At 41.4% G+C, this 144,179-nt stretch overlaps 3 protein-coding genes across 4 annotated transcripts in view; 2 read left to right on the top strand and 1 right to left on the bottom strand.

Annotated features, from left to right (window-relative positions):
• Positions 1-30,993, bottom strand: part of LOC118364392 (raftlin-like) — a 79,902-nt gene extending 48,909 nt beyond the window's left edge. For both annotated transcript variants that reach the window (XM_035745895.2, XM_035745896.2), the window contains exons 1-3: positions 30,543-30,993; positions 20,055-20,221; positions 672-849 (exon numbers count right to left, since the gene is read on the bottom strand). In XM_035745895.2, coding sequence (XP_035601788.1) covers positions 672-849; positions 20,055-20,199 — 323 coding nt within the window. In that variant the 5' untranslated portion in view covers positions 20,200-20,221; positions 30,543-30,993. The remainder of the gene's footprint in view (positions 1-671; positions 850-20,054; positions 20,222-30,542) is intronic.
• A 17,042-nt stretch (positions 30,994-48,035) lies between these two features.
• LOC118364390 (cysteine-rich venom protein ophanin-like) lies at positions 48,036-54,279 on the top strand. Its single transcript, XM_052489543.1, has 8 exons — positions 48,036-48,141; positions 48,466-48,565; positions 50,169-50,269; positions 50,479-50,569; positions 50,896-51,038; positions 53,017-53,105; positions 53,230-53,309; positions 53,494-54,279. Exons 2-8 carry the CDS (start codon positions 48,502-48,504, stop codon positions 53,619-53,621), a joined length of 696 nt encoding a protein of 231 aa, XP_052345503.1. The 5' UTR covers positions 48,036-48,141; positions 48,466-48,501; the 3' UTR covers positions 53,622-54,279.
• A 6,567-nt stretch (positions 54,280-60,846) lies between these two features.
• Positions 60,847-122,695, top strand: LOC118364389 (inactive phospholipase C-like protein 2). Its single transcript, XM_035745893.2, has 7 exons — positions 60,847-61,023; positions 61,160-61,606; positions 102,565-105,048; positions 108,396-108,599; positions 112,702-112,777; positions 117,422-117,531; positions 121,132-122,695. Exons 2-7 carry the CDS (start codon positions 61,358-61,360, stop codon positions 121,315-121,317), a joined length of 3,309 nt encoding a protein of 1,102 aa, XP_035601786.1. The 5' UTR covers positions 60,847-61,023; positions 61,160-61,357; the 3' UTR covers positions 121,318-122,695.
• Positions 122,696-144,179: the final 21,484 nt, after the last annotated feature.

Genomic DNA, 144,179 nt, shown 5'->3' with positions numbered 1-144,179 from the left:
CTCTGGATCCACGAGAGAGAACAGACCAGGCCATAAAACACTGTTAAGAGGGGAGGGTGAGGGGTTCAACTGCTGCCCCTCTAATCTCTCTGTGGGGAAAGTGACTAGTGAGTGTCTGGTTCTGCTTCACACAGGCAGTCATTCCCAGAGACAGACCTGCATGTGGCCTAACACGCATGAAACCGCTGTCCTTCATAACAGCCAGCTGGTAGAACACAGGGCACACGAGGCAAGCCAGACAGGGCTTCAGCCGGAAACCACCACTACCAGCACCACCCCACCATGCCCTTCACATACACTTGGAGTAAAACCATGCCCTAATCCAAGCTGACTGTCACCCAGGGCTCGCTGACAGGTGCCCGGGTGGAGGGCAGACATGGGGGGGCAGCTGTGACTTTGGCCCATTCCACATGTTGGCCGGAGCATCAAAAGCTTGGAAAGAGATTATTTGCTTGCTAACGACCAAAACAACAGCCCTGTGACAGCTAGCCCAAAACAACCTCTGCAATACCAATGTCTACATCCATGTAGTAATATACATTTTTATTTGCTGTACATATTACGTAATGACAAAGCTTACATAAACACAAATGTATTGACCCTGGATAAGGCTTCTGCTAATTGTGTCAATGAAGGTGCTCTGAATAAGTGCAATGTGTATGTACTCGTACCCATCATCGAGTCGGATCAGCACGGCCCTGTAGAGCTGGTGCTGGGGGCTGACTGCGTCGGAACCACAGGGATGAATGAAGGGGTGAACGGCAACCAGGGAGAAGCCCTGCTGGTACAGGTCCTGGAGCTGGGCTGGGAGCTCCCGCACAGACGAAAGACACAGTGTAGATGAGCCATCTGAAAGACAGGGAACGAGAAAAGGTACAGATTCTGAAGAACGTGTGTGTGGTTGGTTCAGGTGTTTTGTCATGGTAGTGGAAGTTATAGTGATAGTACTGACTATAGTTGTAGTCCAGTGAATGATACTCAAATTCAGGTAAAAGTGATAAACAGAGAGGAGATTCAGCAACCTTTGGAAGACAATGGAATTCAATAAATAAAAGCTTCATTGTTAAAAGTAGAACCGAAGCGTTTCGGCTGTTGGTCTTCCTTCGGACTTTTAAACACACACAGGGAATGATCATGTACAATCAAGAAAAGTCTCACAAAAAGGCTACATTCAAATGGAATCTAGTGGAACTCATCCATGACCAGGTCAAATAGAGTTACGGAGGGAGGTCAACCAAATTGCCTAACAGAAAACATCCCTATCAAATGTCATAATACTTTACTGCAGTACAACAACCCAAACGTAAGCAGGACCGGATGGCAGTGTTGATCCACGGAGCATTTTCAGTTTGTTTTGGCAATTAGCATCATGCCTTTGGCTTTGGCTCCCTGGTCTGAGAGTTGATAAGACAGGATAAAAATCCAATCAAAGCTGATTGTTTAGCTCTATGATACGAGCCGCTTTCCGAGGACAGCTTTGATGCCTTCTCGACAGGGCTTAACCTCACCAATAGCAATAGCAGTGGTGAAGACAGACGCTTGGAATTAACAAGATAGTAGACTCGCTGAGTGACCAGATATTTTGACGTGGGGGGGAGAGCGAGGGGGGGTGTATTTTAAGCCTAGTCGTCTCAGCACAATCCAAGCAGCTCGGCCAAGCCATCCACAGCTCCAGAACACGCTGTGAGGCGACAGTTAAACAAGTCCAAACAGTTTGCCCGCTTGGGAGACAGTCAAGACCAAGAGCAGGATGGAGGGAGGGAGGAGGAGAGGAGGGGTGAAACAAGTTGTGGGAATGTCACTGCTGTAATTGGAATCAATGCGGCATAAAGTGAGAAGAAAAAGGCAATGTCCATGGGAACGTCGGGAACGGAAAGTATATGAGAGGTCACGGTCAGGGAAGGATCATTTGGTCATAGAGAAATATTCACAACTTCATGTCATCAACAAGAAAATGCTTAGGACAAAATTAGTGTGACTCTCACATTAGCATTTGTGGTTGAATAGATCCAACAGAGTGATGGTGCTACAGACATGGGTTCACTCAAGTGAAATGATGAAGTTAGTGTTTTCCCAGTCAAACCACAAATCAAAAAGACATAATGTGCCTGTTTCTATTTGCCATTTACTTTGGTTGATACATTTCACTGTGTTAACTGAGTGTCTGTGAATTAATATAACAACTCAATTGTTCTACCAGTCTATAGCACACTACTGTAACACAGTAGTGTGACTAACAGTATAGTATATCGGGTTTCCCAAACTCTGTCCTGGGCCGAATAACCAAGTCATCATCAAGCTTTGATTATTTGAATCTGCTCTGTAGTGCTAGGGCAAAAAATAAAACGTGCACCCGGGGGGCCCCAGGCCCGAGTTTGGGAAACCCTGCAGTATATCACCAGAACAACAATAGAGGAAAGGGGAGCAGTGGAGCTTGTAATGCCAACCAGGAAACAGCAGCATTGTGGAGGAGATGAAAGCTGATTCAGTGAGGATCTGAAGTCTCTCCTGGGCATGGAACCAGAGGTTCATTGTGAAACAGCTACAAAAAAAAATCCTCTTTCCCCTCAGGCCAGTAACTGGTTGGCTAAAAATATCCCCACATTTTCTCAATCACACTCTGTCCTACTCCGACACAATACAGGAGCTTCCAGAGCTAAAAGGCATGACAGAGAAAGGAAATAGGCCACCCTCTCAAAATGTGTGGAACATCATTTCTTTTCTGCCCTACTGCCGTTGGAAATGTAATTAATCCTTCTGTGATCTGTGATTTTATTTTCTTGTTTTGGTGATCCACAAACTCTTTCCCCTTTCCCTTGAGGCTTGGTTCTGTGCTGTGTATGTATGCTGGGTCTGTGAGATGGTGTATATATAATAACGTGACTAGAATTCTCTCTGCTTTCTCTCTGAACACTCCATTGAGATGAGTAAATATAGAATATGTTTTTCATTAAGAGCCAATGGAAACACACCCATAGGGGACTTCTTAATAAGTTGCCTCTAATCGCTATGAGAGCTGATCCTGAAATCGAAACCAAAAGCCGTCATACGGTGACCAACCGATATGTATATTTATCATTCAAACATCTATTTTGAAGCCTAGTGCAGGGTAATGCGAGGTCTCACAAAAATGTGTGACGCGGTGAGAGCGTTTATTTGGCAATAAGACCCTGTTATCCATACAGAAACCCATTTTTTTTTTTTAAGTAGATAAATTCAGATTAGATTCTGTGCAGTATATGTATATCTCAAGTCAATGTTTGCGTTTAATATTGTAAACGTGAGGGCCCTTGTTTGAAAAGCCCATATTCAGACTGAGGCAGTCTGGTTAACGTTATCAACAAATTGGAAGCCAATTTCTTTTCCCTTTTTTTTTGTTTACCCAGAAAATAAATTAACTTACATAAACAGAAGGGAAAAAAATGAATCGTACCTTGACAAATAATGAAAGAAAAGGCTCCTGGCTGACAGCCAATAAATTAGTTTTCTGTCAAATTATGTTAGCACAGAGTCATCAAACAAAATACTCCCATTTAACAATGAAGAGTAAACCAAATGTGGGATTTAAAAATATATATTATCTGTTTCTCCAGGTTATGTCCACACACAGGCCATACTAGATGAAAATAAGTTTAACAGTTGGATCCTATTTTTGTAAAAATAAAAAGTTATTAGTTCAGTTGATCTTCTTTACGTGGCAACTGCCTGGCATTGACCACATGTGCACATGAATACATTTTCTTGTGTGTGAGTCATCCTCAAGAACATGATGATCCAAACAAGTTTCAAATACTTTTCAATCATCTTGGTCCTACTACACAATACATTAGTGATATACAGTGCTTTCGGAAAGTATTCAGACCCCTTGACTTATTCTAGAATGTATTAAATTAAAACAATTCCTTAGCAATCTACACAAAATACCCCATAATGACAAAGTGAAAAAAAGAACAGAAAAACATGATTTACATAATTATTCAGACCCTTTGCTATGAGACTCGAAATTGAGCTCAGGTTCATCCTGTTTCCATTGATCATCCTTGAAATGTTTCTACAACTTGATTGGAGTTCACCTGTGTTAAATTAAATTGATTGGACATATAAGGTCCCAAGGTTGACAGTGAATGCCAGAGAAAAAACCATGCCATGAGATCGAAGGAAATGTCCGTAGAGCTCCAAGACAGGATTGTGTCAAGGCACAGATCTGGGGAAGGGTAGCAAAACATTTCTGCAGCATTGAAGGTTTCCATGAACACAGTGGCATCCATCATTCTTAAATGAAAGAAGTTTGGAATCACCAAGACTCTTCCTGGAGCTGGCCGCACAAACTGAGCAATCTGGGGAGAAGGGCCTAGGTCGGGGAGGTGACCAAAAACCCAATGGCCACTCTGACAGAGCTCCAAAGTTCTTCTATGGAGATGGGAGAACCTCCAAGAAGGACAACCATCTCTGCAGCACTCCATCAACCAGGCCTTTATGGTAGAGTGGCCAGACAGAAACCACTCCTCAGTAAGAGAGACATTACAACCCGCTTGGAGTTTGCCAAAAGGCACCTAAAGTACTCTCAGACCATGAGAAACAAGATATCTGGTCTGATGAAACCAAAATTGAACTCTTTGGCCTGAATGCCAAGCGTCGTGTCTGGAGGAAACCTGGCACCATCCCTACGGTGAAGCATGGTGGTGGCAGCATCATGCTGTGGGGAAGTTTTCAGTGGCAGGAATTGGGAGACAAGTCATGATCGAGGGAAAGATGTACAGATAGATCCTCCAGAGCTCTCCGGACCTCAGACTGGGGCAAAGGTCAATTTGCAAACATTTCTTAAAACCTGCTTTTTCTTTGTCATTATGGGGTAAAAAAAAAAGCTTGATGAGGAAAAATGAATTAATTCATTTTAGAATAACGCTGTAACGTACCAAAATGTGGAAAAAGTCAAGGGGTCTGAATACTTTCCGAATGCACTGTATATTTCACCAAGGCTGTATATTTCACCTGGGTATTCACACCCCTGGACTTTTTTACATTTTGTTGTCTGTCTTACAGCCTGAAATGTAATTGAATTACATTTAGATTTAATTATCTGGCCTACACACAATACCCCAAAAATGTCAAAGTGGAATTATCTGTAAGGTCCCTCAGTCGAGCAGTGAATTTCAAACACAAATTCAACCACATAGATCAGAGGTTTTCCAATGCCTGGTAAACAAGGGCGTCTATTGGTAGATCTGCGAAGAGAAAAAAACAGACATTGAATATCCCTTTGAGCATGGTGAAGTTATTAATTACACTTTGGATAGTGTATCAATACCCTCAGTCTCTACAAAGATACAGGCGTCCTTCCTAACTCAGTTGCCGGAGAAGAAGGAAACCATTCAGGGATTTCACAATGAGGCCAATGGTGACTTTAAAACAATTAGAGTTTAATGGCTGTGAAAGGAGAAAATTGAGGATGGATCAACAACATTGTAGTAACACTGTCATGACCCATATATTTACACCTGATGTGACATACAGTATATTGCTTTATTTTATGGCCGGTTATGACGCATTCATATGTTTCAAAACCTACATTTATTCAAATGTGTCAGATGTAATCACTGCCAAAGGTGATTCTAACATGTATTGACTCTGGGGTGTGAATACTTATGTAAATGAGATATTTCTGAATTGTATTTTCAATACATTTGCAAACATTTCTAAAAACATGTTTTTACTTTGTCATTATGGGGTATTGTGTGCAGATAAATATTTAATCCATTTTGAATTCAGGTTGTAACACAACAATGTGGAATAAGTCAAGGGGTATGAGTAACGTTTTGATGGCACTGTCAATGTGACATATTATACAACGGTGGGTCTAATCCTGAATGCTGATTGGTTAAAACCGCATTCCAGCCGGTGTCTATTCCACAAGTTACCACCGACTAAATCTATGACGTTAAAATGCCTATTTACTCTGTTCCATCTGGCTGCGCAATCTGCTGTCTCATCAGCCCAGCCAGGCAATTTATAAACTTGATCTCCACTATAAAAAGCATCAAGACATTACCTCACATTTCTTTTAGACTAACATTTAGATTTCAACAGCAGAGATTTGTATAAACCTTGCTGTCTGTCTCTCCAACATTTGCAACATTGTTTCAATATTCATATTCGACCTCCAGCTGTCCCATAGCAATGAATGTTTTGGGAATCGGGAAGTCTGAACGTTTTGAAGTCTTTCCAGCTTCAGTTAGAATTGATTGTATTAGCTGTGTAGTTGGCTAGCTCCTGTGAACAACAGTGTCCTGACCAGAAAGCACAGCTATGCCAGGTGAAATCATCAGCTCCTTGTTATGAATGTATCCAAATAAATGTCACAGCTTAAAGAAATGTTAAACAGCTTAAACAAATGCTAATGCCGCTACTTCGTTGTTATTCTGGCTACACCGTTGAACGTGACTGTAAGTTAGCCGTAATTGGCTAGCTAGCAAGCAAGGGATAAGAACGCTCCCAGCCAATATGGCAATGGAACATTTAGAATGAATTCCTGGGTCGTGTCTGTAGACACTCAACAAAAAGACTGAACGACTGGGTCGCATTTCTGGCAACCGAACCGATAGAACAAACAGCTTGGGTAGCAACCCTAGATTTGTGTCAGGACTATTTCTTGTGGAAGAGTGAAATTGTATGAATAAAATCATTAAAATATATTTTTTTAATGAAAATGTCAATCATTATTTTAATATGTTGGTAACCCATTGTATAAAGGTGATTATGCCCTTGGAGCCAGTGTTTGACTGTCACGCCCTGACCATAGAGAGCGTTTTATGTCTCTATTTTGGTTTGGTCAGGTGTGGTTATCAATCAGAGGCAGCTGTGAAATATACTCTAACTACAATGGGTAGATGTCACTATTTTGACATCCTCTAATGATACAATGTTGCAGTGCCAATATGTTTACAATATAATAGCATCATACACCCCACTTGCCATACAGCATTAAGACATGTGTAGACTCTGACATCCCTTATAATGACACCGGCTCAGTTGTTCATTCGCCCTCTACCATCAGTTCCATGTAAGCACCGTTGAGCTCGGCTGTTGCACTTCCATCATTCAATGTATTAAAAATGAAATGAGTAAATAGGAAATGAATAAGCTGAGAGATTTGAGCGTGTGGGCTCCACCGACACTCTGTACTCTGCCACTGGGGGACATGGTTCAATACGATTTGCATGAAACTTGAGTGGGGAAAAATAGACCCGGAATAAATGACCTATTAGGACTCAGCAGGAAGAAGGTTTCACTTTTCCCTATCTGCTGTTCAGCATCATTTTCCCTCATCACAATTAAAGCGCTGTATATTTTCCTACCACACTAATAACTCATTTTGCTTATGGACAATATCATATTCAAACTGATATACAAACAACTTGAAGTTTATAGTATCATTTCATTCAATTGAAAAAGTTAGCTGCTATGAGTTCAGGGTATGGGAAGTGGTGTTTTGCATGACAAAATGATATGCATACTGTAGAGTAGAATATCCTTAAACCATACAGGAAGGGGCCTCCATATTGTAATTTGATTAGGATACTACAATATGTCATCCAAAGGACAATGACTAATGTAGCACAGTGCTCAAAATTACAATAGCCGCCACCCCTTTCCTATTTCTCCCCTAACGGGAGTACATGGTCATGGATTGTGGGGATACCTATGGGGTTTACGGCAGTTCATAAAGCCTTACAAATGACCACAGAAGACCATTTAAAGTCTGTGTTAACCCACCCTTGCAGTATACTGTAAGTATCCAAAGTTCTCATACCCTCATCTGTGTCCAATTAAAATACTCTCCCTGAACCCTTCTTTCCACTGAGCACAACCTCTGGACCCATATCCCCTGTCCAGACCCTGCCCTGTGTCATTAGCTTTCATAGACCCATAATGAAAATGTCGGCAGGTCCCCTGTCCGCACCTCTCCCACATTTCTTCCCCCATCACCCTCCTTTGTGGAGAGCAGAACCTATGGACCATACTTTCCTTCCATCTCTCTGCTCTGGGCCTAGTACCATTAGCAGTCCTAGCTCACAGTGCGACACTGTGGAGCCCCGGGGGCACAGCCTTGTGCCTTAATTACCTAACTAATGAGTCATTGTGAGAGGCCTGCTGGTGCCGTGCATTGGCCCGCCACTCGCTCAGAAGTAAACAAAAATGCACGCTCTCTAAGACTTAGGCACACCAACCCCGGTAAGCACACAATCTCTCAAACACACACAAAGAGACAGACACGCACACACACGTATGCTTGCTCTCTCACACACGCGCACACACACACGGGCATTCATACCTTGTGCTCTGGTGAAGTGGGAGATAACCTGCTCCTGTTCCCTTCTCAGATACAGTGTTGAAGATGACCACATTCTAATCATTTAAAACTGAACTACTGCCAGGGGTCATGTTCCAGAGGGAGGAAGAGTCACTGCTAGCTTGCAAGATGCTGTTACAGGTTATGCAAGTCTTATGACAGCTTACACAGTGGCACCGTAACAGACTGCATCATGAGAAGAGTAGGCGGTCATCGAGAGACTGGACCCATCCGAAGCAGGCATAATCGATGAAGAGCTTTGGTTTAGTGTGTCGTTTGACTAGGCAGTGAGTCTCCAACAAGGACTGCTAAAATGCTCATGTAATTGTACTTTTGAAGTCTAGACAGTGCATTTAAGCGTCCATCTGTAGATCACCATGTACATATGCATCCCCTGCTACTTTCAATCTCAGCACAACCACACATAAGCTTATAAAAGAGCGGAAAAGCACAGAGTTAACTAAAAGCTCCCTCTTTAAATGTCTAAACACTGTACGTTGTGATGGCTAAATGAAAAGGCGCTCAGCGACTTGATGGAGGGAAAACTACCTGTAATTTGTTCTGCCAGTAAAAAGGTTTATAAATAGGAAAAAAGGGCTCTCTGGAATTAAGTCTCTCCCTCCATCAGATTTTCTTGTCAGGAAGTCTCTGAAGCAAGTTTTCTGAGAAAGTAGATCTGTTGACAGCCCTGTTGCTCGGAGACGGGCAGCTCTTGAGAGACAAGCAGTGTTAAATAAGCAGGCGTTTATCAATGCCCATATGAGTCCATTGACGACATTCAGCAGTGCACCACAGCAGACCTGGGTTCAAATAGTATTATGAATCTTTCAAATACTTTAGCTGTGTTTGACAGAGGTTGCCTGGCCGCAATTGAACCAATCGGAAAATAAATCCCAAAAGTGAAAACCCTGCCCACTTGGCACTCCAGGCAGGATCAAGTAAACACTCAAGATCTCAAATACTATTTGAACCCAAGTCTGGCTCCACAACAGTACAAGCGTTTCTCCTTCCTCCCTTTAGGTTTGAGTCCATTTCCACCACATTTTCTGACATTAGGGTTCCATTGAAAGAAGCCACACTTGAATAAGTGAAGTGTTCAACGCCAATTGATTGGAAGATCCAAAATTAGAATGGTAAAATATGGAGATTAGAATTTGACAAAGTAGCTTGTGATTAACATAAGGATTAGACCCCTTCAACAAGGCTAGATTTACATTCCTTATTTACAGGCACCTTGTCCCTGGCATCAAATGTATTTCTGTTTACTCTCAAGTCCATAATCTTCTTTACTTCTGTTCTTGGTTTATATAATGTATGAGAATGTTTTGGGGAGGGATACCAATGACCATAGCTCTAGCTGTGAGAATATTTCTTCTTAGGAAAACATGGGTAATATGTCTTAGTGAAAAACGAAATAGTTTTTATAATGCCTGTGTTTGTACTAGATGTATACATCACCACCACTATGACTATGAGATCATATCTTTCCATATAGAGAGATATTACAAACCACAAGGCTGTATGGTATGTCTGTCTGGTTACCTGTGGGTGGCGGAGGTTGTGTGTGTGTCTGTTTCTGTATTGTACGTGGGTGGAAGGCGGTATCCACATTGATAATGACATGCAAACAGCCCTAGGTCCCCGGCATTCCTCTGGGATCACCAGTTTGAACATCTCATATAGTGCCCTTGGTACGGAGAACCAACTGCAACTCAATACCTAAAGCCTAGTTAAATAAAAGGTCCAACATTTTAAATAATAACCCAATGGAGTAGAACACCTCGGTGCAGTAGTAGACAATGTAGAGGTATACCTCAGGGCTGAGTACAAGCCCCATATCAAAGGCTGTGAACTCGAATATGTTTGATGATAAAATGTGGCTGCGTAAAACTATCAATGAGGTGTTACATGTTTTTCAGCTGAACACAGGCCTCTTGAGAAACCACATGCAGTACCTTCTGAAAGCATTCATACCTCTTGAATTATTCCACATTTTGTCGTGCTACAGCCTGAGTTCATAATGGATTACATGTATTTTATCTCCCCCATTTACATACACCCTATAATGACAACGTGGAACATGTTTTTAGAAATGTGTGTTTTGTTGGATTTTCCCCAAACATAACGATTTGTATTCAGAAATTGCCCCCAAAAAAAAAAAAAAAATATATATATATATGTTTTACTTTGTCTTATTGCAAACAGGATGCATGTTTTGGAATATTTTTTATTCTGTACCGACTTCCTTCTTTTCACTCTGTAATTTAGGTTAGTATTGTGGAGTACTACAATGTTGTTGATCCATCCTCAGTTTTCTCCTATCACAGCAATTAAACTCTAACTGTTTTAAAGTCACCATTGGCCTAATGGTGAAATCCCTGAGCGGTTTCCTTCCTCTCCAGCAACTGAGTTAGGAAGGACGCCTGTATCTTGGTGACTGGGTGTATTGATACACTATACAACGTGTAATTAGCTCAAAGGGATGTTCAATGTCTGCTTTTTTTTACCCATCTACCAATAGTTGCCTTTCTTTGCGAGGCATTGGAAAACCTACTGGTCTTTGTGGTTGAATCTGTGTTTGAAATTCACTGCTAGACTGAGGGACCTTACAGATAAGTGTATGTGTGGGATATAGAGATGAGAGTCATTCAAAAAGCATGTTAAACACTATTATTACAGAGAGTGTGAGTCCATGCAAGTTATTATGTGACTTGTTAAGCTAATTTTACTCCTTAATTTATTTAGACTTGCCATAACAAAGGGGTTGAATACTAATTGACTCAAGACATTTCGGCTTTTAATGTTTAATTAATTTGTAAAAATGTCTAAAAACATAATTCCACTACGAAATGATGGGGTACCTCAATTTAGTCCATTTTAAATTCTGACAGGTCACACAACAAAATGTGGAAAAAGTCAAGGGGTGTGAATACTTTCAGAAGGCACTAAGTGTTTTCACAACTGTGTAGAGTAGATGATCCACTTCTATGTGCAGCCGGCCCTGTAAAACATGTGTCTGCACCTGCACACACGGTGTGAATCATCTCATTCTCTTACATAGCAGTAATAAATAACTCTACTCTTCCTCATATTTTCCATAGAGATGCACTTAGCATTTGCAGTAACAAAAGTTAGGGAGACATATGGGAAACAAGAGGACCCCAAACTCTAACTGATTCCCCAGACTGAGTCTGAAGGGGCCAGTGGGAGACATCAAGAGACACTATCCTAAATGAATAAACAGATACTCTAATCATCCACACCCTCTTCAGTAGTCATTAACTCCCATTACAGAAAGCCCTGTACTCACACCTCAGTCTCCCAGCAGATGGGAGCTCCACCAGACAACAGGTGGTAGATCGTCATGGAAACCATCCCTGGCACTATAACGATTGAACCCATGGAAACAATGCCTGGAACCTCGCTAACAACTCAGACGTATGAGTGAAATACGAGACAGATCTTCAATAATAACAGAATGTGTCTATGATCTTTATTATAATTAATTGCTTACAGTGCCTGCGAAACACCATCTTTTGTTTCTAAATGACCAGAATAGATTGCTATAGACATAGAGGATTATTATATATATAATTGACGCTGTGATACCTACATACTTCACAAGCGATGTATTGAATTCTTGAAGGACAAGACCCGTGTTCCCATGAATTATGAAATAAGTCAAATGCAGGAGAATGACTGACTGAAAAACATATGAATATATTATTAAAGAGAACAGATAGAGACGACTAGTGCTACGTACGATTGACTCCGTTTACACAGTATGAGAGACAGGCTCATGGAGAAAGCACACACAACCAGTGTGTGTTGGTGAGGTGGGCTCAAACCTTGACATTACTATTTAGAGAAGACGTTTTGTCAATACGATACTTTTTCTTCTGTGTGGTTTTCAGAGAACCCAGATAGCCCAACGGAGTCGAATGAACACCGTTCAGCAAACATTTCCCTAAGTTTGTCGATAGCTGAGGATAAGTCTTCAGTGGGTATGCTACTCTCGTCCTTCAGGTTTATTTGAGGGTTGATGATTTCTCAGTGGAGTCTTGTGTTGGTTCTCACAGCAGAAATCTGAAGAGAACCCCCCCCCCTCCCATATCTACATCGATCTAATGAGATATAACTAAAGAATATGCTTTTGAAAAGTCAGACTTTTCATAACATGCCAGCTCAGAGGAGTTCAAACAGCTCCAGAATGTCTGAAGCTCTACGTTAGTGGTTGATGGGAGAGCATGGCTGTAGGATAAGCAACAAGTAGCATGGCAGTCTTGAGCTGTGCGTGTCAATTATTCAGTGACACTTTTTGAATGACAACTGGAATTCCACTAACTGGATGAGAATGAAGATGAATGAAAAACAACTGCACATTTTCAGATCTGTCATTTAAGTGTGCACATGCATACACTCTCAGTACATTCTGTATCTTGTCATTACAATTTCAAGCTTTCACAGAAAACCAATGCCTCGTGCACATTGAGATGAACCTTCAACCACGACCTCCTTTGAAAACAGAAATGTTCAAACCTAGCTTTCAGGAAGTGAGGTCAAAATTCTCCAGAATGAGGACACTTCCTGTGAACAGTGAGCAACAACCCAGTGCTTTCTTTATAAAGTCCAAGAACAGCCATGAGAGGATACAATATATCCTCTTTTTACAGCAGACAAATATCATTGTTCCTCATTTGGGTTGTGTGAAGGCTGGGGCAGAAGTGTTTGGTTAAATTTAGCTTGTTTACTCCTCTGCTATCTTTGCCTAGATTGCATTTCAACACAATCAATACTGTCATATTGGATCAGAGCAACAGGATAATACGACCCAATAAAGCTGTGAGGGGGCGTATAGGGGGTATTGTGTATCAGAGTAGCGGGAAGAGGATGGAAGCTAGGATAGAAAATGGGGTTAGTAAATACAGGCATTCAAACACACACGTGCAACACGTGCACGCACACACACACACACACATTCTTACAGTATATTTACAAACACATAATGCACACAGACCCCACACTCAGAAATCCCCACACACTTCTAGAGAGAGAAAGAGAACTAAATAAGACAGGTTTATATCTGGGCTGCCAGTAAAACCAAATCATGAACAGACTATTTGCCTCCAAGAAGGAGAAGGGACATATTTGTATGTACACATATTTCACGTAGCAAATGAGATTCCATTTACCAGAGAAGACCGACCCTGAGACACAGGAAACAGTATTTGCAGAATAAGAAGAATTCCCTCCTGTAGAATCAAGGCTAATCTCAAACATATTGCCTCAGACACAGGCTCAGATACAGGAGGTAGAGATAGAGGGGGAGAGGAAGGAACTGTACAGAAATCTGCGTTTCCTGTTGATGAAAACGTTGTCAGCAGTTGCTCTTGTTTGAAGCCTAATGATTAAGAACCTGCTGAGTTTTACAATGTCAGACATTTTAATGCTGCTCCAACACATTTTCTTTTAAAAACAATAGGCTGGTATTTGACTGCTTGAGTGGTCCAAAGCAATAGTAAGGAACATTCAGCACTACATAGTAGCATAGTAGCAATCATCTGTTGCTGTATGGACACCTGTAAACATATGCCTCCTGTATCGAGCAACCTCAAAGGGTATTTATATGTGACGTATTTACAGAATAGTTCAACATCCTACTTACAGTGTATGACATACACTGAGTGTACAAAACATGATGAACACCGGCTCTTTTCATGACATAGACTGACTAGGTGAATCCAGGTGAATGATATGATCCCTTAGAGATGCAATTTGTTAAATCCACCTCCATCAGTGTAGATTAATGGGAGGTGACAGGTTAAAGAAGGATTTTTAAGCCTTGAGAAAACTGAGACATGGATTGTGTATGTGCGCCATTCAGAGAGTGAATGGGCAAGACAAAATATTTAAGTGCCTATGAACGGGGTATGGTAGTAGGTGCTGCTGGGTTTTTCAAGCTCAATTGTTTCCTGTGTGTATCAAGAATGGTCCACCTCCCAAAGGACATCCAGTCAACTTGACACAACCGTGGGATGCATTTGCATCAACATCGGCCAGCATCCCTGTGGAAGGCTTTCGACACCTTGTAGAGTCCATGCCCCAACGAATTGAGGCTATTCAGAGGGAAAAGGGGGGTGCAAACGCAAGATTAGGAAGGTGTTCTTAATGTTTTGTACACTCAGTGTATTTGGTTACAAATTTAACCAAGTAGGAGCTGTCTGCTATCCAAAGCCTTCTGTGGTTTATTGATTGACAGAGTATGCTAATCCAACCAGTAACATCAGTGGTTTCCATCGCTATCACAACGTCTACAGTTGAAGTCGGAAGTTTACATACACCTTAGCCAAATAAATTTAAACTCAGTTTTTCACAATTCCGGACATTTAATCCTAGTACAGATTCTCTGTCTTAGGTCAGTTAGGATCACCACTTTATTTTAAGAATGTGAAATGTCAGTAATGTCAATAATAGTAGAGAGAATGATTTCTTTCAACTTTAATTTCTTTCATCACATTCCCAGTGGGTCAGAAGTTTACATACACTCAATTAGTATTTGGTTGCATTGCCTTTAAATTGATTAACTTGGGTCAAATGTTTTGGGTAGCCTTCCACAAGCTTCCCACAACAAGTTGGGTGAATTCTGGCCCATTCCTCCTGACAGCGCTGGTGTAACAGAGTCCGGTTTGTAGGCCTCCTTGCTCGCACATGCTTTTTCAGTTCTGCCAACAAATTGTCTATAGGATTGAGGTCAGGGCTTTGTGATGGACACTCCAATACCTTGACTTTATTGTTCTTAAGCCATTTTTCTACAACTTTTGAAGTATGCCAGTCATTCTTGATTTGGAAGACCCATGTGCGACCCAGCTTTAACTTCCTGACTGATGTCTGGAGATGTTGCTTTAATATATCCACATCATTTTCCTGCCTCATGATGCCATGTATTTTGTGAAGTGCACCAGTCCCTCCTGCAGCAAAGCACCTCCGCAACATGATGCTGCTACCCCTGTGCTTCACGGTTGGGATGGCGTTTTTCGGCTTGCAAGCATCCCCCTTTTTCCTCCAAACATAAAGATGGTCATTATGGCCAAGCAGTTCTACTTTTGTTTCATCAGACCAGAGGACATTTCTCCAAAAAGTACGATCTTTGTCCTCATGTGCAGTTAAAAACCAAATTCTGTTTTTTTTATGGCAGTTTTGGAGCAGTGGCTTCTTCCTTGCTGAGCGGCCTTTCAGGTTATGTCAATATAGGACTCGTTTTACTGTGGATATAGATACTTTGCACATGTTTCCTCCAGCATCTTCACAAGGTCCTTTGTTGTTGTTCTGGGATTGATTTGCACTTTTCGCACCAAAGTACGTTCATCTCTAGGAGACAGAGCACGTCTCTTTCCTGAGCGGTATGACGGCTGCGTGGTCCCATGGTGTTTATACTTGCGTACTATTGTTTGTACAGTTGAACGTGGTACCTTCAGGTGTTTGGAAATTGCTCCCAAGGATGAACCAATGTGGAGATGGAGGTCTACAATTTTTTTTCTGAGGTCTTGGCAGATTTCTTTTGATTTCCCCATGATGTCAAGCAAAGACGCACTGCGTATGAAGGTAGGACTTGAAATACATCCACAGGTACACCTCCAATTGACTCAAATGATGTCAATTAGCATATCAGAAGCTTCTAAAGCCATGACATAATTTTCTGTAATTTCTCAAGCTGTGTAAAGGCACAGTCGACTTAGTGTATGTAACTTTTGACCCACTGGAATTGTGATACAGTGAATTATAAGTGAAATAATCTGTCTGTTAACAATTGTTGCAAAAATGACTTGTGTCATACACAAAGTAGATGTCCTAACCGACTTGCAAAACTATAGTTTGTTGAAAAAGCGAGTTTTAATGACTCCAACCTAAGCGTATGTAAATTTCCGACTCAACTGTACATTCACACTTTAAGGCAGATGTGCATCCTACATGGGGCGGCAGGTAGCCTAGTGGTTAGAGCTTTGGACTAGTAACAGGAAGGTTGCTAGATCAAATCCCCGAGCTGACAAGGTCAAAATCTTTGGTTTTGCCCCTGAACAAGGCATTTAACCCACTGTTCCTAGGCTGTCATTGTAAATACAAATCTGTTCTTAACTGAATTGCCTAGTTAAATAAATCAGTGTATCTTGGAATATAAAATACCCATAATCATTAGTAGTCCTACAGGCTCATTCATTTGTCATACCTCTAATGTTAGGATTAGGTCATGGGATCCTAGATCTGTGGTTGGGGTTAACATCTACCCTAAGTGTGTCTTTTCTGTTTAGGTCATATCTACATTATAAACAACATGTTGATTGGAATCGAGCATGTTTCATCTGTGCAGGTGCATCAAAGCTGGGACCGAGAGACTGAAAAACAGCTTCCAGCTCAAGGCCATCAGACTGTTAAACAGCCACCACTAACATTGAGTGGCTGCTGCCAACACACTGACTCAACTCCAGCCACTTTAATAATGGGAATTGATGGGAAATTATGTAAAATATATCACTAGCCACTTTAAACAATGCTACCTAATATAATGTTTACATACCCTACATTATTCATCTCATATGCATACGTATATACTGTACTCTATATCATCTACTGCATCCTTATGTAATACATGTATCACTAGCCACTTTAACTATGCCACTTTGTTTACATACTCATCTCATATGTATATACTGCTTTCAATACCATCTACTGTATCTTGCCTATGCCGCTCTGTACCATCACTCATTCATATATCTTTATGTACATATTCTTTATCCCCTTACACTTGTGTCTATAAGGTAGTAGTTTTGGAATTGTTAGCTAGATTACTTGTTGGTTATTACTGCATTGTCGGAACTAGAAGCACAAGCATTTCGCTACACTCGCACTAACATCTGCTAACCATGTGTATGTGACAAATAACATTTGATTTGATTTGATTTGTGCCATGCAAACACTTCACCCATGCAATGAGAATATAATGGAAATCTAAAGTAAAACCTGATGACCGTGAATTCACTTCAATGTCATTCCCCGAGAACCGACCGCTGTTCAATTCTCCCTCTCGGAGTGGTGAACCGGGATAAATTCTGGCTCCCCGCATCCAGGGGCTAATCTCCACTCAGAACACACTACGGTGTTCTAAAATTCCACTGACCTCTCATTTCCGTGCTCCATATTCCTGCTTCCGATCAGAGCAGGCGGAACGCCGCTGCTTCTACATGTCAGTCACACGGAGCGGTGAGGAAAGCTTATATTAACAAGAGGACTTCAGGCTCTGGGGGTTTTGCATATAAATAATGTGTCTGGAGCCAAGATGAAATCAAATGGTGTGTGCGTGCGTGCGTCTGTCAGCTGGATTTGATTTCAAGGACAAAATCTCTGTAGCTATATGCTGTCTACTGGAAACTAACATAAGTGTGTTTTCAATTTTTCATCCTCTTGACATTTTAAACATTTGAAATCACATTTTAGGAAATAAAATACGTGCCAGGCACTCCAAGAGCCTTTCTATGTGTGTACGGACAGAGATGGTTTCTTTCCACACCGGTTAGCACAGCACTCAGTTTGTCCTTTCCCTATGGGGCCATGGTGTTAATATCAAATAATTCTTGCCTCTTTGTTTCAAAGCCATTTTCTGAGGTAAATGAAAGGTAGCAGCATGGCTATGTTCGTGAATGTGAGTAATATACTTACATAAAACTTGGGGTTATAGCTTGCTAGCTAAGGCTGCCTGGTATTTACAGTGGCAGTTTATTAAAAGCTCATGAGACATTGCTCTTCATACCTTGGTCTGGTCTTTATGTGGCTCAACATGGCCCCCTGTCATTTGGTCATTTAAGGGCGCTTTCACATATTCCCTTATGATCCGGATCCTGGAGCGTTTTGGTACCCTGATCCGTGCTATAAAGCATGTGTGAAACGCAAACGAACCCTGGCTGAAATGAAACCTGGACCTGTGTGAGTAGCGGGACCAAGATCCAGGACCAGAGTACCAGATATCGTGACACAGCAGCACGAGTTGCGTGGAACTTTCTTCCCCAGTTGTAAACACGCTAGCTTGCTAACGTCATGGAGAATGTGCATCTTGATAATCGCACCCTGAAACTGGTATTTTCAGGTCTTGAGAAAGCAAAACGTATTCTGTAGAATTGCTCCAGGAAACCGAACCAGGGTACCAAATTACATTTGTGAAAACACCCTAAAAGTATCTGGCTGCGCTATATGGTGCCTGTTTTAGAGATACATTGAGCTATGGACATGATTGGAAACAAATAAACTAGAACATTTGTAATCTTCCAATGTCCTCATTTTTTGCCTCAATTCTCCTAGATTTGATTAGTTGAAAGTGTTTGGTTAGAGCTTGTTGCTGAGACGAAAACACTTTTTAGAACAAGAAAGTATAAACCCGGATACACAGAGGCCACATTTACATTACAAAGGCCTTATACCCAAGTAATTGGAATAAACAGGCCAGTTAGTATATACAGCCATGAGTACGTATAGTGCACTTCTGTGATCATATGAAATGTTGTGTATTTTGTAGGAAACAGCACTAAGAGTTGCAGGAACTATGAAACTCCCTGTAGCCTAGTCACATGCCTGGTACAATATCATTACATACAGTAAGTTATCCCCCAACAGTTACCCTAAAAACTGCTTAGGTAATGTAAGGATTTTCAGACAGACCCAAACACTACAGGGACACAACTACACAGACTCAGTATAGTCCTAGGAGACATAAACAGGCACAGCTTTAAAAAAGAGCGAGGCAGAGAACTGAGAAAGAGCGAGCTAGCGAGAGACAGTCAGACAGACCCAGTGGGGGTGGGGGGGAAGAGGAGAGAGAGAGAGAGATGCACACATACAGCTCCAGACACCCAGATGGTGTATCTTAGTGCCCATTCTCTCCCCGTCAGATTGACTAGCTAATGGAGTCTAATAAACTGTCACAGCCAACACACAGCACACTACATCTCCCAGCTTCTCCCGGCTCCAGAGGGCTGCATCTCCCACCAGCACACCACCACTCACACTGTTTGAATTGTAACTTCTCATGGAGGGAAATAAAGTGATGGCTATATTTATCCCCAGCTTCCATAGGTTTCTGCTGCTCGCCCCATATACCCGCCCCTGAGCCATGAGCAGAGCAGGTCTCAGGAAGCAACACCCCAGCTTCCATAGGTCTCTGCTGCTCGCCCCATATACCCGCTCCTGAGCCATGAGCAGAGCAGGTCTCAGGAAGCAACACCCCAGCTTCCATAGGTCTCTGCTGCTCGCCCCATATACCCGCCCCTGAGCCATGAGCAGAGCAGGTCTCAGGAAGCAACACCCCAGCTTGCATCTCATCAACACCTCAAATTGCAACAAGAAACGCCTCTGTTGGCTGCGGGTGTGTGAGTAGGTGGGAGAAGGAGATGGAGTCTATTATGGTGGAGGAATGTATTTCAATCTAAGTGTGAGGCGGCGGGCAGCATGTTCTGTGGTTGAAGTGCATGTCAGTTTAATTTCTGGTACTGAACTTGAACAAGATGATGGACAATATGATTGTTCAGCATATCTTTGGTGTGTAAAAAGAGAGTTGGAAAACATTATAATTTGGTATTCATACTGTAACAGTGATTTAGTATGTTTTTCAAACGGCTTAGAAATAACCACTGAATTGTCTCTGAAACGTTGCATGTCTTACCATCTTTCCCGACGAGGAAGTCGACGTATTGGTATGTGTAGGCTACGCCCACCTTGGTCTCCACCTGTGGTCTCTTCAGGGTGGAGTAGATCTTCCCTGGACTGCTCTCCTCTGATGGCTTCAGCTTCCTCAGTCCACAGCCCATTTTCCCAGAGTGTGTGTGGACCCTACATAGGGAATAGATGGGGAAGAATGAGATGTGTGTGTGTGTGTGTGTGTGTGTGTGTGTGTGTGTGTGTGTGTGTGTGTGTGTGTGTGTGTGTGTGTGTGTGTGTGTGTGTGTGTGTGTGTGTGTGTGTGTGTGTGTGTGTGTGATAAGGTGGGTTCATATATTTGTCCTATTTCACACATGTACACGTGTTTATTAATACACTTGTGAATTTTAAATGAGTTTTTTTGCATATCCTAAATCCCCTTGAGACACCCTTGAAGAGTGGGGTCACGGCCAGGGTCTGCCATCACCTTGTTGGCTCTGGGATTTAAACTAGCAACCTTTTGGTTACTAGCCCAACGCTCTAACTGCTAGGCTACCTGATGCTTGTGTGTGTGTGAAACTGGACACCAGTCCCCAAAGCATAAGACATGTTCAATTTAGGGAGAGATGGATTAATCTCTCTATCACACACACCTACACACACACACACACACCTCACGTATGGGGCCCCAAGGGAGTCTCAGAGGGAAATACAATAAATAAAAACATGCTGGATAAGCGGCTCCAAATAAATAAATAAATAAGGCATAAATGAGCTTGATTTTTCATGGGTTCCGGAGCCCTCGTTCCCTGGGGGACAAATTAACAGAGACAACCGTGAAAGACTATGGAAAGGGGCCTCTAAAGAGCCTGTGCACCGGGAGTCACCCAAATGGCTTGTGACAGCGGTGCTGCATCTCCATTGGCTCAGGCTGGCACAGGTAATATCACATTGTGCTCTGCTGATTAAACCCGGGAGGGTGTGATGGGGGTTCCAGGGGGCGCCGGCCCCCCAGCTGATGAGGAACGCACTGTATTATGTTCCCCTCTAATTATACGCCGTTCCGGGCTTCGCCAGCGGACTAATCCAAGAGGCCGTGGCGGAGACAGGAGGATAGGGGGGGGGGGACAGGAGCGAACCGGTGCTCTGTTAATGAGGTGAGCAGGAAGAATGAAAAGGTGAGAATCAATCAAGGGAAAAAGAGGAAATGGGTGGCTGGTTGGAGATTGTTCGCTAGAGAGACAAGTTAGGTAATGCATGGCAAGTAGAGTCTGGAGAGATAGGCCACTGTAATTAGACCCTGTTGAATAGAAGTGACAAGAAGAGGGAGATGACAGAGATTCAAAAGTATTGTCACGAGAGCCACTGTCTTCCACCACACCTACATAGATATCCGTGTTTGTATTATGAAATGAAATGTGTGTATCACCTATAATCTTTGTCTCTTTTTAATAAATGTCATGCGTGTGCATAACATGTATAATTTATAACAATACAGGCAATGGCTTTCAAGTTAATACAAGCAGTGGCATACCACAGTTTTATTGACCATCTCATACTATTCTACACATTTTGCAATGAGGCTGAGACACTTAAGCATTCTTTAAGCATATTTCCTGCTATTCTACACATTTTGCCATGGCTTATGTCCTGCCTTGCAGTGGCTGCAGGGCGTGTAGTACACCAGTGAATACAAGGAATGTTTGCAGGATCTGATGTTTTGTATTTTTGTAAATATGCTTCAAAGAAGTTTTAAAATTGGTTTTTAAATGTTTAAAATAGAACTCGGCGAGTCATCTCCGGGAATTGTGTAATTTCTTCTGTCTTTAAACTGGGGCTCATGCCTCAGCTCCAAAATCAAGAGCACACATTTCAAATCCCCCAAAAAACAAAAAAACAGATCTTCCATTTCCCTAAAAGTATTCAATTTCTCCAAAACAGCCCCCCAGGACTGAACTCTAAAGCAGCTCGGCTCAATGACATCACCATTTTTCTGTCATCAAAGAAAACAGGCGAATACTACAGTAAAATATCCATAGTTTTTAATATTATCTCAGATGTGCTCTGTCTAAGTTCCAGTGAACTCCGGAGAGAGGCTCCGTAATGTAATGTACAGGAAAGGCAGAAGAAGTCTGAACAAAAGAAGAGAGAAAAACAAAAGGCTGAACATTTTAGAAAAACGTAGGGGCTCTTATTCGTATAGCTCCTGGAGACCAACGGGGAGAGTGAGGCGAGGCCAGGGTATTCTTAGAGTTGACAGAAGAAGTGTGAGATGTTTATGATTTTCAGAGGGACTGTTTTCCCTCTCAAACGTCTCCTCAGAATCGAGGTGCATGTTCTGAGCATGCTCTGTCTGAGCTCTGCCTCTATGGGCCTGCTTTGGTTAATCTCCTCTGCTTTTCAGACTGACAGCGAGGGAGTTTGGGTTACACCAACAGTCCAAATAACGGCTCGATATTGTCAGAAAAACAGAAAGGCATTGATTCTTTGCTGAATTAGTAACGATCGGTTCACTGTTTCTTTCCTTCTTTTGTTTGGAGTTAATTGCATTTGAGGTTTTACTCGATAAGACTTTGTAAGGCAAGATGTTATAGAAGTCCAAAGGGTTTGTTGTAACTGGATGTACTTAAATAGGATGGATATACACCGAACAAAATAAACGCAACATGCAACAATTTAAATGATTTTACAGTTCATATAAAAGAAATTAGTCAATTTAAATATTTTTTGGGGACCCTAAGCTGTGGATTTCACATGACTGGGAATACATATGCATCTGTTAGTCACAGATACCTTAATAAACAAGGTAGGGGCGTGGATCAAAAAGCCAGTCAGTATCTGGTGTGACCACCATTTGCTTCTTGCAACGCATCTCCTTCGCATTGAGTTGATCAGGCTGTTGAGTGTGGTCTGTGGAGTGTTGTCCCACTCCTCTTCATTGGCGGATATTGGTGGGAACTGGAACACGCTGTGGTAAACGTTGATCCAGAGCATCCCAAACATGCTCAATGGGTGACATGTCTGGTGAGTACGCAGGCCATGGAAGAACTGGGATGATGGCGGCAGATATATGGCATGACAATAGGCTTCAGGATCTTGTCACAGTACCTCTGTGCATTCAAATTGCAATCAATAAAATGCTAATGTGTTTGTTGTCCGCAGTTTATACCTGCCCATACCATAACCCCACCTCCATCATGGGACACTCTGATCACAACGTTGACATCAGCAAACCGCTCGCCCACACCACGCCATAGACATTGTCTGCCATCTGCCAGGTACAGTTGAAACCGGGATTCATCAAGAGCACACATCTCTAGCATGCCAGTGGCCATCGATGGTTAGGAGTTGGACACTGCAGTCAGGTCAAGACCCTGGTGAGGATGACGTGCATGCAGTTGAGCTTCCCTGAGATGGTTTCTGATAGTTTGAGCAGAAATGATTTGGTTATGAAAACCAACAGTTTCTTCAGCCGTCTGGGGCTGGTCTCAGACCATACATTGTTGGTTAAGGGCTTGTAAGTAAACATTGCACAGTAAGGTCTACACCTTCGGCGCATGTGACAAATAACATTTTATTTTATTTGAAGAAGTCGGATTTGGAGGTCCTGGGCTTGCGTGGTTACACATGGTCTGCGGTTGTGACACCGGTTGGACGTACTGCCAAATTCTATAAAACGACATTGCTTATGGTAGAAAAATCAACATGAAATTATCTGGCAACAGCTCTGGTGGAAATTTCTGCAGTCAGCAAGCCAATTGCACGCTCCCTCAAAACTTGAGACATTTGTGACATTGTGTTGTGTGACAAAACTGCACATTTTAGTGGCATTTTATTATTCCCAGCACAAGGTGCACCTGTGTCATGATCATGCTGTTTAATCAGCTTCTTGATATGCCACACCTGTCAGGTGGATGGATTATCTTGGCAAAGGATAAACACTCACAAACAGAGAAATAAGCTTTTTGTGCTTATGAAACATTTCTGGGATCTTTTATTTCAGCTCATGAAACATGGGACCAACACTTTACATGTTGCATTTCTATTTTTGTTCAGTTTAGAAAGTCATGTTTGTTAGCCATGAACCTGTTCGGAACGGAATATAACTGTCTTAATGGGGCTGGACCCTGGGAAGAGTAGATCCTTAATAAATATAGAATTCAATGGTTAAACATCCTTCATAACCTTCCAACGTCTCCACAGTTGCTTAGCACAGAATGTATGTTATATCTGCGTGGGAGTAAACTTAATACATGAGTTAATAATGTACGATGATTCTGTAAATATTTGGTTGGATCAGATATGGGCAACAATATAACGAGTGATGATGATTCATTATCTTTCCATCATGCTATCTAATCATAAAATAATTTGTCTTCTTGGAAGTGTCATGTAAAGACACAAATCCATGAGAACAAAGCTCAACTTGTGATGAAAAGATCTATTTGGACTAGAAAGGATTGGAGAAGTGGTCACCAACCGTTTGATCGGATTCTAAGTTGATCACCAAACATTTCAGTAAAAAACCCAACGATAAAGCCTTGTGTTCCTATTTTTTTATTTGATTTGTTTTGCGCCGTTGCCGGTAGGTGCACCATGATTCAGCAGGCATAGTGCCGGGATATCTGAAGGTAGAACTCTGCCTACCCGACATGCCCAGAGAGCAAATCAAGTGCGCCTATAGGTCTACCGCTGACCAATCAGATAGCTCAGATCACTGTGGCTGCACAGTTTCCTCGAGCCATAGACTGTAAAAAGCCTCACACACACAGCAAAGTTGCTACTCTGAGATTGGTACTCTGAGATTTCAAAACTTTCAAAACCCAAAAAATACAGCATAGAGCTGCTGTTTTTATGAGGAAGTTCATGTTTATTCAGCACTGTCAAAACTCAAAACTTTGTTCAACACTTTTGTCATAAATGCGCGTTTTCCCTACTTCCACTCATGCTACAACCAGCACTGCAGCTGCAATGAATGAGTACAATGTTAGAAAAGTGTTACGATAAGCTTGTGTTGTTATTATTAGCGGCTTGTGTCGTTTTTTAATAAGGAGGAATATTTCACTTTCTCTGGTCATAGGAATAACATGAATTTGTGTATGAGGCAAAAATAATGCAGTGTGACTTGAGTTTCGCCAATCAGCTGGAAGACTGTGTCCCCTTTTCTCGGTGGAGGGAGAGAGAGCGAAGGTCGATGAGTCGGGTGAGAGGCAGCCTCACCGCTGCTCCTTCTCTCCCCTCAAACTGACCATCAGTCCAGTAATAAATCAATCAAAAATATAGAAACCAATTATTATGCTTTACTCAGCTGTGGCTCACAAGTAATACAACAAATGATCTACTACCAGTGTGATCATATACCTCATTTGAAATATAATTCCAAAATGGTCTGAGAACAACATTGTCAGGGTAATTCAAGCATAGCCAATATGCAGTGACAATGTTTGGGTCCTATAGCCCACTGCACAAACCTCATTGCTACAGTACTGTTTTTAATTGGGTAATGTTGCATAGGCTTACGTTATTTAAGTCATGTTAAAAAAAATCTGAGTGGTAGATCTAGGCTTGCATTTTGACTTAGAAAGTGATCTTCACTCAGAAAAGGTTGGTGACCGCTAGATTAGAGGAAGAGTTATCCATCTCCAAACTTAAAGGGCGGCTGAACTTCCTGATTTGGCCTTGTTTTTCGGCTTGGTCATTAAGAAATGCAGCGGACATGACAATCGAATAAATGTTTGACTCCAATCGATGCCGCATAGGCAGGCTGTATTCAAAACTAAGAAGTTGGTTTTCAGGGGCAGACGCTTTTTAAAACACGGCCATCTCTTACATTGCCTTCATCTCTACCCCGGACTTCTGCCTGTGTCTACCTACAGTAACCCCGATTACCCCGGTTCTTAAATGTGACAAATAAAGCAGTTGTGCAAAAGGCGCAGTTTCCTGGCAGCTGCTGTGTTGTCCACTCAGGGGGGAGAGTGCTCTCAGGGGCCCGGAGCAGGGCCATTCCCTGTTTGGACTTCCTCCCTCCTTCCTTCCTTGGCTTCTCACCTGGGCGGGACAGTGGACAAGGAGGATAGGAGCAAGGGGTCCGACAGAGGAAAAACAGAGGTGGGCTGGGATTTAGGTTGCGTTGGTGACCATACTACAGCAACAAAAACAATTAGACCAGTTCTAATATTACATAGCTTGAAAGCCCTGTAGTTAAGATGAAAACAATGACCATAGCGCAATCCCAAATACTGGGGCTTCTCTGAAAACTGGAATAGCTTTTTTGAAAACCCACAGCTAGACACAGTTTATTACATTCAATATAAATCTCCAAGGACAAGACATAATGACACACATAATGAAAGAGCCTTGCTGAAAGATGAGGGGAGATAAGTGCTGGTAAAAACAGAGTGTAGTAAACAAGCGTCTGCTTGAGCCTCTCCAGTGCTTCAAGGCTGAGTGTCCTGGCTGGCCCGGTGGTTGGTTCGATCTGGTTCCAGCCAAGCCATCCCTCTATCGTCTCAAGGCCTGGGCACAGCCGGCTACATATGCTGCACCCAGACACACATGTACTGTAGGGAGCTATTGCCATGGGAACCAGCCCCTTTAGAACTACTTCCCCTCTCAGGGGAATAATAGACACCAATATCTCTATTTTCCTCTCTCCAAGGGCTAAGCTCTCGTCTCTCCCTTCTCTTTCTCTCACTGCCTGTAAGGTCTTCTCTCTAATTTCCTCCCAGTCTCTGTCTTTCAGGTCTGCATTTTGCATTTGCTTTGTTTGACAGTCGTTATCTTGATAAAGTATGTATAATCTCTTCACTCTGGGTTTTATACAATACCCTGAACTCAACGCATTTCTAAATCTATCATGCATAAACATTGCAATGGATGAGTCCGATCATGGCTAAAGTGAATGGCACACAGCAAGAATGGAAATAACATTGCGAAAGAGGAAAATCTGGTTAATAATATTATATTTTCCAAAACATAGGCACAGAGATTTCAAGGAATGACTCATTGTTTTCATGCAAACTTGCTGGAGGCGGGCCATTTTATTTATTACAACCAACTGAAGAAAAGTTTTGCTTTTCAGATACAGTATCGACAAGTCCTTGAACATTACTTGATCAATACTGCTGCAGTTCTTGACCACCCAGTCAATTTTCCTTCGAGAAAAGCAGTATCAAAGGGAAGTTTTCTTCCTCGCTTAGCGACTACAAAACAAGTGAATACTGCATACCACCATGTTTTCCTTCCAGCAAAGGGATTTCTCTTAATATCCATTCTAAGTACTTTCAGGCTATGCCAAAGGCTTGAATAAATTGGTCTCTTCAAAAGCCCATCACTAAAGAAAGAAAAAGGTACAATCTTTGCCACAGATCATGTACCGAAGCATTTCAAAGGACATAGATGTGATGCTTATGCAAGAGTATAATCCATTTAGACTGTCATCGCTGTCAGGAGAAGTGCAAAGAATTACCCGTCATCTTTCAGCAAGTAATCAGGCTAAGCTGTTTACCCAAAAGGCCTAAAATACGGTGGGTAGGTACTTGTAAGGAGGCAAATAGGGATAAATAGAGTATGTGTGGAATTGTGTGTGTGTGTAGAGTCTTTCAATATGGAAATATTATTTCAGTAATTCTCAGTTTTGGTTCTTGTTTAAAATATGTTTTATTGGAAGACAAAACTATGTTCAAGTACTATCCCAGCAAGCACAGTGAATCTGGGACAATTCCGGCTGAGAGTCGGGGCACTCGGTTGAGAGTCAGACATGGCCGACGTCATGTGGCCCGAGTCTGGGCCGCCTTCGGCAGTATTACTTGTGGCTAGGATGTGGGTTTGAGCTCGGGCCGATTCCGGTGTGAGTTTTCTGGCCCAAATGTATTACTTGGGCCTCAGACTGATTCCAGTGAGAGTTATCTGGCCCATATATATTACTTGAAGCTTGGGCCGATTGGGGGCTACTCTCTGGCAGATGATTACACAGGCTGCTTTATATAATTAACATTTAATTATTGATATTTCCATATTTTCTCATTGTGTCTGTGATCAAAAAATACAATGAACAATTAAATGAAATTCTTTAAGAGTCCTAGTAGTATTTGAGTATTTTGATACTTTTTGCAAGGCAATTGATAAGCATTAAAATCTTTGTGGATGGAGCCTCCTGAGCGGCGCTGCAGTCTAAGACACTGCACCGCAGTGCAAACTGCGCTGCTACAGATGCTGGTTCGAGACCTGTGCCGGCTGCAACAGGGAGACCCATGAGGCGACGCACAATTGAGTTAGGGGAGGGTTTGGCCGGCCAGGATGTCCTTGTCCCATCGCGCTGTAGCGACTCCTGTGGTGGGCCAGGCACAGGCACGCTGAAACACAATTTTTTCGTGGATGGGTGGGTATAATTTGTATGTATAAAATGTATAATAGTAATATTTAAAATTACTAAATCGGTTAATTTTGTATACATGTATTTAAATTAGCATCAGGCCGCTTCTGGGGAGATTCTGGTAAGATGCTGGCAAAGTTGGCTGAATTCCGTTAAACGGAAACGGTTTAAAATCAAGCAAGACTTTCCAATTCTATTCAAGCCAATTAAATTCAAATTCAACTCAGGACCAGATCAATCTCTACACCCTGGTCCAATATCAGACATGTGGGAACTGGATTAAAATGGAAGTTTGAACGTAAACGCAGCTGGACGACAGAAGTCAATGTTCCGAAAATCTGTGAACATGATCAACTTTATGAAACACACAATAGTGAGTTCCTACTATGTAGGCCTTATAGATTATATCAGGCGAGTATTCAATTTAACACCGTAATTATGTCATGAAACTGTTTCTGCTCCGGCTCCCTCGCTTCACCTTTTGTCCCATCTATTATTCTCTGTTTCAAATGAGGCCTACAGCATGGAGCAGATACCACAATGACTTTCCCATTCAGGGCTGGCCAGTTATATTTGGGTTGTGGCGAGTCTGTGATGCAGTCATTTGGGGGTTCCTGGTGAAAAGTGCTTCCCTGTGTGTGTGTGTGTGTGTGTGTGTGTGTGTGTGTGTGTGTGTGTGTGTGTGTGTGTGTGTGTGTGTGTGTGTGTGTGTGTGTGTGTGTGTGTGTGTGTGTGTGTGTGTGTGTGTGTGTGTGTGTGTGTGCGCGTGCGCGTGCGTGTGTGTGTGTGTGTGCTAGCTCGTGACCCAGCAACAATATAGGGTTAACAGCCCAGCCCTCACAACCAACCAGCTGGAACTGATTAACAGTTCACTCAAACTCTCTCTCTTCCTCACTCACTCCCTTAACGCTCTCTCTCATTCCTTCTCACTCTTCCTGTCTGTGTGCATTCCTCTCTCATGCCCTCTTCTCCTTTCTCCCAACCTCTTATCCCTTCTCACATCCTTCAACTCGTTCGCTCTACTTTGTCCCTCCCTCGCTCTTGCTTTCTCTCACACTGGCAAACACACTCACACTCTCTCTCTCTCTCTGCAGTAGAGCCTAAGGTTTAATACTGTATGTCAAGCACATCTTGAAATGCCATCAGGGTTCAGTGATTGGAGCTAGGTAGACATTTTTGGCATTCTCACCCCTCTGGTACCACACTTCTAGTTCTCTGCTGCCAATGACTGGAACGAATTGCAAGAATCACTGAAGCTGGAATCTTATATCTCCCTCACTAACTTTAAGCATCAGCTGTCAGAGCAGCTTACCAATCATTGCACCTGTACACAGCCCATCTGTAAATAGCCCACCCACCTACCTCATCCCCATACTGTTATTATTTTTTGCTCCTTTGCACCCCAGTATCTCTTCTTGCACATTCATCTTCTGCACATCTATCACTCTAGTGTTAATGCTAAATTGCAATTATTTTGCCACTATGGCCTATTTAATGCCTTATCTCCCTAATCTTACTACATTTGCACCCACTGTATAATGATTTTTAGATTGTGTTATTGACTGTACATTTGTTTTACTCCATGTGTAACTCTGTGTTGTTTGTGTTGCACTGCTTTGCTTTATCTTGGCCAGGTCGCAGTAGTAAATGAGAACTTGTTCTCAACTAGCCTACCTGGTTAAATAAAGGTGAACTAAAAAAATAAAAATACATTTAAAAAAAAGAATGTGACTTCAAACCAACCAGCTCATTGATCAACACGATTACTGCTCTGAGCATAAGAAAGTGTTTATGTGTGTATGCGCGCGCACGTTTGTGTGCATGCGTGGGTGTGTATGGGAGGAGTGTGGTTGGTGATCAGGAGTTTCTTGTAAGACATTGCACACAAGCCAAACTTGTGGCTTGCGGCATCCCTTGACTGATGCATTCATCCTCATTAATCTGCCTCTGAACGGTTGTTATGCTATAAGCAACCAGAACACTAAGTTGTCTGTGACTTCTGTCCAAAGAGATGTACAGTCTGTCTTTATCAGTGTCTTTTCCTGTAGGTTACATATTTATTTTCTCAAGCCTTGAGAAATAACGATGTAGACTAGTGGTAAACACATCTAAGTTAAAGTAGAAAGAAAAGGGAGTTACCTGATCAGAAGCTGTTGACTACAGGAGTTGGAAAGTTTACTGTTGAGATCAAGAGAAAGCCACTGGAACGGCTCCCCGAACAAACACACACATTCTACTGACAGGAGAACACCACCGCGCAACAGTCCACGCTCAGCTCCTCTGCGATTCTTCACTCAGGTCCTGCAGATACAGCTCGAACAGAGGCTTTCGGGTCAAAGAGGGGAAAAAGACAGCAAGAAGACTAAAATCTGGATGGGATCAGTAGCTCTGCCAGCTTGTTCGATCCTCGCCAGAGGCTCACTAGCTAACGGTGCGCAGCAAACACTTTGATCGCGTGCGTTTAGGTCATGCTCAAAGTATGCCTCGGCTATGTTCTGCAAGCTCAGGGAAACCACATCCTGTCACATATCTACCTCCTCTATCTCTCTCTCTCTCTGACCCAACCTCTGTTCGGCGCAGCCCCTCCACCCCTCTATCTTTCCCTCTCCCTCTCTTTCACTCACTCAAGGCTTCTCCGGGAGACGCACCAGTTCCAGTCGACTGACTGAAGAATCCATCTGAGGATGAGGCTGGAGGAAAGAGGGAGGGCGAGAGGGAAGGGTGGGGGGATGCCAGAGAGAGAGAAGGCGAAATGAGGAGAGGTGAGGAAACAAGAAAGGGTGTACAAGGAGTAAAAGTGGAGAAAGAGCTGGGGAGACAGAAGGATGGAAAATAAAAATGCTAATTTCAAGGAGAGATATGATGTATTATACATACTAGTGTATTCCTTGAGAATTTGGTGGGGTTGACTATGGGTAGGGTACAGGGTGTGAGAATGTTTTGGTGGGTAAGTTGTTGTGTCAGCACTTCTGTGGTGACTATACATATTTAATATGATCCTGTCGAGGCCCCCTATAGCTGCATATTCATTATTCACACCAGGCTGTGAGAGGGACCACTGCTCTGGAGACAGTTGTCTGACACAGAAACCAGGGATTTTGACAGAAGCGAACATTGAAGCAAAACAACAGGGGAAAGCGATTGCAACGTAACATGGAAGATATTCTTTATGCAGGTGCAGTGGTGGAAAACAGGTTTTAAATATACTTAAGTATCAAAATGAAATGTAATTGCTAAAATATCCTTAAGTATCAAAAGGAAAAGTATAAATCATTTCAAATTCCTTATATTAAGCAAACCAAGATGGCACAATGTGTATTTAAATTTAGGGATAGCCAGATACTCAACAACGCTCAATTTGCAAACAAAGCATTTGTGTTCAGTGAGTCCGCCAGATCAGTGGCAGTAGATATGACCAGGGGTGTGAATTTGACAATTGTCCTGTCCTGCTAAGCATTCAAAATGTAACTTTTAGGTGTCAGGGAAAAATTACATACTTTTACTCCACTCCTAAAGAAAATTAAAAGTTGTCCAAAATATAAATAGTAAAGTACAGATACCCCAAAAAACAACTTAAAGTAGTACTTTAAAGCATTTCTTCTTAAGTATTTTACACCACTGTGCAGGTGGATGGGACAGATCATTTATGGGACGTCAGCGTTGGGTCTGCTGTGTACATGTGGGGCTCTTGCATCATTGAGGATACTATTCTCTCATGGAGCAGCAAAAACATTGCTGGACAGTTCAGATGTTGCCACCAGAATTGGCAACACACTGTTGTCTGAGTAATTCAGATGGAACCAATGCTCATCTGTTAACGAATGAGAGAGTCTGTCTTTTGATGGCGGCAAATCGTCCGAAAATAGTTCACTTGAGTTGTACTTTTGACGGAAAATGATGTACGTCATATACGATTCCATCCGTTTTCGTGCGTCTCAGTGTGTCTCTGACTTAATTGCTGAAACGAAGGACCAGAGGCAATGCCTTGAGAAAGATGCCATTGCCCTGGAGAAGTCAGTAGACAAGGGGAGTTTACATGGAAGGCAGAAATCACAAGGAATCTCAGTTTATCGCAAGTGAGTCATCACATTTTAGCTAACAAATTGGCTGAGAAGCATTCCTTTGTCCATCTAGATGACAAATCGGAGTGCAAATAAAATTGAGTTTGGCATTCAAGATTCTGCTTTAAAACGTCCTTTGCGTTCCTCATTGGAAATGTTATCAATAAACATATGCATTTCCCTTGCGCTGCATGCTGTGCAGATGATAGCCTCATGATGCTCTTGGTCATAAGAAGCTTATGAACATGTTAGAACTCTCTGAATTGTTGTTAAAAATGGCTTGTGTCAACTTTAATCATGGCCTGACATTTGAAAATCACATGAAAAGCATATCCATGACAGCAGACTTCCATCCCAAGGAACATTTCTAGAAATACACTACATACATTTCAGCCTTTCTGGACAAAAAAAAGTATCATACAACATCATAGTTATGCTTAGAACATTGTATGAGCTTCTGAAAGCATTATCTGGAAAGCCACTCTGCAATTGAAAGAATCCTGGCCTCAGCCCATTTCCTTGAACAATAGGGCAGTTGTATGCTCAAAACAGGGCACTTTCATCCAAGGGCATACACCTCTTCCAGTGGTGTTGGGCCTCAGTCAGAAGGCAACCATTTCCTCGGGTCACAAATTAATGATGCATCTCTGTTGAAAGCTTGAGATTCTCTCTTCTACTACACAACAGGATCCCTATTAGAGTTCAAACATACCCCCTGAAAGCAAGAATAGGAACTGCCAACACACATTTAGTTCTGGGCTACACACATCCAATTTAATATGGCATATTTAGCATTGGAGTACATTTTACAGGCAAAGGTGACATTGGATGAAAAACTGTTCCAGGAGTACTACTCTGCACTTGGAGAAGATTTCAAATATCATGTAACACGCAGCACTGATGGTAAAGGATGGGTAGCTGTTTTCCCACTTGTTATAAGTTACAACTGAAATCAAAAGCAGCCAGTCTGCCAGAATAGAATAGCTCCTTTGCTGAAGCGTGAAGAACAGTAATGATCTTCCACAGTGTAGTTGCCACCATGTTTAGTCGCGGGTAATCAGTTTATAATCTGTCAAAAATAATAATGTTGAAAATAAAAGACATTTACATGATGTCATCAGTGATTGCCTGGGTGGTGTTATTAGGTTTATACTTGACTGTAACCCTAAGATGACCATAAAGGAATGCACCACTGGTATTACTGACATTTTCCCACTGACACAAGCTCAGAAACCATTCAAATGGGATAGCAGCACCTAGCTTTAGCCGTAGCTTTGTGCATGCTGGTGTTTCATACTCAAAATAAGCCTAAAGAAATTGCTTAGATGGAACTTTGTGTCATTGTAGCATAACTGTAAACACTGCCAAATCTTGAGAAATTGAGTTGAGATTTAAAAAACATGACCAAATACATTTCCAGATTCAAATGTGAAATTTTCAAATAATTGAGCTAACTTATGTGCTGAAATGTAACAGTTTATTTGGTAGATTTTACACAGATAAACATAATGATGAGAACTGCAAAGAAACATTTGGAACATATTGTAAATTTAACTTGGGTTTATTGACTGACAGTACTTTAACAAAAACAAAGGAATTCACAGGAATTCACTTTTTCTTGCACAATACAGGTTCAGTGGACCCACTTATTGTATGGGATGCCTTTAAATATTCATCCCAAAAAAAACAAAAATGTTATTGGTCAATGGAGAAAAGACTTACAACAGAAATAGAACATCTAACATTACACATTAATGGTATTGGTAAATGTACTACAGAAGCACTGAATAATCTAGACACAAAATAAGTTTGAGGGACTTAATTAGGAAAAATCAGGCTTCACTTATCTTAAAAAAACGGAACAAACTGGATGGAGAATGACAAAAAATGCCTCAACCTTCAATATATAAATGCAACAAAAGCATTACCTACAGAACTACTTCTCACCAAAGGAGATTTTGAATGAGGAAGTAAAATATTGTAAATAAATGTTCAATTGTCAAGTTCCTCCAACCTCACTTCACGATGAGTTGTGATATCCTTCTACCAATTTAAAAAAACTATGTGACAAAAAACAATATTCTTGTTACAATTATCTAATTACACAAAATTAATTATCGATGGCAATTGATTCCTTTCAGATGGGGAAAGCCCTAGCCTGGACATTCCAATAGAGATATAAACATTTTATAAACTACTGAAAGATCCATTACTATCATGTTTTAAATTACTTGAATATAAATGGAAAACTGTCAGACACACAAAAAGAGGGACCGATCTCTCTCCTACTGAAGCAGGAATCAGGGAATTGGAGGCCCCTCACCCTTCAATGTTGCAACACAAATATATTGGCAAAATGTATTGCTCAGAATTTAAAAAGAATCATCAGACGGGATTCTTTAAAAAATATTTGAAAAAGTATTGAAAATTTAAGAAAATGCTGGGAAACCAGGTGTAATCTTTATAGAAAAATTTGAGAAAGCTTTTGATACAGTAAGTCCAGAATTTATTAAGTGCCTGTATTTTTTTTACTTGAGAAACTCTTATATGCAGGGTAAATGTCTTGTACAACAATCCTTTATGTAAAACTAAGTTATTTCTCTGAGAAATTTGAATTGTCAAGAGGAGTAAAACAAGGAAGTCCTCTGTCACCATTCTTATTTATTATGGTTATTGAAATGTTAGCTCTAAAAATCGTAGGTAATAATAACATTAAGGGGCTCCAAATGAATGGATTAGAGACTACGCAATTAAATGTTAAGCCATTAAACCTCTCAAAACCCCCATTATGCCGAAATGATATCTAAATCCAAACTGGTTTTCCTAGTAGGCTACTCAGGCTATGTCTACACAGACAGCCCAATTCTAATATATATTTCTTGCAATAATTTGTCTTTTGACCTATCACATTGAACTTTTCCCACCAGATCTTTTTCAGAGCTGATCTGATTGGTCAAAATACCAATTAGTGAAAAAAGATCAGAATTGGGCTGCCTGTGTAAACGTAGCCTAATGTAACAGTATAACTTTAGACCGTCCCCTCGCCCATACCCTCTGCACACATCAACAACTGACACCCACGAAGCATCATTACCCATCGCTCCACAAAAGCCGCGGAACTACTACTTCAAGGTCTCAGAGCAAGTGACGTCACCTATTAAAACGCTATTTAGCGCGAACACCGCTAACTAGCTAGCAATTTCACATCCGTTACACTAAGAGAGGCACAACCAATGTTCAAAAGGGGGCCTTTTCACCATAATACAGATTAAAACCCACCATGTCTGTCACGTCTGCCCCCCCCCCGGGCGCTTGAGGGCGCCAGGCTGCCCTGCATCACTCACTCCTTCCCTCACTCCTTCCCTCGTCACATGCATCAGCGTTATTGGACTCACCTGGACTCACTCATCATCTGTTTATTTCCTCCCCTATATTTGTCAGTTACCTTGCTCTGCTCCCTACTGCTGCATTAATTGTTGTTTTTTTGTCTGTGTTCCCTGTTTGCTGATGCTGTTACTGTCTCGTTCCATGTCTGTTCTATATTAAGCGTTTTATTCCCCGTACCTGCTTCGTCTCTCTAGCGTCATCCGATGTTACCATTTCAGGTGGCTTGACAATGGAACCCTATTTAAAGTGTCCTTTTTTTAAATGATGTCATACAGAGTTGGTTACAATTCTAATTTCATCCTCCAGAAGAGGCAGAACAAATATTACAGTTTAACTCCAATATACTGATAGAGCAAAGACCCATTTATTTGGAAAAATTGTATATGGAAGGTATCATTATGAATGATATTGTAAATAATGATGGTAAAATTGTCACAATCACAATTAACAAAAGTGTATGGAAATGTACAGTATGTTCAATACAAAAGTATAATAACTCATCACATCTCTGCCACAAAAATGGAAGAGGCAATTACCTAAAAGAGAAAGGAATGAATTGGTTTGTCTGCCTTCAATGAAAAACCATGCATGACTTAAATTGAATAGTATAAAATGTAAAATGTATCAGTTTCACAATTGTAGAGTACTGGGAAAGATGGCTAAGCACGTGGACATTTGAGGGTTGGAATTAGAGTGTACAGTATATGTGAGTCAAAATAGCTTTAAGTAACAGTAGAAGATTACTACATTCAGGGAAGGGAGGGTATGATGAAAAAGAGGGCAAAAAATAAACATTTGGATGTACACTCCCCTCCATATGTATTTCGATAGTGAACCATATTTTAATATTTTCATTTGTTTAACATTTGGCTCTACACTCCAGCATATTGGATTTAAAGTAAACATCTATGAAAATATCCTCAAATACAATGTGCATTCTGCATGAAAAGAAATCTGTTTTACCGTATATGAGGTAAATATCACTTTATGCATACCCCCCCCCCCTCATTTGAAGTCAAGTACTGTATTTGGACAAATTCCTTTAGTGTATTAAAATAGCTGCCAGAGTCTCCCATCTGTACTGAGCCACCAGAGCCACCCGTCTGTCCTGAGCCACCAGAGCCGCCCGTCTTTCCTGAGCTGCCAGAGCCGACCGTCTGTCCTCAGCTGCCAGAGCCGTTCGTCTGTCCTGAGCTGCCAGATTCTCCAGTCTGTCCTGAGCTGCCAGAGTCTCCAGTCTGTCCTGAGCCACCAGAGCCGCCCGTCTGTCCTGAGCCGCCAGAGCTGCCTGTCAGCCAGGAGCTGCCAGAGCCGCCAGTCAGTCAGGAGCTGCCGGAGCCGTCCGTCAGTCAGGAGCTGCCAGATCCGCCCGTCTGTCCTGAGCTGCCAGAGCTGTCTGTCTGCCCTGAGCTGCCAGAGTCTCCCATCTGTCCTGAGCTGCCAGAGTCTCCCATCTGTCCTGAGCCACCAGAGCCACCCGTCTGTCCTGAGCCGCCAGAGCCGCCCGTCAGCCAGGAGCTGCCGGAGCCGTCCGTCAGCCAGGAGCTGCCGGATCCGTCCGTCAGTCAGGAGCTGCCGGAGCAGTTCGTCAGCCAGGAGCTGCCGGAGGCCGTCCGTCATTCAGGAGCTGCCAGAGCCGTCCGTCTGCCAGGAGCTGCCGGAATCGCCTTTCACTCCGGAGCTGCTGGAGTTTCCCGTCCGTCCGGTGCTTCCAGAATCTCCAATCCATTCGGGACCCAGGGCTAGGGTCCCCAGTCCGAGGTCGGCGGCGAGGGTCTAAAGAGGCCACGGAGGCAGGTGAAGAGGCGGACAAAAATTATGGTAGAGTGAGGTCCACGTCCCGCGCAAGGGCTGCCACCGCGGACAGACGCCCACCCAGACCCTCCCTTCAGGTTTTGCGGCCGGAGTCCACACCTTTGGGGGGACGGGTACTGTCACGTTCTGACCTTCGGTCCTTTGTTTTGTCTTTGTTTTAGTATGGTCAGGGCGTGAGTTGGGGTGGGCAGTTCCTTTTTCTATAATTTGGGATGTATGTGTTTGGCCTGGTATGGTTCTCAATCAGAGGCAGCTGTCAATCGTTGTCCCTGATTGAGAACCATACTTAGGTAGCCTGGTTTCACTTTTGAGTTGTGGGTGATTGTTTCCTGTGTCAGTGTTTGTTCCACACGGGACTGTTTCGTTTGTTTTGTTTATTCACGTTGTTATTTTGTATTTTAGTGTAAATATACAAGATGAACACTTACCACGCTGCGCATTGGTCCTCTGATCCTTCGTACTACTCCTCTTCGTCAGAAAGGAGACACCCTGTTCTGTTGCCTCATGAAACATTTGATCCAAAATCCAAAATGCAGAGCCACATTTTACATTTCTGCTTCACTGTCCAAATACACACAGAGGAGAGTGTAGCTGCCTAAACCTTTTAACAAGTGAGAATGCCCTCTAGTGTTTATTACTGAAGGTACAGCTTCACTTGGCTCAAATATTCAAGAGACACTGGACAAATGGAACTGTACAGTCTGAGGATTGTTCATTATCTATAGGTCATACAACTGAGTGTGTGTGTGTGGGGGGGGGGTTACATATTATTTAAAAGGGGCAATCAGGGATTGGTACATCCATTTTAGGACATTTCAATTAATATACTGTATAGCCATTGAGTCTTGAAGAATATAACTTTCAAAATGGATTGTGATTTTATTTAAACTTTCTTACCACATCAGGACCAAAACTATAACAATTTCCAGAATCTGAAAATGACCCAGTTCTTCCATGGCCTGCATACTCACCATACATGCCACCCATTGAGCATGTTTGGGGTGCTCTGGATCGATGCGTACGGCAGCGTGTTCTAGTTCCCGCCAATATCCAGCAACTTCGCACAGCCATTGAAGAGGAGTGGGACAACAATCAACACGCCACAATCAACAGCCTGATCAACTCAAAGCAAAGGAGATGTCGTGATGCACGAGGCAAATGGTTGTCACAACAGATACTGACTGGTTCTGATCCACGCTCCTACTTTAAAAAATAAACAAATCTATGATCAACAGATGCATATCTGTATTCCCAGTCATCTGAAATCCATGGACTAGGATCTAATGAATGTATTTCAATTGACTGATTTTCTAATAACTGTAACTCAGTAAAATATCTGAATTTGTTGCATTTATACTTTTATTCAGTATTTTTAGGTCAGACAGCATACATTAGTGTTTGCTGCATCCCAAAAATGTATAGTGTGTAGAGAGGAACACCCAGTTAAATATCCAAACATATGTAACGGCTCTCTTCTGTGGCTCAGTTGGTAGAGCATGGCGCTTGTAACGCCAGGGTAGTGGGTTCGATTCCCGGGACCACCCATACGTAGAATGTATGCACACATGACTGTAAGTCGCTTTGGATAAAAGCGTCAGCTAAATGGCATATATTATTATATTATTATTATATTCTTCTATCTCCTCCTCTGATGAAGAGGTAGAACAAGGATCGGACCAAAATGCAGCGTGATGGTGATTCATGATATTTTAATGAAGGAAAAACTAAACATACAGAAACTACAAAAATAACTAAATGAAATAACGAAAACCGAAACAGCCCTATCTGGTGCAAACACAAAGACAGGAACAATCACTCACGAAACACTCACAGAATATGGCTGCCTAAATTTGGCTCCCAATCAGAGACAACGATAATCACCTGACTCTGATTGAGAACCGCCTCAGGCAGCCATAGACTACGTAGACGCCCCACAAAAACCCAAGACAAAAAACACACCACAATAACCCATGTCACACCCTGGCCTGACCAAATAAAGAAAGAAAACACAAAATACTAAGACCAAGGCGTGACAACATAAGTGTTCTTGACAGAGATGAATGATGGTAAAGGTGATATGACATCGAAAGACATGACGTGGATGTTTTGTTTCGACATATTCTCTCATTGCATTTTAAGTGTTTTGCAGACAAAAAAAATGTATGAGGTTAACATGTTTTGTTCTAGCCTCTAACCTTCTCACTGACCATTATTCACTAAAAGGAAACCATGGGATTATCAGGATTCATTTAGAATATCCAGCAACTTCGTACAGCCATTGAAGAGGAGTGGGACAACAATCAACACGCCACAATCAACAGCCTGATCAACTCAAAGCAAAGGAGATGTCGTGATGCACGAGGCAAATGGTTGTCACAACAGATACTGACTGGTTCTGATCCATGCTCCTACTTTTTATTCAAGGAATCTATGACCAACAGATGCATATCTGTATTCCCAGTCATGTGAAATCCATGGATTAGGGTCTAATGAATGTATTTCAATTGACTGATTTCCTTATATGAACTGTACCTCAATAAAATCTCTGAATGTGTTGCATTTATACTTCTACTCAGTATTTTTAGGTCAGACATCTTCAAATAATATTTTTGCAGGAATCTCCTTGCGAATGATTTTGCCGAACATTGTATCACTGCTGGGCTGGGCAACCTGAGCCTTTGCTATCTCATCCACCATTGTATTTGCTGCCTCCCAAAAGTGTATAGTGTGTAGAGAGGAACACCCAGTTAAATATACAAACATAAGTGTTGTTGACAGGTGAATGATGGTAAAGGTGACGTGGGTGTTTGGCTTCAGCATAATCTCTCATTGCATTTGAAGTGTTTTGCAGATTAAAAAACATTTCTGCTTCACTGTCCAAATACATACAGAGGAGAGTGAAGCTGCCTCATCCTTTAAATAAGTGAGAATGCCCTCTAGTGTTTATTACTGAAGGTACAGCTTCACATGGTTCAAATATTCAAGAGACACTGGACAAATGGAACTGTACAGTCTGAGGATAGTTCAATATCTATAGGTCATACAACTGTGTGTGTGTGTGTGTGTGTGGGGGGTCAGGGATTATGTTTGAGGATCTTAATCAGGAAAGATCAGGCTTCATTTATCTAAAAAAAAACTGAACAAACTGGATGGAGAACGACAAAAAATGCCTCAACCTTCAATATATACACGTAACAAAAAAATTACAGACAAAATACTTCTCACCGAAGGAGATTTTGAATGAGGAAGTAAAATGTTGTAAATAAATGTTCTATTGTCAACTTCCTCCAACATCACTTCACGATGAGTTATATCCTTCTTGCAATCTTTAAAAAAACTATGTGACAAAAAACAGGATTCTTGTGAAGGTCTTATTACACAAAATTAATTATCGATGGCAATTGATTCCTTTCAGATGGGGAAAAGCCCTAGCCTGGACATTCCAATAGAGATATAAACATTTTATAAACTACTGAAAGATCCATTACTATCATGTTTTAAATGACTTGAATATAAATGGAAAACTGTCAGACACACAAAAAGAGGGACCGATCTCTCTCCTACTGAAGCAGGAATCAGGGGGGAGGCAGTACAAAGTACAACATTTGTGATTGTAGGCAATGTAGCATTCCACCATTCACATGCAATCACAAACTGTTTTGCAGCCCATCCAAGAATGGTTTCCTTTTCCTCCCCACCTACTCACCTTTTTTATTGCCTGGAGGTGGAAAGTGGATGATCATCGGCCACATGACCAAATGTCCCTCCTGGATGTAATGGATGCTGGGTGCAGCTACTTCTTAGCTGAAGACTGCCAGGGGTGGATAAGGCATGCCAAGCATTTCTATCCAAGCTGCATAGCGAGAGACGACATAAGATGTGATGTGGACGAGAACATGTGGCCAAATGCTGAAGATCATATAGATTAGAACAGGACTGTGCATTTTTGTGTTTTTTTCCCCTCTGTGCCTTTTGTACTGTAATTGTGTTTTATTTTTACACATTTGGAACCAAAGGCCACGTATGTTGTGTTTTGTTATTGATCACTGGCAGCAATTTCATGTTGCTAATAAAGATTTTACTGCAGCAATTATGTCACTTCATATTTTTTTCTACTCTACGTTCTATAAAGTAAAGATGACTCATTCACTTTTAGATAGTATGTTGCCAAAAATGCACACATTCTACACTCAACCAAAAAATGTAGTGGTTTACAGTAAAAGGAAACTGAATTATGAAACACTATGGATTTCGTATTGTCTATTGTATGCAGGTAGAACTGAAACATGAAAAGTAATGCAGTTTTGTGTAATGCCATCAACTTTTAGTATTTTTGAAAGTCGCTGTGCTATGATTTCCTATATGTTCCTCTTGGATAGAAAACGTGTAAGTGTTTTGACAATGATTAGATATTGAGTTGGGTTTGCCGTGTTGTGATAGAGTTAGTGTAAGTAGAGAATTTTTTTTGTATTTTGAAATGTAGAGTTTGTGTTTAAGGAACAAAATGTGGTTTTGAGCAGAAAATGTACTATTTGGCTAATTGTGTGATGTTGCTGTTTTAAGACTTTTAGAAAAGGTATCTTACGTATGAGTAAATGCTTGTTAGCAATTGTAAAATAATTTTAAACATTATTTAAAAGGGGCAATCAGGGATTGGTACATCCATTTTAGGACATTTCAATTAATATAATGTATAGCCATTGAGTTTTGAAGAATATAACTTACAAATTGTGATTTTATTTCAACTGTCTTACCACATCAGGACCAAAAATATAACATTTTCCAGAATCTGAAAATGACCCAGTTCTTCCATGGCCTGCATACTCACGAGACATGTCACCCATTGAGCATGTTTGGGATGCTCTGGATCGATGCGTACGGCAGCGTGTTCTAGTTCCCGCCAATGTCCAGCAACTTCGCACAGCCATTGAAGAGGAGTGGGACAACAATCGACAGGCCACAATCGACAGCCTGATCAACTCAATGCTAAGGAGATGTCGTGCTGCATGAGGCAAATGGTTGTCACAACAGATACTGACTGGTTCTGATCCATGCCCCTACTTTAAAATAAAAAAGGAATCTATGACCAACAGATGCATATCTGTATTCCCAGTCATCTGAAATCCATAGATTAGGGTCTAATGAATGTATTTCAATTGACTGATTTCCTTATATGAACTGTACCTCAATAAAATCTCTGAATTTGTTGCATTTATACTTTTATTCAGTATTTTTAGGTCAGACAGCATACATTGTATTTGCTGCATCCCAAAAACGTATAGTGTGTAGAGAGGAACACCCAGTTAAAAATACAAACATAAGTGTTGTTGACAGGTGAATGATGGTAAAGGTGACGTGGGTGTTTGGTTTCAGCATATTCTCTCATTTCATTTTAAGTGGTTTGCAGATTTAAAAAATGTAAGAGGTTAGCATGTTTTGTTCTAGCCTCTAACCTTCTTACTGACCATTATTCACTAAAAGGAAACCATGGCATTATCAGGATTTATTTAGAAGTGTGCAGGGACGAGATGAAGTGCTTTCATTTCTAAACTGTAAAACAGATTTGCATGAAAATAGCCACAAGACCCTGTTCTGTTGCCTCATGAGACATTTGATCTAAAATCCAAAATGCAGAGCCACATCTTACATTTCTGCTTCACTGTCCAAATACACACAGAGGAGAGTGTAGCTGCCTAAACCTTTTAACAAGTGAGAATGCCCTCTAGTGTTTATTACTGAAGGTACAGCTTCACTTGGCTCAAATATTCAAGAGACACTGGACAAATGGAACTGTACAGTCTGAGGATAGTTCAATATCTATAGGTCATACAACTGTGTGTGTGTGTGTGTGGGGGGTCAGGGATTATGTTTGAGGATCTTAATCAGGAAAGATCAGGCTTCATTTATCTAAAAAAATGAACATACTGAATGGAGAACGACAAAAATGCCTCAACCTTCAATATATAAACCTACCAAAAAAATGACAGACAAAAATACTTCTCACCAAAGGAGATTTTGAATGAGGAAGTGAAATGTTGTAAATAAATGTTCTATTGTCAACTTCCTCCAACCTCACTTCACGATGAGTTATATCCTTCTTGCAATCTTTTAAAAAACTATGTGACAAAAAACAGGATTCTTGTGAAGGTCTAATTAAACAAAATTAATTATCGATGGCAATTGATTCCTTTCAGATGGGGAAAGCCCTAGCCTGGACATTCCAATGGAGATATAAACATTTTATAAACTACTGAAAGATCCATTACTATCATGTTTTAAATTCTTTGTATATAAATGGCAAACTGTCAGACACACAAAAAGAGGGACCGATCTCTCTCCTACTGAAGCAGGAATCAGGGGGAGGCAGTACAAAGTACAACATTTGTGATTGCATGAGGCGATGTAGCATTCCACCATTCACATGCAATCACAAACTGTTTTGCAGCCCATCCAAGAATGGTTTCCTTTTCCTCCCCACCTACTCACCTTTTTTATTGCCTGGAGGTGGAAAGTGGATGATCATCGGCCACATGACCAAATGTCCCTCCTGGATGTAATGGATGCTGGGTGCAGCTACTTCTTAGCTGAAGACTGCCAGGGGTGGATAAGGCATGCCAAGCATTTCTATCCAAGCTGCATAGCGAGAGACGACATAAGATGTGATGTGGACGAGAACATGTGGCCAAATGCTGAAGATCATATAGATTAGAACAGGACTGTGCATTTTTGTGTTTTTTCCCCTCTGTGCCTTTTGTACTGTAATTGTGTTTTATTTTAACACATTTGGAACCAAAGGCCACGTATGTTGTGTTTTGTTATTGATCACTGGCAGCAATTTCATGTTGCTAATAAAGATTTTACTGCAGCAATTATGTCACTTCATATTTTTTTCTACTCTACGTTCTATAAAGTAAAGATGACTCATTCACTTTTAGATAGTATGTTGCCAAAAATGCACACATTCTACACTCAACCAAAAAATGTAGTGGTTTACAGTAAAAGGAAACTGAATTATGAAACACTATGGATTTCGTATTGTCTATTGTATGCAGGTAGAACTGAAACATGAAAAGTAATGCAGTTTTGTGTAATGCCATCAACTTTTAGTATTTTTGAAAGTCGCTGTGCTATGATTTCCTATATGTTCCTCTTGGATAGAAAACGTGTAAGTGTTTTGACAATGATTAGATATTGAGTTGGGTTTGCCGTGTTGTGATAGAGTTAGTGTAAGTAGAGAAAGTTTTTTTGTATTTTGAAATGTAGAGTTTGTGTTTAAGGAACAAAATGTGGTTTTGAGCAGAAAATGTACTATTTGGCTAATTGTGTGATGTTGCTGTTTTAAGACTTTTAGAAAAGGTATCTTACGTATGAGTAAATGCTTGTTAGCAATTGTAATAAAAAATTAAACATTATTTAAAAGGGGCAATCAGGGATTGGTACATCCATTTTAGGACATTTCAATTAATATAATGTATAGCCATTGAGTTTTGAAGAATATAACTTACAAATTGTGATTTTATTTCAACTGTCTTACCACATCAGGACCAAAAATATAACATTTTCCAGAATCTGAAAATGACCCAGTTCTTCCATGGCCTGCATACTCACAAGACATGTCACCCATTGAGCATGTTTGGGATGCTCTGGATCGATGCGTACGGCAGCGTGTTCTTGTTCCCGCCAATATCCAGCAACTTCGCACAGCCATTGAAGAGGAGTGGGACAACAATCGACAGGCCACATTCAACAGCCTGATCAACTCAATGCTAAGGAGATGTCGTGCTGCATGAGGCAAATGGTTGTCACAACAGATACTGACTGGTTCTGATCCATGCCCCTACTTTAAAAAAAAAGGAATCTATGACCAACAGATGCATATCTGTATTCCCAGTCATGTGAAATCCATAGATTAGGGTTGAATGAATGTATTTCAATTGACTGATTTCCTTATATGAACTGTACCTCAGTAAAATCTCTGAATGTGTTGCATTTATACTTTAATTCAGTATTTTTAGGTCAGACATCTTCAAATAATATTTTTGCAGGAATCTCTTTGCGAATGATTTTGCTGAAGATTGTATCACTGCCGGGCTGGGCAACCTGAGCCTTTGCTATCTCATCCACCATTGTATTTGCTGCCTCCCAAAAATGTATAGTGTGTAGAGAGGAACACCCAGTTAAATATACAAACATAAGTGTTGTTGACAGGTGAATGATGGTAAAGGTGACGTGGGTGTTTGGTTTCAGCATAATCTCTCATTGCATTTGAAGTGTTTTGCAGATTAAAAAACATTTCTGCTTCACTGTCCAAATACATACAGAGGAGAGTGAAGCTGCCTCATCCTTTAAATAAGTGAGAATGCCCTCTAGTGTTTATTACTGAAGGTATAACTTCACATGGCTCAAATATTCAAGAGACACTGGACAAATGGAACTGTACAGTCTGAGGATAGTTCAATATCTATAGGTCATACAACTGTGTGTGTGTGTGTGTGTGTTGGGGGGGGGGGCATTTCAATTAATACACTGTATAGCCATTGAGTCTTGAAGAATATAACTTTCAAAATGGATTGTGATTTCATTTCAACTGTCTTACCACATCAGGACCAAAAATATAACAATTTCCAGAAGCTGAAAATGACCCAGTTCTTCCATGGCCTGCATTCTCACCAGACATGTCAACATTTGAGCATATTTGGGATGCTCTGAATCGACACATAGGACAGCATGTTCTAGTTCCCGCCAATATCCAGCAACTTCGCACAGCCATTGAAGAGGATTTGGACAACATTCCACAGGCCACAATCAACAGCCTGATCAACTCAATGCGAAGGAGATGTCGTACTACATGAGGAAAATGATGGTCACAACAGATACTGACTGGTTCTGATCCACGCCCCTACGTTTAAAATAAAAAAGGAATCTATGACCAACAGATGCATATCTGTATTCCCAGTCATGTGAAATCCATAAACTCGTGCCTAATGAATTTCTTTCAATTGACTGATTTCCCTATATGAACTGTTACTCAGTAAAATCTTTGTAATTGTTGAATGTTGCATTTGTGCTTTATTTGGTATTTTTAGGTCAGAGAGCATGTATTGTATTTGCTGCACCCAGAAATGTATAGTATGTAGAGAGCAACACCCAGTTAAATATACAAACATCTCAAGCGTTCTTGACAGGTTAATGATGGTAAAGGTGATATGACATTGAAAGACATGACCTGGGTGCTTGGTTTCAGCATATTCTCTCATTGCATTTTAAGTGTGTTGCAGATTTTTTTTAAATATTATTCTCATAAATGTACCTACCCACTTTCTATGTGCCCTCTGGACATACTGTATTTCAGCCTTTTAGGGATAGAGGGAATCGATTTGGAAAAAACGAATTACACCTTGACTATGACAGACATTTGTTTATTAGCAATGATTCACAGTCAATTCAGTGATTTATTGGTTTATTAATCAAAGTTAACGAGATCTTGATATAAAGTCAAGTCATTAGCATAATCCAATAATCTTATTGAGGGTGGCAGGTAGCCTAGTGGTTAGAGCATTAGGCCAGTAACTGAAAGGTTTCTGGATTGAGTCCCCGAGTTGATAAGGTAAAAATCTGTCGTCCTGAGCAAGGCAGTTAACCCACTGTTCCCTGGGTGCCGTGGATGTTGATTAAGGCAGCCTCCACACTTCTCCGATGCAGAGGGGTTGATTTAAATGCGGAAGGCATTCAGTTGTGCAACTGACTAGGTATCCACTTTATTTGTTAGGGACCTTTCTGAACACCCAAAGTCACCTTGCATCATGATAAGGTGTACAAAATGATTTCCAATTGTATTATGTCAGTTGCCAACAAGTCATGCATTCCATTTTTAAAGAAATGCCTCTGACCTCAGAGCAGATAGTTATTATTCAAAGGATAAATCCTTCTTTGTTAACTGAATTTATACAACAGGATTTGGTCATACACACTAAACAGTCATTATTGTGGCCCAGACACAATAGCTAGACAGACCCCACAGGCAAAGTCTTCAAAGGCTAATTAATCTGACTGGCAAAAGTGCAAGCTAGAACAAACTCAAGGAAGACTATTTGCCATTGTGAGGTCCCTAATTGGTGTATCATTCCAAACAAAGGAATGCATCCACTCATATGCAGTCAACGCCATCCATAATTGTTATTTTATTTACACTAGTATTTACAGAGCGCTTCTCCTTTCTTTGTGGAGGGCTGCAGAGTGGAGAAACTACACCCCATGCGCTTACAAATTCATATTTACCTCTGTCAGCTTCTCAATACTGGTTTCTGGATGCATTGTTGTTCTGCATCTATTGTGTAATATTGATAGCCTCTGCATCATTAGTAGTGAAAAAAAGGTGAGCCTACCACAGTCACGAATGTAGCCCGGCGTTGGCCCTATAAAAGGAAAAAGAACAGCACCAAGCGCCACTCAACCTCTTGAAGACCCATGAGCAGGTAAGCCTCTTCGCTCTGCAAGAATTACAGATCTTTGCAGCATTAACTATTCGAGAACATGCAAGTTAAAATATGAATTCATCAGTCTCCATGATGTGCAAAGGCTAGTCTCTTGATTCTCAAAGGATTGCCTATTTTCATTGTTTAGTACATTTTTCGCTTATGGCTATCAATGTGAATATGTTAGTGAGAAAAGACAAAAGTTGGTGTTTAAATACAGTAACAAAAATGCAATAGATACTTTCATACAGTTGTGCAAAGGTTCTGACAACAGGTCAACTAAGGCAAGGCACTCCATTCTGATCATGTGGATTCTTATTCTAGATAGGTGCAGTGTCTCCCTCACGGATTTCAGACACAATGTTTGCGTTATTGGTTTGCATCCTGACACTGCATGACGTGTACTCTGCGTGCAATGTGGTAAGTACTGCTACTAATTACTGAAAAGAAAACCACATATGTAATATGGAACAGTACATTAGATGTGAGGCCAATTACATGTTAAAGTATTTATGAAAGATCTGACTCTGAAAGCGTTTCATTCTTTCCCTTGGGCCATCTCCTACTGCTGTGCCCACAGTCACGTAAGTACAATGCCTTGCGGACATTCTAACACAGTGTCCAGTGAAAGTCTACACACCCCTTGCTGCCGTAACATTTAAAAAGCGATTCATTTTCATATGTTCCACAACAGAGCTACACAACCGACTCCAGATTTTAAAAGTGAAAGACAGTTGTAGAACATTCTCCAAATCAATTCTAAATTAAATTAAAATGTCTTGATTGCATATGTCTTGACATCCCAGAGTTCATACTTGGCTGAAGCACCTTTGGCAGCCCTTAAAAGCATTGAATCATTTTGAATAAGATTCGACCAACTTCGCACAACTCTTAGGGCAACATGTATTCATTGTTTTGTCAAAATTGCTAAAGCTCAGTCATTTTGGCTGGGAATCATTGATGGACAGCAATATTCAAACCTTTTTTAAGGAGATTTAATTCAGGATTGAGACTGGACCATTCAGGAACAAGTAAACACCTCTTGGAAAGCCATTCAGGTGTGTCTTTGGCATTAAAATAGTTATAATTTTCCTGTAGAAAAAAAACTACCTCAGGGTTATTATTATGGTGGCAGATTCATGTTTTGGTAAAGCTTGTCATCGGCAGGGACTGGGGAGTTTGTCAATTTCAAAATAAATATGAAAGCCGCAAAGCCCAGGTAAATATTGACCAAAAAATCCCCTCAGTCTTCTGAAAACCCTGGGATAGAGTTGTATTTTTCAGTGAGACAATTATACCTAACCTTATGTCAAAGACACACCCGAATGGATTTCCAAAAGGCGTTGTGTCGCCGAGTGGTCTGGACTCCTGACATAAATTAGCTTGAAAAGTGGTTTAAATATGCTTTCCATCAATGATACCCAACCAAATTTACTGCGCTTGAGCAATTCTGACAAAAAATAATTGGCATATGCTGCCCTAAGAGTTGTGCACAGTCGGTAGAATGTTATTCTAAATGATTTACATCTGTAATGGCTGCTCCACCAAGTATTAACTCTGGGGTGTGAAGGCATACGCAAAAACAAACCATCTGTTTTTTTGTTGCAGTGTGTTTACATTTTCTATAACTTCATTTTACTTCAGAAAGGTGGAGTAGGTTGAGTAGATCTGTACTGTAGGAGAACACCCCCCCCGCCCCCCCCCTGCAATTAATCCCTTTCAATTTCATGCAGCAAAATGTGAAGACTTTGCAAACGGTGTGCACTTTCACTATCCTCTACCAACATGATTCTAAACTATTTAAACTGGATTTAGTCATTACACACAATGTTTAATTCATCACGTGCTGTTTTTCAAAAGAAAGTGGATTGATTTGGGACTCATAATCAAGATGTTGGAAAATACATTAGGAGTAAATAGTTGCTTTGTATTATGGTTTAGTGAAGAATTTACCTGTGGGGTAAGTAATGTGCATATAATCCCACAATATAATATGTGTGTGTGTGTGTGTGTGTGTGTGTGTGTAGAAATGTGCCCAGACAGCACAGTAGTTCAGGCTGAGATCCTTAACCAGCACAACGCCTTCCGGAGAGCGGTTACGCCAACTGCTAGAGACATGCTCAAGATGGTACGCTTTCATGATTCATATACTTTCCATCAGTAACAACCTCAGAATCAATGTATCCAACATAGTATCCCCCAAAATCCATCGTAAAGAGTATAATCCCTGATATGTAATTCATAGAGCAGCCCTATGGTATACTCCTTGGACACTAGTATGTGGATGTCAGTCTTGTGGATGGCATTATTCTAGAGTTTTTTGTATCTGATCTGCAGAAATGGAGCGAGGAGGCAGCGGCCAGTGCTCAGGCTTGGGTTGACACCTGCTCCATGACTCATGGCCCACCCAGCAGTCGCATGCTTGGCGGTACGTTTTCCCCTTCGTCTCTCCTTGACATCTCCTGTTCGTCCCCTGCTGTAGAGCAAACTAAGACAAATATATTTGATTGATTCATGCAACTCAAGACTTTCGCTGCAATGGTATTAATGTGAGCGCAATCTTAAGCTCAAATATATTTGGAATGTCATGATTTCTTATCACCAGTGACTATGGTAGCTTACCTGGTATCTTCTATTTGTTGACATCTTATATCCTGCATTCAAATACATTTGTCAACTGTTCCAGTTTGATTTCATTGTTACCCACCGACAGTATGTAGCAAACATTTCCATGCATGCTTTACTTATGAACAGACTACGAAATGGGTGAGAACCTGTTCATGTCCTCCACTTCGAGGAATTGGACTCAAACCGTTACAGCCTGGCACAGTGAGGTCAGAGATTACTCCTATCCCAATGGATCTATCAATGGTAAACCCATCGGCCACTACACACAGGTAACATTCATCTTATGTGCAGATACATTATGACATGAAGTGCCTTCAGAAAGTATTCAGACCCCTTGACATTTTTCACATTTTGTTAGCCTCATTCTAAAATGGATTAAATAAAACAACTTCCTCCACACACAATACCCCATCATGGCTAAGCGAAAACAGATTTATTTTATTTTTATTTTGCACATTTATTAAAAACAAAAAACAGAAATACCTTATTTGAATAAGTATTCAGACCCTTTGCTATGAGACTTGAAAACAGGATGCACCTGAGCTCAATTTTCATTGATCATCCTTGAGATGTTTCTACAACTTGATTGGGAGTCCACCTGTGGTAAATTCAATTGATTGGACATGATTTGGAAAGGCACACACCTGTCTATATAAGGTCCCACAGTTGACAGTGCATGTCAGAGCAAAAACCAAGCCATCAGGTCGAAGGAATTGTCTGAGAGCCCCGAGACAGGATTGTGTCAAGGCACAGATCTGGGGAAGGGTACCAAAAAATGTCTGCAGGTCCCCAAGAACACAGTGGCCTCCATCATTCTTAAATGGAAGAAGTTCGGAACCACCAAGACTCCTCCTAGATCTCTCCACCCGGCCAAACTGAGCAATCAGGGGAGAAGGGCCATGGTCAGAGAGGTGACCAAGAACCTGATGGTCACTCTGACAGAGCTCCAGAGTTCCTCTGTGGAGATGGGAGAATCTTCCAGAAGGACAACTATCTCTGCAGCACTCCACCAATAAGGCCTTTATGGTAGAGTGGCCAGACAGAGGCCACTCCTCAATAAAAAGACACATGAAAGCCCGCTATGAGTTTGCCAAAAGGCACCTAAAGGACTCTCAGACCATGAGAAACAAGATTCTCTGGTCTGATGAAACCAAGATTGAACTATTTGGCCTGAATGCCTAGCGTCACATCTGGAGGAAAACTGGCACCATCCATATGGTGAAGCATGGTGGTGGTGTCAGCATCATGCTGTGATGATGTTTTTCAGCGGCAGGGACTTGGACACTAGTCAGGATTGAGGAAAGATGAACGGAGCAAAGTACAATGGGATCCTTGATGAAAGCCTGTTCCAGAGCGCTCAGGACCTCAGACTGGAGCAAAGGTTCACCTTCCAACAGGACAACGACCCTAAGCACACCGATAGAGAAATAAACATACCTTCTGAACAGATTAGACCACACCCAAAACATAGTGCACAGCAACAACACTATGCAGTCTTTAGGTACAAAAGGACCCGCAATGGACTGTTGTATTTTTATATATTTTACATGTCCACCACTAATTAGGGTCAGATAGGAAACACACACCAAAACTACAGTTCATATTCTGTCACATACATTTTCAGGGATGTTTAATTGCATATACTTGTTGACACCAAAGGAGTATACTTACAAAATAGATTAACTAATTGACATTTCTTTGAGTAGCAATTTCAGTCATTGTATTGTACATACACTGAGTATACCAAACATTCCTAATTTTGAGTTGCCCCCCCCACAAACTGGTGCATCTGGCACCTACTACCATAGCCCATTCAAAGACACTTTCCCATTCACCCTCTGAATGGCACACATACACAATCCATGTCTCAATTGTCTCAGGGCTTAAAAATATTTATTTAACCGGTCTCCTCCCCTTCATCTATGCTGATTGAAGTGGATTTAACAAGTGACATCAATAAGGGATCATAGCTTTCAGCTGGATTCACCTGGTCAGTCTGTCATGGAAAGAGCAGGTGTTCTTCGTTCTTAACATATTGTATTCCGGTACTGTATATTGCTATGGACCATTATGCTACACCTGCAATAACATCTGCTAAATATGTTCATGCGACCAAGGAAATGTGATTTGATTTGCTATGCTGTATGGTCGTCAGAGAGGTGTGTAGTTACCGACAAGTGTCATTATGGTTATTTGCCAATGAAACTCTGATAACACTAAACTGCGTTTCCTTCCATATACCTGTAGGTGGTTTGGAACAGTTCGTACAAGGTTGGCTGTGGTGTGACCTTGTGTCCTGGCCCAGTCTACTTCTATGGATGCCAATACTACAGAGCGTATGTTGCACCAATCACACCCAAAATGCACCTAACACCTGTGTACAATTTCACCCTATTTACTGTAACTGGTAGTGGGAAGGTAGGCATCATCCAGGAATCATTTCAATACTTTGGTTAACAGGGGAAACTACAAAGTGGCTCCATACAAGGAAGGAGCTACATGTGCCGACTGCCCCGACTCCTGCGAAAATAAGCTTTGCAGTAAGTACCAGACAGGATGAAAACACATGCCTGCCGTCTAAAATCTTACCAATATGAATCAGCAATGTTAGTGATGCCTTTTAAAAACATATCCACACGGGTTCAATGTACAATAATCACCAAATGTAAACTGTCAATATACAATGAATTGACTGCCAATGTTTCTTCTCATGTGTCATTTCAGCCAATCCCTGTCCTTACGTAAACAAGTATGCCAACTGTGCCGCCATGAAAAAGCAGGCCGGATGCAGCAACTCTTTGGTGTACGCCTGGTGTCCCGCCCTCTGCCAGTGCACCTCCAAAATAACATGAAACCACCAGGCCTCTTCAAAATGGTCCACTGAAAGATAACTTTGAATGATTCCTCTGTTGTTTCCTTGTCTATGAGAAAGAAGAAAAAAACATATACACCTGGTTGATCTACCTACTGTACTTCTGGTGAAGTCAGTTCATTTGAAAAATACTGTCACTAATAATATCTTAATTATCACTGTAGGTCTAAGGTACAGTTAAAACCTTAAAACATTCTTATTCTGGGGGTAACATAGGGTGTCTAACCTATAGTAACTAATGATAGTTGGAAGCAGAGCAATTTATTTTGTTCCCTTTCATTGATTTCAATGTCTTCATACCAATTTGACCTCCCAAAAAATCCATATTTTATTTGCATGCAAGTTGAATAAGAATATCTTCTACATTTTGAGAAAGCAATATTTCCATCAGTTACTTTAACAGTGAAAATTTTGATACTTAAATTTCTGCTAATAAACTACACAGTAATGTGGTTATACAGAACAGTAATACCTCAACACATTTAACTTTAAGTTGAATCAGGGCATTATTTGATGTTTGATGGAATGCAAGGAATGCTGCTCGTAATTTTCTCTATCAAAATTAAATGTTTTCACGTGACAGAATTATATAACCCTTATTATTTTCCTCAATCACATTAAACGATCATGAAGATTCATTCATGGACTCTGTGTTAATGGTTTTACAACCCCCAAAGCACAACATTTTCTTATGATTTTAAATGGGAAACTGAGGTGATGGAAATAGATCCAAAGGCCTCAGTAACAGGTAGTCAGATAGTCAGTGTCACCACCAGATGCCTCTGTTGTACAACAGTCAATTCTGTATCAGAATAACTATCTGCAGGCTTGATACACACCGCCCCTTCTCATGTCCCTTACAACATCCTGGAACTGATCAATATGTCTTTTTAACAATTGATGTATGTGAACTATGCATACCCTCCTACACAAACTCAGACATGGTTAACTTTGACTAAAATATTAGAATGTAAACTGTAAGGATCCTTTTTAAATAGCTAAAGAGAATAAGAGATGCTATAAGAAAAACAATGAATTATACTGTTATCTGTTTCAATAACTCTATAGGCTATGCTATTGAAGGAACATATAGTCTGTTGATAATTTACATATATACAGCATATTGATAACGTCTCAGATTGACATTTTTCAGACTGTAAAATGCTATATTTTTTACCCAGGAAATCATTTGGATTGACACAATCTAGCATCTAGAATTATATCCAAGATCTTAACATTTGCTGATTAACATCCCATGCGAAAAATGTGTAATATTTTAATATATTACAAGTATACTTAAACATACAAAAAAATTATAATATACATCAAATATGAGATTTCTCTTGTATATCCTAAGTATACTACAAATATAATATACTTACACCGTTATTAAAAGTGTACTTTAAATTAATTGTTAAGCTTTTAGTATACTATAAATATACTATTGTCAATCTTCAATACACTTATTCAAAATATAGTTTAAATGAATGGTTTTTCAGTCTTTTAGTATACTATATGTTCACTATCTTTAAACTTAAACACACTCATTAAAACTGTACTTCAATTTGAAACGCTTGAATTGTAATTTTAGTATATTAATGAAAAATACACTTGGTTGTTTTTAAATTGAAGCATTGATTTGACTTAAAATACACACCCTCGTCCACTTACCCTCGCTTTATGCCCTTGGGGGAATCCACCATCGCCATCTTGGGGAGTGGTCCAAATGATTAGCCAAGCAAGGGAAGTTTTCAACCTAAGGCCCTCAGCCCTCATTTTTAGTTGGCTTTGCGAGTGTATAATTATGTTCAATCCGGGGCCTATAACTTCCCTAAAACTTTAATTGTCATGTGTGTTATCAAAATACTCTAATGTCAAAGTGGAAGATAAATAAATAAGATGAATACAAATTTGATAACTAAAATAGTCATTCAGACTTTTTGTTTAGGCAATCATAAATTAGTTCAGGCTTAAGAAATCACAGAACATGTTACATGGAGGGGTTGATATGATTTTTTTTATGACTAACCCTTCCTCATACGACATATGTAAGGTCCCTCAGTCAAGTATTGAATTTCAAGCACAGATTCAACTACAAAGACCAGGGGGCCATTCAAGAGCCTTATAAAAGGGCAGTGATTGCTAGATCGGTAACAATATCAAACCAGACATTGAATATCTCTTTAAGCATGGTCAAGATATTAATTATGCTGTGGAATATGTATTTAACCACCCAGATACATTAAACATACAGTCATCCTTCTGAACTGAGCTGCAGGCCAGGAATGAAACTCTTCAGTAATGTTACCATGAGGCCATTGGTGATTTGTAAAATACTTACTGAGTTTAATGGCTGTGATGGGAAAAATTGATATTGTCTCGACACAATAATTGTTTAAATGACAGAGTGAAAATATGAATATAAATATACAGAATATTCCCAAAAATACATTGTATGCAGGCACTAAAGTAATACTGCAAAAAAACTAAAACGCAAAGTGTTGTATTTGGGGCAAATCCAACACAAACATCACTGAGTAACTTATTGTCAAGCACGGTGGTGACTGCATCATGGTATGGGTATGCTTGATATCGGCAAATACTGGAGAGTTTGTCCCGGATAAAAAGAAACGGGATGGAGCTGAGCACAGCCAAAATCATAGAGGAAAACCTGCTTCAGCCTGCTTTACAACAGACACTGCGAGAGGAATTCACCTTGCAGCAGAACATTAACCTACAATACAAGACCAAATCTACACTGGAGTTGCTTACCAAGAAGACAATTAATGTTCCTTAGTGGCCAAGTTACAGTTTTGACTTAAATCTGCTTGAAAATCTATGGCAAGATTTGAAAATGGCTGTTTAGCCATGAGCACCAACATCATGACAAAGCTTGAAGGATTCTGAAAAGAATAAAGGGCTAATATTGCACAATCCAGGTGTGTAAAGTTCTTAGAGACTTAAGCAAGAAGACTCACTGCTATAGTCGCTGCCAACAGTGTCATTACATACTATAAACTCCGGGAGCTGAATACTTACGCAACGACTATATTTTAGTAATTTAATTTCAATCAATCTTTAAAAAAAAAAAGATAAATCTTCCACTTTAACATTAGAGTACTTTGTGTAGATTGTTGACAATTAAATCCACTTGAATCCCACTTTGTAACAACAAAATGTGAATAAATCCAAGGGGTATGAATACTTTTGCAAGTGCCAATAATTAGTTTTGAAGTACTTTCTGCATTCCTGTTCAACTGCTTTATAAGGGCTCCTGAGTGGCGCAGTGGTCTTGGGCACTGCATCTCAGTGCAAGAGGCGTCACTACAGACCCTGGTTTAATTCCAGGTTGTATCACATCCGGATGTAATTGGGAGTCCCATAGGGCGGCGCACAATGGGCCCAGTGTCGTCCGGGTTTGGCCGTGGTAGACCGTCATTGTAAATAAGAATTTGTTCTTAACCTACTTTCCTAGTTAAATTAAAGTTAAATATATATATTTTTTAAAGCTGAGAAACTGCCATGGTCAATCAAGGTAACCTTTATATAGCTAATGTGATTAATAAGCAGAAGTGTATTGAAAAACTATACTTGAAACATTGTAAAAAAATGTTTTGTAAAGAAAACACAGAAATTCAAATTCAAATACCCTTTTAGTATATTTCTAATTGTCAGAAATACTGTTTACATAGAATGTACTTAAGGTGTATTCAAAGTATATTTGTTAAGCTCTTTATCTAATATACAAAGAATATACTTAAGCACAGGTTTCCCAATTTAGATCATTTGAAATGTAGTTCATATATTAAACGCTAATAAAATTGACATTACATGCAATAAATAAGTAATATTTCTCCAATTTAAATATACTTAAAATATGTTAACGAAGTATGATTTAAGTGTATAATGTTTTCTAAATTCCCACTTGGGATGTCTAGCATCCCTGGTTTTCCTTGTATAATTCAAACATTCCTTTTTAATGTATAACATTGTACAATATATTTGATGATTTATAATTGATAGGAGATGCAGAGAAAACCTAGATCGTAACCTATATTGATTTGTATGGTTAAATTTGTGCTAATGGAGCTGTTACTTAGTGATGTTACAGGTTCACCATTTGTTTTGATCAAATCAAATGCATACGTAGAATGTATGCACACATGACTGTAAGTCGCTTTGGATGAAAGCGTCTGCTAAATGGCATATATTATTATTATATATTATAAAGCCCTTCTTACATCAGCTGATGTCACAAAGTGCTGTACAGAAACACAGCCTAAAACCCCAAACAGCAAGCAATGCAGGTGTAGAAGCACAGGGGCTAGGAAAAACTCCCTAGAATGCCCAGAACCTAGGAAGAAACCTAGAGAGGAACCAGGCTATGAGGGGTGGCCAGTCCTCTTCTGGCTGTGCCGGGTGGAGATTATAACAGAACATGGCCAAGATGTTAAAATGTTCATAAATTACCAGCATGGTCGAATAATAATAAGGCAGAACAGTCGAAACTGGAGCAGCAGCACAGTCAGGTGGACTGGGGACAGCAAGGAGTCATCATGTCAGGTAGTCATGGGGCATGGTCCTAGGGCTCAGGTCCTCCGAGAGAGAGAGAAAGAGAATTAGAGAAAGCATATGTGGGGTGGCCAGTCCTCTTCTGGCTGTGCCGGGTGGAGATTATAACAGAACATGGCCAAGATGTTCAAATGTTCATAAATGACCAGCATGGTCGAATAATAATAATGAGGCAGAACAGTTGAAACTGGAGCAGCAGCACAGCCAGGTGGACTGGGGACAGCAAGGAGTCATCATGTCAGGTAGTCCTGGGGCATGGTCCTAGGGCTCAGGTCCTCTGAGAGGGAGAAAGAAAGAGAGAAGGAGAGAATTAGAGAACGCACACTTAGATTCACACAGGACACCGAATAGGACAGGAGAAGTACTCCAGATATAACAAACTGACCCTAGCCCCCGACACAAACTACTGCAGCATAAATACTGGAGGCTGAGACAGGAGGGGTCAGGAGACACTGTGGCCCCATCCGAGGACACCCCCGGACAGGGCCAAACAGGTTTTCAACAAGGATCTCTCTGTACTTTGCTCTGTTCATCTTTCCCTCGATCCGGACTAGTCTCCCGCTGAAAAACATCCCCCCAACATGATGCTGCCACCACCATGCTTCACCGTAGAGATGGTGCCAGGTTTCCTCCAGACATGATGCTTGGCGTTCTAGCCAAAGAGTTCCATCTTGGTTTCATCAGACCAGAGAATGTTGTTTCTCATGGTCTGAGAGTCCTTTAGGGGCCTTTTGGCAAACTCATATAGGGCTGTCATGTGCCTTTTACTGAGCAGGGGCTTCTGTCTGGCCACTCTATCATAAAGGCCTGATTGGTGGAGTGCTGCAGAGATGGTTGTCCTTCTGGAAGGTTCACTCATCTCCACAGAGGAACTCTTGAGCTCTGTCAGTGACCATCGGGTCCTTGATCACCTCCCGTACCTAGGCCCTTCTCCCCTGAGTGTTCAGTTTGGCTGGGCGGCCAGCTCTAGGAAGAGTCTTGTTGGTTCCAAACTTCTTCCATTTAAGAATGATGGAGGCCACTGTGTTCTTTGGGATCTTCAAAGCTGCAGACATTTTTTGGTACCCTTCCCCAGATATATGCCTCGACACAACCCTGTCTCGTAGCTCTACGGCAATTTCCTTTGTCCTCATGGTTTGGTTTTTGCTCTGAAAAGCACGGTCAATTGTGGACCTTACATAGACAGTTGTGTGCCTTTCCAAATAATGTCAAATCAATTGAATTTACCACAGGTGGACTCCAATCAAGTTGTAGAAACATCTCAAGGATGATCAATGGAAACAGGATACACCTGAGCTCAATTTCAGTTCAATTTCTCATAGCAAAGGGTCTGAATACTTGTGTAAATAAGGTATTTCTGTTTATTATTTGTAATAAATGTACACACATTTCTACAAACATGTTTTAATTAGGTCATTATCGGGTGCTGTGTGTAGATTGAGGGAAACAAATATTAGAATAAGGCTGTAACATAACAAAATATGGAAAAGGGACGTGGTTTGAATACTTTCCCGAAAGCACTGTATATAAACCCTGGATGGAATATGCTGGGTATTGGCCAAAGAGACTCTTTGAAGCCACCGTTCGGCCATATTGGCACTCCACAGAAGAAGGAGTCCTCCAAAGGAATGAATGAATTTCTACAGTATTTCAGTTAAATGTATCAAGGACAGAATTACATGCATATGTATTTTGTTCTTGTCGTGGGGACAGTAACATTAGTACTTAAAAAAATTATACTTTAAATATATATATATTTTTAATATAATGTATGTTTAACTCACATAATATAATTGTAAAGTATTAAGGTGTTTGTAATATAATAAACGTGGGGGGGGGGGTGTTTAGACATTAATAAATGCATTTCTATAGCTTCCAAAATTTATTTTTTTCTACTGTGGTGGGTGCGTGCCAAGATGTAGGCGCGGTGGCTTCAAAACTGTGCCCGGTGCTGTCTTCTAGTGTAATTATAAAGCACTGGTTTTGATCGATGAAAGCAGTTTTCATGTATTTCAATAAGACATATATTTTTCTATGAGCAAGGTTTGATTGACAGAAGGTTTGTTGTCGTTGCTGCCTGTTACAAGTAGTTCGTTCACCTTTTCACTTTTGCTTAACGGGTAGCTCGCTAGATACATATTTAGATAGCAAATGTATTGACAGTTGGGTTTAGTCGGTGACTACTTGCTAACTAACATTAGCTGCATTGCAAGCTAACTAATGCAGCAACTGGTGGTGATGCATGGACTGAACAGTAGTCTCGTCGTTGCAGCTGGATAGCACAACAGAATGGAACTTCGTTCTCTTTTGACAATACTTTATCAAGCAAGGCAAGTGTGATAACATGAAATTATGTTGGCATGTGTGGCTGTAGAACAGATACGAGAGGGTTAGTTAAAACATTTGTCTAACATTAGTGTTAGTTTGCCAGGTTAGTTAATGTTAGCTAACTATTGGCAAGTTAATTAAACGTGGGCTAATTTGTCAGTTAACGTAACATGACTGAGTAAGACGTATAACCAAGTTTGCTAGCTATAACTAAATTAGCTCTTGTCCAGATATACAACACATCAGCTAACAAACAAGCCACTTCTATCCCAGACGAACGCAAATATGGCTAACTTGTTGACGAACGTTAAACTAATTTACGAATGTTGCATAGCTAGGCAGCTAACTATCGAATGATTTACCAGACATAATTTCAAATGAGACGATGTAGCTAGCTAATGCATCCATTATGAAATAATTTTGCAATGTTTTACCGACAGCTTTGCAAATTGAAAATGCCATTGAATGCAATTGAACTGTTTGTACGTAATTAACGTTCGTCAGCTAACGTTACCATTCAAAGTCACATTATTAGGCATACAATTTCAGATCATGTCTAGCATTGAACAGTTTAATCTATTGGTATTCAATGTCTCTTGTTGATGTTTTGTTTTACAGAGCACAATCCATGGAAGACGCGACATTAAATACCAGTCATATGGACCAAGAAAATGATACGGAACGTTTTTGTGCAGTTATAACGAGGTAGCTAGCTAGCAAGCCAGGACATTGGATAAATACAACAGCGTTGCAAGTGAAACACCTACATAGCAGCTTGACAGCTAAACTTGGTCTGTCTGTGTGCGTGGAGTGCCTATGGCGGAGTTTGGAGAGAACGACGGCTCATCTCCATCGAATACTGGGGATTCGGTGGCTTTGCCCAGTGATAAAACATACGGGAAGACGCAGTGCGAAGTATCGGTCTTCAATGGGGACTGTGGGATACCGGCAGACATGGTTGGATCAGAAACGTTACATGACAGCCCAGGGCTTGAAACCGCCTTTAACTCCTCTGTCAGATTGGATTCCAAATCCGGAATACCACGCAGGAGCAGCATTATAAAGGTAAATCATATTTTTATGCAGATTTACAGGGATTTGAGAACACAAAGAGGTCTATGGTTGGCTTGATTGTTAGCTTCGTGGATGCATCCTTAGATTTGATCTTCCACTAAGTGTACATGTTATGCACATTGGTTCACAACCTCGACCAAATGACCACTTGCAATCCAAAAACCACTGTTCACACACACATTGACAATGCAAACAGTCAGGTGAAAGTAGAGGTATTGTCTGAATTTCATTGCAAGTGTCAATTCACCATTCAGAGAAAAAAGTGATCCGTTTGCGGCATCTATCAGAAAGCAATTTTGAGTGCTTGATGTTTACCATATGTTGCCATTCAACATTTGGGAAAGTCTGGACCAATTCCTGTGGTTAAGAACAGTTTCCAAATTAAATTGATGCCATTGTTGCTTCTCAACACATTGGTTTGGTAAGCAGTTCATCACATGAGACGAGGCTTTTCCTCATTTAGACCTTTCAGCATTGAATTTCGTTGTCTTCATTTAGATAGTGTTGTCAGTTGGCCTCAATATTAGCCAACAACAGATGGCCTCATGAAGGAAATTATGCATTCACCTATTTCCTCATATTGACTGTTTTGCAAGGTTGTTTTGTTTTCCCTGTAAGTGAAGGCTCCAAATCCCTAAATAGGCCTACAAATTGCATTTAAGTGTAGCCTAGGTCTTGCAGACTGAGGCTATCACATTGCTAAACTCACAGCTTTTTTGTATTTCTCTTATTGCCGCTCACTAGGCAGGTTTCTATTGCTTTTGTTGAATAAACCTGGGTCAATGTCGCAAAAAAACCATTGCGACGTGTAATGGAAACGGCAGCTATTGAAGAAATGTTCTAAAGATCAACAACATTTTTTATCCATTCAACGGGTGGATTTGTCTAGTCAAACTTTCTTCATTGCAAGAAATGATGATGGAAACAGTTTTTCAGAATAAATGAATAATTTAAGGTACTCTGGGCACGTGATGTCATACGTTACTATAAAGCTTCACTACACATTTTAATTCTTAATGTCTACTGCTTGCAAAAAATGTTTTTTTTTTCAACTATACAAATGTTTATTTGGAGAACAAGGATTGTCTTGACTTTCAAGAATACCTAAATTGCTTTGCCTTGCTTTTCTGGTTGGCTGGATGCAAGTTTTACAATCCAATTATTTCAGCTCTACAGGAGTGCAAGTTTCACAATAGCACAGACCATGGCGATACGTTGGCACATGAGAATTATTAGAATATGGCAAAGATGAGTAAATTCTTGCATTCTATCCATGCTGGCCTTTGCGGGCTACCTGAGACATGAAACATACTGTAGGTGGGAAGGCATACAGACTGTCACATTTATTAATGCGCAAATCTTTAGTTTTTTAAGCTGGTTATGGCTTACACTCTAGCCCAGGGATGTGCAACTCCAGTCCTTTGTGGCCTGATTGCTTTCACGTTTTAGCCCCAGCTAACACCCGTGACTCCAAAAATCAACTAATGATCTTTAGTTTAGAATGCAATTAGTTTAATCAGATGTGTTTGCTAGGGTTTGGGGGAAAAGTGTAACAACCACTGAGCCCCTGAGGACTGGAGTTGCCCATCCATGCTCCTAGCCTTCTTAGTGATACAGTTATCAGATACACTTATCAGTCAACTGTGTAGCCTTATGAATGGATAGTCCACACTGTGACTAAAGTTGCATCACTATCTTTAGATCAGGTAATTTCTGGACCAACTGTAGATGAGGCTCGTACTTGTTATTGTCCAAAATCTCAATCAACTGTTATTCATTGTGAGCCTTTTCATTGTGTTATTGTTGATTTGCCAGCAATGAACACAGTTCTTTCCAGTTAAGCTCTTTTCCAAGCCAGGTTTTGTGGGCAGCACTTTCTTCGCACATTGAAAGCGTTGAACTTTCATGCTCTCTCTGCCTGGAGATGGATGTAGATAATATTGACATTTCTGCCATGTAAAGTTCCAAGTAATCTCTCACCACACAAGGACCTGTCTCACTTCCCAGCTGTGAATAACTATTTATTGTATCTGATATCCACTCCTGTGACACAAGGTTCAATATCCTCTGTTAATAGGTCAATTATATCTATTGAAATGTATTGGAGAGCAGAGAAATCTGTATTTACCCCGGCCAAAATGTATTGCACATACTTTCACTCACCAAGCTCTTGGTTGGTCCAGGAAGCCCATATTTAGGGAACATTTTGTGTCAACAAACCTCTTATTGCTATTGAATAAAGCATAATGCACTTGTCGTGCAAGAACGGACTGGTCCGAAGGTAGTCTACTGCCAAAGGATCCAGTCAGCAAATGATACAATTTTTAAGTGTATTTTATTTCACCTTTATTTCACCAGGTAGGCCAGTTGAGAACAAGTTCTCATTTACAACTGCGACTGGCCAAGATAAAGCAAAGCAGTGCGACAAAACAACAACACAGTTACACATGGGATAAACAAACATACAGTCAACAATAGAAACATCTGAATACAGTGTGTGCAAATGAAGTAAGGAGGTAAGGCAATAAACAGGCCAATAGTGGCGAAGTAATTACAATTTAGCAATTTACACTGGAGTGATATGTGCAGATGAGGATGTGCAAGCAGAAATACTGGTGTGCAAAAGAGCAGAAACACATATGGGGATGAGGTAGGTAGTTGGTTAGATGGGCTGTGTACAGCTGCTGCGATCGGTTAGCTGCTCTGACAGCTGTTGCTTAAAGTTAGTGATGGAGATATGTCTCCAACTTCAGTGTTTTTGTGTGTTTTCTTTGCAATTCGTTCTGGTCATTGGCAGCAGAGAACTGGAAGGAAAGGCGACCAAAGCAAGTGTTGGCTTTGGGGATGACCAGTGAAATATACCTGCTGGAGCGCGTGCTATGGTTGGGTGTTGCTATGGTGACCAGTGAGCGAAGGCAGAGCTTTACCCAGCAAAGACTTATAGATGACCTAGAGCCAGTGGGTTTGGCGACAAATGTGTATCGAGGACCAGCCATCAAGAGCATACAGGTCGCAGTGGTGGGTAGGTAGTATATGGGGCTTTGGTGACAAAATGGATGGCACTGTGATTGACTGCATCCAATTTGTTGAGTGGTGTTGGAGGCTATTTTGTAAATGACATCGCTGAAGTCGGTAGGATCGGTAGGATAGTCAGTTTTGAGGGTATGTTTGGCAGCATTTGTGAAGGAGGTTCTTTTGCGAAATAGAAAGCCGATTTCAAGATTTAACTTTGGATTGGAGATGCTTAATGTGAGTCTGGAAGGAGAGTTTACAGTCTGGCCAGACACCTAGAATGTGTGGACAACTATAAATATCTAAGTCAGAACCGTCCAGAGTAGTGATGCTAGTCGGGCGGGCTTGTCCGGGCAGCGAGCGGTTGAAGAGCATGTATTTGATTTTACTAGTATTGAAGAGCAGTTGGAGGCCACGGAAGTAGTGTTGTATGACGTTGAAGCTCGTTTGGAGGTTTGTTAAACCTCTTAGGGATCCCTTATATCCCATTCCCGCTCGAATTCCGTTAACAGGATTGGTTTGACAATATCCAGTGAAATTGCAGTGCGCCAAATTCAAAAACACTCATAATAAGAATTCATAAAACATACAAGTGTTCTACATCAAAATAAAGCTTAACTTCTTGTTAATCCAGCCGCTGTGTCAGATTTCAAAAAGGCTTTATGGCGAAAGCAGACCATGAGATTATCTGAGGACAGCACCTCACATGCAAACACATGAAAATCACATTTCAACCAGGCAGGTGTGCAACAAAAGTCAGAAATAGCGATATAATTAATGCCTTACCTTTTGAAGATCTTCTGTTGGCACTCCAAAATTTCCCAGAAACATCACAAATGGTCCTTTTGTTCGATAATGTCCTTCTTTATGTCCCAAAAATGTCAATTTACTTGACGCGTTTGATTCAGAAATATACCGGTTTCAACTCGCTCAACATGCCTACAAAGTATCTAATAAGTTACCTGTAAACTTGGTCCAAACATTTTAAACAACGTTCCTAATCCAACCTAAGTTATCCTAAAACGTAAATAATCGATACAATTTAAGACTGGGTATACTGTATTCAATACTGGATAAAAACAACGTGAAGCGCATTCCAGGTCATGCGCAACAAAAAACTTGAGTCCATCTGAGTGACACATGGAAAGAACAGGACTACTTCTTCATTTCTCAAAAGAAAAACATCAACCAAATTCTAAAGACTGTTGACATCTAGTGGAAGCCATAGGAACCGCAACCATATTCCTTTTAAAAAGGGTTTCCCATAGAAAACTAATGGAAAACACATTGACCTCAAACATTTTTTTCCCCTGGATGGATTGTGCTCTGGGTTTCGCCTGCCAAATCAGTTCTGTTATACTCACAGGCATTATTCAAACTTCAGAGTGTTTTCCAAATCTAGTAATAATATGCATATCCTAGCTTCTGGAACTGAGTAGCAGGCTTTTCATCCGGATGTGAAAATACTGCCCCCTAGCCCAAAGAGGGTTTAACACCGTGTCCAAAGAAGGGCCAGATGTATACAGAATGGTGTCGTCAGCGTAGAGGTGAATCAAAGAATCACCCGCAGCAAGAGCGACATCATTGATATATGCAGAGAAAAAAGTCGGCCCGAGAATTTAACCCTGTGGTACCCTCAGAGACTGCCAGAGGTCCGGACAACAGGCCTTCTGATTTGACACACTGAAATCTATCTGAGAAGTAGTTAGTGAACCAGGCGAGGCAGTCATTAGAGAAACCAAGGCTGTTGAGTCTGCCGACAAGAATACCGTGATTGACAGAGTTGAAAGCCTTGGCCATGTCGATGAAGACTGCTGCACATGTGGCTTACCACCAATGTCCCAAATGCAATAAGGGACTGTAAGACTACACAATAACAGCCTTCTCTGCCAGTCTTGACAAGTTGGTATAATACAACACTGGTCCATATGCAAACCAGAATTGGGCACATTTCCAGGCTAATCATGCTGGCCCTGTCAGACCAGAGTTAAAATGGACAACCCCCATTAGTAGCAGTGGGTTCTGCTTCAGGTCTTGGACCTGTTCATAACTGTGCAGCCATATTACATGCTCACATCTCTCCATTCCACTTCCACCTTACACTGTAGCCTTGCAAATATGTCAGAGTGACTAGAAAGTGATGCCACCATGCGTTTTTGAAATGACACTGAACAAAAATATAAACGCAACATGCAATAATTTCAAAGATTTGACTGAGTTACAGTTCATATAAGGAAATCAGTCAATTGAAATACATTCATTAAGCCATAGTCTATGTATTGTACATGACTGGGAATACAGATATGCATTTGTTGGTCACAGATACAGTACCTTTAAAAAAAATAAGAATAATAATAATAAAATGAAAAGATAGTGGTGTGGATCAGAAAAACAGTCCGTATCTGGTGTGACCACCATTTGCCTCATGCAGCGTGACGCATATCCTTCGCATATAGTTGATCTGGCTGGTGATTGTGGCCTGTGGATTGTGGCCACTTTCTCTTTCACTCATAAAATGACTGTTGATTTTCAACTGTATTATTAATCCACATTTGCACAAGTTGAAAGTTTTCCGTCATTTTTTTAACCTTTTGAAATCTATTTGTTTTTACATTTAGATTATTTACTCAACAAATTTTCACTGAGAGAACAGCTTTCTCTGGAACAGGTAACATATTTGTTTACATGTTTTGATTGGTCAGATAAGTGCAGGCTTGAGGTAATGGCTGGAGTAGAATAAGTGGAATGGTATCAAATACGTCAAACCCATGGTTTCCATATGTTTGACGCTATTCCATTTGCTTCGTTCCGGCCATCATGCCTCCCGTGATGTGGGGAGAGAGCGGGGTGGGCAATGGAGGGGGCTTGACATGAAGCACTGAACATCATGATGTGAATTGGAATGTGTTTAGGATATTACATGCATTATTACAGAATGATGCACTAACAATGTGTAATATTTTTAGAACATGGAACAAGGAAAAACATTATTAACCGGTTCTTAAGATTTGAAAATAATGGTTCTGACCCGAACACTAGATATCACTTTTGTTTCTGTTCCTCAAAATGGTTTTGTTCTTTTTTTTTGTTGTTGTTATTTTAAAAGGTTCCAATCCCTGAGTAATATAATAACCTATTTCTCCACTAAAGCAGGATAGTTTTTCTGCAGTAATTAGAGGATGTGGTCAGCAGTGGTGCAAGAAGTATCCAATTGTCATACTTGAGTAAAAGTAAAGATATAATAATATATCTTAAAAGAAAACTAAAAGTGAAAGTCACTTTGGCCTAACAGTTAAAAATGATCTGTTCAGTTTTGAATGAGTTGAATGAACCTGTGGCTAAATTATTTTTTCACAGATAGTTCACTTAAGAAGGTCCCTCCATTGTTTGATAGCTATCAATTCTCCTCTATATCTTGTTGCCAAACCACAGCTCAGAGCATGTCCCTTATTAGTGATCAACCAAGCAAAATGTCGGCCTAGGATTTTTCCAACTGTCCACTGCAAATAAGTCTTCTGATCTGGTCCAGGCAAAACAAAAGTAGCAAAACATTCTCTTCCAATTCAGATGCTCCTTATTTCAAGGGGAGCCTTATACTGCTACTTAGTTAGCTTAGCCTTGCAGCAATTTATTTTTCTCCCTTTTCTCAAGATCAGGTTTATTTGTCGATATTGAGTAGTTTACATGACACAATCCTACACCAGTTTATGATGCCTGATATTTGTTGCACCCTAGTGCTAACCAATGTGAAATGTCATTGGTCTCATAGACTAGATGTAACATGGTAAATGTAAATCTTGGACACTGGAATTGGATTGATATGTTACATTTGCTATGGTTACATAAGATGGAAGATTACATGAGACAACAACTAAAGGAGGGTTTGTATGGTTGGGGTGGGTGTATAACGTGAATGTCTAGCAACCCAAAGGTTGTGTGTTCGAATCCCATTCATCATTTTAGCAAAATTTGACATTTTGCAACTACTTACTACTTTTTAGCTACTTTGCCCTACTAAGCATGTTAGCTAATCTTTCTTCTAACCTTAACCCTTTTAGCTAACCCGAACCTAACTCCTAACCTTGACCCCTAACATCTAGCAACCCAAAGGTTGTGTGCGAATCTCATCAAGGACAATTTTAGTTAATTAACAACATTGCAACTACTTAGCATGTCAGCTAACCCTTTCCATAATCTTAACCCTAACCTAACTCCTAGCCCTAACTCTAGACCCTAGCCACCTAACTAACATTAGCCACAACAATTTGGAATTTGTAACATATCCTATGTTTGCAAATATGTAAAATATTGTACGAATTGCAATTTGTAACATATAATACGAAATGGATGATGGACATCCACAAAATAATAATTGCCATACGAAACATTACATATCATACTAAATGCAGTGTCTTGTATTGTATTGAATTGTATGCACAGAATAAAATGAAATGCTCTGAGACCAGGTTGGAAATGTCTGGTGTGTGGCTGCTATTACGGATAGGCATTAGAAATAATTTCACTACTCAAATATCATGATCCCCCCCTTACATATTTTTAACCTGAGCCTTGCACGAGGGAGGAATGCGGAGGGTTCCGCTATGATGGAGCAGCAGGCAGAGGGGCCGGTTGTGTGAGATTGAGAGAGACAGACTAGAAAGTAGCCACGCTGGCTTGTGCTAGTTAGATAGACAAAAAAAGTTAGCTGCTGTTTATCAGCCCATAACAGTGCATGTCTTGAGTCTAGGGCTGGGCGGTATACCGGTATTGATTCATGGACCAGTTTGGGTTTTTACTTTACCTTCTGTAACGGTATTTGAATGTTTGGTTCGTTAAATGTGATATAGTTTGCAAAGCTACTTTAGTCATCTTTCTCAGCTCTCTCTCCATGTCGCTATCCACACAGACCTAGCCCCGCCCCCTGCCTCTCAAGGTGCAAATTTGTTTTTCCTCGACCATGAGACACTTGCGTTCAGTCTGCATGGTCAATGCAGAGCATGCAACAATGTTGATGACAATGATTCTGTTTTTGCTTTGCTTTTTAATATAAATCCACTTGCGTTCTATAATTACACAATTATTTTGTGATTCTTACATCTGCAAACAGCAAGTTTGGCCTAAATATTGTTAGTCGCTAATTGTTAGCCACTAATGCTAATTGCTAGCTAGCTAATAAATATACTGAGTCAGAGCAGACGTAATTAGATATACAGCCTGATAATACTAGTGATGGTGTAGACCTAAATCAGCATGTTGTTTGTGCAACAGTATCTTCTAAATCAAAGAGGAATATGCAAAGCAAGACCGTGTTAGCTACATGAAGTAGCTAAGCGAACATTAAATGTAGCCAAAGATTATAGGGTCCCCTAGGAAACACTTCTCAACACTTTGGTTCCTACCCTGTCGCAATAACTCCTCCATAATCATATTTCCATGATTCCAACAGTTCTCCCAAGTGTTTTGCTCTAAATCGCAAGTCAAAATCGCAATTGCAACATTTGGTTAAAAATAAGGCCTAGATTGTTTGCCCATATCGTGCAGCCCTACATGGCAGTGTGGACATGATCTCAAATTAGTGCAGGAAATGCAGAAATGGATAAATGCGTAAAATAATTTTTGGTTGAAGTTTGAACGGTATGAAACAGAATGGAGAAATACCCATTGCAATCACTTAGAATCTATGTGTTGCTGCTATATGGTCACACACTACTCATAAAGCAAATGTATAACTTGTATTATTCAAAAACATAAAATATGTCCACTCTAAAAAAAAATATAAAAATAAAATAAATACAGTGTTGTGATATTTTGGGCCATATCACTGTCCTACTTCAAATCAAATTTTATTTGTCACATACACATGGTTAGCAGATGTTAATGCGAGTGTAGCGAAATGCTTGTGCTTCTAGTTCCGACAATGCAGTAATAACCAACAAGTAATCTAACTAACAATTCCTAAACTACTGTCTTATACACAGTGTAAGGGGATAAAGAATATGTACATAAGGATATATGAATGAGTGACGGTACAGAGCAGCATAGGCAAGATACAGTAGATGGTACCGAGTACAGTATATACATATAAGATGAGTATGTAAACAAAGTGGCATAGTTAAAGTGGCTAGTGATACATGTATTACATAAGGATGCAGTCGATGATATAGAGTACAGTATATACGTATGCATATGAGATGAATAATGTAGGGTAAGTAACATTATATAAGGTAGCATTGTTTTTAAAGTGGCTAGTGATATATTTACATCATTCCCATCAATTCCCATTATTAAAGTGGCTGGAGTTGTGTCAGTGTGTTGGCAGCGGCCACTCAATGTTAGTGGTGGCTGTTTAACAGTCTGATGGCCTTGAGATAGAAGCTGTTTTTCAGTCTCTCGGTCCCAGCTTTGATGCACCTGTACTGACCTCGCCTTCTGGATGATAGCGGGGTGAACAGGCAGTGGCTCGGGTGGTTGATGTCCTTGATGATCTTTATGGCCTTCCTGTAACATCGGGTGGTGTAGGTGTCCTGGAGGGCAGGTAGTTTGCCCCCGGTGATGCGTTGTGCAGACCTCACTACCCTCTGGAGAGCCTTACGGTTGAGGGCGGAGCAGCTGCCGTACCAGGCGGTGATACAGCCCGCCAGGATGCTCTCGATTGTGCATCTGTAGAAGTTTGTGAGTGCTTTTGGTGACAAGCCGAATTTCTTCAGCCTCCTGAGGTTGAAGAGGCGCTGCTGCGCCTTCTTCACGATGCTGTCTGTGTGAGTGGACCAATTCAGTTTGTCTGTGATGTGTATGCCGAGGAACTTAAACTTGCTACCCTCTCCACTACTGTTCCATCGATGTGGATAGGGGGTGTTCCCTCTGCTGTTTCCTGAAGTCCACAATCATCTCCTTAGTTTTGTTGACGTTGAGTGTGAGGTTATTTTCCTGACACCACACTCCGAGGGCCCTCACCTCCTCCCTGTAGGCCGTCTCGTCGTTGTTGGTAATCAAGCCTACCACTGTTGTGTCGTCCGCAAACTTGATGATTGAGTTGGAGGCGTGCGTGGCCACGCAGTCGTGGGTGAACAGGGAGTACAGGAGAGGGCTCAGAACGCACTCTTGTGGGGCCCCAGTGTTGAGGATCAGAGGGGAGATGTTGTTACCTACCCTCACCACCTGGGGGCGGCCCATCAGGAAGTCCAGTACCCAGTTGCACAGGGCGGGGTCGAGACCCAGGGTCTCGAGCTTGATGACGAGCTTGGAGGGTACTATGGTGTTGAATGCCGAGCTGTAGTCGATGAACAGCATTCTCACATAGGTATTCCTCTTGTCTAGATGGGTTAGGGCAGTGTGCAGTGTGGTTGAGATTGCATCGTCTGTGGACCTATTTGGGCGGTAAGCAAATTGGAGTGGGTCTAGGGTGTCAGGTAGGGTGGAGGTGATATGGTCCTTGACTAGTCTCTCAAAGCACTTCATGATGACGGAAGTGAGTGCTACGGGGCGGTAGTCGTTTAGCTCAGTTACCTTAGCTTTCTTGGGAACAGGAACAATGGTGGCCCTCTTGAAGCATGTGGGAACAGCAGACTGGTATAGGGATTGATTGAATATGTCCGTAAACACACCGGCCAGCTGGTCTGCGCATGCTGTGAGGGCGCGGCTGGGGATGCCGTCTGGGCCTGCAGCCTTGCGAGGGTTAATGCGTTTAAATGTCTTACTCACCTCGGCTGCAGTGAAGGAGAGACCGCATGTTTTCGTTGCAGGCCGTGTCAGTGGCACTGTATTGACTGCATCAAATCGATGTTGAGAAGATAGCTAGCTGAGTAAAGTTAGCCAGCTAGTAAATGAGGCTACAATATGCTGCACTCCTTGTAAACAAATAACATCATAATTCAGATTAAACAGCCTACCTTGTTCGTTGTAACCCACTCATTCTCATTTGGCTAACGCTTAATTCCATAATTTCTTTCCATTTTGGATTGATTAGAGATCTCTCACTTCCCTTGCTACATATGGAACCGTGTACTGTAGAGCAGTTTTGATTGGCTGACCAAAATCAACAAGCTACATGTGTGAAATGTGTGTAGGTTACCGGCATAGATGGCTACCAGTATTATTGTATTTTTATGGGGCACACGTCATACACACACACACACACACACACACACACACACACACACACACACATACAGCCCGGCCCAAAGCTCCTGCTAGCAAACTTGTAACATTGTATAAAATATTCTGAGCCCTCAGTTTCCTAACACAGCTGTAGGCTGTTTGCGGGATAAGAAGTAATCAGGTAAGTCTATTTTATGACGTTTACACTGGATCAGAGCACGACATTTTTATCAAGAAAGATTTTTTAAATAGGCTACATTGAGGAACTATTGGCATTCTCAATGGATGTAAAAAGTCTTTGTTTACTTGCTGTTTGAGGCGAAGAAAAAGTTACTTTGAGAAATAGTATCATGCATGCAGGCCCGATAGTCTATAGGCATACTTCTATGTGTAATTAAGTGCGTGTCCTTAGTCAAGATTGGCAGGAGCAGTACAGTACAAACAAGACATGGAATAAATGGACAACTCGTAAATGGAATGAAATAAACCGGGGAAGCCTAGGTTGTGCACTCTGCAAACAATGTGTCCACTCCTACAATGACAATGGTAAGACTGTAATAATATATTGAATGCATAAACAGAAATGACCTTAACCAAAAAACATTGTAGATTTTTAGAAATAATGGGAATGAATTGGTAAATGTACTACTGGTGATACTGGTGTGCCGTCCCTGCGGCCTCTGCAATGGATTAGTCCACTTAGACAGGCGTGAATCAGACGGGTGCCTCGTGTGCCATACACATTTTTTAAAATATTTGCCACTGCTTGACTAAAAAAAAAATCTTGGTCGACCAACAGCCTATCAACCAAACAATCGACCAGTCGACTTAATGGAGTCAGCCCTAAGAGCTATGAAGGGAACATGGAGCAAATGGATTGCGGGAGCAATGCCTCGCCTCATTGATCCTGTAATTACTTATCATTGGGTAGGCTATATTATGGTTTCAGTAATCGGCCATCGGATGCATGTAGGCATACATAATTGTCACACATGCACTGTGCATCACTGTTCGTTATATTTTTTGTAATTAATATTTCACCTTGTTATATAAATGGCTGCAAGAATGTTAGAAATTAAGCACTGCGGCAATATTCTGCCTCGGTTGAAAGGAGAGAGCCTAGGTCTCTTAGCCTAGTATGCTGCGCAACATTTGCTGTCAGTAAAAAGCCGGAAAATATGTGTAGGACATAGAAAGTTTGAATGCCAACCCATTTTCATGCTAAGCTACATGGTCAGAGGAGCAGTAGTACGTTTTTAGGGAAGACCGCAGTAGTGGTGCGTGGGTAAAATCACTGGGGAAGCCAGAAAAAAAGCTATATTACAACCTATGTGTTGTGGTAATTGCGTTGTTTGCTCTTTTACCTGTTACTTCATAGGCCTTGCAACTGTGACAAATATGCCTAAAGGCAGAGACAATAAGGAGACAGTAGCAGAATAAATTCAACCACACCTTTGTTTCATTAAAACAACGGACAGCAACATCTGTCCAGTGAAGTCCACAAAGCATATTGCATATACAGTAACTGACAGTTACATGCCCTACAGCATGGTCAAGCAAAGTAATGTTTCTGACATTTTCGTGCCACTAAACAACTATTGATTTAGAACCATGGAGAGTTGGCGCAAGTCGCAAAGAAAACAGGAGCTGCCTCCACTATTCCCGCACCATTTCAACTTCATCATCATCAAATCACCTACAGTATGCTTAGTCTAATATAGTGACTACCAAAAAAGATTTAGTCCAATCAACGTAAGCTAATATGATGTGGCTGTCCATGGTTCTGATTTCTGTGTGCATGTGCGTTCGTGCAAATAGAGCAAACATGTTGACTCACCCTATTTGAAGAGAAAGGCCAATGCCATCCTCCTCATTCATGTTGATGAAACGGTCTATCACTCTGTCATACAGTACACTCTTATTTTTTTGTGGTTCTAGGCTACCTGGATAAAATGCTTGCTCGCTAGCCTAACTTCCTTTCATGGGCAATGTTAGCTAGTTATCGTTAGCCTTCTACATCTAGCTACTTATTGAACAATGTAAAAATTAATGGTTGGATTAGAATCTGCTTTATAAGCATTTGCCTGTACGGAGAATTAAGTAAAGCCACAAGTCCAAATCCCTATCTCCATGGCTAATTTAGGAAAGGGACAATTTTAGCTAGCTTGCCACTGGAGGACAACACAATGAGATACAACAATTCAAGTTGTTTCCTTCAATGACGTTTGCTCTCAATGCGATTTGATAGGAGTGACACCAAACCCTAACTGGCTTCCATTGACACGTATTTATTTATTTGTATTTTGGGGGGGTGCGCCAGGACCATTCACAGTTGAGCTGACGCTGATTAGCTATTATTTTATACTATTTTTATAAAGAAAGGCCGAAAACTTGCTGGCTTCCCTGGCATTCAAAGCTACGGGCTGCATCATACTCTTTTGGACAAGACCGCATCAGATGGCCTACACATGGAGACAGAGGTGCGCTGTTTCGCTTGCTTGGATGCTTTCTCAGATGAGATGCATTCAGCCTCTTGTGATTTGAAGGAAAATTATGAAAAACAAAGACACATTTTTTGGTATGTTTTCTCTCTTGGTAATTTTTTGGGGAATTCTGGCTACCCTTCACATCCATGAATACACACCACTGGAAGACTGTCCATCCCCCATGTACCAGTAATCATTTATTAATTAATCTACTCAAGTGTCACAGGGCTGGGGACTTGACGGAGAGCTACTGGCTATAACCTGTTATTTTAGGGGGACCACAGATGACTTGGTAGTACTCAAGTGGCTTTACCAGGGTAATGTTCATAGTAGACAACCATTAATTGAAGGGAAGTGCATAAGAGCACCATAACGCAGGTATACACATTTCTGACACCTTCAATTATTAACAGATCTTAGCACCTGTTCACTTTAAACCCAAGTCCTTTTTTCTAGTTGTATATTGGTAGGGAATAGGCAACTAGATTCAGCTGCGGTCTGATTTTTGTTAGAGCGGATGTTCGGGGGTCCGGAACATAATTATTTCTACAATGCAAAATTGACCACAAGTAGTAAGGCCAAAAATATATTGTATTTGAAAACATTTTTATACCTGATTTTATATTGACACGATCACGTATTTTTATTTGTGTGAATACTTGATATAAATGTTAACTGAATTCCTGGTGATTTAAGTATATATTTTTTGCAGAAAAACTGAAATCCTTGGTGATATTAGTCTTTAAATTATTATTTTTTACAAAAATCTTTGGAGGGGGGGAATCACTCACAGGCTGGTTTTGGCCCACAGGACGCCTGTTACTGACCCCTGCTATACATCTTCAAGAGTTGGCCCAGGATATGACAACTGTTCGATAGCGTACATTTTGCTCAGTCTGCAGTCACTGACTGCAATGAAGGCTAGTTGATCTCAAACACGTCCGGCATCTTTTGATCTGTGATTGAACGCTAGAAAGACAAGTCACTGTCACGACGCATTGGCATTGTACTGTAGAACTTTAGTACAATTTAATGATCTCACAAGATTTCTCTTCTCACATCCTAATTTGTTCATGATTGGCATATGGATTCCTTTGACCTGACCACATTCCCTCTGCCCCAGCACCGTTCTCTTCTCCTGTTTGACCTTTGGGCTCTTCCAGCTATGCAGCTGATAAATTAGCAAAACCATAATCACAATAAAGTTTATGCAGGCTTTGGGCATCTTGATACCCATGGCAAAAACTAAGCAGTAGGGCCTACTTTTATTCACAGTGCAGTACTGTGGTGTTGAGAAGCCTTCCAGCAGGATGTTAGACTAGTCTCAAAGATGCTGAACGATATTGAAGCTGCTCACTCTCCTTCATGGATATATATTGCGTAACACGACACCTATGATTTATTGCCGCTTGCTTCTTTAAAGTGATATTTTGGTAAGAGTCAGATGAATTGTGGATACCATTTTTATGTCTGTCCAGTATGAAGGAAGTTGGAGGCAGTTTTATGAGCCAATGCTAACTAGCGTTAGCGCAATGACGAAGTCTATGGATATCTGCTAGCATGGGTTTGGACCTATGCAATATGATGACTGCACATGTTGCCTTACTTCCTGGATCCAGTCCCATACTGTTTTGAATGGTCTTTAAGATTATATAATCAAATTAATGAAAACATGGTCATTTGAGATGTGTATATGAATTTATATTTGTGGATGAATTTACTTCTACCCAATTCATTTTATAAAGATTTTTGATTTCATCTCATTTTTATTTATTTCTTTTTCGCTTGAAGACCATTGAAAAAACAGAAGTGGTCACACTTTCCCATCATAAAGCAATGTTATAACTGATATTGCACACAGGTCTACCTTTCATTTACAGTATTGGCTATTGTTTCTAAAGTCACATTATAGTCTAATACAAATCTGGTTCAGGTCAGATTAAAGCAGGGGTTCCCAATTAGGGCAGGGCTCGACATTAACGCTTGTCCTCTTGTCCAGGACAACTTGAATCTGAGCGGAGGTGATCAGCATTTTAAAACTATTAATCATAAATGTTTAAAACCTGGATGTTTTATGTCATTGTATGAAGCATGTATTACCTTGTTTCAAAGTAGCGTACATACAATTCAACCCTTTTTTATAAATGTTGAGGGAATTATTTTATAAACACTTAACTTCCTATGGCTGGGGGCAGTATTGAGTAGCTTGGATGAATAAGGTGCCCAGAGTAAACTGCCTGCTACTCAGGCCCAGTTGCTAATATACGCATATTATTGGTAGTTTCTAAAACCGTTTGAATGATGTCTGTGAGTATAACAGAACGCATATGGCAGGAAAAAACCTGAGACAAAATCCAACCAGAAAGTGGGAAATCTGAGGTTTGTAGTTTTTCAACTCTTTGCCTATCGAATATACAGTGTCTATGTGGTCAAATTGCACTTCCTAAGGTTTCCACTAGATGTGAACAGTCTTTAGAACCTTGTTTGATGCTTCTATTGTAAAGGAGGGGGGAATGAGAGGGGATTGAGTCAGTGGTCTGGCAGAGTGGCATGAGCTGACCACGCGCGTTCATGTGAGAGTTAGCTTGAGTTCCATTGCATTTCTGAAGACAAAGGAATTCTCTGGTTGGAACATTATTGAAGATTTATAAAAACATCCTAAAGATTGATTCTATACTTCGTTTGACATGTTTCTACAGACTGTAATGGAACATTTAGACTTTTCGTCTGCTCGCATGTCATGAATTTGGATTACTGGGCTAAACGTGTCAAAAAGGAGGTATTTGGACATAAATTATGGACTTTATTTAACAAATCAAACATTTATTGTGGAACTGGGATTCCTGGGAGTGCATTCTGATGATCATCAAAGGTAAGTGAATATTTATAATGTTATGTCTGACTTCTGTTGACTCCACAACATGGCGGATATCTGTATGGCTTGATTTGTTGTCTGAGCGCTGTACTCAGATTATCGCATGGTGTGCTTTTTCGGTAAAGATTTTTTGAAATCTGACACAGCGGTTGCATTAACCTCTTAGAGCTACCCCCTACTTTTTTCAATTTCCGCCTGAAGACATACCCAAATCTAACTGACTGTAGCTCAGGTACCATTTGAAAGAAAACACAGAAGTTTGTAAATGTGAATTGAATGTAGGAGAATATGACACAATAGATCTGGTTTAGATAATACAATGAAAAAAAACATACGTTTTCTAAATTTTTATTGTGGAATCATCATCTTTAAAACGAACAAGATAAAACAAACATTCAGTGAAAAACATGAGGGCAACAGTACTTGTGCAAAGTTTCAGAATAATAACTTCCAAAATGAGTGTGCTACATGACATTTATCATGAAGTCACCCAGGTGTCCCACACAAGTAGCCCAAATGTACCCAAATGGCCAAATTGGTGAAGGTATACATTTTGAAACAAATAACTATATACAAAATGCCAAAATGGTATTCTAACACCCCCAAAAAAAAAAAAAAAATCAAAAAATGAAGAAAAAAAATAATTATTGATTAAAAAAAATATATACATTCACAAAATATCATGTAACTATTTACACACTTTCAATATTTGGAAGACCCTCAGTCCTCTATCAAATCAAATGTATTTATATAGCCCTTCGTACATCAGCTAATATCTCAAAGTGCTGTACAGAAACCCAGCCTAAAACCCCAAACAGCAAGCAATGCAGGTGTAGAAGCACGGTGGCTAGGAAAAACTCCATAGAAAGGCCAAAACCTAGAGAGGAACCAGGCTATGAGGGGTGGCCAGTCCTCTTCTGGCTGTGCCGGGTGGAGATTATAACAGAACATGGCCGAGATTTTCAAACGTTCATAGATGACCAGCAGGGTCAAATAATAATAATAATCACAGTAGTTGTAGAGGATGCAACAGGACAGCACCTCGGGTAAATATGAACAGTTTAGGGTTCCATAGCCGCAGGCAGAACAGTTGAAACTGGAACAGCAGCAAGGCCAGGTGGACTGGGGACGGCAAGGAGTCATCATGCCAGGTAGTCCTGACGCATGGTCCTGGTCCTCCTCCTCCGAGAGAATTAGAGAGAGCATACTTAAATTCACACAGGACACCGGATAAGACAGAAGAAGTACTCCAGATATAACAAACTGACCCTAGCCCCCTGACACATAAACTACTGCAGCATAAATACTGGAGGCTGAGACAGGAGGGGTCAGGAGACACTGTGGCCCCATCCGATGAGACCCCCGGACAGGGCCAAACAGGAAGGATATAACCCCACCCACTTTGCCAAAGCTCTACACAATATTGTGCTGCTGATGCCAGGTGCCATAGCAGTCCCTTTCTGCTGTAAAGTGAGTATCAACAGGTATAATAAACAGATATATATGAGTACAGGGAACATAAGGTTGAATATATTATTACAGACCTGCTAGATCTATTGTCTTTATTACATTACAACAGACCAGCTGTATCTGTGACTCCATTTCACTTTGGCCATTGTTGTGGGCCTGCCCTCCCCTCAACAGCCTCAAATAGGCTATTTCATGTGGGTTGGGGTGGGGCGGCAGACACACGCATCTCACATTTCATAACATTACATTTTTATATATTGCTTCTAAAATAAATAAAAATCACATTTTATATTATTAATTGCAAACAAGGGCATTAGCATGAGAAGAACTTACCAGTCCAAAACATGTCCTCTCTGTTCAAAAAATATTCCTCCACTTGGGAATCGCTAAATGAATCATCCTACAACAATCTCTGTCTCACTTTTCCAATCAATTTCTTCTAAAATTGTGTGTACACCTGTATATCTAGACTTCGATTTAGCTTTCCCTGACTTAGTCGCCATACTGATTGATATATTAACAATTGAATCTGCGCGTTTACCAAACAATGCTGTGCGTAATATGCGTAGCTCCTTCCGGTATAAAACTTCAATAGCGAATGACTCGTTACGCCGGAGTTTACTACATGGGTTGGTCTTCCATACATTTACATCATTTACATTTAAGTCATTTAGCAGACGCTCTTATCCAGAGCGACTTACAAATTGGTGCATTCACCTTATGACATCCAGTAGAGCAGTCACTTTACAATAGTGCATCTAAATCTTAAAGGGGGGGTGAGAAGGATTACTTATCCTATCCTAGGTATTCCTTAAAGAGGTGGGGTTTCAGGTGTCTCCGGAAGGTGGTGATTGACTCCGCTGTCCTGGCGTCGTGAGGGAGTTTGTTCCACCATTGGGGGGCCAGAGCAGCGAACAGTTTTGACTGGGCTGAGCGGGAACTGTACTTCCTCAGTGGTAGGGGGGCGAGCAGGCCAGAGGTGGATGAACGCAGTGCCCTTGTTTGGGTGTAGGGCCTGATCAGAGCCTGGAGGTACTGAGGTGCCGTTCCCCTCACAGCTCCGTAGGCAAGCACCATGGTCTTCCAACACATAACCATTGCATATTGCCGTTTACCTCAGCTCATTGGCTATCTACCCAGCTAGATTTCAAGACAATTAGTGGTCATTGGGTTAAAATACAGTCAATCAACGAAACAATGGTCATATCATTGGTGCACAGTGATGTCATTACTTGTCTTCAAAACGGTTTCTTTCAGTCAATACGTCCCGCGAAATGTCCCATCAGGTTTGGTTGTGTTACAAACACTTGGGTTGTGTTACAAACAAACCAGTTGATTGCAATGAAACCAAACGTGACTTCTCCAGTCATATTTTGTGTGGGTATTTAGCCTCGAATGTGTCGTCGAAAATGGAATGAGACGGAATTCACGACACAAGCGGTTCACAAAATGTTTCGTTTTATCAAACAAAATATCATTCATTGTGTAACAATGAGCATTGGGATTGCAAACAGACCAAGAGCGTCAAAGTTAAAAAATGTCTTTTAATGCAGTTTGTGATTTTGTTAGCCTGTGTTGAAATAGTATTTTTTTTATGGGGCTCTATCCTCAGATAATCGCATTGTATTCTTTCGCATTAAATCCTTTTAAAAATCTGACAACGCAGTTGGATTAGTAAGATTCTAGGCGTTCGATACACGTGAGACACTTGTATATTTATGTAGCGATCACCGTATGTTGTGGAATTTCAGCCCGCTACCGGGTTCCATGCGCAAGAGGTAAACATGCTATTCAAACCAGCATTTTTCTCATGTTCTGTAAAAAAAATATATTTTTAGTTTATTTATTTGTTTTATTGTCCAGCAGCCAAAGGCATAATCCTAGTCATGGCTTGTGAGAATGGCGATTTCCCTCTAATTGCATTTTGGAACAGTTGCGTGTCGCCTACAGCCATGTGTGTGCACTGTTGAGCTTATAATATGAAAATATAAAACAAATAAAAAAAATGTTAAGCTAAAGGATCTGTCCTCCCTGAACTGTCCCCAAAGCCGGGTTTGAACCAAATACATATTTTTTTATCGACTCCAATTTCGAGCCATGGAGGAACTTATTTTATAAGGCATAAAAAGTATTTGATTGTAATATTGCAATATTTTATAGGCTACCAAGAGTAGCCAACCATCTAAGAGTCTTAAAAGGGTTGTGTTCTGTTTTGAGACAGGCTGGAATATGCAAAGAAGCCAATATGCAGAGTAGCCTACATTTTTATCTGATTCTCTGTTAACCTCTTGCGCTGAGCCATGCCGGATCCGGTAGCGTAATCATAGCCTCAAGCTCATTACCATAACGCAACATTAACTATTCATGAAAATCGCAAATTAAATTAAATTAATATGCTAACTCTCAAGCTTAGCCTTTTGTTAACAACACTGTCATCTCAGATGTTCAAAAATATGCTTCTCAAGCATAGCAAACTAGCATTTGTGTAACAGTACTGATAACTAGCGTAGCATTTAGCATTAGCATCAGCAGGAAACATTTTCACAAAAACCAGCAAAAACATTCAAATAAATCTTTTACCTTTTTGAAGAACTTCGGATGTTTTAAATGAAGAGACTCTCAGTTAGATAGCAATGTTCAGTTTTTCCTGAAAGATTTTTTGTGCAGGAGAAATCGGTCTGTTTGGTGGCGTCACGTTTGGCTACCAAAAAAACCACCGAAAATTCAGTTATCCAAAAGCCGAACTTTTTCCCAAATTAAACTCCATAATATCGACTGAAACATGGCAGACGTTGTTTAGAACCAATCCTCAAGGTGTTTTTCACATATCTCTTCAATGATGCACACTTCCAGGAACGACACCTCGCTCGCTGTCTGTATCGCATGGTAAAAGTTTTGCCGCTGAGAGTTACGCACCAACGTGGACAAAGGACACCGGACGGGACCCTGGCAAATGTAGTCTCTTATGATCAATCTTCCAATGATATGCCTACAAATACGTCACAATGCTGCAGACACCTTGGGGAAACGATAGATAGGGCAGGCTCATTCCTGTCGCATTCACAGCCATATAAGGAAACAATGAAAAACAGAGCCTCAAAAATCCTGCTCATTTCCTGGTTGCAGTTTCATCTTGGTTTTGCCTGAAGCATCTGTTCTGGGGCACTCACAGACAATATCTTTGCAGTTCTGGAAACGTCAGTGTTTTCTTTCCAAAGCTATCAATTCCATGCATAGTCGAGCATCTTTTTGTGACAAAATATTGCGCCTAAAACGACCCCCAGGTGGTCGCCAAAGTTTCCTGGTGGGTCACAGGATTTTCTCTGATTTGGGGCGGGGGACATTTAGTCTAATGTGGAAAAATAAACCTGGATTAAAGGACTCTTGCTTGACTAGCTGTGAAAGTGCTTCGCTTCCTCACACACTGGTGGTGTGTGCATTGACTGCATCACTCAAATCACATTCTGTGTGAGGAGTGCATCAGGGATTGACTGGAGCTAAATCAATCAATGTGGATTTGGGTAGCTTCAGGGGCTCTATCGACGTCCTGCACCTGCAGCAGTTCTCTTCTGTCTCTGTTTTGTAATGCCTGTCTGTTTTGTAATGCCTGTCTGTAATCCAGCTTGGCCCTTTGTCATTCTGCTTTCCTAAAGCTCAGTATTTACATTTAGTTTTTTTGCCCTAGCACTACACGATTGTTTCAAATAATCATCAAGCTTTGATTATTTGAATCAACGGTGTAGTGTTAGCGCAAAAAAATAAGTGCACCTCTTTGGGTCCCGAGGACAGAGTTTGGGAAACACTGGTGTAGTAGGAATGGCCCAATTCACTGGGGTTGGTAATTACTTAGTCTTAGAACACTCTTCAGTCCACATGTGAATTTATGTATCTCTATAGTCAATGTTTTTGAAGTAGCTGTGAACTAATTGAAATGGGCCATCTGAATACTGCAGTAGAAAAGAACCAGGCCCAAATAATTACCACAACAGGTATGCTTTATCATGTGTGTGAGGCACCCAGTGAGAAAGCCACCAGGGTTTTGGAGTTGCTCGTGTGTTTTTGTTCACTATTTGGATTGCAATTTCTTTCACCCAGGATGAGCTACTGAATATTAGGGACAAGTTACCAGGTGGTTTTTGTCCTGAGATTCTGTCCTCATCCGATGATATACTGCCGGAAACCCCAGACCATGAGTCGGATTTCTAAATGAGGCTATGCGACTGTGCTTTGGAGAAAGAGGGGGAGATGCACCAGGGAGAAGGCGAGGTCTCCTGCTCCTTTCCTCTCCAATGTGCATTCACCTCAAAATTGACATGCTACAACTTCTGATTAGAACTAAAAATGACTTCTGTCACTTCTGCTTCACTGAATCTTGGCTAAATGACTACACACCTGAAGCTGCTGTGGATATACCAGGCTTCCAGCTATACTGGGATGATGGTGTACAAGAGCTGTATGCTTTTACGTCAAACAATTTTGGTGCAATGATGTCACTTTACTGGCGAAATCTTGATCTGTTGACTTGGAATGTATTTTCATCACCTGCCATCTGTTTCATTCACCACGTCCCTCACCCCCTGGTTTTGGGGTTCCGGGATCCCCTCCAGATAGTTTTTGTATAAGGACTTTTTAACAGGACATTCTATTCCAAAATGAATGAAAAATAAATGATGCTGACACATTTAAAATATAATTTCCTCCTAGAAATTATTCCAATTACATATTTGGTTTTTCTTACAATTATTTTAACATATTGGACCATACATATAGCCTATGCATGGTCCATATTATCAGGTATGCTAATAGCAATAAGCATTACCACATGTAGTTGGGGCTGATGCGGTGACTGTATTACCACCACACCGGTGGTCACGAGTCATGAAGGCAGTCAAATTCTACGTGACCGTTTAGTCACGGTAATTAGGCTTATCCAAGCTCTGATGCTGCTGATTGTCATTAGTAGCCTACCAAACTTGCTAACTGCCTGGTACTCAGCACTCTATTGTCCCTCTAATAACTCTGACATCAATGCAAATGTGATCGAAAATCTAATCAAACACTTCATAAGAGCCCATGAGCTTATGTTGTGCAACGTTTCTATAGGCTATACAATTGCGTGAGAACAGAGTGATTGCCTCTACTAAAAAGAGGATCCAATCAGCTTTCTATAGGCTAGGCCTACTATTTTCTCCACTTTCCTAATATTAAGCACATTGCTTACTTTTACAACAGGAGTATAGCCTACCTGGCTGGCATGAAAATGTCCTATGGGAAAAGCGTTCTCTATTTGCTATTTAATAGATTACATGTATTTTTTCTGCTGCCCCTGTTTCGAGACAGGTGCATGATTTAATGGTCCATTCTAAATCAAAACAAATTTCACACAAATGATTAAGTATATGTAAAGACAAGATTAAATTAAGAATAGGCTAATATTGTCACCCATCAGACTATCATTTGTGAATTATATATTATCACTGAATGATGCCCAGCATAATGCAAGAAACAATGCCTTTTTTTCTTTTTGCGTCTTTGTCGAGTCATTGTCGCACACCTCGTAGTATAGGCCTATATATTTTGAGAAGGTTTGTATTGCAAATAACTTCTTAAAATTAAGCACAGCTATAAATAACTAGGCTGGGGTTGCCGATCTGTATTTATGCTAGCTTTTTTTAACTATTTAGTATCCTATTGATTAATTTTATGTCCCCCCCCAAAAAACTTGTATAAACACAGTGAATATAATGTAGGCCGACATGTTATGTTAACTTGGGGTCTCATGGCACATGGGGTAACATGGCACATGGGGTAACATGCCCCCCTGCCTGTACTTCTCACAGAAACCACTTCATGTCACCATTCCCCCCCAACACGTTCCCTAGTTGCCACTACTCTTGCTCAACCCAAAAATTATGTCTCATCACAATTTAAGTCCCTACCCAACAATGATTTTGAGGTAGGGTGGCATTTTAGCCCAAGTTACCCCACAATTGCACATGTTACATTTAGCCCCACTCCTCCCCTATGCACTCATAGTGAATTGCACAAGGCCATGACACTGCTAAAATCTACTGGTTTAAAATGGTGCAGTTTGCGCATATTTAGTACTTAAGAAACAAAGGCAAATAAAACCCATTGTCAACAGCGTCGCAAACGTCAGGAAAGCTGCAGGCCCAGGCTGGATTTCCCCAGCCACAGTAAAGCACTGTGCTGACCAGCTCTCCCTTCTATTTACGGACACCTTCAATCCATCACTTGAACTATGCATTGTTCCTGCCTGTCTTGATTCCTGTAATGTTCCCATTCCAAATAAATATCCTGCCTGAATTACTACAGACCTGTTGCACAGTCAGTCATCATGAAGTTCCTCAAGTGCCTTGTTCTATCCCACCTCAAAACCATCACTGACACCATCCTTGAACCCCTGTAGTTCACCTACAGAGCCAACAGGTCTGTGGATTACGCTGTCAACATTGGCCTCCACTCCATCCTTCAGCACCTCGACAACCAAAGGACACGCGTAAGGATACTGTTTGTGGACACCATCATCCCAGATCTGCTGCAGGACAAAAAAACCTCACTCAACGGAACGTATCTAATGGCGTGGTTTTAGAGGCCCTCTTTGGCTGCAGAGACAATGTTGCTGTTTTTAAAGCTGATTTCCTACGATTCTAATCAGTTTGCCATGGCAAAGTCAATGGTGGGCCCCATGCCATACATCTTTTTGAATTTTATATTCTCTCTGACTTTTATTTTTTATTTTGGTGATTGTTAGTTCTCAAATGATCTTTATTTAAAAATGTTTTGCTCCATTATATTTCCAACATACATTATATCTGATATTAGTTGTTAAATTTTACACTAAAAACATACCACAGCAGCGGCCAAGATTTAGAAGCAGTCATGCGCCGCTGCTGAATGCATATAGGGGAAACACTGCTTATTAATCGGCCACCTGCTCCACACACTGTCCCACTCAGTCTATGCACCCTGTACTTTCATACTAGACTGCACATTGCTTTCTGCACTGGCTTTGGGCTATGCTTCAGACTGACTCCCACATACAGTGCCTTCTGAAAGTATTCGGACCCCTTGACTTTTTCAACAATTGGTTAGCCTTATTCAAAATGGATTATATAGTTTTTCCTCATGAATCTACACACAATACCCCATAATGACAAAGCAAAACAGGTTTTTAGAAAAGGTTGCTAATTGAAATATCACATTTACATAAATACTCAGTACCTCGTTGAAACACCTTTGGCAGCGATTACAGCCTCAAGTCTTCTTGGGTATGATGCTACAAGCTTGGCACAGGTGTTATATACAGGTATTCCAAGCTTTTAGCGTCATACCCAAGAAGACTTGAGGCTAATTGCTGCCAAAGGTGCTTTGACAAAGTACTGAATAAAGGTTTTGAAAACTTATGTAAATGTGATATTTCAGATTTCTTTTTTTGCTTTGTCATTATGGTGTATTGTGTAGATTTCTGAGGGGAAAAAACAAAGTGGAAAGTCAAGGGGTCTGAGTACTTTTCAGATGCCCTGTATATGAACTCAGCAAAAAAAGAAATGTCCCTTTTTCAGGACCCTGTCTTTCAAAGATAATTCGTAATATCCAAATAACTTCACAGATATTCATTGTAAAGAGTTTAAACACTGTTTCCCGTGCTTTGTTCAATGAACCATAAATAATGAACATGCACCTGTGGAACGGTCATTAAGACACTAACAGCTTACAGACAGTAGGCAATTAAGGTCACATTTATGAAAACTTAGGACACTAAAGAGGCCTTTCTACTGACTCTGAAAAACACCAAAATAAAGATTCCCAGGGTCATCTGTGTGAACGTGCCTTAGGCATGCTGCAAGGAGGCATGAGGACTGCAGATGTGGCCAGGGCAATAAATAGCTATGTCTGTACTGTGAGATGCCGAAGACAGTGCTACGGGAAGACGGGACAGATAGCTGATTGTCCTCGCAGTGGCAGACCACGTATAATAACAGCTGCACAGGATCGATACATCTGAACATCACACCTGCGGGACAGGTACAGGATGGCAACAACAACTGCCTGAGTTACACCAGGAACACACAATCCCTCAATCAGTGCTCTGACTGTCCACAATAGGCTGAGAGAGGCAGGTCCTCACCAGACATCACCTGCAACAACGTTGCCTATGGGCACAAACCCACTGTCGCTGGACCAGACAGGACTGGCAAAAAGTGCTCTTCACTGACGAGTCGTGGTTTTGTCTCACCAGGAGTGATGGTCAGATTCGCCTTTATCGTCATCGAAATGAGCGTTACACCGAGGCTTGTACTCTGGAGCGGGATTGATTTGGAGGTGGAGGGTCCGTCATGGTCTGGGGCGGTGTGTCATAGCATCATCGGACTGAGCTTGTTGTCATTGCAGGCAATCTCAACGCTGTGCATTACAGGTAAGTCATCCTCCTCCCTCATGTGATACCCTCCCTGCAAGCTTATCCTGACATGACCCTCCGGCATGACAATGCTACCAGCCATACTGCTCGTTCTGTGCGTGATTTCCTGCAAGACAGGAATGTCAGTGTTCTGCCATGGCCAGCGAAGAGCCCGGATCTCAATCCCATTGAGCACGTCTGGAACCGGTTGGCTTGGAGGGTGAGGGCTAGGGCCACCCCCCCCCCCAGAAATGTCCGGGAACTTGCAGGTGCCTTGGTGGAAGACTGGGGTAACATCTCACAGCAAGAACTGGGAAATCTGGTGCAGTCCATGAGGAGGAGAAGCACTGCAGTACTTAATGCAGCTGGTGGCCACACCAGATACTGACTGCTACTTTTGATTTTGAACCCCCCCTTTGTTCAGGGACACATTATTCCATTTGTCATTCCACAGACATGTTAGTCACATGTCTGTGGAACTTGTTTAATTTATGTCTGTTGTGGAAATATTTTTATGAACATAAGATTCAACATGTTAAGTTTTTTGAAAATAAACGAAGTTGACAGTGAGAGGATGTTTTTTTTTTTTTGTTGAGTTTATTAACCAGCTCGGGAGTTTTATTCCTCTGCTGGTAGCGTGACTACAGCTCAAGCTCATTACCATAACGCACAATGCGCAAAAATATTCCTAAAAATATTTAACCTCCACACATTAACAAGTAAAATAGCTCAAATGAAAGATAAACAAGTTGTTTATCTAGCCAGCAAGTCAGATTTCTAAAATGTTTTACGGCGAAAGTGAAAAACATAGCACATATTTATGTCAAACCACCACCGCAGACATAGCTCATTAGCATAGCCAAGTAGGAAAAATATGCAATCAACAAACGCAGGATTAAAAGAAAAATCATTTCACTAACCTTTTGAAATCTTCATCAGATGACAGTAATATAACATGTTACACAGTGCATTCATTTTTTTTCAATAATATGCTATATATATCCATAAATCTCTGTTTACAATGATGCATCGTTCAAAAAATGCTACCCAAATGTCCTGAGAAATGACGATAGCCCCTTCAGATAACGTCAGCTAACAAGGAATACACATCATAAACTTTGACTAAATATGCATGTTTTACATATGTATAGCAAGATACACTTCTTCTAAATGCAATTGCATTGTTACATTTAATTTTAACGTTACATTTTGCGTTCACTAGACTATAATATGGAGTCGGCGCTCCCACAGTAGCATAATGACTCTATCTTGGAGTCGACAGAAACCCAAAATGAATACATTAAATATTCCCTTACCTTTGTTATTCTTCCATCAAACGACCTGTAAGGGATTATACTCACCAAATTAGCGTTCAGTTTTCAAGTCTGCGTCTTTCGGTTCTCAAAATAGCCTGATTTTGGTAAAAATGTAGTCAAAATTGAAGTGGTTGCGCACCAAAACTTCGAAAGAATATATAATATGTCGAGTAAACTTGTCAAACTAACTTCATAATCAAGCTTTAACATGTTATAAAGGTGTACAGCAATTTTTAGAACAAACAGAAACACAAGCACTGTTCAATCGATCTTGGAAAAGAGAGAGGACTTGACCATTGCGCTATGGTTTTTTTGAGTGACAGAGCTTACCGCGTGCTCAAACTCTCGCGAGCGGGCGATACTCACAATGAGTAGTCCCATTGAAAGCTGAGATCACGCTGAACACGTGGAGACTCTTCCGGGTGCTGTGACTGTTTCGGAAGGGTGTTTGCGATGAGGTCAAAGGTGACCCAACTTTTCAGATGAGAAGAGATATTTTGGGAAAATGCAGATTTTGAGAGTTCTGCTATACATAGAGACATAATTTAAACAGTTTTAAAAGCTTTAGAGTGTTTTCTATTCGATAATATGTTTTATTTGCATATATTAGCAACTTTTGACAAAAATGTATCATGTTTTATATGGGTACCCAAATCCTCCAGAAGGGGCAGTAAACCGTGGTATCCTGAACAGGTTTAACTATTTTGCAGTCTTATGGCTTCGGAGTAGAAGCTGTTTTGGGTCATGTTGGTTCCAGACTTGCTGCATTGGTACCGCTTGCCATGCGGTAGCAGAGAGAACAGCTTTTATTACTTGGGTGGATGGAGTCAGCTTCAGCTTTAGATTTTGGTTCTGTATTGACGCTTTGCCTGTTTGATTGTTCGTTGGAGCACAATTTCTTATAAGTGTCCGGATTAGAGTCCCACTCCTTGAAAGCGGCAGCTCTGGCCTTTACCTCTGTTACCTGTAATCATGACTTCTGGTTGGGATGTGTACATATGGTCAATGTGCTCCTAGAAAAATTAAGGATTCTAGCTTTATTGCCTCAAATGTTTTTGTCTATCTGTAACTGCACAGCACAATTTCAGGGTCAAATTCCCGTACAATCAAATGTACATGGTGAATGAAGCTGATTCTGATTCATTTCACCCTCAATTAACTTTCCTTAACACTAAAAGCATGCATTTTGCATGAACATTTGCAAATGGGGTCTAGTTTCTTACAGGGAAGCTGCAGAATGAGTTTTAACTAAGCCCTCAATTTTGAGCGAGACACCTGATCCTTGAGCTTAAGCAAACATTGCAATATTCATTTCTTAAAGACCATGGCTTTAGCTTCAAAACAGGGTTTTTAAGCTAATTAACATCAATTCAGGGGCACACAATTCAGGAAATCTACTCTATGGCTCCAAATGCTAGTTATTTATTTTATGGTTGATTTGACTCTGAGGTCTGATACCGAATTGTAGCATGAACAGCTGGACATTTGTCAGGTTCCTCAGTGGTATAACAGCCACATCCCAACTGGGGATTGAAAGTCCTGTATTTTAAGCATTGGCCCACATGTTCCTCCTAAAACAGGCTTTTCCTACATCCAACACCCACCATGTTCCTACATATGAAATATTCTTGAAAGCACTGTTTGCCAATGTGATCAATGCTAGAAATAGCCTACCATGAACATATCTGATATTTGCTGTGACTCCTAGCCTATTAATGCATCTAAATCCCCCTTTTATATAGTAAAACCTAAGCCAGCATGGCTGACTCCTAATGGCTGTTTTCAGATGTGCTCTTTAACATGTGATGGTCTGTCTGCTCTGTGGATGTGGATGTGAATGAACCCTGGTGTTTGGAGGTCAGAGTGGTAGATGAGGTTGCAGTCACAGAGTGGGGGCACGAGCCTTCTCCACATAGGGAGGCTTCTTCACGTTATAATCGGGGGGAAATACAGTCTGGTCCAGATGTCTCAGGCTCAGATGTCAAAGCCAATGCTCTTTTCCCTTTTGAGCGTTTGATGTTATTGAGACGAGAGCCTGATAAGGGACAAAATTATGAGCAATATCCCCTTTATGCTATAATAGGTTGGCAGCGAAATGTGTAACCTGAAATCCTATCTGCTCTTCTGGAGTTTAGTGCTGTTGAATGTCGCTTGGTAACATTATCATTTGAATGATTAAAACGCTTGATAAAAGTCAAATATCGGTGTTGATTATTCAATACTATTTAGCCTAGCATATATGTAGACTAATATTGATGATCGCATTATGCAGCAGTTGTGGTTGGTCTCTTGTGTGATGCTCAAAACTGTTAGCTCTATACAATGCGCTTGGTCTGGACTGTATAATGGGTCCCCTGTGATTACTTCAGATGTACAGACTGTCCTGAACTGCTCATTGAACCAGTAAAGGGGGTTTCAGTCTATTAGGGAATTCAGAATTCTATGGGAGTTTTTGGCAGCCGAACACACTTAAATGTAATGCGGGGAGACAAAAAATACTCTCCAAATCTCCCCACGCCACTAAGCCCTGCACAGGTTTAGCTAGGCCTATGTTATTAAATTGATCAAACATCATGTCTCTGTGGTTTTACTTTACCCAGAAATACCTATGTACAAAATGACTGGAACTCCAGATGAAGACCTTTGCAGAATCTGGCCTGCCTATGTATTTGGCCTACACATTTGCAAAGGAAATCGGGCTTTGCCAACGCAGGCCTATGCGTGATGATAATTGGGCCTATCATTCTTAATTACGACAGCAGCTCAGCAGACACCTGAGATTGTCTGGATACAGCATCATCGTTGACTAACAAAACACAGAGATGTTGTGTTACTTCAGAAATTGGGACATTTTATTATCCAGTTAAAATCTATTAATGAAATGGATTGTGTACCAGTATGCTGCGAAAAAAGCAAATAAGTAAGTATCTCTGCTGAGCAAGTAGGCTAAATTAAAACATTGGAGATTGTATGGTTTACAATTATGTTCTTGAGGATTCTGTATCCTTTTAGTTTCAAGAAATGTTTCTCTTTCAGGATCATTTTGAGCCTTAATGAAATCATGTGTAAGTAACTAAAAACACCCTCCTGACTTTGGCCATTACATAAGACACAGAATTGTATTTTCAGGAAATAAATAACCACAGTTCAGACGTGTGTGTGGGGGGGGGTTCTGTGGTATCATTTTCTTATTTGGGGAGCTGAAACCAGTCCTCACTGAGCGCAAGAGGAAATCCTGATTAGTAGAGTCCTCGCCTAGAAGCCGTTGGCCATTCAACAGGAACTCTACTACTGTTGCAGGCAGCCACACCTAAAGGCCAACACGAATGAAAGCCTCCCAAAGACCAGGTCAAAATCCTTGTCCAGATCACATGGATTATCTTCAGTCATGCATTTTGGCTTTTTCTAAGCTTCTGGAAAGCTCCTCCAGTAGCAGTTCTGTCTGGAGTGATGTACTTATTTTGAATACTTTACTTTGAGATTAGATCCTTCCTCACAGCACGGAGATGTATGTGAATCTCTGGTTAGGATTTGCAGGGGGTAAAAATGAAGTGGTGGGGCCCTGAGGTTGATTAGTACCCATTTTAAAGTACATCCAGCCTTCCCTTCAATTACACCACAGAGCAAGGGCGAGAAAGTGTTCAATCAACATGGCCACAGTCCTGTCACCAGATGTGACGTGTTGATACAAGAGATGAATGTGTCTCTGGAATGCCATGGCTTCAAGGAATACAGTTTTCATGGCTTCATACTGCCAAACCCTGAAGAATGTCATGGTTGAGACTTTCACCTGCATTTGTAGACCAGGCTAAATCTAACTCATAAATTCCACACACTTTGCCAACTGATAAGCTTGACTTTTAAGATTTTTCAGATTTAAAGGCCCTGAGGTATCAAAGCTATAATGTTACTAACCGTTTGTGACAAAACCAGGCTAGCCGTGATGTACGAGTATGATCCAAGTAGCCAAGTGAAGAACTGCCACTTTTTTTCCTTTCCTTAAACTTTTTGCGATAGGGGGTAGCATTTTCACTTTTGGATGAATAGCGTGTCCAGAGTGAACTGCCTTCTACTCTGTCCCAGATGCTAATATATGCATATTATTATTAGTATTGAATAGAAAACACTCTGAAGTTTCTAAAACTGTTTGAATAATGTTTGTGAGTACAACCAAACTCATATGGCGGGTGAAAACCTGAGAAAAATCCAACCAGGAAGTGGGACATCTGAGGTTTGTAGTTTTTCAAAGCTTGGCCTACCGAATACACATTGAGATATGGATAAAGTTGCACTTCCTACGGCTTCCACTAGAGGTCAAACGTCTTTAGAACTTGAATGAGGATTCTACTATAAAGGAGGGGCTCATGAGACCTCTGAGTCAGTGGTCTGGCAGAGTGCCTTGGTCTCATGACGCGCGCTCCCGACAGAGTTACCTCTCGTTCCAGTGCTTTTCTGAAGACAAAGGAATTCTCTGGTTGGAACTTTATTGATGTTTTATGTTAAAACATCCTAAAGATTGATTCCATACATCGTTTGACATGTTTCTAAAGGACTGTAACGGAACATTTTGAGTTTTTCTCTGGATGAAGTGCCTGCCCCTCATGACGATGGATTACTGGGCTGAACACGCTAACAACAAGTGGCTATTTGGATATAAATGATGAAACTTTATGGAACAAATCAGTCATTTATTGTGGAACTGGGACTCCTGGGAGTGCCTTCTTTCTGATTGAAGATCATCAAAGGTAAGTGAATATTTATGGTGTTATTTCTAACTTTGTTGACTCATGGCGGATATTCCTCTGCCTGTTTTGGGTTCGGAGCGCCGTTCTCAGATTACGGAAAAGGCTAAGTTTTTTTTGTAATCTGACAGCAGTTGCATTAAGTAGAAGTCTACCTTTAATTCTGTGAATAACAGTTGTATCTTTTATCAATGTTTATTATGAGTATTTCTGCAAAATCACCGGATGTTTTGGAATCAAAACATTACTGCACGTAACGTGCCAATGTAAACTCAGATTTTTGGATATAAATATGCACATTATCGAACAAAACATATATGTATTGTTTAACACGATATCCTATGAGTGTCATCTGATGAAGATCATCAAAGGTTAGTGATTAAGTTGATCTATATTTCTGATTTTTGTGACTCCTATCTTTTGGCTGGAAAAATGGCTGCTTTTTTTTTTTAGACTTGGCTATGTTGTGCTTTCTCTGTAAAGCATTTTATAAATCGGACACAATGGGTAGATTAACAAGATGTTTATCTTTCATTTGCTGTATTGGACTTAATGTGTGAAAGTTACATATTTTCTAAAACATATTTTTGAATTTCGCGCGCTGCCTTTTCAGCGGAATGTTGTCGAGGGGTTCCGCTCCTAGAAAGGATAAAAGATGTCTTGGGGCTCCCAAGTGGTGCAGTGTTCTAAGGCACTGCATCTCAGGGCTAGAGGCTTCACTACAGAACCTGGTTCGATACCAGGCTGTATCACAACCGGCCATGATTGGGAGTCCCATGGGGCAGCTCATAATTGGCCCAGTGTCGTTAGGGTGTGGCCGGGGTAGGCCATCATTGTAAGTAAGAATTTGTTCTTAACCGACTTGCTAGTTAAAGGCATTTCCTGAAAATGCCCAAAATAATTGAATGCACAAGCCACATTTTAAAGAGTGTCTCTACATGATCAAAAAAAAATTCCTAGCAAGGGCTGGGAATTTCCAGGGACCTCATGATTAGATATTATCACAATACTTAGAATCGCAACACATATCGTATCGGCACCTATGTATTACAATTCTGTGTTGCAATTCGATACTGTGATTTTATTGTGATTTATTGTCCCAAACGCATTGCTCATTACATGTCTGCTGCAGAGGGACAATAGAAAGCCGTGAGAGGTAAAAGTACTCAAAACATGTTGGCTCACAATTTTAAAACAATGAAAAAAATTGGTATTTATCGTCCTATAGCTAGTTCCCAGAGTTTTGGGGCAGGTACACCTGACTAGCGATCGCTGTCGTTACAAATTGATACTTGGAGTCACAGTATCAATATAAAACCGTCAAAGAAAATCACGCGCTAATCTACTGTATTCGTTTTTTCCCTTAACCACAACAGACACTTGTGGATGAGTTTGTTTCTATCTAATGCAGTGTTGGCCAATATTTTTATAGCGCGCTCCTCAATCTAGAATTTGGCGTTTTGAAACAAATAGTGATGCAACAGTCCTTTTTTTTTTACGCACAGAGCCAAGTCTAATTTAGAATGACTGGGCAATTAAAAAAAAAACCTTTCAGCTCATTTCTCACTGACTGGCTTTGTTAACTTCTTACGGATCATTGGGACGTTAGCGTCTCACCTCGACAACATCCGGTGAAATTGCACAGCGCCAAATTCAAATGACAGAAATTGTAATATTAAACTTTCATGAAAATACAAGTGTCATACATCATTTAAAGCTTAACTTCTTGTTAATCCAGCCGTGTTGTCAGATTTCAAAAAGGCTTTACGGGGAAAGCACACCATGCGATTATCTGGGGACAGCGCCCAGCATACAAAGGCATTAAAAACATTTTCCAACCAAGCAGACGCATCGTGAAAGTCAGAAACAGCGATTAAAATAAATCCCTTACCTTTTGAAGATCATCATCTGGTTGCAACCACAAGGGTCCCTGTTACATAACAAATAGTCATTTTTGTTCGATAAAGTCCTTTATATCCCCAAAAACTAAGTTTATTTGGCACGCTTCATTCAATAATCCACCGGTTTCCCCTCCGTTCAAAGTGCATACAAAATGAATCCCAAATGTTACCAATAAACTTGGTCCAAACATGTCAAACAACGTTCCTAATCAATCCTCAGGTACCCTAATATGTAAATAAATGATACAATTTAAGACTGAAAATAGTATATTCAATACCGGAGATAAATTACCAAGGGCGCGCCCTCACCGGAGCACGTCACAAACATTTTCCAACCAAGCAGATGCATCACGCATCACTTACCTTTGAAGCTCTTCATCTTCTTGCAATCTCAAATGTCCCAGTTACACAATGAATGGTCATTTTGTTCGATACGGTCCTTCTTTATATCCCAAAAATGTCTTTATTTGGCGCGTTTGATTCAGAAATACACCTGTTCATACATGCCTACAAAGGAATGTAAAAAGTAACCTGTAAACTTGGTCCAAACATTTCAAACAATGTTTCTAATCCAACCTCCGGTACCCTAATATGTAAATAAACGATAACATTTAAGACGGAATAAACTGATTCAATACCGGAGAAAAACGAGGAGCGTGCAGTCATTCACGCGCACCACAATTCTAGAGTCCTTCTGAGTGACACTTAGATCCTTAGATCCTTTGTGGATTGTCCTGATTTGGTTTCGCCTGCCAAATCAGTTCGGTTATACTCAGACATCATTTTAACAGTTTTAGGAACTTTAGAGTGTTTTCTATCCAATATTACCATATGCATATCCTAGCTTCTGGGACTGAGTAACAGGCAGTTTACTTTGGGCACCTCAGTCATCCAAACTTCCGAATACAGATCCCTATCTATAAAAAGTTAAAACAGCTATGATGAGATGTTATGCAATGTATAACGTGTAAATATGTGCTCATGTGCAGCTTGTAAAGATGTGCTGATTTCTTGTTGGACAGTTTTCTCTGCAGTCATTTTTCTACAAGACCAGACAAGTGGGGGTTACAGTGAAGTTTAGACCTCTGCCAGTAATGGTGTTAAACAAAATAGCTCACCAGCAGTTCTTCATCACAATAGACACTTATTCATATGAATACTGAAGCTTTCTCAAAGGTAGAAGATACATATGCCACAATCTGTGGACCATACCACCCAAACATTTTTGCAATGGCTTACGTTTTGGAATCCGATCATACAATTGAGATGTAGACCTATAGAGTGTATTGGAGGATCTTTTAATTTCTCTGTGGTGTAGTCCTATATCTCTGAACATGTCATCCAGCATGGTTTTGAACATGAAATCCTTTTGAGTTGCACCTTTTTTAACCCTCTGTGTACACCTGCAGACTATAGAATGAAAGAAAAGCGCGAGCGCTGCCTACAGAGGCTTGTCTGTATTTTTCTAAAAGTGCAATCATAGCTTACTGTGGCTTTCCTTTGTCTCATTTGAACCTCAAGTCTGAGAGCGAGGGGCAGGAAGTAGCTGACTAGAATAGATAACATGTCAGGATGCTTGTTGCTATTCTTTCACCAGGGCGGAGAACCACAGCGTCAGACGGGTCAACACTTTCATATACCGTACTAAAGAAAATATGTGACCTTGCCTACTATTGTTTGTAGGCTATGACATCTGTAGTGTACTCACAGGCTGTGATTCTTATTTAGAATCTTATAGTATAATAGAATTGGTGTCCAAACCTCAAGTGTTACAACAAAATCAACACTAGGCTCTTTTTTTATATTTAAAGTTTTATTAAGTTGGTTTTCAATCAACCAACAAAACACGTTCCACATTCACAGATGTGACAGGTAAAATAACTAAAAAATCTAAATATATAATTATAATAATAAAAATACAATAAAAAAATGTTTTTTGGTGTGTGTGTGTGTGTGTGTGTGTGTGTGTGTGTGTGTGTGTGTATACATACACACATACACACATACACACACACACACACACACACACACACACACAGTGGGGCAAAAAAGTATTTAGTCAGCCACCAATTGTGCAAGTTCTCCCACTGAAAAAGATGAGAGGCCTGTACATTTTCATCATAGGTACACTTCAACTATGACAGACAAAATGAGAAAAAAAATCCAGAAAATCACATTGTAGGATGTTTAATGAATGTATTCGCAAATTATGGTGGAAAATAAGTATTTGGTCAATAACAAAAGTTGATCTCAATACTTTGTTATATACCCTTTGTTGGCAATGACAGAGGTCAAACGTTTTCTGTAAATCTTTTAAAGGTTTTCACACACTGTTGCTGGTATTTTGGCCCATTCCTCCATGCACATCTCCTCTAGAGCGGTGATGTTTTGGGGCTGTTGCTGGGCAACACGGACTTTCAACTCCCTCCAAAGATTTTCTATGGGGTTGAGATCTGGAGACTGGCAAGGCCACTCCAGGACCTTGAAATGCTTCTTACGAAGCCACTCCTTCATTGCCCAGGCAGTGTGTTTGGGATCATTGTCATGCTGAAAGACCCAGCCACGTTTAATCTTCAATGCCCTTGCTGATGGTAGGCTTTGTTACTTTGGTCCCAGCTCTCTGCAGGTCATTCACTAGGTCCCCCCGTGTGGTTCTGGGATTTTTGCTCACCGTTCTTGTGATCATTTTGACCCCACGCGGTGAGATCTTGCATGGAACCCCAGATTGAGGGAGATTATCAGTGGTCTTGTATGTCTTCCATTTCCTAATATTTGCTCCCACAGTTGATTTCTTCAAACCAAGCTGCTTATCTATTGCAGATTCAGTCTTCCCAGCCTGGTGCAGGTCTACAATTTTGTTTCTGGTGTCCTTTGACAGCTCTTTGGTCTTGGCCATAGTGGAGTTTGGAGTGTGACTGTTTGAGGTTGTGGACAGGTGTCTTTTATACTGATAACAAGTTTAAACAGGTGCCATTAATACAGGTAACGAGTGGAGGACAGAGGTTACAGAAGTTACAGGTCTGTGAGAGCCAGAAATCTTGCTTGTTTGTAGGTGACCAAATACTTATTTTCCACCATAATTTCCAAATCAATTCATTAAAAATCCTACAATGTGATTTTCTGGATTTTCTTCTTCTTATTTTCTGTCATAGTTGAAGTGTACCTATGATGAAAATTACAGGCCTCTTGCACAATTGGTGGCTGACTAAATACTTTTTTGCCCCACTATATGGTATGCTGCTCTCAACTTTACTTTGACCTCTTTTTGTTAGCATCTCATGAAATCAGTTTATTGGATGCGTACACAGTTTAGCAGATGTTATAGTGGGTTCAGTGAAATGCTTATGTTACTAGCGCCTAACAATGTCAAATAATCCCCCTAAATAACAAACGCAAGCTATCAACAAATGTCGGAACGAACCCGAATAGTTGTAACAGTAATCCAAATGCAATGTATACATATATACACTTGGTGAATTTAAACAAGCTATACTAAGAATATGTACAGCAGTAGATACTGTATATTAGAGTGAGACCTGATGAATTATGATGTATTAATTGACCCACAATAACAATTGTTTGTTCCCACTCAGCTGAGTTATTTTAAGCTCTCTACAGCCTATAGTTTCAGTATGAAGCACTTATCTAAGGTCAAATATTTATAGACATTAGAATAGCTCCTTAGAGGTTGTAATTAATCTTAAAATGTTGTGCTGCCTGCTCCACATAAAAAGACTGGTAACCTTCAGGTGTGGTGTGTAGCTTGTTGTTTTAACTTCTTATGGCTGGAGGCAGTATTGATTGGAGCTTGGAGGAATAAGGTGCCCAGAGTAAACTGCCTGCTACTCATGCCCAGTTGCTAATATATGCACAGTATTAGTAGATTTGGATAGAAAACACTCTGAAGTTTATAAAACCTTTCGAATAATGTCTGTGGGTATAACAGAACTCATATGGCAGGCAAAACCCTGAGAAGAAAATCCAACCAGTAAGTGGAAAATGTTCAACTCTTTCCCTATCGAATATACAGTGTTTATGGGGTCAAATTGCACTTCCCAAGGCTTCCAATAGATGGCAACAGTCTTTAGAACCTTGTTTGATGCTTCTACTGTGAAGGAGGGGAGAATGGGAGCTAAATGAGTCAGTGGTCTGGCAGAGTGGCATGAGCTGACCACACGCGTTCACGTGAGAGTTAGCTTGAGTTCCATTGCATTTCTGAAGACAAAGGAATTTTCCGGTTGGAACTTTATTGAAGATTTATGTTAACATCGTAAATATTGACTCTATACTTCATTTGGCATGTTTCTACGAACTGTAACTGAACTTTTTGACTTTTCGTCTGGCCTGTGCATCATGAATTTGGATTACTGGGCTGAACGCGCAAACAAAAAGGAGGTATTTGGACAAAAGATGGACTTTATTGAATAAATCAAACATTTATTGTGGAACTGGCATTCCTGGGAGTGCATTCTGATGAAGATCATCAAAGGTAAGTGAATATTTTTGTTATTTCTGACTTCTGTTGACTCCACAACATGGCGGATATCTGTATGGCTTGATTTGTTGTCTGAGCACTGTACTCAGATTATTGCATGGTGTGCTTTTTCGGTAAAGTTAAAAAAAAATCTGATACAGCGTTTGCATTAAGGAGAAGTGTATCTATAATTCCATGCATAATAGTTGTATCTTTTATCAATATTTATTATGAGTATTTCTGTAAATTGATGTGGCTCTCTGCAAAATCACTGGATGTTTTGGAACTACTAAACATTAATGTGTCAATATAAACTCAGACTTTTGTATATAAATATGAACTTTTATCAAACAAAACATGTATTGTGTAACATGAAGTCCTATGAGTGTCATTTGATGAAGATCATCAAAGGTTAGGGATTAATTTTATCACTATTTCTGCTTTTTGTGACTCCTCTCTTTGGCTGGAAAATGGCTGTTGTTTTGTGACTAGGTGCAAACCTAACATAATCGTTTGGTGTGCTTTCGTCGTAAAACCTTTTTGAAATCTGACACTGTGGTGGGATTAACAACACGTTTGTCTTTAAAATGGTGTTAAATACTTCTATGTTTGAGGAATTTTAATTTTGAGATTTGTGTTGTTTTGAATTTGGTGCCCTGCACTTTAACTGGCTGTTGTCATATCTATCCCGTTAGCGGGATTCAAGCCAAAATAAGTTTTAAGTTGCTCAATATGTAGCAAATGGAGTGAGTGTTCACTAATTCAATGCCAGATGGAATACAATTATGGAATTAAAAGTTAGCAAAATGAGAAGGAGTGGGCTACAACGAGCAACCAACAGGTAGGCTATTGTTTTATCTGAATGGGGTTGGGGAGAAAGTGCAGCATTTAGCCTAGCTAGCTATAGCTTCTCTAGGCTGCTCCAGTCAAGATGGGTAATGTTGTATGGGATGATAAATAACATTGTGGCTGCTACAAGTTAGCTAGTCTTGGCTAGCTAAATTAGCCCGAGATGTCTCTTTCTCTCATCTCCCTCTCATCTCCCGTCTCTAATATTCCAGTCTCTGATATTGCGCGTTCTGATATATCTTTATTTTTCTGGATTGTCTTTTATTTTTTATTGCTACATTGCTGCACTGTTGGAGCTAGAAACACAAGCATTTCACTGCACCTACGATAACATCTGCAAATCTGTGGACACGACCAATAAAAGGTTGTTTGAGCCTCTCTCCCTCGCGCAGCAGCAGCGCTCATGTTAAAAATGTGCACATGCATTTAAAATAGCCAACTAAATGGCAAAAATAATGATACTATTCGTATAGTGAAATTATTTAATATCCCCATACCTGCTGCCTAAGCACAACTGATTATGTCCCATATACTGGCCTCTTCCTCTTTGATCTGAGTGTGACTTGCTTCCACAGAGTCAAGATTTTTACTGTACGCATTTCATAGAAATGTTGTAATTTTCTTTATTGAGCCATAGTTCTCTCCCTCTGGGCTCTGAGAGGTAGGGCTGAAAAGGAAACATTGAGACCTCTAGACCATAAAGGCCTGCCATCACCAGCAGCAACATGGACAAAGAGAATTAGCAGGCTGCCATAGTGCTGCATTATGCCCAATATTTGAACATTATGTTTTATACTTCACAAAGCTCCTCATGGCTATTTTTAAGAAATTATATCAGTGTATTTTTGGTCATCTGAAACGGTGCTTAATTAATGAATACATAGTTCCTCAGGGGTTAAGCCTGAGAGGTAAAATACTGTTTTATAGAGATTAATCTAGAAAACGGGTTTCTCTCTGAAAAGCAATGCTCACGATAATGCAGTTAGACGTCAAACACTGACATTAGGCAGCTCCAATCACCAAGGAATGCTAAGGAGTTAAAAATATTTCAGTGAAATAATCAACCCATTTCAATATGCAGACACGTGCAAATGCTTGGTCATACAGAGTCTAGAATACCCCCACTCCCATGTTTTCAGTTGGCCTATAGGAAGTATATCTCAAATCAAATATTTTTCTTCCTGCTCAGAGAAGTGATTGAGAGAGTATTCAGCTCCTCTTTTTACCTCTAAATCTAAAGTGATGTACTTATTTTCCACTGGTTTACAGATCAGGTATTCAGGTTTTTGCTTTTCTCTTCCTTAGGATGGCTCGAGGCAGCGCAGAGAGAGGAAGAAGACGGTTTCGTTCAGCAGCATGCCCACTGAGAAGAAGATCAGCAGTGCGAGCGACTGCATCAACGCCATGGTGGACGGCTCTGAACTGAAGAAGGTCCGCTCCAACTCCCGCGTTTACCACCGCTACTTCCTCCTGGACGCCGACATGCAGTCTCTAAGGTGGGAACCCTCCAAAAAAGAGTCAGAGAAAGCCAAAATTGATGTCAAGTCCATCAAAGAGGTGCGGACAGGGAAAAACACAGAAACGTTTAGGACCAACGGAATATATGATCAGATATCCGAGGACTGTGCCTTCTCAATCATCTATGGGGAAAACTATGAGTCTTTGGACTTGGTTGCAAACTCTGCCGATATGGCAAACATATGGGTGACCGGGCTTAGATACCTGATATCCTATGGGAAACACACCTTGAATATGATTGAAAGCAACCAGAACAACATGCGCTCCTCCTGGCTCGGTGACCTCTTCGAGGAGGCTGATGCCAACAACAGCAAGCACATCAGTCTATGTGCTGCTGTGCAGCTAATTAAAAACCTAAACCCTGGTCTCAAAAACATTAAGATTGAACTCAAGTTCAAGGAGTTTCACAAATCTAAAGATAAGGTGGGATGTGGTGTGACTAAGGAGGAGTTCATTGAAGTCTTTCATGACCTTTGCACAAGACCAGAAATGTATTTCCTTCTTGTCCAGTTCTCTAGCAACAAGGAATTTCTAGATACCAAGGACTTAACTATGTTTCTGGAGGCTGAGCAGGGTATGGCACAAGTAAGTGAAGACACCAGTCTGGCGGTCATTCAGAGCTATGAACCTTCCAAAGAGGGGCAGCTCAAGGGCTGGCTCTCCCTTGATGGGTTTACCAATTATCTCATGTCGCCAGAGTGCCACATCTTTGACCCTGAACAAAAAACAGTGTGTCAGGACATGAACCAGCCCCTGTCCCACTATTACATCAACGCTTCCCACAACACATACCTGATCGAGGATCAGTTTAGAGGCCCCTCTGACGTTACAGGGTACATCCGTGCCCTCAAGATGGGCTGTCGTAGTGTAGAACTAGATGTCTGGGATGGACCAGATAATGAGCCTGTCATTTACACTGGCCACACAATGACCTCACAGATAGTCTTCCGCAGTGTCTGTGACGTCATCAACAAATATGCCTTTGTTGCATCTGACTTTCCCCTGATATTGTGTCTGGAGAACCACTGCTCTTTAAAGCAGCAGAAGGTCATGTTTCAGCACTTGAAAAAGATTATTGGTGATAAGATTCACATGAATCCACCCTCATCTGAAGACAGCTACCTGCCCTCACCCTTTGACCTCAAGTGTAAAATCCTGCTGAAGGCGAAGAAGCTGGGCGCAATCTGCATCGGCTCGGAGGGCGAAGTGACTGATGAGGATGAGGGGGCTGAGATGTCCCAAAGAATGAACATTGAAGCCGACGAACAACAGAGCATCCCACTGATAAAGTTCCAGCTGTCCAAGGACCTCTCTGATCTGGTAACGTTGTGTAAATCGATTGCGTTCAAAGACTTCCCAACTGCTTTCCAAAGCCAGAGGCACTGGGAACTTTGCTCGTTCAATGAGGTCTTTGCCAGTCGCTGTGCCAGTGAATTCCCAGGCGACTTTGTTAACTACAACAAGAAATTATTGGCGAGAGTCTACCCCAGCCCAATGCGGATTGACTCCAGTAACATGAACCCTCAGGACTTCTGGAAGTGTGGTTGCCAGATCGTGGCAATGAACTACCAGACCCCCGGCCTGATGATGGACCTAAACATTGGCTGGTTCCGTCAGAATGGGAACTGTGGTTATGTGCTGCGACCAGCCATAATGAGGGAGCAGGTGTCATATTTCAGTGCCAACACTAAAGACTCAGTGCCTGGTGTGTCTCCTCAGCTCTTGCACATAAAGATCATAAGTGGACAAAACTTCCCCAAACCAAAAGGCTCAGGCGCCAAAGGAGATGTTGTTGACCCTTACGTCTATGTGGAGATCCATGGCATCCCTGCTGATTGTGCAGAGCAAAGGACTAAAACTGTCAATCAGAATGGGGAGAACCCACTGTTTGACGAAAGCTTTGAGTTTCAGATAAATCTACCTGAGCTGGCCATGGTGCGCTTTGTGGTGCTTGATGATGACTACATTGGCGACGAGTTCATTGGCCAGTACACAATCCCCTTCGAGTGTCTCCAGCCGGGATTCCGGCACACACCGTTACAATCGCTAACAGGAGAAGTCCTTCCCCACGCCTGGCTGTTTGTCCATGTGGCCATCACCAACCGAAGGGGCGGGGGCAAGCCTCACAAGAGGGGACTGTCTGTGCGTAAGGGCAAGAGAAGTCGGGAGTACGCCACCATGAGGGTGCTGGTCATCAAGGCTGTGGATGACATCTTCAAGACAGCCATACTGCCACTGAGGGAAGCCACCGACCTCAGAGAAAACATGCAGGTAAGGGATTGAACATTATTTGTAATAAGGGTTACATGGAGAAAATCGGTCCCCTCTGAAATGAAACTGGATGGCCCTCCCTTAAGCAAAATATATTTTACCTAATCCCTCAAAATAAATTATAAAAAGAAGTGACCTTCCCCTATACCCAAAATAATAATTAAAGCAAAGTGGATAGCAGAGAACATGTCTACCGTTTACCCTCATGTCTTGGACAGACCAGAGCATTGCATGGCAACGCAGGAATTCTTTATAGCGCACAGGCCTGCGGGCCAGAAGGTTATGGGTTGGCAGACCACCATGGACAACAGTAGGGATAGAAAGATCTCTCTCCTGCAGGTCCGAGGGTGAAAAAAAACAATTTTTTAAATAAAAATGTCATGCACTTTGACATCTTTTTTAATACCACACAAATTACCAAAATTACAGGCTAAGAATGGACTGGGCGATAGCTTATGTGTTCATCTTATCATATTTCTCCAATGCCAAATCAGTGTGTCTGGTTTGCAACGTAGCTGTCCGTGTTTGCAAATGATTGGGAATCTGAGCATTGGTTCTTTTAAAGGTTAGGCCTACCTTTCCACCCCAGACAGAGTACCGACGCTTTCAAATGTAAGCTTTATCTGCTGGCCACTTTTTTCCCATGGTTTAACCCAACGAGAAATGGTCAGAAGTGTTTCCCTAAAGGCTGTCTGGGTTTAAACATCTTCTATTGTACACAATGAACAGCTTAATCAACTGATAGTGACAGAATTAGATTTAATCTCCCAACCAAAGTCTGTTTTGTCTCATCGGCTATAGAAGTTTGTAGCTCAGCCTCTTAATGTCAAAGAAAGGATTCATCAGAGTCACGTCTTTCCTGGGTACTTTACAGCTTGTTTATAGCATAAAACATTGCGGACCAAAACGCTGTTATAGATCACTTTACATAATCGGATCCCATTTTATTTTCTTCATAATCTTACGCTAATCTTACGCTAACAAGTGGTCGGCCTGTGATTTTTGCAATTTTTAAATAATAGGTAGGCTTATGGCATACCCTCTCGATTTGAGTGTTGGTTTTAATTTAACAGCCCTTCACTGACACGGGACGGGGTAGGATATTTAAAGAATGCATGAAGTGGTGGAGGAATTGACTGACAAATCTATGGCTGTAGCAGCCTATAGCCTAATTTAGTCTGTCAAACAGGTAGGCATGGGTAACCATTCTGTAAATTCCGATCCATCCCTAAGGATTGACTTGTAAAACATCACCAATTTATGCCCAGTTTATATTGGCCAGGCTAGCCTATATTAAGTAATATTTTTGGGGCGAATGTGCATGCTTTAATAAAGTTGTGGATGAGTCGTTTGAATCAAGTTTATTTACTCATCCGCCTACACGGGCATGTTTTTGGTAGAATATGAACACTGACCCCTAGAGTCAAGCGAGGATCACAGCAAGATTTACTACAAAGGCTGTGTAGCATCTAAAAAGAAAGCCCCTTTTGGCAAGAGGAAACAAAACCACCAAGCTTGATTTAATCACATTTGCTCTAATCCATGTGTATTGCACAACAGTCGAGACAGACTCTAGGAGACTTCGAAGCTCAGAGGCAGTCTGGTGACATCCCCACTGGAGCACTGAGGCCTGGGGCCTGGGGCTGATATTCAGATATCCAGGTAGTGGCTTATGAGCATACCTTCTAATATATCAAATGGAAAACGTGTTACGTAATACTACACTGTGGCGCTTATGGGCTTGTCAGTAATAATTCTAGAAGGAGATTACTGTATGCAGTCTAAAGGACAGATTACCACAAATTATGTTAAATTGGAGTGGAAACGAGACTAGTGCGTCACCGATTTTTATAAGAGCAAAAAACGGATATGGTGTTTTACTTCAAATTTGCACTCAGTAAGCTGTTAGGAGCAATGATCAATCTTTTATTGGTTGAAACAGGACATAACAGAAAGATATTGACCAGACATGACAATTTGCCTGTTCAGATGATCCATCTGCTTTTGTGCATTCCTGTGTGCTCCCTAGCTTTCCACTAGGCCCCGCATGAGCTAGTCTACTTCAAACAGCCGGTCTTTTCCCACTGAAGCAATACAGAGCAATGTGTCAGAAGGAAGTCGCATACTCTATTGTTTCCCCACTCTGTGGTTGGTCTTTTGTGGTGCATTGTGTATTAGGGTTTATTTTGGTCGTTCTGTTTACATTGTAGTCATTATGGATAACAGGCCACTGGCCCTGAGACTAACACATCTTGGGCGTTCTCTCTGTGGCTGTTTGTCCTCCTAGGTTGTTTACACGCTGTTTAAATTGGGCCTTTCACAGGAATGTGTGTGTGTGTGTGTGTGTGTGTGTCGAATGACTAACAAAAACCAACAAAGGTCCTTGAAGGTAACAAGTACTCTTAACTACTTCCTATCACAGGGTGTTTCTCTGTACTTGTACTTCTGCTTCTAGCCTGTTAATTAGTAACTACATAGGCCACATTAACTTAGGTAACTTAACAGAGCTCAATTATTTTCTATGATAGAGAATTGAAAACATTAGGAATCATCTAATCACAGATCTTCAGTCATAATGAATTAAATGAACCAGCTGAATGAGATAATTACTCAAGTGAACTGTCACGGCAGTGAGCTTTATCTTAAATGACTAAAACCAAACCAAACTGAAATGAAAACAAACAGGAACTCTGAACCGTAATAATTCACTTGTCATTCATGCCCCAGTATCCTTGAGGCTAATACTGTTTTGCAACTGTATCTGCAATAGGGGTGTGGATGTTTAAATGTTAAAGAAATTGGGATCCCTAACCGAAAAAGTTTATTTGACATTTGTATGTAGATTCCTAGCGGAATCGAATCTTGACACTCAGAAATAGGAGTTGAGGAATCAATTATTTTGAAGTCTACTTTTCACCACTACGTCATCGGCGTTAACAGTTGGAAAAATGGCAGAGAAAGGCAAGCGACAGCAGCAAAGTCCTGTATGGCAATACTTTGAGAAGGAAATGCAAACATTGCGTGGTGGAATTGAGGTACATTAATGGCAGTACAGGTGCAATGCTTAACCATCTGAAAAGGGACTCCCAAACCGCTGCAGGCCGCAGCGCATCTGCATTGTGAATTCACATGGAATTTGATCAATTTTTCTAATTGTTTTAACAAAATAGTTTAATTTGTGACATCCCTAGTCTGCAGTACAATATGCTGCATCTTGTCCATTATAGAAACCAACTCAAGCTTTCATCTTCCACTTTGTCCAGTGTTCTTTGTCTTCAACGCAACAACATGCTTAGTCTTTAGTTCATCATCAGGACACCAACCCAAGCTTTCATGTTCCTTTGCAGAATGCCATAGTGCCCTTCAAGGAACTATGTGGCCTCTCGGCGGTGGCCAACCTGAAGCAGTGCATCCTGGCCCTGTCCTCCCGGCTGACAGGGGCTGACAACAACACCCTCCTGGTGTTCAACCTCAAGGACCAGTACCCCACCATGGAACCCCAGGGCCAGCTACCAGATGTCCTGAAGAAGGTGGTCACCACCTATGACATGGTGAGTACAGGAGGACTTTTGTTTGAACAGTATCATGTTTTTTTTCTTTTTTCTTCTTTGTTTTATAAGGTTAGTTGAACGAGGACATTCTTTTTTAGGACCAGGACTTGGAATCCGGGATCTTACTGCATATTTGAATCTTAATAAAAGCCTTTCTCATTAAGCCCACCACTAATGTGCTGATTGTAAAAACAATCTCAAAACACCTAGAGCATTAGTTTGATTCTAATCAAGTCAAGAGGAGGGTTTAGTGGGATTTGAATGGTAACATGGGGTTAAGAGGGTTAGGTAATAGGGCAGGGGAAGAGTTGTTTTAATCAAGTAATTTAATCAATGTTGACAAAGGACTGAAGTTATATTACACCCCCTCGGGCCTTAATTATATATGGCAAATATACCACGCTTAAGGGCTGTTCTTAGGCACGACGCATCACGGAGTTTCTGGATACAGCCAGTAGCCATGGTATATTGGCCATATACCACAAACCCCCGAGGTGTCTTATTGCTATTATAAACGGGTTACCAATGTAATTAGAGCACTAAAAATATGTGTTTTGTCATACCCATTGTATATGGTCTCATATACCACGGCTGTCGGCCAATCAGCATTCAGTGCTGAACACCCAGTTTATAATGTGTCATTGAGGCTATTTCAATACAGACCTATTACGCCTTACACCTCACCGCAATCAATGTACCTTAATAGTACAAGAGTGTTATAGAATCCCCTTCATCCCCATTTTGAATGTTTCATTACTTATCTAATGTATATGCTACAATACAGAGCGCAAGTTAACAACAACTTGAAAGCTCTGCGAGATTATCCACGTGGCCATGGAAAAAGGAACATCTGATATTTCATTCTCAAATCTGTAGCCAATTTGCTCTGAATATGTATTGAATACGCTTTAAAATATTCATACTTTTGATATTTCTATTTGACACCAGCTGTTTTCTGTGTCAGACATGTTTGCCTTGTACAAAGCATAAATCCTGGAGAAGTATTGGTGAAGCTTATTATCCACTGTAGAAACACAGGTCAAAGGCCACAGACGGCATCAGTACACCATTAGCATAGCATTGCATGTCATTTACCTAATGTATTCATAATGTCTTTCTCTTGACTTTAGAACCCCCACACAGAGCATGAAGGTAATGTGCTAACTAACCTGAGAACAAATGAGTCTTTCGTAATTCTACTCAAGTGTCTCACTCATTGAGAGTCATGGACAGACGTCAGTACAGTTTGGATCATGAGTTAATCGTTAGACAATGACTTGTGTGTCCTCGTCCCCTGGATACATTTTATGTAGAAGGACTGAGAAGCTCAGTTTGGGCGACATTTTAAAAGGACATCCAAAAGGAATAAATACATTATGCTGACACGCCCCTTACCTGTACTTCTCACAGAAACCACTTCATGTACCATTTTTTCCCCCCTCCAACACTTTCCCTGGTTGTCACTACTCTTGCTCAACTAAATATGTAATCTGTCTCATCACTCCCAAAAATGTTGAGGTAGGGAAGTGTTTTACCCCAAGTTACCCTACAATTGACCCGTGTTACGTTTCGGTCCACTCTCCCTATGCACTCGAGGTGAATTGCAGAGCGGTAACGTGCTCAACCATGCCGCTGCTAAAAACTCTTGGTTTAAAATGGTGCAGTTCAGCATATTTAGGAGTATAGAAATAAGTATGAATGGAAAGCCGGGATCCACCTCTCTTTTTGTAAAACAAATGCTATTTAAAACGGTTATTTTCCCCCACGATTGAATTAAGAATTGTTGTGCATTGACTGCTTGTTAGAATGCAGGTTTCCCTCCCTTTGGCACTCATAACTTGAATGCGCCTTGCGAGGAATATTTATCTTGCATAGATTACACAACAACTTCAAAAAGTATCTACAAAAAATTCTAGTCAAGTTAGTTTTTCCGTCATGTACACGTGATATATTGTAAGCCTACATGGAGTAAGTACACAGTGAATGAAATGCTTACTTGCAGGTTCGACTAAGTAAATACCGTTGAAATCGGAAGTTTACATACACTTAGGTCGGCGTTTAAATGTATTTGGCTAAGGTGTATGTAAACTTCAGACTTCAACTGTAGATATAAACTACTCTATTATGGGTTTGCCTGGTTTTGTTTGCAGATGAAAATTAAATGTGGACTCTTCCAGTATCTTCAAAGTGCTCCCAGTATCTTCAAAGTGCTCCTCTGCAGAAATTGTCTAAATTGAAAGTGCTGTTCTTCGTGTTGTAAATGTATTGTGTAGATTTTACTAGAAAAAAGGGAAGTACCAATGTTCTACAAAGTAGTAGTTTGTTTATGATAACCATTACCATTTTGAGGCCTTGTAAAACACTCCCAGTAGCACCACAAAATACACAAATCACCATAGCTAGTATTTAGCGAGCAAAGCCAGCGTTCAGATCAGCTGCTTACCTCTCAATCCACTATAAATACCTCCCCATGTTGCTGTGTCTGTCACCAAGGCTGTAATTTCTTCACCCATTAGTAAAGTAATCAGTGTGCCTGACAGCCTCCAGCCCTGTTACTGCAGCTGTGGACTGTCACAAACAGCCCCCCCTCCTCCCTCACACACCACGCCCGCCTCCCTCAGCTTAGTCACAACGTGTTACACTCATCACAGACTGTAGGAATGCTCTGGGTTGCCCTCATAAAACTAGGTTTGATGCCCACCTCAATAAATATATAGGCCATATTATTAATTATCAGTGCTTTCAAACTAATTTTGTAAGTCACTCCTAATTTTCAAATTATGTATCACCAAAGAACATTTTCTAATATCTTTATTACCTAATGTCCCCATTTGGGTGTAGAGGGCTGGAGTCTCTGTTTGAAACCTTCATCTCTCTCTTCACTGCCTGAAGTGGAACGCCCAGCCCAGCAGTCCACCATGGACAGGCTGTCACAGACACACAGTCACAGTGCTGCTGATCCCCTTAGCTCCTGTCACATCGCTCTCAATGCTCCTAAGTAGGTACTCTCCTCTTTCTCACTGGTTGGAAAACTGGCACAGCAACAGGCATCGATCTCGGGGCGGGGGCGCGCGCATGTTTGTTGGGTCACCGGCTGCCCGTCAGAGATTGACTTGGCAACTGGAGCTCTGCTGAAACAATTGCCCACGCTCCCCACCCCAAGCCCCCCGACCGGTCTGCCTTGGCAATGGAACAAGGACCTGCTTTTATTATGTGACCTTGCAGTGCTCTTAAGTCACTGAGGGAATGTACAAGTCAATTACACCAGAGCAGCGAACATAAAGCCCAGCACCCGGAAGGCTGCCGTAACTGTGTCATCTCGCCCCAGAATCTCATTAAGAAACCTATTCTAATTTTAGATGATACATCATTTCCTTCAGATGATCGTATTAATTGCACTCCGAGAGGCGGTAATAAGGGAGAAAGATCCAGATGGTCGTACCCGTGTGTATGGCTCCTGGGTCGTGCAGTGGGTATTTACCAGGATCCATGACGGTAAACACACGCATCATTAACCCCCCGAAATACCCCCGATGTACCAGGGATGTATTTTGGGGTGTTTATTTTTTGGTCAGGCATAAGAAGTGGAAATGGGCCTCTATCTGTGATCAGAGCCACCATGACAATTTCAACACAGTCATGGAGGTCAGAAGTGTGTGCACTCAATTAAGGCAGGGAGCTACATTTAGCGGTCCGCTACCCAGCTGTAATGCCACAGATAAGGCTGCGTTACGCCTTTACAACAGATTTACAACAGATTGCTGTAATAAACAATAATAACCTACTCTTGAAATCACGTGTTTTCAGACCAACTCTGAAACAGGACTTTTTATAACGGTAACATGCAATTACTGTAATACCCTAGTTGTCTTGCAACTTTCAATAACATGCTCTGATACACTCCCCTCCCTCTGTTTTTACCGTGCCTCAGCACAACTCCCGCTGCTTGGCCCTGTGTCTCTGTAATAAGGGCCTAGGCTTCTTTCTCCCCCGCACTGGATACATACTTCACAAAATGAAGATTGCGCACCACCGCAGGATGCCAGGCTGCTGTAAAGGGAATAAAGAGGTTCATATGGACTGTTTTCTCCTCTCCTGACAGATGATCCAGACCAGCAAGACTCTGCTGGAGAACTCTGAGGGAGTCTATGACCGAATACTGCTAACCCAGAAAGCAGGTAAGAAAGGGAAAGGGGGATACCTAGTCAGTTGTCCAACACATTTCAGTTGAATACATTGTCTTCCGCATTTAACTGAATCAGAGAGGTGCAGGGGGGCTGCCTTAATCGACGTCCACGTCTTCGGCATCCTGGGAACAGTGGGTTAACTGCCTTGTTCAGGGGCAGAATGACAGATTTTTACCTTCTGGTTACTGGCCCAACACTCGAGAGGGATAGAGCTGAATAAAGAGCGTTTAACATGAAAAGCCCATTTCTCTGCAAAGATCCACTGTCCCTCAGATCTTCCCTTCTTCCTTTCATGTACAATCATCCCCCCTCTCTGAAGTCTGCCATGGAGAGCGGCAGCTAACAAAAAAGATGGACTGATTTATGCCGGCCCTGTTACATAAGTTATTAACATTTGATTCATGCTCATTTCTGTGACCCGGATGCTTTGAAACGCTGCTTTGGTTCTGCCTGGTTTTTGATGATTCTCACGGCGTCGGCCTCGCTGCTCCTCTAATTAGGAGGGTTGCAGCTGAGGTGTTAAACACCCAGGTTCTGAACAAAACAACATCAAAGACTGGCAGGCGGCAGCGGTCCCTTTATGCCTGGTTTCCACCAGGAACCGCACCGCTACAAGACCTGCAGAACGAGATCAATCCCATTTTATAACTAAATGAACGGGAATCATTGTATGAGCAATTGATTGGAAAATATTTTATCTCATTGTGAGGATAATTCTGCGTTTGCACTTTGATATGAATATTGCAGCTTGTGTAGTCTTGCAATTTTATTATATCTGTGCTATTAGCACTGTTTATCCCACTCCTTTGGTGAGTCTCTGAGTATAGCCTTCTGGCCCTGAATAATGTGTTGACTTGACCTGGACAGGGGCAGTGTTAATCCAGTCTGCTCTGGGGCTTGGGGGATCGGGAGGATCTTGGAGCCTTGATAGTGTGATTGGCAGCTGGCAGAGATCCCACCCCTCGCTCCAAGGTGGGAGAGTCTTCGCTTGAGAAGCTGTCAGAATGTTCACTCTCTCTTCCTTCCCCCATTATGAGGAGAACTCAACAAGGTGGATATTTCTAGAAAGAGCTCTAGTGGTTCAAACTCTGCAAAACCAAATTGTGTGCTTTAAAAAGCAGCATAAAATTGACCTGTAGATTTACTCCAATACAAATAAAATCATATTCAATGAGAGGATAATTTAGACGTCTGTGTCTAATCTAATGCAGCGTATTTCAGCAATGTTTTCCATCTAAGCATTGTAGATGTTTCATTTATCATGGAGTAACTTGCATGGAGCGCCGAGTGAGGAAAAACAGGCCACCGTTCCAGGGGGCTGGGATTTATTGGTTTCCAGATGGATGACATATAAAATATTCATAGTCCATTGTCTTGGCTCATCAGGGGGGTGGAGGAGTGTCTTTTTAACTGAGGTGTGCGTCGCAAATCAATGGCTTCTCGCCGTCGTCTCCTCTTCGTATTCATCACAACACCTACAGGGCCTGCCTTCAAGCTGCTGCCCGAGACCTTAGCCATTGGTAGTCTGAGAGTTTAGATGTGAACGGCCTAAAGGAATGGTGATGAAAGGAACAACAAAAACAACTATTTCTCTAGGCAGCAGGGTGATACGGAATTGTGCTCAGATGGTTCACTTTTTGGTGTTCGCTAGATCTGTAGTATTACAGTATATTGTGTCCATAGTCTGAAAGCATTCCTCTTCAAAGTTGCTATGAAACCATCACACTTTTTCAATGTATAGCTATTTGCCTCTAATCTTTGAAATGTCTATGAAAAATGAACCTAAAAGTAACTAGGGATGGGCACACGTACACAGTACCAGACTTAAGGTTTGCATTTGTTTACTAATGATTCGAATACAAGTACTCGAAATTCACAAATGCAACTTAGTTGGTCACATTTCTAAGCACTGACAATTTCAAACTCGAGTAAGGTGTGTGTATTCTTTGAAGTATGTCAAGTGCAGTGAAAAATGTAAGTTTGGTTTTCAATTCTGTATCAGAACAACCAGCATAGCGCAAACTTTTTTGCCTTCAGCCCCGTTTCACGCTAACATGTGAGTACTCAATTATTTCCATGAGTACTCAAACACAGACATTTTTTCAAATTCCCATCCCTAAAATGTACCTAACTAGGCCACTCAGTTGAGCCAAAATGATAGGCTACTGAAGCTAGGAAATGCTTCATAAGTATTTGTATTATTTCATTACTTAATATGGGCTCACAAGACAACTAAACAAGTTAAACATGGGCTTCCACATTAGCTGCCAAAGGCAGGTCCCTACCAGGCACCATATCAAATCTACTGGGCTGGATTCAACCACTGACATTTAGCAAAATAGGACACAACAGATGTTGTATTTTCATCGATACGTATTGTCAGCTGTGAGTGTGAGTGGAAAATGGGTCAATACAACCTGTATTCCCTCCGGACAGTGAGCAGAACATTCCAGCAAAAAGCAACTGGAGTTCGGAGTCATCCATCATAACTGCTCAGAGAGCAAACCGCCTCAAAAGACCCTCTGGGTAACAATAAACAAAGCTCACTACTTATTTTTTTTATTTAACTAGGCAGGTCAGTTGAGAACAAAGTCTTATTTTCAATGATGGGTTAACTGCCTTGTTCAGGGGCAGAACGACAGATTTGTTCCTTGTCAGCTCGGGGATTCAAACATGCAACCTTTCGGTTACTAGCCCAATGCTCTAACCACTAGGCTATCCTGCCGCACTTTAAACTTACTGTCTAAAGCGCACAGATCAAATGCAATACTTGACACTCACACGGGTACCAAATAACATCTGGGACAATTCAATAGCTGAACCCCAAAATACACCTAGTCTGGACAGAGTAAGCTAAAGAGAAAATGTGGAACATAAGATGAATGGAAAAACACCATTACAGTAATGGCCATTAAATGCCGTAGGTGATTATTCTACAGGGTCAAATGCATCATCTATTCAGGAGGATTGGGGACACTCAATCAATGTGTTGCTTTTGCGATTCAATCCATTATTAATAAAGCTAGTAAACATTGTAGGCTACAATACAGGTTGGGGAAACGGTTTCATGAATATTTCCTATGACTGGGCACTCTGGTCCAAGTTCATTATGCTGAGTTATTGAGCTCCAGGCAGACGAGGGAGAAGATAACACCATCTGAAGAAGCTAATCCCTGTTGTATTGTTATTGGCCACGGCAAACCCCTTTCCTACCTGCCGCTCGGTTATGGACTGTCAAAGGTGACTGAGAACCTTTTGGTGGCTCTATACAGTCTCTTTCAGCGAACATACGCTTGCAGAGAATTGAGTTTGAAAGGGTTTGCTCAGAATTACAGAATTAGCCCCCCCCCCTCCCCTACACTGCGTTGCTAAGCAACCCCGGCTGAGAGTTTGTGTGTGTGTGTCTTTCCAGCACAGTCATGCTTCATGAGTACAACAGTTGTGACTGTAGTTACAGCAGCACAACACCTGAGGGTGGGGGATAATCATTCCGGAATCATTCAGATGTTTCACAGTGCACCAATTCAAAATGGCTGGGAGGAACAGATTATTAGCACTGTGTATGGTCCAAAAAAAAGTCTATGCCCTACGCATTCTCTGTAAGAGTATACAATAATAGCCTCAACCAGGGCCTAATTTGTGAACATTTTTTGGGCCATTTTCTGTGTAGACTCTTCGTCTAGGTCAGCTATGTGCTAACTGCTGGAGTGCCAATATCACAGACCTCAGAATCTCCTCAACATCCATCCATCCATCCAACCCACACCCACCGTATATCTCAAATGTATGGTATTTGGTGTTGCCATGGAAACAACACCAACAGGGCTGGGAACTGACCCAGAGCTGATAGAGCGCCGTGATAGATCTGAGCATGCTCAGTCCGACCGTTTCAGCTTGTGTTTGTTTGTGTGTGTGTGTCTGCCATCAGCTGAGTCTGGTGACTACTATCAGTAGTATACCAAGCTCCCGTTACAGAGCACCTTAATGGCCAGACCCTCAGCTGTTGCTCTGATGTTGTGGACTCCACTGCAACGTGACTCAAATGAAACACACGGCAATGTTCGTCTGTGTATCCTAACGGAGAGCAGCATGCAGTCTGAGAGAGAGGAGGGAAGAGGGGAAGGAGAGGAAGGGAGCTCCTCGGGAGACAAGTCCCTCCTCTGCTCAGCACCTTGATGCTAATGTCGTGTCTGTCTGCCCTGCCCATGCTAGTCTTGCTCTCTCTTTCTCTCATGCTTTCAAGAATATGTCTCTCACTCCATCTTGACCTCACCGGCTTTGCTTCCTTCCTCATGTTGTCTGCTGGGCAGCTGTTTTCAGGCTGGTGTAATTGCTATGTACACTGAGAGACAAACATACAAAACTGACGGGCTGATGGTTGAATCCAAAATGAATACTTAACGTATGATCATCTAAAGTGTGTTGGTGTTTTATCATTGTCTCACACGTCAAGAATGAAACCAAATGTGTGAAGGCCTTAACTTGAGACTTTTCTCATAGTGCTGATACTTGCCTAACCCCAATTGGCATTTCATGCAAAACTAGCATATAAATGCATTGTACGTCACTGCTAGCCTCTGTGACAAATGTGTGTGAATACAGAGCGTAAAAGTCATGTGTCCCCTCTCTCCCCAGCGATGGCGTTCCATGAGAACCTCCATGACATGGCGGTAAAGGAGGGCCTGAAGGGCAGGAAGCTGGCCAAGGCTGTGGAGAGCTTCACCTGGAACATAACCATCCTCAAGGTAAGGATAATGACCACCTAGTTTGAGTAATTTGTTTCTGCAATCTTTTTTTTGTGACAGTTTTTAGCTTTTGTTTAATCTATTTTAGCTACCAATAAACCGTTTAAAACCATCACGTATAAATCGTTCTGTGGACACCGTAGATCAAAATGGCTTGCATTGAGTGGTAGCCCTGATTCTGACACAGGAAGTATGTCTCTTCTGCCTGTATGAAGCAGGATGTGAAATCTGACACCACTTGCAGCAGGGATATCCCTCATACCATTTAATTCACCTACAGTGCCCTCGGAAAGTATTCAGACCCCTTGACTTTATTCACATTCGTCAGCAATCTACACACAATACCCCATAATGACAAAGCGAAAACAGGTTTTTAGAAATATTTTGAAAATGTATTAATAACAAAAACAGATACCTTATTTTTGTAAGTATTCAGACTCTTTGCTATGAGACTGAACGATTTCTGCAGCATTGAAGGTCCCTAAAAACACAGTGGCCTCGCATCATTCTTAAATGGAAGAAGTTCACCACCCTGGATGGTTCCGAGCTAGAATATGTGGACATCTATAAGTACCTAGGTGTCTGGCTGTAAACTCTCCTTCCAGACACATATCAAACATCTCCAATCTAAAATCAAATCAAGAGTCGGCTTTCTATTCCGCAACAAAGCCTCCTTCACTCACGCCGCCAAACTTACCCTAGTAAAACTGACTATCCTACCAATCCTCGACTTCGGCGATGTCATCTACAAAATAGCTTCCAACACTCTACTCAGCAAACTGGATGCAGTTTATCACAGTGCCATCCGTTTTGTTACTGAATCACCTTATATCACCCACCACTGCGACCTGTATGCTCTAGTCGGCTGGCCCTCGCTACATATTCGTCGCCAGACCCACTGGCTCCAAGTCCATGCTTGGTAAAGCTCCGCCTTATCTCAGTTCACTGGTCACGATGGCAACACCCACCCGTAGCACGCGCTCCAGCAGGTGTATCTCACTGATCATCCCTAAAGCCAACACCTCATTTGGCCGCCTTTCGTTCCAATTCTCTGCTGCCTGTGACTGGAACGAATTGCAAAAATCGCTGAAGTTGGAGACTTATCTCCCTCACCAACTTCAAACATCTGCTATCTGAGCAGCTAACCGATCGCTGCAGCTGTACATAGTCTATCGGTAAATAGCCCACCCAATTTTACCTACCTCTTCCCCATACTGTTTATATTTATTTATTTTTCTGCTCTTTTGCACACCAATATCTCTACCTGTACATGACCATCTGATAATTTATCACTCCAGTGTTAATCTACAAAATTGTAATTATTCGCCTACCTCCTCATGCCTTTTGCACACAATGTATGTAGACTCTTTTATTTTTTATTCTACTGTGTTATTGACTTGTTAATTGTTTACTCCATGTTTACTCCATGTGTTGTTGTCTGTTCACACTGCTATGCTTTATCTTGGCCAGGTCGCAGTTGCAAATGAGAACTTGTTCTCAACTAGCCTACCTGGTTAAATAAAGGTGAAATAAAAATAAAATAAAAAGTTTGGAACCACCAACCACCCGGCCAAACTGAGCCGGAACCGCCCGGCTAAACTGAGCAATCAGGGAAGGGCCTTGGTCAGGGAGGTGACCAAGAACCTGATGGTCACTCTGACAGAGCTTTAGAGTTCGTCTGTGGAGATGGTAGAACCTTCCAGAAGGACAACCATCAGGCCTTTATGGTAGAGTGGCCAGACGGAAACCACTCCTCAATAAAAGGCACATGACGGCCCGTTTGCCAAAAGACCCTTAAAGACACTCAGACCATGAGAAACAAGATTCAATGGTCTGATGAAACCAAGATTGAACTCTTTGGCTTGAATGCCAAGGGTCACGTCCGAAGGAAACCTGGCACCATCCCTACAGTGAAGTGTGGTGGCAGCATAATGCGGTGGGGGTGTTTTTCAGCGACAAGGACTGGGAGACTAGTCAGGATCGAGGGAAAGAGGAACGGAGCAAAGTACAGAGTTCCTTAACGAAAACCTGCTCCAGAGCTCTGACTGGGGTGAAGGTTCACCTTCCAACAGGACAACCACCCTAAGCACACAGCCAAGACAATGCAGGAGTGTCTTCGGGACAAGTCTCTGAATGTCCTTGAGTGGCCCAGCCAGAGCCCTGACTTGAAGCCAATCTAACATCTCTGGAGAGACCTGAAAATAGCTGTGCAGCAAAGCTTCCCCTCCAACCTCACAGAGCTTGAGAGGATCTGCAGAGAAGAATGGGAGAAACTCCCAAATACAGGTGTGCCAAGCTTGTAGTGTCATACCCAAGAAGACTCGACTGTAATTGCTGCCAAATGTGCTTCAAGAAAGTACTGAGTAAAGGGTCTGAATACTTATGTAATATTTCTAAAATAATTAATAAATTAACAAATCATTTGTTTGTCGTAGATGGAGAATATTAAAATGAGATGAAAGGCGAGTTCCTAACAGGTTCAGGAAGTGAAGCGAGAGCTCCGAGAGATGTTCAATGCGATGGGGCCCATGTTTTGATCGAGAGACCTTTAGAAACTTTTCTAACACTACATTTTCCTCTAACAGTAAATATACAAATATGTATTTTACAGTTCTAAGGAAGGTGAAATCTTAATGGATTTGAAAAAATGTAATTTCCAGCCTTATACATACAGTTTTGTTGAATAGGAAATAATCAAAATATGATCTGTGTAATTAAGCTTGTGTCCTCAATAGTGACTACACCTCTGCAATTTATAACTATTTTTACTAGAAAAGTGAGAGTTTAACCTTGGAGTATGCCGCATTACTAGTTATTGTTTATCTCATGATAAATAATTACTTTTGGGGATTACGATGATTACATTTTCGATTACATTTAGTTACATGTAAGAGGTTTAACTTAATGTTTGTTTTGATGACCGACATAAGCAGTGAATTTAAATTCAAGAAACAACTTCAGAGCGAACACTTCAGAGATTATGATTCCACCGTGCAGTTGAGCTTCACTAAATAAGGAAAAAACTATATTTTTTGAGTTTGTTTACAGAAGGGACATAAGGTAGCTAGGTTTAAATTGACATTTGTTTTTCAGCTGCAGCATGGTGGAATAAGAGCCTATGTCTGAGCTAGTTAGATTGCACACACTGTCTGATGTATTTGTCTTCATGCCGTTCATTTAATCCCTGTGTCAATGCAAGGGGTAATTATCGGGGAATGACCTTCCGCATATTTATTTGTGATATTTGCATGCGTTAATTGCATGCTCACCTCATGAGCGTTTGGGCTCATCATTTATACATGGTCCCCGGGAAATTGAGTTGGTGCCTGGTGAGTGTTTGGCTACGCTGCATAATTCATTATACACAGAAGCAGCGGTTACGCTCTGTGGGTATTGGGGAGGTGTAGGACTCCAATGTCTGACCGCATACAACGAAGATTAAACAGTTAGTACCACACTACTCTCTCGCTTCGTGACCTTTTTGAAGGTACAATTGGTTTCACCCTGTGTCTTTCTGTTTAAACTGGAGATTAAAGTTGTTAATACATGCTCCATTGTCTCTATATTGTCATTCCTGTCATGTCCCTTCCTCCCCTCCAGGGCCAGGCAGACCTGCTAAAGCACGCAAAGAGTGAGGTCCAGGAGAGCCTGAAGCAGATCCACTATGCCGCCCTCACCTGTAACCTCAGTAAGGACGGGCCTTCAGGGAGCACGGCGGGCTCCGAGTCCAGGGCCCGACCACGCAGCCTGGACACCATCCCTGAGAAAGCCACGGGGGAGGACTAGCTCTCTGAGGAGGACAACTGAAGGCTTACGCCCTAAACCCTTCATACCTCCAAGCCCCTTGCCCTACCCTAGTGGCATACATAAATCTCCTTACCGCAGTCCCACACAAACCTAACTACAGTATACCTGTTCTAGTGCCGTTGCCACACACAACTATTCTTATTCCAGTGCCGTATACAACCATTCCATTCCCACCCCAACCTCCCTTTGCTTAACCAGGTACCACACAAAAAGCCCTTAACCCCTCCTGCCCACCTCAACGTCCAACAGCAAGATGTTGCAGGTCAACTAGGAGGGTCAAGTGAACTTGCAGCCACGGGACAGTCTTAAAGCCGTGACCTACTGTAGAGAGAGTGCACTTATTTAAAGGCAGACCCCAGGGTCTGACCCTAGGAGAGCTGCTCTAAAGGGTCCAAGGATTTCTTAAGCACAATTTATGGATTTCTGACCAACCAGAAATTAGAGCTGTGAATATAATAGGAAACAGGAACAATGGAGAGAAGGAAAGAAGAAAAGGGAGGCGAGAGCTGTTTACAATAATGAACTTGTTCTTGTCTGCCAAAATAGTATGTTTATATATGGAGTTCTGTTACTTTTTTTGCAGCGTGCTTCATTTTATTATTGTATTCTTGAGAAATAAGATTTATTTTGTAAAGGAAATGGCTCGTCCATGAAAAATAACTATTTTATTTGTCTGTACAGATGTGAAATTGTGTCCTTTACACTTTCCCACTGGAGAGTACCTTTGTCGAGACGAGGGACGGATAGAGACTTTCAACCTCAGTGTGTGGTCCAAAGGGTGGCAGTTGGAGTCTTAAACACAACCAGAAACTGCTTAGGGAAGGAACCATGGAGAGAATAACTCGTTAGGTCTACGTTTTGGTATCATTCCACGTGAGAGGCTTGAGTAAGGTGTACAAAGTAATAATAGCTTCTCAACCCGTCCTGGTAACAAAACAAAACCCTATTCATGAATACGGTTTCATATATGACTGTGCCTCATTGCTACAAATCAGTCAACAAAAGGGATAGGTGGTGAGGAAAGAGCTGCTCTTCCTCGCATCCATCTGTCTTAACCTGCTTTTGCCCACCAGTTGCTTCTAGTTTGTATTTTGTTCATTCTCTCCACAGTGCTGAAACAGCGTTGCTCCTGGTCAACTTTAGCCACCCACCACCACCTCTGGATCTCACCCACCAGTGTTTTAACTGGGCCACACTGGGACAAAAAGTCATTCACAAACTTCAGTGTCGTGACAGTTGTTGTATTTATAACTGTTGTTAACCATTTTTACCGATGGAGAGAAAAAGAAGAAAAAAATACCAGTTTTGCTTTTCTGTTAATTCCTGAAACCTTCATAATAAACCACGTTAAATCATTTATCGTGTCTGGTGTCAGATTCAATGACCGACCGAATGAACATTCATTAACATTCTACAGTGTGCTGTTTTCTGTTGTATTAATGCTATTACTGTTCAAGGGCAGACAGAGACTTCAGGGTCTGGATATCCCAGCCATCGTATGGAGCTGCTGGAGGAACTGAAGGATCTCCGTAGATTCGTTTACAATGTGCTGATAGGAGTGGAAAGACCCAAGGGATATCTAGCGAACCACATGCGTGTCTGGCACATGTTCTCAGATACACACAGACCTGCACGCACAGCTGATAACCCATAAAAACAGGCACAATTCTTCTTTTTTTGTCACTGTTTGTTTCCACTTTATTTCCTTGATAGACCACTGCATTGTGGTCACTGGTCGGCACAGAAAAACAAGCACCCCAACACATCACAGGACAAAGGCCCCAGGACATGTTCTTAGAAAAGCAGAAAGATTGTCCCCTGTAAGTCAAACCAGAGTACAGCACCACAAACTAGCATTTAGAATAGATCAAAGCAAAGTTTATTGGTCGCGTACACAGATTTGCAGATGTGTAGTAATACCTTGCAATAAAAGAACCATTCCAGAACAAATCATTAAAAAGACATTCTATAGGATAAGCCATGACTAGAATACAGTATATATATGTGGGTAAAACAGTATGTAAACATTGTTCAAGTGACCAGTGTTTAATGACTACAGTATGTACATAGGGCAGCAGTCTCTAAGATGCACGGTAGAGTACGGGGTGCTACCCGGTTAGAACCATGACTAAGGTTCAGGGCATGGTACTGGGCGGAGGCCAGCTAGTGGTGAACGTTTAACCGTCTGATGGCCTGGAAATAGAAGCGGTTTCTCATTCTCTGTCCCAGCTTTGATGCACCTATACTGTCTCTGCCTTCTAGATAGTAAGTAGTGGGGTGAACAGGCCGTGGCTGAGGTCCTTGATGATCTTGGCCTTCCTGTGACACTGGATGCTGTAGGTGTCCTGGAGGGCAGGTAGTGTGTTCCCCCGGTGATGTTGAGGATGAACCTTTTGAACAGTATTTTTGTCATACATTTTTATAAATTAAACATAGTCATCATATGGAGAATTGGGATTCATGTCAGTTCAGCTGTACTATCTATAGCAATGACTCAAATCTGGGTATAATGTTTTTTTTTTAATGACTATACCTGAAAACAAGGCAACCTGTGTATAAACTAATACAAACTTTACTGTTAAACAATCTCAAAGAAGAGAGGGGAATGGATTCCATTCGAATGCCATTCTGGATGCCCGTGACAGTGTCTGGTTAGTGTCAGTCGCACCACAGACAAGACGGGGCCTCTCAGATCACGTCAACAACGAGTGAGGACACATTCCTCATAAATAAATCTGAATGTTTGGAATAGATCTGCTTTGTAACATTGTGAAAGGTCTAAACTTATATATTTAGTGGGTGATGCATTGGCTAATAAATAAACTATCCAACGTTTGCTTCAGGACAGACAGCCTCTCATGCTGTTTGTTTTGTTTATGCAGTTGTGCTTGCAAGGCACTGTAGACTACTATAGACTTGTGAGCTGGCCCGAGATGCACTTGTACGTGCAATCCTCTGGTCGCTGGTCTGGCCTGAGAAGCGAGTCTCCCTGTGGTCTTCGTGATGAAGCAGTGGAGGCCATTAGTCTAGCCGTGGACCAGGCCTCATTCTCGGGAGCTACATCCGGCCGGCATGCCATGGCGTGATGGCATGGAGATGCCTTGGACTGAGCTAAGGCTATGGAGCCAAAGTCAGCCAGTATCTTCTCTCAGCTCTGCTCTGCTCCCATCGATCCACATTCATCCCTTTGCAATGCTCACTCAAAACTCCTATTCTGCCACTGATATGAGCAAGAAATTTTACATTTCTTAACCCACAGAGAAAAGATACTTTTGATCCATAACTGATTTATGGGTCAGGCTTCTGTGCAACTTTCTCTAGGAATAACCAGAGGAACAAACAGTAGCCCTGTATTAGAAAGATACTATCTTTTCACGGTGAATAATTCATGCTCTTCCAGTCACTAAACTGCACGTCCCAGAGCGTATTGCTCTCGCTCGACGGTCCCCTTTGTAGAAAACCTGTGTTGGTCATCCAGAGCACTCAGTGCTATGCACCTCTCTGCAGACTAAGCACCGCAATCATGCCCGGGGTCATAAGCCTCAAGACTAGAAAGAGTATTCAGAGAAAAAGGCCCACAAACAAATAAATAGAGCTCTCCCAGAGCTAATGCTAACACCGAGAGTCTTTTTCTGCCTCCACATAAAGAGATGTGTAGATAGCTAGCTGCTTATCAGTTTAGCTAGCGGCTGGCATGTCCAGGGAATTGCTCGTCTGCTGCTAACAACGTAGTGAACAACACCCCCCCCCTGTCCCCCCCAACTATTAAGCTATACAGGACAAATTGTGTGCTTATCTCAAGAGAAGCTGAATGGAACACATGTATGCAAGCCAGGTCTGCAGGGCGCTCTGTTTATGTCATTCTTTAACAAGTTGTCTATTCTAACTGTAAAGTGGAAATGTTCCACATAAAGAGTTTCAAGTTTTGCATTGTCAAAATGACATTGAACAGCTCTTCTTGTTAGCTTGACCACCCAATGTTCTCACGCTGTCTGTCTCACAGATCGACCAATGTGTACCATACACACTGATCATAAAACAGTCATGTATTTACATATCAACATACAATCGAGATACCTGGGGAAGTGGCGATGCCATGTCAGACTACCAATCCAAGCTACCATCTTGACCCTAAAATCTGTCAGAGGAATACTGTGCATCTTTTTGGTAACTAACCTAGCAGAATCTTGACAAGGGATCCAGCGTTGACTGGTCTTCCGTTCCTTTCACTGTCACACTGCTGCACGAACTCCAGTTTTATCATGGCAGTGAAAGTGAAACAGGGTATTCCAGTTTGTATTCCAGGCTAGACAGAGTGGGGGTTGAAAACACACCAATTATTCTACTTTCTTTCATAAATATCATTATCTCTCCTTGACTGGATCTCTGAGAACTGTGAGTGTCATCCTCAGACATGACCGACTCTCTTCCTCTTAGGCCTCAGATTGTTAAATGATTAGTCTCAAAGTGACTTGGCTTGAGTCAAAAATAGACATTTTAAAGGACTTGTGAAAGCTTTTGAGTGATCAAAAAGAAATTCACTGGATATACATTTATGTGCCTAATGCTTTTACAAATGTGAAAAGAAGTGTGGGTGAGGGTGTTTAGGGGAAGGATCAAAGTTACTTTGAGAGAAAGGGCCTAGATCACATTAGGCTACCACTTTACAACTCACCCATGGCATATAAAATGAGTGTACAAAACATTAGGAACACTGCTCTTTCCATGACAGACTAACCAGGTGAAAGCTACGATCCCTGATTGATGTCACCTGTTAAATCCACTTAATTTTATTTCAACTTTATTTAACCAGGCAAGCTAGTTTAGAACGAACAAGTTCTCATTTACAACTGTGACCTGACCAAGATAAAGCAAAGCAGTGCGACACAAACAACAACAAAGAGTTACACATGGAGTAAACAAGCGTACAGTCAATAACACAATAGGAAAAAAAAGTCTATACAGTGTGTGCAAATGGCGTGAGGAGGTAAGGTAATTTAGCAGATTAATACTGGAGTGATAGACGAGCAAAAGAGCAGAAAAGTAAATAAAAACAATATGGGGATGAGGTAGGCAAATTGGGTGGGCTATTTACAGATGGACTATGTACAGCTGCAGCAATCGGTTAGCTGCTCAGATAGCTGATGTTTAAAGTTAGTGAGGGAAACTTCAATTAATGTAGATGAAGAGAAGGTGACAGGTTAAAGAAGGATTTTTAAGCCTTGAGACAATTGAGACATGGATTACTTGTGTGCTATTCAGAGGGTGAATGGGCAAGTGCCTTTGAACTGGGTATGGTAGTAGGTGCCAGGTGCACCGATTTGAGTCTGGTTAGAACTGCAAAGCTGCTGTTTTCTTTCACGCTCAACAGTTTCCTGTGTGTATAAAGAATGATCCACCACCCAGAGGACATCCAGCCAACTTGACACAACTGTGGGACGCAGTCAACATGGGTCAGCATCCCTGTGGAACGCTTTCGACACCTTGCAGAGTCCATGCCCTGACGAGGGCAAAAGGGGTGCAACTCCTTTGGGGCAAAAGAGGTGCAACTCAATATTAGGAAGGTGTTCCTCGTTTTTTTGTACATTCAGTGTATTGTAGCCTACCAAAACAAACATACAAAAATGTGGGACACAACTAAACAATTAAAACAGCTGTACTTTCCAAACTAGAACATGTTTGGTAGTACCAAATCCTTGTCATGTGGCTGTGATGTTTAAGGTAATAATCAATGCTCTCCACATTCCTCGTAAGAAAGTTTCAATAAGAGGTGTTATATTGACCCTCAGTGGCCGTAGGCGGTACTGCAGGCATAATGTTGTCACAAGGGAATATGATAAACTGAAGGTTAAGGCATCCATACAGGGGGACAGTTGCATACTGACTGGGATGTCAGTTATGGATTTGTGGGTTATATATTCACATGTTGTTCCGCTATAAAGAGCACATAAGGCATCTTATATTGTTTGGATGCTATCTCAGAAAAAAACAGCATAATTTTGGTTCCTCTGTGAAAGACTCTAAAAGAAACATGATTTTCCCTGCAGATAATTATTTCTCTGCCTGCATACACAACAGGCCCACTTGTAATTCAAATTCTCACAACACACCTGTATCTGTTATAGTGTATAACAAGTATGCATGATTCAGCCTGTCTATTAGCCCATTAAACTCAGACCCCCAACAATTACACAGCATGTGTTCCACATAAATAATACATGCCTTTTAATGAAAATAATCAAGAACACCTCACCAACAAAGCCTTTCAAAAGGACAAACAAATAGTTTCAGTTACTCAAAATGGCCAGACTAATATCTAGTGCACAAGACCTGAGATACTAGCTTTCCTATACTGTATGCACTGGTTAAAACGTAAAAGCCTGAGCTATACAACAGTCTCTCTCGCAAAAGCTCCTCTACTCCACTAGGTGGCAGGTGGAGCTAAATCAAGCACCGTAGCATCCCTACATAGAAGGTGCTCATGAGTTCTGCCTTCCAATTATGGGTTATTCTACAGGGACCTGGCTCTGAGAGCTGCCTCCCGGAGTCTCACAACTGCCTGCTTCCCTACTCAACTAACCAAAAGCAGCATCCCACAATGCACCACCTTTCCCTTCAGTGAGGATCTGACTGTTTGCAGCCGTATGCACATATGCCTCATGTTCAAAAACCAACATCATGCTTCATCGACTAACCTTTATCATGGTACCCCTATAGGGTTACACTACTGGAGGGGTAGTGCAACCCTATAGGGGTACCAAGTGATCGGCAGATGCTTATGCATCTTGAGGATCACTGATAATTTTTGGCATTATTTGTAAGGCCACAAAACAAAATGTATTGATATTTGTGCCTATAAATCTGTGACGCAAACGTCCAAGGTGCTATTAGGCCACATAGAACTTAGAGACACAAGCATTCCGCAGCACCTGCGACAACATCTGCAAAACTGTGTACGTGATCAATCAACTTTGATTTGATTTAGCAACAGGAACCAAACCGAAACAGCTCATACTATTGCCTACTCTCTCTATCGACAAATCCCTGAGATGCTATTGTCTATAATTACATAAAGAAGGATGGGACAATTATCTAATGTACATCATTATTCTGTTGGACATAACCCTACAATCAAATGAATGAGCAGGATAGACCTTTCTGTGCACTGCAGTGTCTCTTGTATGCCAGTAGAATTGTTTCATCCTTCCTTACTTATCTAATTTTAGGCCATTGTTTACAGAGAGCCGCAGAGAAACACTGCATTGTTTGCCAGGGGGGGGCATGATGGAATCACTGCTCAAAGTACATTAAAATGGAAGGCAGCGTCGAGGTGACTTTAGCTCCTAATTAAAAACAGATGTGTCCATTTAATAGTCTTAATACTTTGAGGGAGAGAGACAATCACTGCAGAAATATCTATTTGCCTCATTACATCGAGAGGCTTGATCATGATGGGGAGGAGAATAATGAATTAAGACAGACATGTTTACCAGGTTGTTTAAATAGTATTTGCCAGAAGAAAGAGAAGATCTAAATAGACTGTTGTTGTGTTGCACAGATTATTGGCTATTTAAGTGATGAAGTGACACGATGAACGGCAAGGAGTAAACTAGGAGCAGAATGGCAGTGAAACATTATTATGGACAAATTCTAGATCAATCACAGTATAGACAGCTTGAACGTCTGTTAAAAGAAACAACAGTAACACTTTGTTTGGATCGTCCCGAGTAGATGGTAAGTAGATGTTCAATAACTGTCAACAACATTTCAACTAACTATCCACGAACGCTAGCCCTAACCGTGACACTTATCCTAACCCTTAGCCTTACCCTAGCCCTAACTAGAACCCTTACCCTTATTCTAACCCTAACCCGAACCATAACCTTAGCGAGCATTTGCTTATCAACAGATATTTTGTTGATAGTGTGACCATCTGTAGATCTATGTGGCATATTCTATATGGGACTATCCAAATAAAGTCACAGAAACAACTTCAAATTCAGTTTACTGTGGAATCCTCCCCTTATCATTAGAAAAAGACCAATGCGATAGTGTCAAGACAAAGCTAGAGATTATATTTGAAAGAAGTTCTCCACTACAGTATGTAATGGTGTTATATCCAAACATAAACATTTCACTGGTAGTACGGTAGCTGTTTATGTCTATCCACACCACATATAGGTGTGAGAACAATGTTCCACAAGTCATATCGCAGACTGTTTTGTTGTGTACTGCCAGGTCACCTCATTGAGAGTTTGAGTATGACATGCGTGACATATCCGATTAGATTGAAGTTGTATAGACATGCAAGTAGATAACTTAAATCTACTCGACACATCGGTCTGTGTGATGGGGACAAAGATGTGTCTGGACACTTCAGCCTTGTTCAGGGATCTACTGTCATACTCAATCAGATCTGTGCACTGTACCAGCCTCTACTGACGCCTGTCCAAGCCTCCAGGGGGGATCAAAGAGTGAGTGGCGTTGTGGCACTCCAGGAAAACCTCTCAGAGATCCATGGTACTGTTCTATTGTTAACACCTATCACAGCTTTAACAGTATGGGCTTATTTGAAGTACAGTAGAGGTTGTTCCTTCATCACAGATATTCATGGTTTTACTGACAGGAGTTGGCACGGGCACTTTATTATATTTTTCATAAGGTGTGAAATAAAAGATCCCAGACATTTTTCATACACAAAAAAAAGTATTTCTCTCAAATTTTGTGCACAAATTTGTTCACATCCCTTTCAGTGAGCATTTCTCCTTTGCCAAGATAATATATCCACCAGGGAAGCTCATCTGTGTGCTCGTCGTCCTCACCAGGGTCTTGACCTGACTGCAGTTCGGCATCGTAACCAACTTCAGTGGGCAAATGCTCACCTTTGATGGCCACTGGCATGCTGGAGAGGTGTCCTCTTCACTGATTAATCCTGGTTTCAGCTGTACCAGGCAGATGGCAGACATGTGAGTGAGAGGTTTGCTGATGTCAACGCTGTGAACAGAGTGCCGCGTGGAGGCAGTGAGGTTGTGGTATGGGCCGGCATAAGCTACCGACAACGAACACAATAGCATTTTATCGATGGCAATTTGAATGCAGAGATACTGTGATGAGATCCTGAGGCCCATTGTCGTGCCATTCATCTGCCGCCATCACCTCATGTTTCACAATGATAATGCACAGCCCCATGTCTAAGGATCTGAACACAATTCCTGGAAGCTGAAAATGTCCCAGTTCTTCTCTGGCAGGCATACTCAACAGACATGTCACCCAATGAGCATGTTGGGATGCTCTGAATTGACGTGTACGACAGAATGTTCCAGTTCCCGTAAATATCCAGAAACTTCGCACAGCCATTGAAGAGGAGTTGGACGCCATTCCACAGGCCACAACCAACAGCCTGATCATCTCTATGCGAAGGAGATGTGTCGCGCTGCATCAGGCAAATGGTGGTCACACTAGATACTGACTGGTTTAATGATCAACTTCCTTACCTTTTTTTGAAGGTTTCTGTGACCAACAGATGCATATCGGTACTCAGTCATGCGGAATTGATAGATTAGGGCCTAATTAATTCATTTCAATTGACTGTAACTCAGTAAAATCTTTGAAATTGTTGCATGTTGCACTGATATTTTTCTTCAGTATATATAAATTCAATTGTTGCATAAGATGTTTAATCAGAACACTTGATGTCAACCTCAAAAGCTTAGTTAAACACTTTTCGGCTTGGGCAATATAACAAGATGTTTGTCCTGTCCATTGAGCATTTTTTATCAAAAGTAAACACGAGGTAAGTAAACAATAAAAAATGCCCTTTACATTTCTATGGAAATATAACACTAAATCATATATCTTAAAATGAATTTGCAGTGGCAAGAAAGAAGGCCTCACTGCTGAGGCTGATGAATTAGTTGGTGGAAATGATGAGGTAATTGGCACTGGATGGATCTCCTGTGTGAACAGGAAAATAAAAATACCCAGAGGGGCAGAGTGATCTCACGACAAAGGAGGTGGGGGGGGTGGTCTCCCTGGAGTCACTCTCACAAGGGGAGCGAGGGAGAAATGGGGGGAGTGTCTACTACAGAGACAAAGTCAAGAGTAACCTACTCAGGTGACATCAAAGGAAGACCAACGAGCATAGAAAGAGAGAGAAGGAGGTGGGGTGTAGGTGAGGAAGAGTAAATCTAACAAAGCAGGAGGGGATCAGGGGATGAGGGGTTGGCGCTATTGTGCATTGTGTGGACGAGACATGCTGTTCACTGGGGAAGGGCCTATTGGCGCACAGGACCGAATGAGACACTTCGTTAGCGGGACTGTGTACGTAGGGACTGGGATAGTGCCTGGGGGGGCCATTATTATTATTAACGCAATGTGCCCCGATAGTCCCCATTCCCCAATAGCACAGAACAGACCCACATAGGGGTCCAATGAGAGTGTCCCATAAGGGCAGCAGGTGGGCCGGCGAGGCGCTAATATCTGGGCTAATACTGGCTGTAAAGTGCGGCTAATGGCAGTGGTGGGGGACACAGAGGTGACACTGGGGGGACGTCTCAGACTCTGGCCGTGTGGGGACAGGGCCTCAGGTTGTAATTAGTAGCCGATGAAAACACAGCTCACCAGAGGAGCAGGCACAGGTAAACTTGGGACACCATGGTCTCAACAACAATAATAATTACCAATCACCAAAACAATCAACCCAGGATATTCTATTAGACAAGCTATCACTGCCACCACTGACCCACTGATTCAGCCATGTGGTTAGGCCAGGACCTCGGAGCTAAAGCCAGTTGCATCCAGGAAGATAATGTAGAAGAAGGCATGGATTTTTCTGCCATGCCGATTTATTTACTATTTTAAAACAGTTTGGGACATCGTAGGAACATCAGGGAACACAATTTGTGTAATGTCAGGGAACGAACCATGGAAACTCAAACATTTTATTGTCCTCAACGCACATTTTATAGAATGTCATAGGTTCTGCAGTGAAATGGTATTTCACAGCCTTGCCGATATCATTTAGATGAATGCTGAACAAAACAGGCCCTAAATTGGAGCCTTGGGGAACCCCCTTTCTAATACTCATTTGAAACCCTCACATCGTATGTACATTAGAGCTCTCTTTCTTGTTGTGTGAAAGGTAAAGAGAACAGGATTTATCTCCATAGTAAATCATTCTGATTGTGTGTGACAAAATACTGTTTTATTCGGGATTCTTTGAAGCAACCAACCAAGTGACCACTATGTACCATTGAGTACAGCTGGTTGGTGTTGTATTCTTTGAATAAGTATAAGTATCAGGAGAAAAGGGAAAGAGAGCATTGTCAATGTCAAGTATACAGTTAAGAACCAATATGCTTCCATGAACCATAATTCAAATGTTAATATGTATATATTACTTTACTCAAAAAAATAGATTGAGTCTATATGTGAAAACTGACAAACAAAATAATACAGGAAACCACATCCCACTGCGACCTCATGTACGGCTGTTACAGAGTATCTAAAGTCGACCTCTCGCTGCATCGAGCCCAGGGCAGTGGCTGATGGCAGATCTCGGGGGAGCCATTAGTGTGTGGATCGGCGGTGGAGCACGGGGGGAGATAGCACAAGTCATGAGAGAGCGCCGGAAAACTCACAACACACTAACAACACCTGTCACCCCTGCACCTAATGAGAAACACAATTAGCAATTAACGGTGCGATCTGTCAGTGCTAATACCTGCCTCGCAGTACTCACACACACTGAGCTGTATCCCCTTCATCAGCACAGACATACATACAGGTAGGGAAAGAACCCAAACAAGCAGACCCATTTTAACTGGTAAGGTGATGTAATGCGGGCTGTATTACCTCTGTCTCAGGTGTCAGGTGGACTGGGGCGGCTCGTATTAGCTCAATACCAGGCACATGCACAGATAGGGCTCAGTCAGTGCCCTTTGGCCCTCTTACGAAAAAGTGCCCTCGCAGCTCTGTGGATTTTATTCGATCAATTACTTTTTCATTTGATTTTGAGTCTCCTAAATGTTTTTATTTTAAAGGTAATGAATTGCACATTAAACTAGTTAATTTCATAAGCTTCTGAATCTTTGAAAATTCCCCATCCCTGCCCTCCAGCCCCAAGAGTGCACTCATCTGACTTGCATGCAGTGGCCATTGGTTGTGGGCGCTGGGCGGGGAGACTTGAATACCGGTAGGAGGATACTTTTGAGATGGATCTGTCATGTGTGTCTTTCCCTGTTAGGGACAAAGAATGGGGCAATTCGACTGCTTGTTAGTAAGAGGCAGATCTCACAAGCAGCACAAACTCATATCAAGTAAAAACTAGTTTGTTTCAAGCTAGCATATTTATATTGAACAAGAATATTAACTCAACATGCAACAATTTCAAAGATTTTACTGAGTTACAGTTCATATAAGGAAATCAGTCAGTTTAAATACATGAATTATGCCCTAATCAATGGATTTGACATGATTGGGCAGAGGCGCAGCCATAGGTGGGCCTGGGAGAGGGCATAGGCTGGGAGGGCATTGGCAGAATTTGTTTTTCCCCACAAAAGGGCTTTATTACAAGCATGAAATACCCAGTTTCAGCTGTACGGGTGGGTCAACTTCAATATTACAGATAGATTGTAACGTCCATCAATGTAATCGTCTGCATCCTTTCCAATCCCCCATATATATTTTTTTAGTATACACCTTAGCCAAATACATTTAAACTCAAATTTTCACAATTCCTGACATTTAATCAGAGTAAAAAATCCACAACTTTGCCACAACTTTGGAAGTATGCTTGGGGTCATTGTCCATTTGGAAGACCCATTTGCGACCCAGCTTTAACTTCCTGACTGATGCCTTGAGATTTGCTTCAATATATCCACATCATTTTCCCCACCTCATGATGCCATCTATTTTGTGAAGTGCACCAGTCTCTCCTGCAGCAAAACACCCCCACAACATGATGCTGCCACCCCCATGTTTCACGGTTGGGATGGTGTTCTTCGGCTTGCAAGCTTCCCCCTTTTTCCTCCAAACATAACAATGGTCGGTATGGCCAAACAGTTCTATTTTTGTTTCATCAGACCAGAGGACATTTCTCCAAAAAGTACGATCTTTGTACCCATGTGTCTAGATTTTTTTATGCCGTGCAGTGGCTTCTTCCTTGCTGAGAGGCCTTTCAGGTTATGTCGATTTCGGACTTGTTTTTACTGTGGATATACAGTTGGCGGGTGAGGTCAGGGCTTTGTGATGGCCACTCCAATACCTTGACTTTGTTGTCCTTAAGCCATTAAAATACACTGCTCAAAAAAATAAAGGGAACAGAGAGATTAAACAAGACGGCACGGGTCAAAATGATTGATTGATGACCCTACGTCATGATGACGCGTGCATGTTTAAATATGGGCCCCCGCCCCGTCCCCCCTGTTCGTGTGTTCCTGTGTTAGAGGTTGTGTGTTATTTTATCTCTATATGTCAGTCATGCCTTGAAGTAGTCCAGGTGCTTGATGAGTAGGGGGGTCTTGGGGGAACTGGGTGGGGGTGTTTGAGTGTTTGAACTTTTGGGACCGTGTATGTCCCCCAACCCCCAGCTTTATCTCCCTTATGGTTGTTATCTATGAAGCAGGAATGTCCTGGGTTATGGAGCTGGGGCATAGGTATTATAAATGTCCAGAACAAGCCATTTTTAAGACCTGAATATTAAACATCTAAAATATGTCTACAAGGGGAATTCTCGGAGTGCTTTGCAGCTCATGTCATGAATCCAACGACAAAAGCCTGGAGGATGTTTTGCTTGAGGCTCCAAAATGTTTTAAAGGATTTTTGTGTACAAGTGAGGGACATATTTCGTACGTATTCAACCCGGAGGAATCTACGGTTAAGATATTCACAGACAGCGTGTCCCAACCCTTTTATCGGGCAGAACCCGAGCCTTTTTCTCCAGCGCTAAGGATGCGTGAATGGCTTAAAATAAGGCTAGCTTTGTGTCAAATAGAACGCGCCCTGAGTGCTTCAAGGCTGCCCGGATATGTGTTGGAAGAACAAGTCTGTGGACGAAATGATCTGATGGCCCTAAGAGTCACTTCAATGGCGTATACCCCGGACTCCAGAGTGACAATTTTAGCATGTGAACAATTTGTTAGTGCAAATGCTAAGAAAACGGTCGGTTCATATGTATCCTCCAAAGCATGCAAGGATGTACATTTTTTTCAAATAATGTACAGTTTTAAATGGCGCGATTACCACATTTTCCGAACCCTGATGAATAAGCTGGACAATCTTTTCGAAAATCGTGAACAATTACGGCGATGGCCGAGGTTATCGTTGAGACATACCCAGAACCAACAAGGTCCTAGGCGGATCTTTCCCTTGAGGGAAAGTGGACAGAGCTTCGATGGTGCGGGGAAAAGACTTGCGATGGGGAATTGGAAACGGATAATGTTCAGGGCTAACAGGACCCCTATATCTGGAAGAAATAGTTAAAAATGTTGAATTATAACGTGTGTTAAAATGTAGGTGTTAATTTTGAAAATGTATAGCCCCCATTCAACTAAGGGGCTAAACATGTATTATTTTATAGTCTATTCCTACAAGGGTATGTTATGAACATTACGTTTGATTAAAGTTTGTAATAATGTATGCACAAAGACCTTTGGATAAAGGCCTGGCCAAGGTTTTTTTTTACATAAAACACGTGTGATGCATGTTTAAATATTATTCAAATGTGTTACTTAATTCAAACATGTCTTAAAGGTTATACGAAATATTTTGGAATTCAATAAAAGGAATTTAAAAAAACGGTATCTCACCCTTTAACTATGGGAAAGCCTATGTGTGAGTAGGCTTGTGACGTAGCAACAGGAGTGTGTGTGTGTGTGTGTGTGTGTGTGTGTGTGTGTGTGTTTCAAAAACAAAGGGTGTGGGTTCAACACAGGGTCCCAGAGCTCTATCTGTAGAGAATCGTTTGAAACCAAGGTTTGCATTATCCGTCATATGGCCTGTCAAGATATAGGCCGACCGCCCGGGGTTAAACACGGATATCTAATCAACGCACCGGGATCCTAGCAAACCCAATGCAGACCCACCGCCGTTTGAATCTCTCTAGCCTTTTGGTCTCTAAAACAGACATCTCCCGTGGTGTAGCATACATCTCCCGAAACTCATTCCGTACTTTTCGATAGTTAGGGACAGAACTATTTTTTAATGCTGTTAGCATTGCTTTAGCGCAAACATACAGGCCCGGATATTGAGCTGCCCGGACAGATTAAAAAAATATATTCTGAATAAGTGAATCTCTCATAATGGATATTTCTGGAGGTGAGTAAATGAAAAACATATTTTAAGATTTGTTTGAATATTATTGTAATATTAACCCCTAGTTATTTGGGTATTTCAGGCCAAAAGGCCAATATAGGTTAAAAAAGTGTAGATATAGCGTATAAGCGTTGTTTAGGATCCCCGACATTTACGCAGCTTTTACGCGATTTACCGGATCTGGAACAACATGAGGGGGGTTCACAGGAGCAAAATTCAGGCAGTCAGTCGCCATCGGCCTTTTTTCGTTGTAAGTCCTTATAATTAAACACATACCCAATAATATTTATATATAAAAATGTAAAAATAGTGTGTACTATTTTAAAAACAATTTTATGTATTTACAGCCGACATACAGCCAGGAATGATAAAGGATGCGTTATGGACATCTGGCACGCCTGACTTTGATGCAATTCTACCGTTCTGTACGAGCGATTTTTCAAACTCACCGCGAATCCAGGGAACGTCGACCCCCTCCCGAAATATTCCAGACCCCAACAGGCAACGAGCAACGGTGGCCCAAGTACATTGCTCTGAATCAAGCCCACCCGAAAACTACTGTTGGGCTGGGAACTTGCTGCTTCACGAGCCTGCGCTCCATGGACACGGTATGAGACCATTATACAGTTTGTTATTAGTTATACGCCTTTTTATTAGTTATACCTCTGTTTATAGCCTATGTTAAAACAAGGACAAATAATGTTTTTTCAGACTGCCCGGAGACAGGCCCAGCAGAATCTGGAACGCTAGAGGGAAAAAGTCTAGAGCCCTCAGGATCATCAGGAGCATCGATTCGTCAGAACAAGCGCCAAAAAAGCCGAGGTATTTTAACTATGTATTGTTAATATATATTATTATACCGGAAAGGTATTTGACATTTTTAGGTATCTAACATATATTTTTTTATATCTAATAACATAATTTTGTATGTATTATTTTCATACAGACTCCGCCCCGGCGAAAAACGGCGGCCCCGAACATTCCCGATGAAACACCCGAGAGACCTGTTTTTAATAACATGTCAGATGTTGACGACCAGCTATTCTGTGATGCGGCCAACCTTATCGACCCCGTCAATTCTACGGCCTCAGTACCTGCAGCCGAACAAGAAAGGTTTTTCAAATTATTTTCCAGGGCTTTGAAATCGAGGAATGTTTTGCTATACAAACGACTGGGGGATTTAATTGAGAGACAGTACAGAGACGATATGTTATTCTGGCAGAGAACAATTCCACGCATGTTAAACAGCAACCCCATTAAAAAACGCAAATACAGACGCTAAAATCATACATGTAACACCAACCATCACAGAAAGACCCAAAAAACGAACACCCTTAATTATCCAAAAATGGCAGGACTACCGCAACAAGGGGGGACAGTTGAAAGCCTCTTATCCCAGATTCCAGCAAATTCCTAGAAGTTATTAAACGTATGAACGAGTCAGGAACGTTAGATGAAAGCATATTAACACAGATTCCCGCCGAACTCTTAGAAATGATTAATCGCATGAACGAGTCAGGGGCGCCTGAGGAAAACATGTTATGCCAGATTCCCGAAGCCCTCATAACCTTAATTAATCGGATGAACGAGAGTCAGACAATTTCGGCCCCGGCCACCCCAACCTCGATAGAACTACCAGTAACGCCCAGGTCCGTAGAGTCTGAAACGCCACAAGATGTTTTGGGGGAATTGGAAAATTGTCTAATAAATCTGGAGGCAGATGGTCTTGATAGACGTGTCAGGGTTGTGTACAGGAATAAATTCAACAATACAGAGATTCAACAGTTTTTCAATTTCCTATGTGTGAATCAGAATCTTGACTATGCTGTATTTTACATGATGATAATGGACACTCTAAACGATCTGTTAGAGACGGCAAGATATTATGGCGAACCACGTGATGTCTTACAGTTGGAAATTTGTGGAGATAGCCTGCATAACACAGTATCTCTTATTTTACCCAATGGCGAAGCAGATCTTGAACAATTTACCGCGCTGCTAGAACGCCTTGTTCAGTCAAATTTAGCCATCATAGCCGATCGGACACTCGAGCTTGTAGTGCAAATAATACGTCAACCCCAGGGGGGCGGGGGGCAGAGAAGGAAGTTTGAGAGCCTAATGCAGTCAGAAATCATAAGCAACAAAAGGGCCTACCTCATAAATGTTCACAATCCCGATAATAAGCTATGTTTTGCAATAGGCCTAACGCATTTACTTAACCCAGGATGTACTGATCTGACGGCATTGCAAAAGGCTAGAGAGATTCAAACGGCGGTGGGTCTCGGGATACAGGAAGGGGTGGCATTCTCAGACATTGTCGAATTTGAAAACTTTCTGAATATAAAGATTGTGGTTTTGTACCACAGTAGAGCTAATGCATCTCTCTTGAAGTTCCAAAACACCCCCCCAAACACACCCTCAGATTCTGTACTTTTATGTGCAAAACGAACATTACTATGCCGTTACCAACATCACAGCCTTTTTAGGCGCAGCATATGTGTGTCCATCCTGCCATACCGGCTACACCCGAAAGGGGGGGCACTCGTGCCGTTATAACTGTTCGGTATGTCAGGATGCAGAGTGCCCTATGCAAACCCTAAACTTGACACCCTGTGAGGATTGCCATCGCACATGTCGTTCGACCTACTGTTATGATAAACACAACATTGAAACATGGCACCCTAAGGCCTGTAAATCTGTAAGCATTTGTGCCATTAACAAGAAATGCCCAAAATGTCATTGCAATTACAGCCTTAAAATAGATAGCCCTAAACCACATGTTTGTGGAATCATACATTGTCCAATCTGTAAAGGGCCTCTGAAAAGCAGAAACGCTGAAGTGGTTCAAGAAGTGCCACACGAGTGTTATATTCAGCCCTTGGCTGAAGATGAACATTCAGAGAAATATGTCTTCTATGATTTTGAGACAAATCAGCAATCGGGGGATCATTTGCCTATTTTTGTATCTACCATGACATTCAAGGGGGAAAAGTGGTCTGCAGAAGGATCCAATTGTGCACTACTCTTTCTAAAACATTTTAGAAAACCACAGTACCAAAACTTTACGTTTATAGCGCACAATGCTAGAGCCTACGACTCTTACCTTCTTCTGAAGCCCTTGATACAGGCCTTGGGTTTTGAAAACTCTGTGAAAGGCTGGTTCACCCACTTCTTCACATCTGAGGAGAATCTACATTATATCGGATCATATCCCAGCCCAGAAATGTATGGGTGTGATCAAATGTCTCCCAAAGAGCGTGAGAGATTCATGACGTGGTACGAGACAGTAAGACATGGCCCCTTTGATTTCCATAAAGAGATGGAATCATCCTGTGACAATGATGTGGTTATACTTCGTGAAGGATGCCTCAGGTTCAGAGAAGAGGTAATCAAAGATGCAGGCATTGACCCGTGGAGTTGTACAACTATTGCATCGGCATGCATGAAAACATACCGTACACACTATCTGCCTACAGCCTCTATAGCTATCCCCTCGCCTGACAAATACCGACGCCAATTCAAGTCATACTCTAGTGGGTCCATTCAATGGTTAGAATATATGGCCCGGGATAAAGACATTTTTATTCAACATGCTTTGAATCGAGGGGAGAAGGCATTTGGCTCTTACCATGTAGATGGCTACACCCAGATTGACGGGGTTGAGACCGTGTATGAGTACAACGGTTGTTTCTTCCACGGTTGCAAATCTTGCTTTGTGCCCCAGAACATGTGTCCTAACCCAAAAGACTTTTGGGGAAATGTACCAAGAATTTCAAGACAAAGTTGATTCTTTACAGGCTACTTACAGTCTAAAAGTGGTTGTTTTGTGGGAGCACGAATGGACAGCCCTCAAAAAGTCTGATCCTCATGTTCAAGCATTCCTTTCCAGCTTTGACACCCCAGAACCTCTGGAACCAAGACAGGCCTTGTATGGCGGCCGTACCAATGCTTTGACGTTGAGGTATGTAGCGCAACCCGACGAGACAATAGGCTATGTAGATTTTACATCCCTTTATCCGCATGTAATGAGTTCCTCATGCTATCCTATAGGTCATCCGGAAAATATTTTTATCGTGATTTTGACTTACCTCAAAACTATTTTGGTCTGATCAAAGCAACAGTCTACCCCCCAAGGGGTTTGTTTATACCTGTGTTGCCTTACAGGGGCCCCCAAGGAAAACTTTTCTTTCCCCTTTGTCGCACCTGCAGTGAAAACATACAACAAAACCCATGTGATCACACCGATCAAGAAAGAGCCCTGACAGGTATATGGGTGACAGCTGAATTCTCTAAGGCTTTAGAGATGGGGTATCGCGTGGCCAAAATCATTGAAGTATGGAACTTTTCAAAGAAATCAGACACTCTTTTTTAAAGAGTACATCAAGACCTTCTTGAGATGTAAGAAAATGGCTTCAGGCTATCCTGCATCGGTCACAGATCAAGAGAGTAAAGACAGGTACATTCAAGACTATCATGACAGAGAAGGCATCCTTCTTGACCCTGACAGAATAGAGGTCAACAAAACCAAACGAAATGTGTCGAAATTGTACTTAAATTCGCTTTGGGGCAAATTAGCGCAGATGTGTAATATGCTAACAACGTCGATTATTAAAGACCCTGAAGAATTTTTGGAATTCGTTTTTTTCGGACCAATACGAAATTTCACATTTTTCATTCTTGAGTCAAGACATTGCCTTGGTGCAATGGCGACGTAACAAGAAGTGGGTTCTATCCCCGGGTGATGTAAATGTGTTTCTTGCAGCATTTACCACGGCCTATGGCCGACTTGAACTGTACAAGTTCATGGAGCAGCTTCAGAGGCGGGTTCTTTACCACGACACAGACTCTGTGGTCTATGTAAGCAAACCAGGGGATTGGAGCCCCCCACTCAGCAACTATCTGGGTGGCTTAACGAGTGAACTCGCAGAGGGTGACCATATCACAGAATGGTCATCCTGTGGTCCCAAAAGCTATGCTTTTAGAACGCTAAAGAATCACGTGGTATTAAAAGCCAAAGGCGTGACTCAAAACTATGAAAATGCCCAGCGTGTAAACTTGGAATCAATCACACGCTTGGTCGAGGGGGGGTTCCTAAATGACAGGAATAGTGACTTTGAGATTTAGGAGCTCCTACAAAAAGACTGTTGGTTTTGGACGATATGCTATTTGCAGGTAGCGAACATCCCGAAATTGCCCGAGCGTTTACCCAATATACTCATCATAGAAACCTGTCCGTGCTTTACTTGGTGCAGAATGTTTTTCACCAAGGTAAAAATAGCCGCACCATCAGTTTGAACGCCAATTACATGGTTTTGTTCAAAAATCCTAGAGACAAACTATAAATTAACACTCTAGCTCAGCAGATGTACCCGGGAAGGAAATCCTACTTTATGGAGAGCTACGAGGACGCTACCAAAGCGCCATTTTCTTATTTAATCGTGGATTTAAAAGCAAATACTCCAGAACACCTGAGGCTACGAACCGGTCTGTTCCCGTGGGAGTGGCCGGCTGCGTACATTCCTAAAAAGTAGCCACTATGTCTCTGCGTTACTGTTCTTCAGATCTCATATTATCCCTATGTGAGATTGCTTTGAATCTTCTCAAAGGACGCATTCCCCTCACCCTGACACAATTGAAAAAATTAAAGAGACAAAAGACCGCGATCAAGCTCTTTGCCAATAAAAGGGTCAGTCTTCAAAAGAAAAGACATAGCATACAACAGTCTGGCGGTTTTCTTCTACCTTTACTAAGTATAGCCGTGCCCTTCATCACCAGCCTTATCGCAGCCCGACGTGGTGGTTGAACACATAGGGTGATGGCCAATAAAATGTATCTGGTGCCACAACAAGAGTTGGATAGACTTAAAAAAACAAGTGCAGGGGCCCCCCGAAAATATCAGACAAACAGCGGAAAATTATTTGGATACGGCCATGAAGGATATTTTGAATCAAAAAGGATTGAACCCCTATGATAAGGTCCAAAAATACACACTTGCAAAGGTATTTTTCCTTGGTGAAACAAGGGGAGAGAGACAGGCCATTTAACTATTTCCCTACAGGACCCTTTAAAAGATGACGAGCCTAGCGAGAGCCACGCCCCTGTAAGGCCTGTACCTGCGAGCTTACTGTCTGAAGATCAAATGCCTGTTGAAGATAAAGTTATGCATGACTTGTTAACCCATGTTCCGGCACGTAACAGGAAAAATGTTAGCTACATTATGAACAAGCTAAAAGACTCAAATGGGGCAGCTACTTGGAACGACAAAGGAGAGTTTATCCTTCAGGGTGCGGTTGTCAAGGGTTCACATATACTTGACTTGCTTAAAAGTACCACATCTGCCCACAAGGTTGCTGATGACTGAAGACCTCCAGGGTGGCTTCAGTTTCTTAAGGCCCTGGCCATCCTCAACATACTCCTCTCGGGTGTACCCAACTATACGATTCGGCAACAGATTCACTCTTTAAAACACAAACCTTCAACGAGATACAGCACCCCTAAAGATGCCCCAAAACCCTCGCATCCTTATGAAATGAATGACGATAACCCATTTACCCCCTGAACGCCTCCGGACCTTTCCCTAATCCCGATCTCTCTGGGTGGTTAGACTTTTGAATTACTTTTGAATGACTATGATTAAATTCAATAAATTTTATTTAAAAAATAAGCAATTTAACATTTGTGGCATTCTTGAAACATTTGGCGTGAGCATACGCCTTGATTACACGTTCTTAAAGGATACACATTTGAACACTTTTGATATTTTCTAACAAAACAAGCTACAACTTTATCATTACTTCTTAAATCATCCTTATAAAGAGACATAAAATCTTCAAAAGAAACTCCCGGGCTCTTTGGCATAGGTAGAATACACAGTGTTGACCGCATGTAGTTGAAAGGTTATCTTGCACCTGTTTGATGTTGTAGTATATCTTTGAGCCGTTTTTGGTCAGAAATTCTTTAATAGATTTCGGCATGTTTTTAGGATGGGTATTGACAATTAACATTGCAGGCCGCACCTTCCATTTCTCCATAGGTAATTCATCACAAGCCAACACTCCGCAAAATTGTTTTCCAATCAGTCGGCTCATGAGCCCTTCCAACTCTTGGGTATTCATGTCTTTGCTCAACGATCCTTAATAATAATCTACTAAAACTTGTCTTCGGCTATTCACCTCCAAGATTGAATCAGAGCAGGCATAAACAATCATGCTAACGGTACAGGCTAAAGGTGTACGGAAACGCATTTCCAGCCTGAGGTTACCTTGGGACACCACATTAAGATTTCCTGAGGTGTCATCATCAGGGGATAAATTGAAAGCATACATTGAATAACCCTCTGCAAAATAATTTCTGTCAATAAGTAAAGAGAGATCTTTTAGATGCCTCCCGGTAGCCAGGAATAGATTGTAAAATTCTCGCACAGATATGTTATTAAATTGCGGTTGGAAAGCCTTAGCAGGGACCTGACGTCCGTCCTGACACAGAGCGACATACTCTGCATTGAAGTGTTGAAAATTAAATGGGTTTTT

Source organism: Oncorhynchus keta, chromosome 31 (genome assembly GCF_023373465.1).
Source record: "Oncorhynchus keta strain PuntledgeMale-10-30-2019 chromosome 31, Oket_V2, whole genome shotgun sequence".
NCBI classification, from domain to species: Eukaryota; Metazoa; Chordata; class Actinopteri; order Salmoniformes; family Salmonidae; genus Oncorhynchus; species Oncorhynchus keta.
This window is presented reverse-complemented; position numbering and strand designations above follow the sequence as displayed.

What these genes read in the sequence shown, in the direction of transcription:
- LOC118364390 (XM_052489543.1), top strand. Translation starts at nt 48,502, where the DNA reads ATGTTTGCGTTATTGGTTTGCATCCTGACACTGCATGACGTGTACTCT. An exon ending in CTAGAGACATGCTCAAGATG is followed by an intron (nt 50,270 to 50,478) that starts GTACGCTTTCAT and finishes TCTGATCTGCAG; the next exon opens with AAATGGAGCGAGGAGGCAGC. An exon ending in CTGCGAAAATAAGCTTTGCA is followed by an intron (nt 53,310 to 53,493) that starts GTAAGTACCAGA and finishes GTGTCATTTCAG; the next exon opens with CCAATCCCTGTCCTTACGTA.
- LOC118364389 (XM_035745893.2), top strand. Translation starts at nt 61,358, where the DNA reads ATGGCGGAGTTTGGAGAGAACGACGGCTCATCTCCATCGAATACTGGG. An exon ending in GCAGGAGCAGCATTATAAAG is followed by an intron (nt 61,607 to 102,564) that starts GTAAATCATATT and finishes TCTCTTCCTTAG; the next exon opens with GATGGCTCGAGGCAGCGCAG. An exon ending in ACTGCTAACCCAGAAAGCAG is followed by an intron (nt 112,778 to 117,421) that starts GTAAGAAAGGGA and finishes CTCTCTCCCCAG; the next exon opens with CGATGGCGTTCCATGAGAAC.